Below are 123,083 nucleotides of genomic sequence, written 5' to 3'. Positions count from 1 at the left end.
ATGTGACAAACTATCCAAATTGAATCTACCATCACCTTTCACGAGCTGCAAACATGACTCACGGATTCTTATTGTTCATGAAAATAGTTTTTGTTATTACGCTGTTCCATCAAATGAATCTCCAAACGAGCACCCAAATTTAATGTTTACATCTGTCTGCTGCATTTTTTTACAATTTTTTTTCTTTATAAACATGTTTGTGAAATTAGAAAGAGCCACTTCAAATTCCATTAATATATGGATCAATTGAAAACTATATATATTTTTTTATTCTACCCCTTACTCGAAATGCCGAATTCATTATAGAAGAAGATAACGGAGTTCTAAAACATTGTTTTTTTATAAGGCAAGCAATCCAATTTGAAACCGCCATCACCTCTCGCAAACTGCAAACACGACTCGGGGGTTTCCTCTTGTTCATGAATAATAGCGTTTGTTATTAGGCCTTCGCACTGAACAAAGTAATCTCAAAGTGAAAGTGAGAAGCCTGCTTTACAGGCTGCAAAAGAGGGGTGCAAAGAGGAGGGACCTTCGCGGAGGATGTTCAATCGTTATTCTAAGGTAATCGTATGCGTAATAGCTCAGAGAACATACAAAACTGGCTATGCCCAATCTCGTGCAACTGGGGATCAATTAAGTTAGGCTGTCAGCACTTTCATTAGGCACCAACATGCTAAATAGATGAAAATGACAGGTTTTGGGATTCGGGCCTTCGCTTATTTTTTTTTCAACCACCCCCAACCCTCCAACCCTCATGAGGTGTTCGTAATCTTACAGAAACACGCAAACATTTTCTCATTCTGTCCCTAATTTGGCACAGGCATAGATGTTTTTAGTTGATCCTTGCTTGACCGAATATTTTGATGAATAGAGAGAGAAAAAAAGAAAGGAGAAGGTGTGAAGGTACTACAAAAGAGAATAGAGAGAAAGATAGACATGCTAAGAATAAAAATGGTTAAGGATTATTTCCATAAATTAAAAAAGGTTTTTATAATTTTTATTAGGAACTAGTTATGAGGTTTTAACAAAATCGTGACATTTGCGTGAAAAAAAAAATAGTGCCGGTACTGTTGCAAAAACAAATTAGTTCTTAAACATAAGTTCAAACTTATTATATAAAATTCATAAATTTAAATATAAAGTCTTTAATAAGTAAAGATTGAGGATAGAGCGTTCGCCTTCCAATGAGGCGAACCGGGTTTGAATCCCAGTCAATACGGATTTCGCATCCGGCTTCCACCAACCACAGTGCTTACGTGAAATATCCTCAGTGGTAGATGGATCATGGGTTAGAGTCTCCTTGCCGTCAGACTAACCGTGGGAGATTCTCGTGGTGTTCCTCTCCATGTAACGCAAATGCAGGTTAGTTCCATCAAAAAGTCCTCCACGAAGGCAAATTTTTCCCAATACTTGATCCAGGAGTTTCCTTGTCTTCTGGATTAGGTTCAAAATTACACGGTTATGGAGTTGAGCATTAGTAGTCGTAAACCCAAAAGTTGGGTGTGCTGTCCAACGACGGATATAAAATAAGTAAAGATTTTGCTGGGATGGCCTAGTTGGTAGAGCACTGGGCCCAAGTCCAAGAGGTCGCGGGTTCGATCCCCGCCTGCCGAAGACTCCCCGTATAGTAAATGGTGACTGATGCACGCTAAATCTGTCGAGTCACAAAGTCCTCCATGCTCCCAAAACAAATCAAACTTCTGGGGGTACTGATCCAGGAGTTTCCTTAACTTTTGGATTGGTTCAAAATTACAAGGCTATGAAGGTGAGCATTAGTAGTCGTAAACCCAAAATTGGGTCGGCTGTTCAACGACGGTTATAAAATAACATAAAATAAGTAAAGTTCACCGTGGTCTCTCAAAGGACAAAGCGCTCTCCAGGTCGCTAATGTGATACAGGTGAGAATACCATTGATGGCTGGTCGATATGAATTCTGCATTGGCTCGAACAGACCACAGTGCTGACGTAAAATGTCTCTAGTGGTAGAAGGATCATTAATTAGAGTCCCCTTGTTGTCGAGGTAACCGTGGGAGGTTTTTGTGGTTTTCCTTTCTATGTAACACAAATGTGTGTTAGTTTCCTCAAAAACTTTTCCATAGTTTCTCCCAATCCAGGAGTTCCCTTGTCTTCAGGGCTGAGATCAAAATTACAAGGTTAGGGGGCTGAACATTAATAGACTCAGAATTGGGTCGGCTGCTCAAAGCCGGTTATAAAATAAAATGAACTACGTAAAGTGCATTACTTATTATGTAAAGATAAGTTCAAAAATTATTATAAACTTATTTTATGAATTTAATAATGTAAATACTTATACTACTTTAGATTATTCAGCTATAACAGATTAAATTTGAAATCTACTTTCACTCACGGCTTGAGAAAAAGAATGTAAATTTAAAAAAAAGGACGAATGAAAAAATAAAATTAAAAGAAAGGAATTAAAAAAAAAACATGTTAGAAATTCCATCTAAATTTTGTCATATTTCTCAGGATAATGTTCATTGAAAATTTAATATTTTGATACTCAAAATTGCTTTTCTCCTCATTTTTTTTATTTTTTTAACTTCAGTTTTAGATTATTTTTTTCATTCTTTAATTTTTTTTTCATTCTCTGCAATTTGCATTTGCGTTTCAGAGTCAAATTATTTTTCTCGCCATTTAAGCTAGTTTTGCCACTATCTCGCTTGACGACTTGAAAAAAAAGTATGTCAAAATAGTTTTGCTCTAGAAATGGTTGATATTTTTGTTATGAACTAGAGTTTAAGAAAAATGTGATACTTTGAATTCTATAAACTTGTTTTATTTCCACTCTACTGAAATATTTCGAAGAAATGAGTCTGATTTATTTTAACACGATATACTGGAATGCGTGAGAGTCAAAATGACATAAAGTTACTCAGATAAATTTGTATTATGTAATTCTTCCTATCTTACTCCGATTTACATTTAAAAAATTTAACCAAAAAAAGGTAACTAAGTTTCCCTCAAACGCAGAATCTACAGTGTCTATAATACTTTCTCTTACGCGGCAACAAAAAATGTCTTCATTTCTTTTTTTCACTTTCGACAAAGAATTAAAATATCAAGCGTGAGAGCTGTCATAAGCATGAATGCGTAAACATACATATTTAGAAATTTCTGAGTAAAATTTATTTCTTTGCTGTCTAAAATTTGAAATAAACTGAAATATAAGTTGGTAAGAAGTAAAAGATTTAAAGCAAATAGTTCTGATCAACAAGCAATGTATTTTACAATATACAATGCAGGTTCAATGATAATAGTTTTATTCATTGTTATTGTTATTTATTTTTAAAAAAATGAGCATGAGTCGCGTAATTACGATTTTTAAGCATAATAATAAAAAAGAAGTAATATTGAAAGAATGTATAAGAGACGTGTCATGCATGTTGTTTTTCAAGCATCAAAAGCATCAATATTGTTTTGTTTCTGCAAGTTTTTCTATTGCATCTCATTCACTTAAAGTTAAAATTTTTAATTTCAATCACTCTGACTGAAAATGTAAATTTTTTTAAAGAGAAATTAGTTTTAAAGACTTCAATGATTGGTTTAAACTCTTAAGATTTTACGCTGGAGCACATTTCAAATGGGATAACCTCATTAATAAGCGAAGCGAACGTGGTTCGCAAACCATATAAGATTGCATAGCAATCTTCGGGGGCTGGGAAGCGTCAGCGAGCAGGTGGTAGAGCCTACTACTTTTATTTGCTGCTCTTATTGCTTTTTATCAATTAAATGTAGATATTTAGGTCATATTTAATTAAATATGTCACTCTTCTGTGACTTAGCGAAAGAAAAAACACTCTTGTGTTATAAAAACCACACCAATAATTTGCAAGTCTCTTGTACCTACTTTTAAAATTGAAAGAATTATCAAGACCGCTGTCTCCAGATTTCTCCAAAGAAATGTCTTACAGTTAAGTCAAGTCTTTTAACACTAGAAAGACTGAAATACCTATATTGCCCAAAAGCAGTCAAAATGACTGCATTGTGAAAAAATAATGTATAAAGAAATTAGTTTAAAATAAATTTTTAATATTTTTGATATTATTTTCAGTTATATAACAAGTTATTAGAAAATATTAATAATAGGAAAATTATATGTTGTACAAAAAGTCACAAAATTCTAAGAAATTGTGTCATCATTGTTTTTTTCTAATTGAAATTAAAAAGCAGTCAAATTGACTTCCTTGGGCAATCTAATAAAAAAAAACTCAATCTTAAGTGATAATTTTGTTCTTTTAAGCGACATACAGCTTTTAGAAGGTTTTCTATTGAATCGTCAGTCCGTTCAAATTTATCCCTAATACAATGTAGTCAATAATAGCCAAGTTTAAGACGGCTTTTATTAGCACGATTGCATGGTACAAATAAACACGATTTATAGATTGAAGAAAATTTACACGATATTTTTACTTCGTGAAATCAGATCTCCATAGATTTCTCCAACTCCATTAAACTCTCCAGTGAGAAATATTTTTAAAAAAAACATTGAAATATGATGACACCTTTTGTGTAATTTTCGCTTCTAAGCATTTATTAACCCATTCAAGTTTCTCTGCCCTCAAACTTAAATTTAAAATTGTACATTGAGAAATGTTTCGAAAAAAAGTATTGAAATACAACGGTAGAGGCCTCATCTTTGCTCTAATAGAAACAAAAACCAATTATGAAGCGTGCGAAAAGGATGCGAAAACGTGAAAAAGCAGAGTTTAATGCGTAACAGTCTCTCCTTGTTTCAGAGATCTACTCAATATGAGGCAAATATTTACACTGTAAACGAAACAGTTAAGAGGCTCCGTCCCATCCTAGTTGTGTATAATTTCTTTTCAATTCCTAACCATGATTCAATTCAATGATTACCACCCGCAATGATTATACCAATAACTGCCAATGAAGCCGCGATGGCTCAGGAGATAGAGCGTTCGCCTTCCAATGCGGCGAACCGGGTTTGAATCCCTGTCGATATGAATTGCTCATCCGGCTTGCAACGACCACAGTGATGACGTGAAATATCCTCAGTGGTAGACGGATCATGGGTTAGAGCAACACCTCCTAGAATAATGAAGGCCTCAGCACGGATCAAATTAGTAGTCCGATGTGACGAAGTTAACTGCGCAGTTGATGAAAAATAAGAAAGATGTCATTACGTTCGGGGTACTAAGCTGCGCAGTGGTTGAAAATACGAAATATGTCATTACGTTTGGACTACTAAAGGATACTTATGGTAACCCGTGCAGAGGCCTACTCTTTTCTAGGAGGTGCTGGTTAGAGTCCCTTTGCCATCTGGCTAACCGTGGTCTTCCTCACCATGTAACGCAAATGCGAGTTAACTCCATCAAAAAGTCCCCTTCACGAAGGCAAATTTCTCTCAATACTCGATCCAAGAGTTCTCTCGTCTTCTGGATTGGGTTCAAAATTACAAGGCTGCGGAGTTGAACACGAGTAGTCGTAAACCCATAAAATTGGATCGGCTGTTCAACGACAGTTATAAAATAAAATATGATTATCAATGATTGATTTTTTTCAATCCCACATTGCGATTTGACAGATTTCAATAGAATTTTTCATTCCTCGTTCAAAAATTAATTTGCTATCCGTAAGGCATGGATTATTTTTTTACGTAAGGATTCTACGAAAAATATACATTAAAGGTAATCATTACGTAACACAGTGCATATCATGTTATCCTTTTAAGCGGATGCGTCAATGGGCTTTAGTGACTCTCACTTAATCGAACAATTTTCACCGGATAGTTGTAGTAAGGAGAAAGGGATGGTGTGAAAGGAAGGGGAAAGTTGAAATGATAGAAAGGTTAAAATAAAAAGGAGGAGAAATGGTCTCCCTCAACAAAAAATCTGAATGGTGAATTGGATAAACATGATAACTCATGCAGATGGAAAGAAGAAGAAGAAAAAAAACAGACTCCAACCCCTGTAATCGCGACAGTAATGCAAAAAATTCCAAGGATTATTGTACCAGGAAAATGTTTTGTTCCGCATATATTGATGCCTGGCTGAGTTTTAATATTACAGAGAAAGAAGGAATCGCTTTTGCATATGTGAGTCGATGCTGTTTTTCGTCATGTTTTTTTTTACCCTCTATGATGAGTGATTTGATGTTGTTTTTTCGGCTTTTGAACTAAAATAAATGCAGACTAGAAAACAAGCGATCATTATTTAAAAAAGCTTAAGAAGAATTTTTTTTTTTTTTTTTGGCATGCAATAATATAATTTTCTTAAAATCTAAAACATTATGAAATAGTTTTTAAAAAAAAAAAAAAAAAAAAAATATCGCTAAAATTACTGAATTTTAAAGTTGTTATAAAAGGGGTTCATGCTCTGAATTCAGGGATTTAATTAAAAAATAAGATTTTTTTTTACTTCATTGTGAATATTTCTACCTTTTATGTTTTAACATTTGAATTCAATGATGGCTTAAAAGCTAAATTATAATTAGATATTATTTGAATTATGTTTTGACGTAATTGGAATGTAAATAAATAGTATTGGAATATAATTATATATTAATGAGATTATCATCATCATTGGTGGCATGACAGCCCTGGGTGGACCTTGGCCTTTCTTAGAAGATTTTTCTGCTCCATTCTTTTCCCGGCAACTGTCCTTTACTTCTTTACTTTAAATACAGAAAAGTCTTGCTCTAAACGGTATGTATGTCCATTGTTTGTTTTTTTTTCTTTTTTTTGGGGGGGGGGGTTGCCTTGTGTCCTTTTATTAAAGGGAGTTGAACTATATTAATATAGGAAGTGGCATTGAAAGTTGCATTGGGTCCATCCTTAGCAAATGGTCGGTCCATTTAATTTTGCTCAGTTTGATTGATTTTAAGAAGTCGTAATTTTTTCCTAACTTGCATAATTCAAAGTTGTATCCTTTCCTCCATACAAATTTCACCCAAATGTAGTTCTGAGAACTTTTCTTTTAAATATCGAGAGAACATTTTCCTCTTTTATTATGCGGGTCCAAGTTTTCGAAGCATATTTTAAAACTGGATTTATAAGCGTTTTATAAAGTAATACTTTATTTTTCCTTTTGAATAAGTGGAACTTTAAGAGGCTTTCATAAAAGCATCGATTAGCTATATTAATGGGATATAATTAGTATTGGGATATCATTAGATATTATTGGGATGTAATTAGATATTTTTGAAATTGAATTAGATATTTTTGGAGTGTAATTATATATTATTGGGATGTAATTAGATAATATTGTATAAGATTAGATATTATAATAATAATAATTAAATATTGGGATGAAATTAGATATGGATATAATTCGATATTACTGGAGCATAGTTTATTATTGGGATTAATTAGTGGTTAATCAAATTGTTCTTAGACATAATGAGCATTATTTTTTAGATAATTTCGAGAAGATTAGATAGATAATTCGATTTTTAGTAATGGGAGATTAGATAATTTCGATTTTTAGTAATGGGATTGCTTTTAGATATTATTAAGACAATGCTCAGTGTTTATTATTATAAAATAATAATTGCTGCTTTCTATTATTTCATTCACTAATATAAAATCCCAACGTAATTCGATTCTCAGTATTTTGATTTTGTTTTGTGGTTAAATGTATTATTCTATATTATTGTGAAAGGCCTTTTTTTCCTCAAAATTTCCTTCAATGTTATTAAAGAAAAACACTAAAAAGATATATAAGAAGTATTAACTAGAAACAAACAGGTACAAGGATTGTATTTAAAGAAGTTTCAAACTGGCTATACCGAAACTGATTTAAAAAAAATAATGACAGACTTGTGTTATAAAAACTCACCTTACTTAACAACGTTATTCCAAAAATCACCTGACGTTATTAAAATATACTTACCTTACAAGAGTGGTCAAATCTAATAACTGTAATTCAAAATTTACCCATCTAGTAACTCAAGTTCAAAATTGGTCAAAACTAGTTACTTTAGTTCAAACTGGTAAAAATGTTTTGACTGTAGTTCAAAACTAATAAAAAATATTTACTTTAACACGTAATTCGTCAAATATTATAATTTTTGTACAAACTGGTAACTGGTAATAATTGGTAGTTTTTTCTCAATACTGGTCAAATCTAGGGAATTTAGCTCAAAATCGGACATATTTGGTGCATTTAGTTATTAAATTGCATAGTTACTTTCCAGGTTAGACTATTCTTTTCTTACACACAGTTTTAATTTTATTACAAATGCTATTTATTCTTATAACTACTATTATACAAACTTACATACATCTATCAATAATAAATAATCTATCAAACGAATAATATGTATTTGTTTGATTTAAAAACAAACGCATGCTATCTAAGTATATTAATAGTCAACCCCGCTTAAAGGAATACCATCGGTTCCAGTTAAAACTATGCAATTAAGCGGGTTATTCGTTAAAAAATGGAGTGCAATATTTAATCTAAAATTATAAATTTTTCCGAAATTTTACTTTTTTATGGTATTTAATGCATAGTATATTGTTTTGATAGAATAAACTCAGTTTTAGGATCAGTAAGCAATTATAATCAAAACTGTCTGTGTACATAAAAATAAATCAATGTTAGTGTGAAGTATAATATAGGTACTAAAATATTATTTGATCCCTTCCAAAATATCTACAACTGAACATTGTTTTAATACCCGTTTATTTTGTCATTTTATCATAATTAGATTTTTCCTTTCAAATTCTACATTCAGAATTTTTTTATTACTTTTACTTATTTACTTTTTTCTAATCCCCGAAACTTGAGAAATTTTAAATTAGTGTGCTATTTCAGTTTGGGATATTTTTTCAATTTTATTGTTTTCACCATTTATAGTTTTTTCTTCTGATTAATTCAAATCATTCTTTTTCGCTCACAACTTGCAACCAGCTCAGATTTGTTCACTGTATTAAGCAATGATTATTCCACTAAAGAGACACTGTACACTAGTGTGTTAGGTTGGGGAAACTTTTTTTCTTATCAAAGCTAATAGCGCACCAGGAGTGGACCACAATTCTTGACCACAAAACAAATCACTCTGTACCTTTTTTTACATTTTAAATTATGTGCGAGTGAAGTAAGTCAAATACCCCTTTTGTTTACGTCAATGTATAACTGGCTGCAGGAATTGATTATTTTTTCAACTTTCAACCTAACACCTGTTTAGACCAATTAATGAACAGGAAGTTCCTCTTGAAGTGACCACCTATTGTATCCTTATCTTAACTGAAAAACGGAAGTTTCATTTTAGCTGGTGAAACATTTCTCAAAATTAAAAAAAAAAAAAAAATATTCATTTCAGTAGGGGAGAGTGGGGTCAATTGTAACATTTTTTACTTAATTATTTTTAACTAACAAAAAATCAAATATATTATTAGTATTAATTGACAGACGAGTAAAGTAGACTATCCTCTACTAGAAAAAAAAAGTAAATACCTTATTTTAAGTGTTATTATATTAGTTATTAACAATTTTTGACAGTCGTGCACTTGTTACAATTGTCCCCACTTAAGGGGTCAATTGTAACAGTTCATAAATTCAACTAAAACATAGTTAATTATACATATTATCATAGTTGTGATATATTTTTTTATTGATCAAGATATTAGCGATATTTTAGGAGTAAAAATAATAATGAGCAGAGACCTAAAGGGTTAAACTTTTAACTTTAAGGGGTTAAAAATTTTAATTCATGCTGTGAAAGATGACAAATAAAATAATGCACATGCAACGTAATATAAATGATATAGGAAACTATTGGTGGTTCTTAAAGAGTTAAGTAATGGTTTGTAAACAAAAGATTATTTATTTTCAGCTGTTACAATTGTCCCTTTACTTATTGTTACAATCGTCCCCAAGACGCCATTTCAACTTCATTTGTTAAAAACAATGCTAGTTAATTAACAAAACTAATCTTTTTTTTTAAATGTTAATTAAGGTGTCCACTTACATATTTGGTTAATAATTTTTATTTGTCTAACCAAAATTACTTTGTTACAATATAATATTCTAATACCAAAAAAAGTACTTACGTAGCGTGAAAACATCTTTTGTGATGTAACTCTTTCAAAAATACATAAAAATGGTTGCCAGCAGGGGTGTACATGTAGATTTATTAAATACACCTTGTGTGCCACCTAGGAACCAAATCTAGAGCCCGACACTCGAAATTTTTGCTCTGTTACAATCGTACCCTGTTACAATTGACCCCACTCTCCCCTACCTCTTCTTTATACACTTAGGCGGGGATAAAAAACAACAAATATCCTTTAAACGGGGAAGTTTAACATTAGGTTAATAAAAAATTATTTGTTTTAATTAAATTTTTTTCGTATAAGCGGGTTATTCGATTATCCAATATACCATTAAGAAGGGATGACTGTAATAGTAGTAAAGTGACATCGGAGAATTTAGTTATTCAGATAAAATGGGCTATGTATTGCATTTTAGATTTTGTATTATTGTGTATTCAAATAATTGCACTTGCGTGTGGTATAAATAAAGAAACAATTTTAAGTCGGAGATCTTTTGGAGTATTTGCATCATTTTTAAAATTATGTTTCTGTATTCAAGTCCCGGATATAACTCGATTTACGATTCATGACATTTCCAATTTCGAACATTTTTTTTCTTTTTTTTTACAGTAGGAGGAAGGAAAAAAAAAACGAAACAAACGCCCGTGAAAAGGGCCACAACTCCATACTTCATTTCGATCACATCAATTGAAATAAATTCCTTTTACTTTTATTTGGCCACCCTTTGCCGTTTACGACTCCAGGAAGAGGACACAGAAGCGGGGTGAAAAGCGTGTCGTGGAAGAGAATGTTTTTAATGCGTCTAAAAACGTTCGACTCTAGTTCGGCAAAATGTGGTCGAGCGACGAAGAAAAATGGCCGGAAAAGTGTTTGTGCTATTTTATTGAACATTCTCGGAATACCGGTTTTTCCTCCGATGGCCCCACGAAGGGCGATTCGATTACAATTTTTTATCCTCTTCTCTTTTTGGTGAAGAGAATTCGAACTGATTTCTTTTTCACACCTACAAAAGCAATGAGTGCTTCATCTCTTAAGAAAAGAAATGAATGAGGAGTTAATTTGTTGTTGCAAATAGACTGTTAAAAATTTCTTTGCAAGAAGTGTTATAATTAAAACTAAATTCTTAAAGAATCGATAGCGAAAAGAAAGCTCTCCTCGATAAAACTGCTTTATCCTCGGCAGATTTTATACAAATTTAAAAAAAAAAAATTATTCAGTTCATCTTAATTATCAATCGATTTATTTTGGGAAATTAAGTCATTAATTTCTATATAGGCGAAAGTATAGGTAAAAATTATCAGAATTATAAAGGAAACTAATTTCTCGAAGAATCAATAGCGAAAAGAATGTTTAGTTAAATAAAATTATTTTAACCTTAAGAGATTTTATACAAATATAAGAATAAATTCGTCCTGTTCATCTTAATCAGTCGTATTTGAGTCGCGATGGTTCTGGGTATAGAGCGTTCGCCTTCCAATGAGGTGAACCGAGATCTGCGATGACTGGTCGCATACGGCTTGCACTGACCACAATACTGATTTAAAATGTCTTCAGTGGTTGATGGATCGTGAGTTAGAGTCCTTTCGCAGACAGGCTAACTGAGAGAGGTTCTCGTGGTCTTCCTCTCCATGTAACGTAAATGCGGGTTAGTTCCATCAAAAAATACCTCTACGAAGGCAAAATTTCTCCCAATTCTTGATCCATGAGTTCTCTTGTCTTCTGAATTGGGCTCAAAATTACAAGGCTGTGGAGTTTAACATTAGTAGTCGTACCCAAAAATTGGGTAGGCTGTTTAACGACGGTTATAAAATTAAAAAAATCAGTCGTATTTATCTTAGTAAATTCAAATATTAGTTTGTATGTAAGTGAAAATTATCAGAATTATAAAGGAAACTAATTTCTTAAAGAATCGATAGGCAAGAGAATGCTCTTCTAGATGAAACTACTTTAACCTCAGCAGATTTTATACAAATATATGGATAAGTTCGTCCTGTTCATCTTAATCTGTCAATTAAAGTAGTAATTTAGATAGAGGGGAAGGTAAAGGTAAAAAAATTATTAGAATCATACCGGGAACTAATTTCTAAAAGAATGATAGCGAAATGAATGTTCTAGTAAAAAAAACTACTTTATCCTCAGCAGATTTTATACAACATTTAAGGAACACTTCGTCCTGGTCATCTTAATTATCAGTCGTATTTATCTTAGTATTAATTTATATATAGGTATTGGTAAAAATTATCAGAATTATAAACTCTTATAGAATCAATAATAATTAAAAAAAAATGTTTTTTTTTTTAAATTATTCTTTTAACAATTTTTTTTTTATTTTGAGCAGATTTTATTACATCAGATTTATTTGATTCATTTTTATATTTTATTACCAGGGACATTTTTAAGGCACAGTACGTTCTGTTCATTGCAATTATAAGTAGTTTTTACCTCATGAAACTAAAGCATAAATTCTTTCACTGTGCAAATCAACCGTTACATTTCTGGGAGTGTATTTAATTTTCCACTGTGGATAATATCTTGAAAGTTTTCTTGGAGCAAACCAAAATATTTGTATGGAAATAGGTCCCTAATACAAATATTAATTCAAGTCATTATCTTATACAATTACACTACTATTTTAGGTGAATTTCTCAGCAGTGTAGACCCTTGGTTCTCAACCCTCGGGCAGTGGACCGGTACCGATCTATGGATCAAATGGTACCAGACAGCCTTAGGAATATTAAATTATTTCCGTTTCATTTACTGTAGTGTATCTCGTTCGGGTTTGTACTCATTTCAATGGACGAGAGATTATACGTTAATTCTGCCCCAACACCACGCATGCAATTCTATTTCATTTTGAAGGCATGCTTAAATATAAGATTATTAAATCTAAATAATCTAAAATCTAAACAATCGACGTACTTCCCCTTTCAGTGGATGGAGGTAAAATGATCAAACGTTGACCGGTACGTGGCGATAAAATAATTGAGAATCAATGGTGTAGTGTAGACTATTCGTATCACGATTTATTAAGTATGTTGCAACATGTAATGCAATAATATAACCCATAGATACGCAAAATACATGCAATATAATTATATCCGTCATGAGTGTATCCAAGAATCTTTAAATTTATTTTAAAATAAACGCAAAAATATTTTAAACAATTTAAATACTGAATAAAATTAATAGTCAAAGAAACCTTATATTTTCTTTTTCTTTTTCCTTAATATATTTTACATTAAAACAAAAGGAGTTTTTGTCTATTCAGCGTAACTATCAATCAAATTAATTTTTTAGTTTATTCTTCACATAAATACATAGTTAAAAATATTTAAAAAAACAAACGAACAAATATATTTAATAAAAAAATAAGAACCATAAAACTGCAACAATTTTAATTTATAATCTGGAACATTTTCTAAAATATTTTATATCCTCTTAAAGGTTATTTAAGTGATAAAAACCAACGTAAAATATGCGAAAATCCAACTTTATGAGAGGAAAAACCAAATCCTGAGCGAAACATTTTTTAAATATATGCCTTACACAATGTATTATAATTGTATAAATAATAGTGTGTCATAATCAATGTAAAGGATGCAGGTACATAATCTCATATTTATTATTTTTTTTAATAAGAAAAGCATACATAAAACTAAAACCAAATCTAATCTATTATCGAAAATAAATTTTTAAAAAAATTTATCCTCTTTGCTATATAAGCTATGAAATTCAAGTAAAAGATGAGAAGATTCAACTTTACCATTAATGAGAGACATAATTTCGTAGAATAGAAAATTAAAAAACATGACTCTCAAAAAAATTTATCATAAATGAGTTACTCATAATTTATCATAATTAAATCAATCCGTGTGCATTATTATAGAATTAATGTCTATCATTTAAATATAGAGACCACTTATTGATTCAATACCTTATGTATAAGAAAAGGATATTTAAAACATATGTCTCTTAAAAATGTATCATACAGAATTAATCAAAATGTATCATAATTAATTCAAGTTAATTATTTCAATTTAGAGACATTTATTTATTTATTTCCTTACCCTGTAATTCCAAAAAAATTATAATTAAAAAATATGCCACCTAAAAAAATTAATACTCATAATGTAATACTAACAGTGCTACCTCACTATTATTCATAATGTATCATAATTAAATTAGCCAAAATGTATCATAATTGCATTTATCGAAGTATATCATAGTTGAATCATAGTTTATTATTTCGATTTAGAGATATTTTTATTAAATATGAAGGATATTGATAAACAAAAACAACCATAAAACTGAAAACAAATCTAACCCATCATCAAAACACATTTTAAAATAAGTGTATTTTTTTCATGTAAAGTCAAAGTAAAAAGATAAGATTCAACTTTATGATAAAAGAAATTGACCTAATATCGAAGCAACGAATATTAAAAAATTACCTTTTTAAAAATGCATCATAATTAAATCAATTATCACGCGCCATAATTAAATATAAAGATATGCCACATAAAAACGTATCATAATTGAACTATGGAGATAACATTTACTAAAAGATATAACTCATAAAAATGTATCATAATTAGATCAATTATCATGCGCCATAATTAAATATAAAGATATGCCACATAAAAATGTATCATAATTGAACTATCGAGAAAACATTTACTAGAAGAAATAACTCATAAAAATGTATCATAATTGAGTTATTGTCCAATGTTTTCATTTATAAACAATTTATATTCAATGCAAAGGATACCGATACACAATGACGCATTTATCAAAGATTTTTAATGAAAAAAAGTTTCCATAAAACTGAAAGCTAATCTATCATGTAAAACACATTTTAAAATATTTTATAACCTCTTTAATGATAAGTGATAAAATATGAGTAAAAGATGAGAAGATTCAACTTTATGATAAGAGAAAGACATAATCTCGCGGAAGCGATCATTAAAAAATAAGCATTATAAAAAACATATCATATTTAAATAAATCATCATGTATCATAATTGAATATAAAGATATGTCTCATAAAAATGAATGATAATTGAATTATTTTCATTTAGAAACAGTTTTGATTAGGATATCGATACACAATAACATATTCATCAAAGATTTCTAATAAAATAAAATAAAGCATCCATAAAACTGAAAGCAAATCTAATCTATTATCTAAAACACATTTTAAAATATTTTTATAACATTTTTAAGTGATAAAAATCAAAGTAAAAGATGATAAGATTCAACTTTATGATAAGACCTAATCTGGAGGAAACGATCATTAAAAGATATGCCTCATAAAAAAAGAATCCGTTTGAATAACTTCTCCCCGCTTACCTATTCTTGTTCAAAGAGTAATTTAATTTCGAACGTTGCCACAAGCATTACCCTCTTGATACAACCACTTTTCGAACGGGAGAAATCCCCTCACCCCTCATCTGACTCAGCCGTTATCAAAACATTCTTGAAGGGGGGATTTATCCCGATTGACCCCTCCATTTGTTCCCAGCACCCCTAAAAGCTCTCCTTCTTTTGTCAATTAGTTTGATTCTGCGAACGTCAGGAATTTCATTTTCTGCGGAGCTTTCCGAGGAGGGCTTTGTTTTTTGACATCGATATTGTCGGAGCCCTCTTGGGTATCAATCAAATTTAGATTCTTTCTGATTGAGAGAATATGTCCCTTTTTTCTTCTTACATTGGCGCCTTTTAGAAGTTAATAGAAAATCATTGGCGACTTTGTTTTTATGGTTTAACTAAGGTTCCCAAATGGTGTTCCACGGAATCTTAGTGTTCCCTGGAAGTGTTAAAGGGGTTCCACGAGTTAATGTTTTTATAACGAGTAATGAGTTTTGAAATTCCGATTATATTTAGATTCAAAGCCTCGGTGGTTCAGGAGATAGAGCCTCCCACTGAGGTAACCAAGGTTCGAACCCAAGCATTGACTGGTAGGTCAGAATTCTGCTCCTGGCTAGCAAAGACCATGAATTAGAATTTCGTTCTAAACGGCGAGAAGTTTTCGAGGTTTTCCACTCCATGTAACGCAAATACGGGCTAGTTCTAACTAGGCATAGTTAAGTCCTGCTCGAAGACTAGTTTGTCCCAATACTTAATCCAGGAGTACCCTTGTCTTCTAGATTTTGTTCAAAACTACATGGCTTCGACGTTAAACATTGATGGTCATAAACTCAGAATTGGGTCGGACACTCAACGCTGGTTATAATATATATATTTAGATTAAACCTATAATTCATAATTTATTTAATCTTTCTGTTGCCTTTATGTATACTAGCCCGTATTTACTAGCAAATACGGGCTAGTTCTATCAAAAAGTCCTGCACGAAGAGTAGTTTGTCCCAATACTTAATCCAGGAGTACCTTTGTCTTCTAGATTTGGTTCAAAACTACATGGCTTCGACGTTAAACATTGATGGTCATAAACTCAGAATTGGGTCGGACACTCAACGCTGGTTATAATATATATATTTAGATTAAACCTATAATTCATAATTTATTTAATCTTTCTGTTGCCTTTTTTAAATAAAATGCCAATGAAATAGAAGCGACATTTTTGAAAAGAAAATATAATATTTTTAATAATAATATATTAAACAAATTATGAAAGAAAAATATATAGATAATATTCCATTGGTATTTCCAAGCGTGCCTTTCAAGTCAAGATAAAGTAACTTAACCTTTTAATAAAGAAATACGTTTCCCTGATAACCATTTTCAACAGCAGTTCTTTTAAGTTTTCATTTCAAAACGAATCACAATTCGGCTTATTGTTCATTTTCAGCTTATGGATATAAACCGGAAGCAAATTCATAACTAGACTAGATAAAGCGCAAGGACCGCAAATTTAATTGCTTAATAATTCAAGATTATTAATGAGAAAATGATGAAAAATCTTCTTTACTCTAATTAAACATTTTAAAAATAGTCTTCTATAGGATGTAGCACATAGGAGCAATTGAGGTAATTGTGCACGCTTACAGTGAGCGCATTTACTTCAATTAACTTCAGTAGGTCTATTATATAGGATTCCTTAGCCGCAAAAGAAATGGGGAACCATTGGTTTAATGTGTTTCTTTATCATGAAGGCATTAAGTTTAATGATGGTTAGAAAATGTTTATTTTTCACAAAATTAAGCAAATACAGAAGTTGAGAGATTAAAATATCGCAGAAAAGTTATATACAGTCTACGCTCTTCAGTAAGAGACCCTATCCCAGCAATCATTCGATTATTAAGAGCATTGATTCTATTTCATAGACACAATTTTATTTTAATACCCATTAGAACGTCTACTCTGAACCATTCTTTCCAATATACGACCGCAATGGAAGAAATTTCGAAGAAATTATTCAAACCACTTTTTCCTTTGATATTACCCAGAATAAATAAAAGCATCTTGAATCCTTTTTGTTGAAGTTAAAAAACGTAGTCTCTGCTGTTTATCAAAAAATAGGCAATCCGAAACCAGCATATTACTTTCAATGCATTTTTCACATGTGAGGTATTTTTGTAAAGTGCGCCGTTAAGTAGATATTAATGTCTCAAAAAGTTGCGTCTTTTACCAATTTTTCTGTTTGTTACAAAACTTTTATTGGTGCCAAGCATAAATCTTATTAAGCACAGCTTTTTTAAAATTAGTCGAGTATTTTCTCTCCGTGTAATGAGTTAAAAGGACGCCATACCACGGGAGAAACTTTCCGTCGCAAATTCTCTTTCACCTCTATTACTATTTTAAAATTTGGAAAAAAAATTGGAAACATCATAATGCAAACAAATTATTGAGTGAGAACTTTCCCATTCTGTAATCCTAAGTTAACTTCTCGTAATTTATTTTCAGTTCGATATTTTAAAATTTTCTTTTCAGTATTTGAACTTCCAAAACTTACTCTAGGTTTGCGTAAATTCACTTTTTCTATACTTTTTCCTTAGTGGTAGACAGATCATGGGTCAGAGTCCCCCTACCGTGAGACTAACAGTGCAGTTTTTCGTGGTTTCCCTCTCCATGTAAAGCAAGTGCGGATTAGTTCCATCGAAAAAAGTCTTGCACGAAGGAAAATCTCTCCCAATTCTTGACAAAGGCGTTCCCTAGTCTTCTGGATTGGGGTCAAAATTAGAAGGCTACGGAGTTGAACATTGGTAGCCTTAAACTGAAAACTCTGTCGGGTGTTCAAATACGGTTAAAAAATAAAATAAAAACAATAATTATAATAATAATAATAATTTAATAATAATAATTTAATAAAAATAATTGTTTGAAGAGGGAATTACGCACTAAGCTTGGGCGGCGATTTTAGGGTTCATCCGAAATGTTCTATCTAGAAATAGTTATCAATGTATTAATGTAAAAGTTTATTAAAAGTATTAAATACCATAAAAGTATTAATTTTCGTAAAAGTATATTAAAAGTATCAATTCTTATGAAAATTTGTTAAAAGTGTAATTTGTATAAATTTTTAATTTAAGAATTCCCTTTTTCACTTCATATTTATTTTTGTTTGATTAATTTCATTCTAAATTGCTAGTGCTCGCATTTCAACAAAGAACTCCCATGTTGCTGTCTGTATCAAACAAGCAGATTTTGTCTCCAATGGACAGTATTTCTATTTATAATTTCTAAAATCATTTAATTTTCATTGACTTATTTTTAAACAAGAAAAGGATTAATACATTTAGTATGTTTAACTATATAAAATGTATTAATTATGTGCACGGTGTTGAATTTTAACATAATTTTTTAGAATACTGAATATTCATTATATTTTAAATAATAGCTTTCTTTCTTATAGAAGAAAAACTTTCCTTCATGTTTAAAATTTACATTATAGGTATTAAATAAAATAAACCATGAAAAATGCATGAAATAAACTATAAAAATAATATTTTCCTGAAATTGATAAGTATACAATTAAAATAATTGTTTTAAAATACGTAATCCGTAAAAAATAATTTTAATTGACAAATTAATTATTTTATCTCTTAAAATACACTTTTAAAATTAAATTAGCTCGTTTTAAATTTTTTTTCAATAAAGCAGTACTTTTTTCATTTTTTCGTTGAATAAGAAAACATATTATGTGTAGCAGCTCTTTCGGTTATTATTATTTTTTATTTTTTTTAAACTTCGTTCTTTTCCTGTAAAATATGAATAAAAAGTTTTCCCGAATTTCTATGCTTTTGTAGCAAAATAATGAAAGTTGTAAAAGAATGTTACAAATTTTGCTTTTTTTATTTTCAGAAAGAAATTACTTTATAATACCCAATTTTTGTTAATAATTAATGAAATTAAGTTTTTCAAATCTCTAGTAATATAATAGCTCGAGAAAATTTCACCAAAATTTCACCTTCATACATCATTAAAATTTTAATTTTCTGTTAATCGCTCTTTTAGCAAAAAAATAATAATAAATAAATAAAAAAATTTAAAAATGCTTAAACAACTCTGATTGCTAAGTTCAGCTTAGAAAAACAAAAATTATCTTAAAAGTTATTAGATTCAGATGAAGAAATTAAAGAATTAAGAATAAATATATTTTATAGAGAATATTTTTACAACTCATTTAGATTTATTTATTGAATTTTGAATAAAAGAAATACGTCTAAAAAGAAAAAATTATGCATTTTTTCTAAAATAATTGTAGAATACGAAAGGTAACAAAAAAAAAGGTAATTTGAAAGGAAAAATTTATGAATGAATTTAATTAGAGATTAAATGATAATAATGCAATAAAAATATTATTTGTCATTAAAGAAAACTTTATACAAAATGAGGGAATATATAATTTAAATAAAAAGGTCTGTTTACTTTTTGTTCCACTTAAAAAAAAAATTACAATAATGAATTCAAACAAACAAAATTATACTTTTGTTTTCAAAAACAATTTAAAATGTTTTTTTTTTTTTTTGGAACTCAATTTCCTAAAATGAAATAAAGGAAATAAAAAATAAAATATAAAGTAAAAAATAAACATGAATTCATAAGGGGGAACGATAAAAGATAGCGTTTATCAATTTTTACATGATCATCGAGTAAAAAATTCATACATTTTCGTTTTATAATTATTTCTTTTCTGAAAAAAAAAGCAATTTAAAGATATATTTGAAAAATAAAACCAAACTTCCGAACATGCTTTTCAATAATAATATTTCATGATAAAAATATAATCATCAATTTTTTTCATGGAGAGAAACGAAAGAAATAACAACTGTAATATTTCAAAAATGATGTAAAACCTAAAATTATCTTCATTAATAAAACGTAGTAACAAAAAATAGTATTCCTCGATAAAATCAATTCTCGACAAGTAGACACCTTCACAAAAAGGGGAAAAAAACTAAATTTGTCTTTTGTTTTCTATAATTCATGTATTCTAATATTAAAAAAAAAGAATTTAAAAAATTGTTTTTTCTAAAATTAACAGATTTAATATATGCTTGAAAAAAGCACTTGAACAATATCGAAAGAAATAATATATAATAATAAAAAAAAGAAAAAGGATTTTTAGATAAATTCAATTTTTTACAAGGTACCACAATCTTCAAAGGGGATAAAAAAAATTCTAAATTTGCTCATTTTATTGATAGTTTTTTTTCTTCATAAAAATAAAAAGGAAAAGAGAAAAAAAAGAAATAAGAATTTAAATACTTTGAAAACAAAAACAAATTACTAATAAATAATAGTATTTTCAATTACATCAAATTTTGTTCGTTCTAGCAGCAAATTAAGAAAAAAATCTACACACGTTCCTTTATTGTTTTTTTTTTATAATTAGTTTCGTTTTTGTGCAATAAAATTTAGCTAAGTTTTCGTTAAAAAATGATCCTAACACAAGGCTCCTAAAAAAAAGTATTTATCGATAAAGTCAATTTTTGACAAGATGACACGATCACCAAGAACAGAATAAAAATAAAAAAAATCAAAATGTGTTCTTTGTCGAAATTATCTCATCAGCGAGCAAGCGATTGAAATATCCCCGGACGTAAAATCGCCGCAGCTCTTTTTCAATCTCCACCCACCGGCGCACGCTGACATTTTAATAAAAGCTACGAAAACTCCGCCTCCTAACTCTCATTTCATTGGTCAATCTCCACGTGGGGAGAGTAAGAGAGGCGGACCAAAGTGACGCCGGCAGGAAGACCCCATAACTGTAGAGGGCCGCTAAGAAACGTCCAAAAGACTACAAAACTTGAGTTCTTGCTTCCAGCATCGAGAAGTTGTTTTGAAGTGTGTTGAGAGGGTGTGTTTTGATACACAAACATTTAACCTTGGAGTATGGAGTGCGGAATGTGCTAGTGTTTTTAGAATAGTGTGTTTGTTCTATTTGGTGTGTGTTCTGCTGGACATTGCCTGAAATGGCGTTAGAACTTGAAACAGAAAGTTCCGCACCGTCACCGGCCCACACCGGACAAAGGGTTCAGCCGGCCACACAAACTCTGGCGTTTTCTATAGAAAAAATACTCTCTCCAGATTTTGGCAAGAGGGAGAGGACACTAAATTATCCAAAAGGACATGATACCAATGAGAACTCGAGAGATATAACACCTATGAGTCCCTCAGACGATTTAAAAAAGAATTCACTACCTGTTTGGGTTAGTGCGATTTTTTTTGAATTCATTGTTTATGTATTTTATTTTAAAAAATAATTCCTGATTATTTGGATTATAAGTCTCCTCGATTAAGTATGCTTAATTACTCTTACATAAACCTCCCCATAAGACTAGAAATAATCCAAGTTCAAATGCAACATATTATTTATTTTAGATAGCAATTTTTTTTTATTTATTTATTTTTCTGTTTATTTATTTTATGCACTGGTGGACGGTGTCATACCTTCATGGAAATTTGTCAAAATTTTAATATGGTGATAATTTGAGTTACATTATTATACTCCTTAAACTTGCTTATACGAATCTATAGCGCAACTTGAGCAACTGACATATGGTTTAATTTTAGACCTAATTTAGATTACAGTTAATTTGCACCATGCTCACAGTAGGCAATAGTTCAGCGCCGAGTTATATGTTTGTACTGAATACTATGTTAGCGCGTGTATTCTTAGTTAAAATTAGGATACAACTATTCTTGCCTTTTAATATATTATATTATGATTTCTTAGTTAAAATCATGATACATTAATTAAACTAAATCATTTATATCATTAACTAATTTTAATGTTGTTATTATTATTATTACGCCATTTAAGATCCTTAACCAGTGCCTGTGTTTGCTCAAAAATTGGCTTTGAATTGTTGTGAGTACACTTCTTCAAAATTGAACTTCGAAATTTCAAAATTGAACCACAAAATCGCTGCTTTGCACCATATTATGGTGCAAGCTTAATGCAACTTAAATTTGTTGTTAAATTAAATCATTCTTCAATTCAAGCTAAACCATGCTATTATGTAAGCAAGTTAAGAAGAGTGAGGATGCAATTCAGCTTATAAACATATTAAGGCTGAGTTAATTTGACCGATATTGCGGTTCAATACGATCTAAAAGTTTCTAACGATGTATGTTTTTGTAAGTTTATTAATCAACTTAGAAAATTCAAATGTTGGTTCCTAACTCAAAGCTATCTCATGATTAATAGTTGAGTAAAACCGTTCAGGAAGCTGCTTTATATTTTTAATTAACTAAATTAGTTTGTGTTAGGTCAAATAGATAGTTCAAGGCTATAATTAAAAATTTATAATTAACAAACCAAGTTTTAGTACTTGGTACATGTTTCATGTTGATTTAGTACATGTTTCATTTACCGTTTCTATGTGAAACATTCATGTTTTATAATAAGCATATTTAGCTAGAATTATTTGTTATTCTACTTTTACAAGACAATACGAAAGCATTAAAAAAAATATTCATTGAATTGTTTCATTTTAAAATTTATGTAAAAGCAATATTGATAATATTAAACCTAGATTTTTTTTTTCAAATATTTTTTTTAAAAACTATTGAAACATATATCCTGTAATTTCAATTAAGTTTATGATAATTAAGGTTAATTTGCTTTATAATTTTCATTTAATAACAGTTTTCAAAACCATACAATTTTCTTAACTGTGTTTTTTTTTTCTTCTTAAAATTAACTACACATAAATTATTTTAAATTCTAAACTTTTTAGACAAAGAAAAAATAAATAAGATTTTCTTATTTAAGTAAAGTTCGTTCATATTTAAATACACTCAGCATGATATGTCCGCATGCTTCTCTATGGAATACTTCTTATCTATATCATTGCTACTTAATAGTTTTCTTGATGAAATCGTAATAAAACATGGTAATTGAATTTTCGTTTTTCAACTTTTTAATTAAGTTTATTTTACGGAAGAGTAATCTAATTTGCCTTAAAATTACATATTTGTTTCATGAACTTTAGCATAAAATACGAAAAAAAATTGTATTTGAAATATTTCTTTGATTCAATATGATAAATCAAACAGGCAAAAAAAGCACTTTTTTTAATAATTAGTGTAGAAGAGGTGTTTATTGATAGCAAATTTATTTATCATTAATGTATTGCACTTAAATTATTATATTTAGTTCAATCAAGTTAATCGCCCAAAATATGAAAAAGATTCAAAAACACAATAGACACACCGGGATATTTTTAAATTAGTCTTATTTCAATAACTTAAGTTATTTCAAATTTTAATTCATACAATGCTTTGTAATTCTTCAAATGTTTTTTTATATTGTTCTCTTCGTTATTTTGAAGTTTGTAACATATTTCGTTAAGCGTATTTCGAAACATTTAATGACATTTGGAAAAACGTTACGAAATAAAATAAATTTCCATTCAGTTCTTCTAAATTATACTTATTTTTCGGAAAGATTAATAATAATAATTTGAACTTTAAAAAATTTAAATTTTGAGATTTCAATTCAGATACTATCGTTCTTTTTACATAAACAATTGACTCTTAGTTTAATTAACGCTGTAGTCATATTACCTACTACATTAAAGTATCTAAAAACTAATTGTTATAAATAGAAATAATTACATTACATGACAAAATTTATTATAATAGTACAATGTAGCATGAAAAAATATTTCTTGGTGTTTAGAATTTCCTCGGGTTTTATTAATAGCTTATTCATTATCAAGTAAATTATATTTCTTAGTTTAAGTATATTTATATTAAAATGAACAAAGGCTTTATTTCATTTCATAAGAAATCACTCTCTTAGGGTAAGATATTATTAGACATTAGATTTTTTAAAAAATTTAGATAATGAGGTTTATACCCTGTTTAACATAAACATAAGCTATTAAATAAAGATTCTGTTTAAATGAGATATCTAATCGACATACCTTTCCTTTTTTTAATTGAGATGAGTTATTTGATAAATATTCCTTAATTTCATATTGTTCAACAACGATTCCGTTTATTTGAGATATCTAATAGATATCATTTTACCCTTTATTTTTCAATAACAATTCAGTTTAAATGATATGTCTAATAGATATCCCTTTCTTCTCAGGTGTTTTGCACGAGGTACAGCGCACGTGCAAGCTCAGGTAATTATGTTTTAATTGCTTTATTTAAATTTCTATTATCATTTACAAATTTACTTTTGGGTAACATAAAATAGGCCTTATTCCTTTATTGATATTTGATATTGTTTAATTTATGTTTGTTAGAACGCACAGGCAAAAGTTTTTTTTTTTTCTGAGTTCTTATAATTTGAATTTTAAGTTCAATCAGAATTAAAATTATCGATAAGGATTTCATTTTGCACAACAAATCAAAACAATCTTCTTACAAAGGGGAAAATAAGCAATAAAATCCCTAATTTAATTTAAATCGAAAAATTTAAATTCATTGATAAACTGATAAGATCCAATTTTACTTTGTTTACCATTGCAAAAACAACAAATCCATTATTAAAGTTGATCACTTTTAAAAAGTGACCAATTAAAGCTTTTCTTTGTTTTGTTTTTTTGCTAAGTTTTGTTACGGACACAATAATATACAACTTAAATAAATGTTCATTAGCAAAATATCATGTTATTTATTTTTAATACTCTTATTAAAGCAAAAGCTTTATAATTCAAGGTTTTTTTTTTCCTTGCAATGTAATTATTAAGAGCCCACAACTTACTTTTTTTATGTACTTTTTCAAAATAATTTAAATGCATAATTCGACTCTGCATTCTCAAAGAAATTTATATGAAAAGGGGCAAAAGTGGGTTCAATTTTTTCCTAAAAATAAAATCTTAAATAATTATTTTTAAGAAATTTCAAAATTTTACCAAAACATAACTTTTTTAATCGTTTAATTTTCTTAGATAAAAAAAGTAAATGTAATATTATTTTCAATTGTATTTGCATATTTCTGTGCTCAATATATTACAATCAATATTTTATTGGTTACTGATTACACAAACTGAAGTGGTATGAGGTAATTACATTGTTAAGCATTTTACAAACAATTAGTTTCGCTGTTCTATGCAATAAATTACTGTAGTTCTTCAATTAGTAAATCCATTTTACTTATATATTCGTTTACGTTTATCCTTAATATTAGAGTAATTAAAACATTAATAAATACATTAAACATAATGAAAATACAAGCTACGATCTCTTTTGAAATATAGCACTTGGTTGATATTCATCGAGCTTCATTATCTTCGTTCATTCTTTCTGTAAGAAAAGTCTACTTCATATTTAAAATTAAAAAAATGTATTTAGAATTAATATCAGTCTTAGACGCTGACGAAAAATACATAATATAACATGAATACGGAAACTTCGAAAGTTAAAATATTCGAGGTAAAACTAATAGAGGAGTAAATATTATCATTAATTTAAAAAAGCTGATTTTTAATATAAAATATTTAAAAATAAGAGGTGGACATATAGTTATGAAAGAGGAGTGTTATACTTCATATGAATTAATTGATAAAAAACAGCTTGAAGCATTAGAAGAAAACCAAAAAGTTTGAAATATATAATTTTTTATGCAGGTTGTTAAAATTTATTGTTGAATGAGGTAGAGAATCATTATAGACAAACATTTACATGTTCCTCACAGATTCACGGTGCTTTTGTTTTTTCTATTTTACCCTCATTAACTTCTGAAAATTTCATACCTTTCCTACACGCTTTTCCCCCCATTATTTTAAACAACATTTTTTTCTATTAGTATTTTATTTTAATACTTCGCAATGCACAAAAACGAACAATTTTCCACCATAGTCGAGTTCAGTTTTACAACAGCAACATTCATTCAACATAAATGACGATAATTTTTCTGTATTTTCAATTTTTTCTACGCATGTGAGTACATATATATATTTATTTTTACCAGAATTGTCCAATAGCATGACAGATTTTAACAAAAAAAATTTTTTTTTTCTCAATTGTCGAAGTAAGGAAAAGTAGTTTCCTCAAAATTAAGTTTTAAAGTATTAAATTATTGTTGCAAGGTTTGTAACCATAATTTTAAAAAAATCTTTTCTAAATTCCGTACATTTTAGGAGTAAGTAAATAACTAACTCCAATCAGTATTTCGAATTAAAACCTCAATAGATAAAAAGAAACAATGATTATAAATCCAAACTGAAAAAACATAATTACCCTGTTTTGTATCATCCGATTCTTTAATGAACAATATGTTTGATTATTTTTTTTAAACGTTATTAAACGAACGGAACTTATATTAATTAAATCCCCTAAGTAATCCAAATTTTGTGTTTATTTCTCATCCCATGTAATTTTATGCTGTTTCTAAATAAGTATTTATTTCGATAAGTTTTCTTAAACTTTGAAGCTGTAACGTAACTTAAACTTTATCATTAAGACGCCTAAACTTAAAAAGTTCGGTATCTTTCATAAATAACGTTAATTTGAATATCGATTATCCTTTTCCGTAATTAGAATGAGGACATTCCTTCGACATCAGATATCTTATCATACGTCCTTGAAAGATGTAAACATATTTGTGATGATTGAACTCGATCAAATTTGTCAAGATTAATTAATTTATGATTGGCTGATATTTACTTTAAAAAGATCTCTTCAATTAGAGCATGATTGCTGCTGATAACGGAATCATAATTAACAAATGAAACACACACTTAAATATACAGAGGTAAGTGTTGAAAGCAAAATTGATTGGCACACATATAAATCTTGATTCTAATAAGAAATAGTCTCTTTATCTTTAAAAATAAGCAATAAATTATGCGTTAATAAGGACACTTCTGAATGAAATTTATAATTTAACTTAGAGGACATTTATATCAATTATGTGATTAGTTTAATTGTCTTTATGTGAGGGGCCGTAAATTTCAATTTAAGAAAGATATACACAAACACAATACGCATTAACTATAAAATTAATAAATATATTAAGTAATAAATTTCATAAATAGTATTTCTTTAATTTATTTCGCTAAATATATTAATGCAACTTATAGCTCTTGAATTTTACTGTACCATTTTCAAAACATTTGAACGACTTTGATTTGAAAGACACATGTATTAAGCTTCGATTACTTTAATTGGAATTATTTGTAGGGGCCGTAAATTTCAATTGAAGAAAGAGGAAGAAGAAATTCTCCCCATTTTCAGTAGTTTAACATAAAAGATACATATATATATATATCGAACTCAGATTACCTTAATTGGAATTATTTGTAGTTGCCGTAGTTTTAAATTTAATAAATGAATGCATTAGCCCAATTTGTAATAATTATAAAATCAATAAATACATTAAATAATATAAATAGTAAATGATATTTCTTTAATTCATTTTATTAAATAAATGATTACTATTTCTAGCTCTTGAACTTTAATGCACTACTTTGTGCTTGTATCACAAGTATGCTACAAAACTGATAAATTTCAAAGACATTTTTCTTTAAGTTATTAGTTTTGAAAAATATTGAGAAAACTAACTAAAATAATTTTCTTGAAGTTCTGCAAAAATATTAACTTCACAAAAATAGAGTTTAAAATTTTAATTTTTTAAAAAAAAAATATTTAAAAAAATATGCTATATCTGTAAAAATAATATTTGTTTTGACTTAAATATATCATCAACAAAACATCATAATAATATAATTACATCATCATAATTACAAAAGCAATTCTAACTAACGCTGCTATATGATGTTTGAAACGAAAAGAAAGAATAAACGTCTCAAAAATAAATATTCAAAATTTAAATTTAAAAATAGGAATTAATAAAAAATAGTAACATTATATCTTTTTTAAAAAAAATACTTATTTTGAGACCTTTATGATAACACAATATCTTTTATAAATAACGTAGCATTCTTCAAAGCAATTCTTACTAACATAACTCTATGATGTTTGAAACAAAAAGGAAGAATAAACTTTTCAAAGATAAATATTTAAAATTTTATTTTATTTTTAAAAATAATAACAGAAATGTAACATTATATCTTTAAAAAAATATTTATTTTTGCCTAAATATCCTTCATTAGCCACTTCAAAACAATTCTTACTCACATAACAATGATAACTGAAGAAAAAGAGAGAATGAAACTAACCAAAATAAAACAGCATTCTAGAAATACTTTAAAGACATTTTATCCGCTTTTTTTTTATTACTTCGTCACGAAATATTAAACAACTTTCCAAAAAACCTCGTGTAGAGGATTATTTACAACACGAAAAGGGATATTCTTTTAAAAATGCAATTTATGCTCTTTACGAAAATGAAAGAAAGAAGAGAGAAAAAGAAAGAAGAAAAAAAAGAAGAGCTAAACGATATTAAAGAGCGGCGATCATGCAGGGTAAAGTGTAAAAGATCGCATCGGACTCCCGCTAGCAATTTGCCGGCATCTTTTTCAATCTCCCCGCTGATATCATTGAAAGTTTGGTGGTAATGTTCCGAGAGGGGTGGAGATGTGTTTAATGTGACATATTTGGGGACAGAATCTGCGCAGAGAAGAATTTTTACGACATGATAAAGCTCGTCAGTTAGATGGACTTCTTAAACGATTTTGAAGTGGGAGAAGCTTGATTTCGGGTTGCTTAAAAGCTTTGTTTGAAATGCGATTTTTTTTTCCTCTCATTAATTTTTTCGTGTTATTTGCTTCTGAAACTAGTTACTAATTATACAATAAGTAGAATTGCAAAATTTGCAGGTTAAAAATGAATTAGAATATTATTTTCTTAGAAACAAAGAAGAAAATTCCAAAGTGAGGGGTATTATTTACTAAAGTATGTTCCGCATTTGATTTTGTAATTAATCTGAAAGAAATCTTCCTCGTTCGGAAATGGCAATGAAATATAGGTTCTTTAGAGACAAAAGTTAAAATTAAAACAGAAATCATAACTAGTAGCTGTGTCTTACTAAAACATGTTTAGCAATTGATTTCGTAATCGATAGAATTGTTTTGTACCGAAAATAATACGGAGAGGTCAAGGTATAGCCCTTTATTAAGATAGAAGTAGGAATTCCCCGGAAAAAAAAAAGAAATTCATAATTTAATAATAATTTTAGTTCCAATTATTTCTTGGATGTGCAATGGTTTAAATTGGAATGAAGTTGAAGTAATTGAATTTAAAATTGAAAAGAGCAAATTGAATCAAGTTGTCATAATTAGTGTGTTTTATTAATACGAATTAGGAAGTGGTGCAGGGAGAAAAAGAATTCTAGTAAAATTACTGTACAAAATGGTAATGACATTTCTGATATAAGGAAGAAACATAAGTCTGGTTAATGAAACCAAAATAATCGGTATTTAAATCATTCGTTTGGTAATTTTCCTATTCATATGGAAACGGTTTACAGGAAATTCTGTTTTCCCAAATTATAGGAATTTGAATAATATATATTAATTAATTATATTATGTATCACACATTTATCAAAAAAAAAGTACAAAAAAGAAAAGTAAATTTAATCGAATAATTGGTTTTTAAGATCTAAGGTATCATGACAAAATTACTACATTTTATCTCATATTATAAAAATCATACTTTATTGTTAATTTTTCCAAAATCATTACCAAAGCTCTTCGGTAAAAATTACAGAGCATTTAGGTTTTCCCATAAAGGCAAAAAAAAAAAAAAAAAAAACGGTACATTTTACTATATTCAAGTAGTTTTAAACATATTTTTCTTTCTCAGTGTTAGGTGCCTAAAATACGTTTAGAGGCATTATCGATAATAAAATTATGTTTTATCTCTAACCAACAACCTTGTAAATTTTATATATTAGCACTAGTAGTATATTTAATAAAATTCTAATTCAACCATTCGAAAAGCAATGATCGATATAACAACACAAAATATATAAATACTTAATATAATAGACCAACTTACTTAGATTTGACTAAGAAAAATGTTTTTCGAACTCAAATAAAAGATTTTAAATCTCACGTTTTTATTATTTTTCTTATCTTTGCTTGCTTACTAATTAATGATAACTTTTACCTAAAAGTTTTAAACATATAATAGATTTTCGTCGAAGTTGATTTTAATCAAAACTTGCGTGTGTACTAAAATATTTAAATTTGAAATGAGTATTTAAAATTTGAAATGATTATAAATGTCATTTGCCAATATTTTGTTTTTCCTTTTTGCAGAAGAAAGTAGTATAATAAGTAGTATTCATAAAGTTTTATGATTTTAAATATCTGTATTTATTCTTTGATTCTATATTCTGCTTGATAAAGTTTTATAAAACCTTTAATTTTGTAATGTTAAGTCGCATGAAACCTAAGTAACTGTTTTATTTCAACTTGGTATAACCACAGCTATTTCCATCAAGCAGAATTTATTTACCATTATTTGTCAGCTCCAATTTTTTCAACTAATTCAAGTCAAATACGTTAATTGTTAATTTTCTGTATGTTCTTTGAATACGTTTATTTCTTTTCTTTACGAATTAATTTCTGACTTTTTGTTAAGCAAAATAACTTGATACGTTTGTTAATTACGAAACAAGTGACTCAATTTATACTTAATTCCTTTGTTTTATAAGTTATTTCTTTAAAAATTTAAAAAAGTTAATCAGAACTAATTGCACTTGCCTTCAAGAAAACACAGAATAATAATAACAAACAAGAAATGATTTCTTAAGCATGAACTTAAAAAATGATAACCCGACGTACGATACCTAACATTTAATAACTTAACATATAACAAAATAATATATCTCTGAAAAAAGCTAGTTGCTTCAGGTTTAAAATTAACCCAATAATTATCTTTACTGCAGGTTTTCTAAAAAAATTTCTGCCAGATTTAATATTATTTACTTTTAACAAAATACTTTTCTAGATTACTTATGCTGAAAAGTATCATAATAAGAATATGATTCATAAAAAAATATATAAAAGAAAAATTTAAAAAAAAAAAAAATGAAAATTTAAAATACTAATTCAATGACTCATTTCCTTTTTAAAAAGAAATATAGTCGAAGTTAAAGTTTTATGATCTCATTTATGATATTTTTTTACGGTTTACATGAAAAATGAAGAATACAAAATTAGCACTAAAAATCTGTGAATTGTAATTTTTGAAAATACTCGAAATTTTCTTTAAATATTTATTTCCCAGTACAGTAATTTGAACTAAGTGTAACTTTAAATTTAAAAATATTGCATTATTTGAAACTCTAAATTATTACAATCATTTCGCAATAATAATGGCAACTACTATATCTAACATACAACAATTATAAAGCCTTAAAGTTTTTTGAAGAAATTTCTAGCTGTTATTTATTGAAAAAACTGCAAAATTTTCTTTAGAAACATATTGATGCATGCTTTGTTTTTGAATAAGTTTTACATTGAGAAAAAAACATGATCAAAACTAGTAGAATGTTGTAAAATTTACCGTGTTTCTGGCTCTATAGGAAAACCAAAAAACTCGGTAATTTTTACCGAAGCGCTTTAATAATAATTTTATTTAAAACAATAAAATATGGTTTAATAATATGTGATAAAATTACTGGAAATTCTAGTTTTCAAAATTATAGTTCTCACAACCATATGTTTAGTACAAATACAAAGTAGAAAAGTTCTATACTACGCTCTAAGGTATGTTAAAATTACCAAATTCCAGACACATTATGAAATATTTTTGCTATATTTTACCAAAATCCTTATCAAAGCTCTTCGGTAAAAAATTACAGTGCATTTGGTGTTCCCACAGAGCCAGAAACTCTGTAATTTTTCCCATATTCTGGCAGTTTTGACCATACTTTTTTCCCAATGTAATAATTCTTTTTTCTTTCTGACACAATTCTAAGCAGATAAATAATCTAACTGTTAATTTTTTTATTCCTGTGTACTGCTGTTATTTCCTATTTTTGAAAAGAAAATTATTTTTCGTATTTTTTACAATTTATATAAACTATTACTTAAAACGATGTGAGACTCAAAAATTATCTTGATTGTTTTATCTTATTGAAAATAAATAAAATATAGGGAATGATTACACCCTTCTTTATTTCATTTTTTGTCAAAACACTTCTGGTGAATGAACGGCGCATTGTTATAATCCATTAATTTTTCATCTTAAACTTTTATTATTCCACTTAATACAGTATTTGAGGCATTTTTTTGTTTATATTTTTTCAGTAACATAAGAATTTGTGAGATAACTTTGCCATTTTTGCTATAAAATGTGTGAAAATAGAGTCTTAAGACAAAGTAAAAATACTAAGACAAAAGATTAATAAAAACATTAAGACAAAATAAATAATAAAATATAAAATAAGAGTGCTAAAAATACTAATAAAAAAAAACGATGACACCTATATTTTAGTTAAAATTATTTGGAATTATTAAATATTTTATAACTATTTTTAATGTTAATGAAATTATCGATTTGAAGAAAGTTTTAAATAATATCACTTTTCAGAAAGTAATGACTTTAAAAACAGTCCTAAACTTAGAATTATTGAAAAAAAATTATTAATGATGATTAAAATTAAACTAGTTTTAATACTGAATTGCTTAGTACTTTTCTTTCTTGCTTTCCATTTTTATAAAAATTAAAAAATAGAAAAGAATATCATATCAAATACGTCAAAAATTATCGTTAGAAAGAGGAGGAAATAAAGAAGATAATTATAAATAAAATGAGTGCGTGCCTTAAACATTCATTTTAATTATAATTTTTAAAGAAATGCTTGCTCTTTTAGTTACTCACTATTTATTAGGAAATGCTTATTTTTCGAACAATTCCAAAATTTAAATTGTTGAATTATAATCATAAAGTAAAAACGTGGTAGTAGTTTCAATATTAAATTGTTTAATATTTTTGATTTCCATACATATTTAAATTAAAATAATTACATAAAAATTAAAATAATTGCAGTTAAATTAAAATTTATATTTCAATTCAAAGCAAAAATTTATTATTAACAGTTTCTTTACCCTTAAACGCTTTCAATTTTTAATTAATTAGTATTTCGTTATAATTTAGTTTTAATTTGCTAATTTTTTCGTTCTGTTTATAAACACATCTTTAAAGGTAGTCAGCTTTAAAATTTAACCATTAACAATCATTTTCTTAAAATTTATAATTATAATGTATAATTTTTTTCTTTTTCAGTTTATAAACACATCCTTAAAAGTACTCATCTTTAAAGTTCAATTATTTACAACCGTTCCTTTATATATTTTAGACAGGATGAATAATTTTTTCGCTCAGTTTACAAACACATCTTTAAACGTACTAAGTTTAAAAACTTAATTATTAGCTATCATCCCTTTATAATTTAGATATAATTTATAATTTTTTCGTTCAGTTTATAAACAAATCTTTAAACGTGCTCAGCTTAAAAACTTAATTATTAACTATCATCCCTTTATAATTTAGATATAATTTATAATTTTTTCGCTCAGTTTATAAACAAATCTTTAAACGTACTCAGTTTAAAAACTTAATTATTAGCTATCATCCCTTTATAATTTAGATATAATTTATAATTTTTTCGTTCAGTTTATAAACAAATCTTTAAACGTACTCAGTTTAAAAACTTAATTATTAGCTATCATCCCTTTATAATTTAGATATAAGGTATCATTTTTTTTTTTCGTTTTGCATAAAAACACACCCTAAAACGTACTCAGTTTAAAAACTAAAATATTAACAATCGTTTCTTCATAAATCAGATACAATGTATCATTTTCTCGTTCAGTTTATAAACACATCATTAAACGAACTCAATTTCTATTGTTTCATCGCGTAATCCAAAACTTCTATTAAAACAAAATGCAAACAACAACCAGCAATGAATCTAGAATCATTCTCCGCCGCATATATCCACTTCCCAGCAATACAGTCCCAGTAATTTCGCCCCCCAAATGGTTCCAGGTTCAAATCTAATACACTCAATTGCATTCACTGGTGGATTACCCCCCTCCTATGGTGAAGGGGAAATCATCCAACCCCGAAGCGGGTACAAACTACGTGAGAATAGCAGCGATTTTAGTGGAAAGCACACCGCCAAATATCTTTCCCTTCTTTTGATGAGAGGGAGAAGGGAGGGAGGAGTGAAAAAAAACACACCCCTCTAGGGTGGAAAGCCCTGATTGGGCGCGTGCTCCCAACACCTGGAGATGATTATTGCCCCTCACGTTCAATGGATGTTCTTCGAATCCCAATGAATTTGTTCCGAACCGTCTTGAAAACGAACAAGTTGCTGATACGGGGTAGAAGGGTCTCACATAAAATAATCGATTTCAGTACCCGGGTTCTTGTCGATACGTAATGTACAGATTTTTTTTTCTTTCTTTTTTGGTGTGTTCCCCGGGAATACAATCCCCCCATCTGCGTATTCACATTGATGATTAAGCTAAGAGGTAGATTTTTTGATTAAAAGCAGAAGAACACGCCAACTTTGCCTTTAATTACCTCGCCAACGGGGCTTTTTGTAGACGCGATTCGGATTTCTGAGCGCTTTTTCAGTTCCCCTCGTGAAAATTGCTAAAAACGTTGTAATGGCTGTTTTCGCGTAGAAGCGAACAATTACCCGTATAAATCAGCCCCTGCTCTCTTCTATTTCATCGATATTGTGAAAGAATTAAAAACAGTTTTTCTAGTGCAGTTGTTATATTCCATAGTGGTATTTAGTTTTATATTAAAGATAAAAACTTTTAAAAAAAAAAAAAAGGATTTATGTCCCTATTTTAGAAAATGTAAGAATAATTTTAAAATATTTATGTCTGATGATGATAAAAACTTTAAAAGGAAAAAAAAGGGATTTATGTTTCTGTTTTAGAAAATTTAAGAATAGTTTTAAAATATTTATGTCTGATGATGATAAAAACTTTAAAAGGAAAGAAAAGGGATTTATGTTTCTGTTTTAGAAAATGTAAGAATAGTTTTAAAATATTTATGTCTGATGATGATAAAAACTTTAAAAGGAAGAAAAAGGGATGTATGTCTCTGTTTTAGAAAATGTAAGAATAATTTTAAAATATTTATGTCTGATGATGATAAAAACTGTAAAAGAAAAAAAAAGGGATTTATGTTTCTGTTTTAGAAAATGTAAGAATAATTTTTAAATATTTATATCTGATGATGATAAAAACTTTAAAAGAAAAAAAAAGGGATTTATGCTGTTTTAGAAAATATAAGAATAATTTTAAAATATTTATGTCTGATGATGATAAAAACTTTAAAAGAAAAAAAAAGGATTTATGTTCCTATTTTAGAAAATGTAAGAATAATTTTAAAACATTTATGTCTGATGATGATAAAAACTTTAAAGGGAAAGAAAAGGGATTTATGTCCCTGTTTTAGAAAATGTAAGAGTAATTTTAAAATATTTATGTCTGATGACTGATTCATTTTTTTTCTATTTAATGCAAAGTAATTTACTTGATAAGTTTCTACGGGACAAAGGAACACCATGACTCAGCTCTGAACAGCAATCTATAATCAATGTCTATAGTAGTTTGCATACTCTAAAAATACTTTGAATAATAAAGCATTAATGATAATGGTGGTTTATTAAAAAAAATTATTGAAAATTAATCCCTTTATCAGAAAGGTGAAATTTTTCAAGTAAATGAAACTTCATTACGGTGTTATGTTTTAATGATAAGTATTAGGAAACCTATAAACTCAAAGAATAATGGCGCGATTCTATTAAATAAAAATGAGGAAAAGAAAAAATCCACTAAAAAATAAAGTAAGAAAATGAACACAAAAATAATGTAGAAAAATAAAAATATCATTCCGTTATTGAGAGAAATCGTCAAGGAAAAAAAATATATGCAAGACAATATGATCCATTGATTATAAAAAAAGCTATTAGCTTTTACCAAAATCACTTTTTAAAACATCAGCAAATTATCATAGAAATACACTTAAATTTCAACAGTAACAAAAGTAAATATTTTCAGTAGCTGTAAAGTCAGTATATATGTTCAATAACACGCCTTTATTTCAACCACTTTAATTCTTAGCAGATAAACAAAAATATTTTTATTTTCTTTATTTTTAGGATAAATGTAACGATTTGCATACATATTTTTTAAATACATCGATACTTTTATAAAAACAATTTTTTCTTACATGAGAAATTGATTTTTGCTTCATGAAATTTTTAATTAGGAAACTCATTTAAAAATATCTATTTTTAGTTTAATTTGCCACAAAAAAATAATACTTCATCTTTGTTTAAGCTATATTTTTTAATAGGAATATAATGCATATACTAGTTAGTTATTTAAAGTTTTAAATTTATTAGTAGAAATGTCTTTATTAAGTTGAAAATAATGATAATATTACAAACCGAAAGTAATACTAGACTTAATGAGTTGAAAATGTTTTTAGTAAGTTGAAAATAATAATAATATAAGTCAAAAGTAATACTATTTTATAATAAAAAGTGATCCTTCATTTTATTATAAATTATTTTATATGACTCTAGTTCATAACATAATTAAAAACTTAAACAAATTTCCAAAAACGATAGTGAAATTTTACTATACTTTACAATAGCTACGTGCTTTAACATTATTGTATTTTAACATCTTGTAAACTTAAATAATAAAGATAATATTTTCAAAAATTCCTCAGAACAAATGCAGATTTTAACTATGTTTCGCTTAAACTACATGCTTGAACATTAAATATATTATACTTTTACATATGTTAGTAAAATAATATATTGATATAACATAAAATATTAATATAACGTACAATTTTGACAAGCAAAGAAAATGTAAATGCATTTTTTTCAATTTTCTAAAGAAAAAAAAAGAAAAAACCTTACAAAGTCATGAAATAACTAAAGTACACTGAAAAAATAATACGAAAGAGCAAATGTAATTTATGCATTGTACAGCCAAAAAGAAATCATAATTGATGTAGTCAAAATGCAAAATAAATTAAGTAAACACCTTTCAACATAAAAAAGAAACAAGAGTTTTTTCAAGACTTAGTGTCAAAGTTCATATAACTTAAAATTGTGACAAGCAGCGAAAATTTAAATACTTTTTCCAATTTCCTAAAGGAAAAAAAACAAAAACTTACGAAGTCCGCCAATTTGATTTTGGTATAACTTACACCGAAAAAGATTCGAAAATTTCAGAATCCTCCTTGTCACGCAAGAGTTCTTTAATTAGAATTTTTTTTCTCTCCCTTCATTAAGGTGAATCAATAATGAATACCCGTTTAAAAATCTTTCTTTGGATCTTTATTAGCTTCATTGACTTGTTGATATCAAACAAATATTTCCCGCTTTAGGTTAATCAATAGATTTAAAGAATTTAATTAAGTTCCAGTAATAGGCGCCAAAACGATACTTTTTAACTCAGTTGGCAAACAAAGGCAGGGATTTTGTTTAGACTGAAGTCTGTATTCGTGTAATATTGATTGAAGTTGTTGGTGTGGGTAGGTTTTTCCCTAAAACCCTGAATCTTTTCCGCATTCTCAAATAGTATTTATTAAGAGGGATTTGAAATTATTTGTGCGTGCTATTTATAAATCGTAGATTTATTCAAATGAAGGAATCGTAAAAGTACTTAATTGCGTAACCATTTATTGAATCTCTTGAAAATAGATAAAACAGTTCTCGAAAATAAATTAGCGCGGAAATAAATAAAATAAATTAACAAAACATAAACTAGGAAAGCTTTTTGAAGCTCTTTTGCGAACGAAAAACTCGAAAGACTTAAATTTGAAATAAAGATGCGATTTTAATCTGCGCGCATCATCTTAACGTAAAGAATAACACTGGGAAACAATTTTTTCTAATTTATTATTCTTATTTTTAATCTTTTTATTTATTTATATTTTTGCATGTGAATGTTTAACAAATCTTAGCAACGGATTTATTTTCCACCAAAATTTACAAGATTAAAAACGTTATATATAACAGAGGGTCGCATAAATGTTGCACAAACTTCTAGAGGAGTTCAAGCACATAAACAGGATTAAAACTTTGTAGGAATCTATGTTCTGAAATATACTCATACGCCACTAGAGGCACTTTCCTATTATAAACTGTTTCTTTGCGTGTTTCTGAACATGTCAAAATCGGGAAGCGCCCTTAGACGCGTACGACTACATTTCTGTGTATGGGTTCCTATGCAATTTTAATCCTGATGACGTGCCTTGATTTACACCGAAGTTTATTGCAACATTTACGTGATTCCTTATTATATAAAACGTTATTAAACTTGTACGTTTCGACAAAAAACGTCCTTTAAAAATAAAAATCTATAGCTTTATTATGATTTCCCAGTATTATCAGAACTTACGACCGGACAAACAGCTTAAATTTCCAAGAAATTTTTTTTCCCTCTTTTATAAAATCATCAATGTGGTGAAATTGATCCACCCAGAAAATTATTAAAATTAATGAATACTATATAAATTAATGAATACTATATAATAATGAATACTATATAATAATGAATACTATATAATAATGAATACTATATATAAAATTAATGAGCCCAGACATTGCAACCTTAGATTAACCATTCTAAAATATTAAATATCTAACGTTTTTCATTTAAAATGTGGTTTTTCATTCAAATTGTAATTTCGCTTGCTAAACTGAACTTAACAGTCATAATCAATTGCTACAAACCAACAACAATTACAAAAATATGTAGCATGTTTTTCATTATAAAGCGTTACTTCATGCAACTAAAAAGCTTTAAAAATTCATGAAAGTATTTTTTACTGAAAATAACAAATATTATAAATAACTTTTCTTGAAAATAATTAAAACGAAGAGTTTAAATAACTTCTCTCGAAAATAGATTAAACAAACTTTTAGGTAACTTACTCTTGAAAATAAATAAAAGAAATTTTAAATAATTCCACTCAAAGGTAAATGAAACAAAATCTAGGAAATAAATTCTCTCATAAATAAAAACCATCATTTCATCTGGAATTCAATAAACAAAATAAGATATTAATTAAATGAAATACCACTGAATCGACCCTCTAGAAACAGGAAATGTTAAGTACCAGAAGAGCCTCACCCCTTACACAAAATCAAAATATGGATTTAATTGGGGGGGGGGAATCCCTACCCCATCAAACCTTTTGATGGAAAACGCAGAAAGCCGCCAGTTCTCTTAACCGGCAATTCTTTAAATTCATAATTTGGAATTTCATCCTACTTTAAAATTTTCTTTAATGTTTGACTTTTTTAGACTTAGATTTAATTTTTTTGTTGATGTTTTATTTGGTATTTTTATTGAATTTATTGATCGTTATGTAATTGGTAAGGTCTACTACATATACAGATCAGTATGGAGTTCAATTAACTTATTCCACACTGAAAAAAAATTCTGGTTTAAATTACGGTATGAAATACCGGCTCTTTGGGTGCATTATTTCTGAAATCTATTTTACCGTAAAACCCATCTTTACTGTAAAATATTATACAGTGATGTTTATTCAATTAGAGTAATTCGATGATTTTACCGTAATTATTACTGCATATCAGATTTTTAATTACGTGACATGCTCCGGTAAAAATGGATTTTACAGTAAAAAGCACTGGCAACCTGAGTACGGGTATTTTTTTCTGTTCCTGGATTCAGAATTGTTTACTGTGCATGAGTGATAATGTCTCCTTCTGTCCCATTAATAAATTTTTGTTTTTAGGACTATTTCACTGAATTATTCCTTTCACCATGTTTCATTTTTTGTATTTTCTGCATGGATAATATATATGTCTTTCAGTCCTTACATATGTAATTGAAAAAGAATTATTCATTATTATTATTTTGAAAATTGTAACTTTTTGGTCAAAAACCCTCAACTATTTTTTTAAAATAGAAAAATAAATTTTTTTAAGTATTTATAATTTTTTTTTTCAAATTTGAACTTTAAGCGTTGCTACGATAAATAGTTTCGAATGTAATCCCTTGAACTTCTCATTATTATTATTATTATTATTTTCAGTGAACAGTATTAAGCAAAAATGTATTTCAGCTTTAATAGTTGTTTACAGAAGAGGAGTTAAAAAAAGCTTTCATTTCTTATAACAATGACAATAAGCGAAGAAAATGAAGGTCCTAAGATAACCCTAAATGCTTTCTTCTTTTCACATAAAATCGCTTTAGCTAGAACAGGTTATGAGCATAAAGCAAATTGAATGAAAAATCGAGTGTTCATTTTTAACTGACTCATTTATTTGAACGATAACTAATGTTCACTCTAAAAAAAAGAGACAGCGTTTGACTCCTGAATCTTAGACCATTTCAAGTGTTTTTAATGGCACTATCCTACAAATGACAGTTGGAGATTTTTAATTCTACTTCTTTCTTTGTTTGGGCTTATATTGATGACAATAGCTATTAAAGCATTTTTTTTCATGTATGCAACAAAAGAAAATCGATCTATAAGTTTCGGAAAGGTAACGTCTCTAAAAATACAAAAATAAATTTGTGATTACTTAATACTAAATAAAATAATAAATTTACTGACTTGGTTTTTCGTGATTGTGTTTTATTTTAAATTAAGTAGTATTTTCTTCAGCTGTGCATATCTCTTTTTATGAATTGACTCTTTAAACAAATATATTTCTTTTTATCAATTTTTTAGTTTTTATTATCAACTTCCTTCTTTTATTTATTAATAATCTCTAAGAAAGTGTCTATTCGAATACGAAGAAAAGTATTAAATATAATTTAGAAATCTGGAATATTTTAATGGATTTTGATATATTTCTTATACATATGAGGTTAACACACTCAATTGGTGTAGAAATTTTCCTTGTTGATCTTTTATATTAGCAAATTCTCTTGTTTAAATAAAAAAGAAAATAATTTTTAATGCATTTTATCTCTTTTTAATTTATTGATTAAAATAACACTCTATACTGAATTACAACACTCTTTTTACTGATTTACAAAATTTTATACCTCCAATTAAATTAAGAAACCAATGTGTAAAAAGTTCAATGCACCATGAAAAAATATATTAATTTAAATACAATGCTAAATAGTTTATGTTGTTAAAATTATGAAGAATATAAAAATTTATGTAATATTAAAAAGAAGAAATAACGTTAAGAATAAAATAATAAATTAAAAAAATATAAGGCTGTTTTTCTATTTTTACTTACACGGAGAAAAAAAATTCTGGTAAAATTACCGTACTGTATGGTAATAAAATAATTACACTTTCAATAAAAATAATAATTCCTGCTATTAAGACTAAAATAAACTGTGTTTTAGCCATTCATTTGGTAATTTTTCCATTCACATGGTAGCGGTTTACCGGAAATTCTACCATGTGAAGCATTACATGGTAGCGGTTTACCGGGTTTTCAAAATCATAGTTCTTATTACCCCACATAAAAAGTAAGTTTAACCCAATAAATGGTTTTTATGCCATCATCATAAGGTATCAGAATAAAATTATCAAATTATACCACATTTACCAAATTGTATCACATTTTATAGAACTATATTTTATTGTAAATTTTACCAGAATCATTTCCAAAGCGCTTCGGTAATAATTGCAGAGCTTTTTAGTGTTGTGGTTGAGCCAGAAACATGACGAAATGTTTCCATATTCTGGTAATTTTGACCATTAATCACTTTAAGATTTTTTTGGTTTTATGCTGATGACAATTAAACATAAAATGGAAATTAATGCGGGAGATTTGAATTCTAGTATGTGATTTTTCGGTCAATAAAAATGCACTAATAACAAGGCAACATTATCATTAGATTTTTTTTATATATAATTAGACAATTAACATTTTAATAATTGCTCGAAAAATGAATCGTTCTTCTTAGTTTAAATAAAAAATATTTAAGTATTAAGTTTTATTTATCACAGATACTGAGTAAAGAAAAAAGAAGTTCTTTAAAATTAAAATTTTTCTTGTGAAGAATATTTTCGATTACAAAAATAATTGCAGTTAAAAACAGCGTTTGCGACAGAAAAGATCGAATAATGCAGATAAAAAACACAGCAGCAAAGTTGGAAACAGTGTTTGCGACACAAAATATGGAATAATGCAGATAAAAAACATAGTAGCAAAGTTAGAAACAGTGTTTGCGACACAAAAGATTGAATAATGCAGATTAAAAACATAGTAGCAAAGTTAGAAACAGTGTTTGCGACACAAAAGATTGAATAATGCAGATTAAAAACATAGTAGCAAAGTTAGAAACAGTATTCGCTTCAATAGAAAAAAAAAGGAATAATGCAAATTAAACACATAATTCCTGATTTAAAAACATTTTTTGCTTCAATAAAAAGAGGATATTGAAGACATTTAAAAACCCAATTTCAAAATAGAAAGATTGCTTGCGTCATTAAAACCGAATGAAATAAAACTATTTCACAAACAAACAGATAAATATCACAAAATCTTTTCTTTATCCTGTGATAAAAAAGAGTGTATTTTAAATTCATAACTTTTTTTTCTTTTCTCTCTCCAGTCTTTGCAAAGATCAAAAGTACTAAAAACAGCACGCCGTGGAAATTAGTTCCTTAAACGCAACTAGCATCTTCATTGTGATTGGCATATTTATTGCATTTGATTCACTCTCTTGAGTTGAGAACAATCACTAAAAAACAAGCCTCCTCTCACAAGTCGGTCTTTAGCATAATGAAAATTCGGGGAAGAAGCTGCTGACAATTCGCCAAAAGTATACGATTTATGTAGCCATAAGTAGTCATTGTTTCATTATTCCAAGCGTATATAATCGGCAGAGACTAGATTATTACCAACAGCTGTTATTTTTATGGTCGGTATGATGACTCTTAAAAAAAACCGGTTGTTGATTGGGCTCAATTTTTTTTTCTTAAACAATGTTACTCCTTGGTCAGCTTTGTATGCGATATACATAAATATACACCTCTGTTTAAGTAATTTATTAGCACTAATAGAGTAACTTGGATTATTCCTGTCTTTCTTTCTAAGTTTGTTTCGTGTTTCAGAGTTGTTTAATAAATTTAATGCTTTAAAATATTTTTTTTATTATGCATTTTGCTAAACACTTGTCTGTCTTAAATATAATAGCATGTAACAATGCAACTATTAACTATATTAAAGTCTTAACTGAAGTTATATTAAAAGTTCTTTGGAGAGAAAAAGAAAATTAACGTTTTTCTAAACCACATTTTGAAAAATATTACAGAATTAAGTTTAATAAAAGTAAAATGCATAATTTCTCGTTAATAAATGTTAATAAAATAGCTGATAAGATATTAATCAGATTTTTAAAAAAAAGAGTTAAGCCCGTAAAGTAGGTAAAAAATCACGTCGACTTTAATTGTTTTTAAAATTATCGTAAAATAGGAGAAAGTTAATTTACATATCGATAATTTAAAATATCGATACTTAACTTTTTTAATCTAATTAATAAGTATTTTTACTAAGGATTTTTAAAAAATTTCCTAAATATAGTTTATAAGTAAATTTCGAAAATCAAATTTTAAAATATATGCATTTTCTCGTTGTCTTTTTAAAGCTTAATATAATATATTTCAATTAATTTTGTGTTATGCAATTTTTGATGATTCTATTACTTCATTTTGACAGAAGAGTTTGGCAGAAAAACAACACATTTTCCTATATTAGGAATACTTCATAGTGACTGTAACGGTGTAACATTAACGTAAATAAATCTTAATATGCTCTAAACAAAACGGTTTTCAATTAAAAAAGCTGTTTTGACATCTTCCTGATATTTTATACATTTTGAAATTTATTTTCTGAAACGTTTTAACGTGCATGTTTTACTAAAACCTTCAATTTTCAATAAGATGCTAAAATTCTTACAGGCTTCAAATTAAATGTAAAAATTATATACTCGTATAATAAACGAAACACAAAAAGATACATATAAGTAAAATATACAAAATAATTGTAGATTTTGATGTTTTTGCACATTCTAGCAATCCTTTTCTCAAATTCAGAAAAATATCTCTAACCCTTAAGATCTTCAATTTTACATAAAATATTATATTCTAAAAAGCTTTAGAATATAAATCGCAACATGTAAATAAAATCGACAAAATAATTTACCTTATTGGTGTTTTTATGCGTTCTAAAACTACATTTTTATAACTCAATTAACTGTCACTTAACACGTTATATAGAATTTTGGAATTCTGAAAAGCTGTAGAATATAAATAGAAATATATAAATAGAATATTCAAGCTAATTTATCTTTTTGTTGCTTCTATGCATACCTACCAAAACATAATTTCTCAATAAACTGGCACTTAACATGTCACATAAAATTTCGAATTCTATGAAACTATGGAAAATAAAAAGGTGCATAAAAGTAAAATATATAAAATAATATACCTTACTGGTGCTTTCTTACAATCTGAAGTTTAATTTTTCAAATTCAATAATGTGTCACTTAACATGTCCTTCCAATATTTCCAATAGAATGTAAAGTTTTAATTGGTTTTAATATGTAATAAGAAAAATATACAAAAATATTTGACTGAAATGTAAATAAAAAAAAATATTCAAATCTAAAATAGCTTCGATATTTCATGCATTAAATGTCTCCTTATGTTACATCCATCTTAAATTATGAATACTTAAAGACAGAAAAAGATACATTTTCCACTCTAATAACTAAGTTAAAATATACGGTCTGTCACCTCTTGAATAAAAACAACTCCGTTCGCAAAAAGAACTTTTTCTCTCTCCGAATATATTGCATGTGTATTCGGATAAATGAATATGTATAGAGTATTGATTTTAACCATTAATCAGTCATTCTGTCATTCAAACTTGTCCAACTTGAAGTTCGATTTTTCAATCATATTTTCGGGATTGTATATTTAAGAAAGAAAGAAAAAAAAAAGGCAGAAATACGAAGTAGAGGGTGTATACTTCTTGTCTGGGCTCATCAATAAATAAGACACCCTGGCAGAAAAATATCTAAAACGGAAACAAGAAATATGGAGGATATATATTTGCTTCATTTTTTACTATTCAACAAATATCGTTTAAAATGAGACAGTTGTAAAATTGAATTTAAAGGGATTTCCTTTTTACAATATGTGTAAATAGTTCTCGAATATAAATGTGTAAATAACGCCGAACTATAAATGTATAAATCAGTCCCGAATAAAAAAGTTTTACTTTAGGGAGAAAAAAAGACCTTTTGGAATTTTTAAATGTGAACAAATTTTTTTTTTATTGAAATGGAGATGTTTTCGGATTTGGGCATGTTTTTCCTTTTTAGTTTTTAAATTAAGAAAAAGTTTAGTGAACTTTCAGAAACAAAGCAAACTCTAAGAAACATAAACTTTTTCTAACGAAAAATTGTTTAATAATTTTTGCAATGGTTGAAACAGAAAAAAAACATAAAATTAACAAAACTTGCTCAATTTTGTGATAAAAATAAAATAGATTGGTCTTAACGTAATTCAACAGCTACAAACTAACTCTCCAGTATAATTGTTTTTTTTTCCCTCTAATTTTTCGCATTATTTAATCCCATTGGGCAAAACATGTACAGATACATAATAAGATTTTATTTCTAAAAGACAGAAAGTTATCTTCATACAATACAATATACCCTTTCCTTTCATTCATCATGATAATGTGTATTATTTTACAAATCGCTTTACAAATATACTGTAAAAAGTTTCGTGTATAGGTGCCACCATTTTTCAGGTAAACTATATATATTAAGTACAGAACTATTGTTATCGGAAAAAAATTGCGAAAAAGCTATACAAAATAACAATTCTTTCATGGAATTGTTCGAATGTATTACTGAAAATGCTCCTTTTAAAAACGAAACATTTTCGCTATGAAGACATGAAGTGATTCTAATGAGCATGAAAATATGTGTTGTCAGTATATAAGCAAACAAAAAATGAATAAATAAATGAATTAAACAGTAACAGTGAAAAATTGAATTTAAAAAAAAATGCGACTATTAGTACTGAAAATTTTTTTCAGTTTATTTCAACGCCAAAAATGGTTGAGCAACTATACACCAAAGTTTTATTCACAGTATGAAACCCCTCAATTTAATAAGCTTTTTATCTCAGAAAAGTAAAACGAATCCCTCCACCTAAACAATTTCAAAAAATTAAAATAGTTCATTATTCTTCTTTTTATTCAAAGGACCTTGCACCACTTATCATCGAGATTTCTTAACCCATCCGACAAAACACAAACTAAGCATTAGAGCTTCCCTCGAAAAAGAAAAGTAATAAATATTATTGATTAAATGCAATGAAATGAGCATTTTACTTGGAATCACAGTGTCAATATGTATTATTTTAACAACTTTTTATACAGTATCTTATAAAGTGAAACTACTCAAATGAAATATCAAAGCATTCGTACTTTGCTCAGAAAGAGTATTTCGTAACTGTTCAGAATGACTTAAAACTGTCTTCTTTTTTTAAAAAAATGTCTCCTTCACTTATTACGACAATTAATAGCTCCATCCAACAAAACACAAACAGATTAGCATTGAGAGCTCCTCAAAAGAAAAGAAAAAAAGGATAAAGAAAAAGTCCTATTTCGCACAATGTGGTGTTTTGAAGTTTTAATCTGCAGAAAATTCTCCTTTCAAGGATAACTCTGCTGTTGAAAGGTCTGATTTAGTGAGCAGTCAATAGTTACCAGATGGCATGCGATAAACTTTTTTTTCAAGGGGGGTGTACAAACCTCAACTCACGTGCTGCTTCTCTATAACTATCTGTAAAGAATCTCACGGTATTTCAATTGTTCCCGAAGGAATCCGTTTACCATAATTGCTCAGTTTGTAGAAGGGGGGTCCACACAAGAATAGAATAGTGACAAATCTGACTTTATACCGTAAAATAGGGACTGAATGCATGAGCACACTTCGACTGCCCAGTGGGAGTTTTGTTTGTCCAAACAGGTAAAGAAACCTGAAAGTGAAACTCACTTTGTTTGAGAAAGCTCCCTCTCTTCAGCTCGTGTGAGGTCCTCAAATGGTTCTATTCCAGTTTAAGAAAGGAGAGGGTAGTTTTGTGGATATCATTGCCTAATTTTGATTGATTGCTCAGACCTACCGGGTTGAGAAGGAAGATGTATGGATGTTTTCTTTACCCTAAATGTCGCAAAGTTTTCATAAGCTCATGGATGAATAGATATGTACATTTAGCCACCATTGAGTGGGCATTCTTATAGTAAAATACAGGTTAAATTCACTGGAAGAAGGTTAAATGTGTAAGAATACCAGAAAATTTCCCTCAGTGAATTAAAAGGTGTCGGGGTACAAAATTGGGGTTTTATTTTCTGAAAATTGCTTTTAAAAAATTTATTTTCATTGTTTTCAAACAAACTTATAACAATCCAAGTCTGTAATCAACAGGTTGTTAAAAAGTAAACAGTTGCCTATTTTTAGATTTTTGATAAATATCTTTGTTTTTACGCAATCAAAGTTAAAAGAATTTCGTGGCGTCATCCAAATCGGTTTTCATCAATTTAAACTGCAAGCAAATTAGATTTTAAAATATCTAACAACTAAGGGAAACGTATAGCTTCAAATGACTTACTTAAAACCACAGATCGCATCATTTTATTACTTTAGAGTTTTAAAGAAAAATTATAGAAGTTCTAAAAATTATTAAGGGCTATTTCTCCTTATCTAATAAAGCGATCTCTTTACTCACTACCTTTTCGGAAAGTTATTGTGCTTTCGAATAATACAATATCATCAGAAGTTTGTTAAGTACAAAATATATCAAGAAAGCGCAAAATAAAAATTGACCCTAACATGCAAGATGGCTTCGAAATCATTAAATAAAGCTTTTTTTAAAATAAAATGTTTTGAAACCATATTTCAGATTAACTTAAGCATCTCAAGACATATTTTCACACTTTCCCAAAAATTAAGGTTATTGTTCTCCTCTACTATTGATTATTTACGAACAGAAAGAAAAAAAAAACTGGTACTACACTGTTAAAAATTCCTCGAAAAAAAATGGTTAAATAACAATTTATTTAATTGTTATTTTACCATATTTAAACAAAACAGTCAAATAAACATAAATCCAATGGTAATTAGCTGTGAGAAAAACCTTTATTAACTGCTTTCACCTAGTAGGGTTAAACAACCAGAATTTTATGACATCAACTAAGCCCACCTAATAAAGCCACTTAGTTTCTTGCAACAGCGTACGTATTATAACCGAGCGGGATAATCTGATAGTCTCATGATCGACAGATCTGGAGTTTGAGTCCCAGCGTTGACACCACAATATTCCCTTCAACACACGAAGAGTTTCTAGGGTCCTGCACTCCCCAATGCCTATTACCTAACAAAAAGTCTAGCCCCTATGTCCAATTAAATTTCTTTTTCACGGTTTTCAAGCCATGCTAGTTGTAAAAGGTTAAAAAAGCGTATAGTTTTGTACTCATGGTTTTATAGCCATACTAGTTGTAAACGGTTTCAAAACCATAAAGGTAAAAAAAGTTTCTTTACCGTAAACTTAAAGGTTAATCGGATTTATAGTCTGCTGCCGTTCATTTAACCATAATTTAAGAATGAAAATTCCAACAGTGTACATTCGAGAAATCCACTAAAAGAAGCATCGAAAAATCTCTTTTTCCAGCACATAATCTACCTGCAATCACTTTCGAATCATTTGTTATAGGCGAGGCGTGTATGAAGCTCAGAAAGACATTTCATAGCTTAACAATCGATTCTTGAGTTCCAATGACTAAAGCGTGCTCAAATTTCCCCCAAATATAGAAGATAGTGGGGGATAATAAGGGAAATATTTAAACTTATTGATCCATTAAAACCTTGACAGATTGGGCTGTCTTCCCTCTCTTCTATGCATGGTTGGTTCTCATCTGCAGCTTGACCTATCCCCCCTCTTTTCCAGTATTTTGAGGGTGGATCCTGGAGTAAACTATGCGTAGCTACGCTATGGATGCATGAATGCAGTTAGTTATGAACTTCAATTACTCCGTCCGTCCTACCGAAAATTGGTTTGTTTTATTCCAGACACCGATCCGTTCTTTTGTTGAGTCGTGAATTGATTAATCGTGTTGAAGTTTCAGAAAATCGTTTATCATTTCATTAAATTATTGTTTAATTTATGGTTTTATCTTTGATATTTTATAAAATTATAGTTTTATTATGTGCTGTTTGGTGCTTGAGATGCTTAGTTTAAAATCAGTTTCATACAAGAAAAAGAACTTTTACTTCCAAGCATTTAAACTTGGGTCAAACATTTTTGATAAAAAGTTTCGCATTTTTGATAATAACCATCCATCTAAGCCATGTAAAATTTCTTGAACTTTCGTGAAAATTTCTTTAGGAGTAGAAAGAGAATGTTATTTTTTCTGTAGTTTTGAAGTTCGACAAATGATAAGAAAAAAATGACACAATTATTTAAAGTTATTTCCCCGACATCAAAAATTGATGAAATCGACTTTTAAAAAAGGGGAATCTTTTAAACTTTAAAGTGATACTATAATTTATCGTACCTTTCCTTATATTTAAGGCCTTCTATCTCTCACCAGCTAAATTTAATTTGTGGCGAGAATATATCTTCAAAGCACTTTAAACTTTAATTTAGGTCTTACTTTTTTTGTTGGAAAGAACTATCTGGAATTGTTGCTACGTATTTTAGTTTTAACGTTAAGTATTGATAATATTCCCAATATTTTTTTTATATATTTTCATTTGCATTTTCTTCAACATATTAAATCGAAAAAAAGAATCATTTTGAAAATACTACATGATTTTTTTAACGGAATTATAATTAAAACACATGTTTACAAACTGTCTAAAATCAGAGTTGTTGGAATTCTGCAACAAATCATAGTTTGTTTGCTTTTTTCTGAAATAATTTCAAATAGCCTAGAACTTTCTATCAAGAAAAGTAGCAAATGTAGACTTTGACACGAATTACATCTGACAAGCTCCATTTTGCTTCAACTCACAAACAAAAGAATTTTTACACACAAACCAACAAAAGCATCTGATTTCGAGAGTAAATTGGAAATGAGGACGAGATGAGAAGACAAGAAGGGAAGTTACAATTAAAACCCTGATATTCTTTCTGTCAACGAATGTGAACCGGGCACCCCCCTTTCTTTTTTTTTTTTTAATTCTCTCTCTTTCCTCCTCTCTCTCTTCAAACTTTTCCCTTCTATCAAAATCTTCATTCCATTCGAGAACGACGCGATGGAATTCTTTTCCTCTAAGGAAAGGAAAACTCGCAAGAAAAAGAGACTTAATTACAACTCGAAGAAGAGTCTCTAAAGAGAAACGGAACATTTTTATCGTTCGTGGATTTTCTTGACGTGATCACAGTTTTGGAATTTTTGGGAAAATAATTCGCGCCCCACTTTTTCTACTCTCTGATCAACAGTGGAAAAGTTTTCCGGATAACTTTGTTTCTAGTTGGAATGTCTCGTGAACTGTCAGCTTGGAATCTTTGCCCTGCCCAGGTGAAATTTCTTGAAGTGCCGCACTTCAAGATCGACTTCACTTAAAAGTGTACCAACTTCAGGATCTAATTAAAGTTTCCATTACTGCTGCCGTAAAAAGGCCGTTTCCAATGCCTCTACTCCTTCACAGAATCCAATTTTCATTTTGAATTGCATCTTTTGGAGTTGTTTTCATAGTGTGTGTGTGTGTCAGTGTGGGGCACGGAACTCAAAAATAGTTTTGAGCATTTTTAAGTGAAACTATTTCATACATTCAATCTGCTTTAAATTGGAAATTGTTCTGAATCTTTCCCTCTAAAATCATAACTGAGTTTTATTAAAAATAATATTTTTTGTTTTTGTTTTAACAATGATATGTCCATTCGTGCAGTTAGATCACGGAAGCCTCAGTTTTAATTGTTTAGACTGACAAGCAAATTGGAGAATTAATTAACTTAAAGTAAATAAAAGAAAATCTGCAACAAACAAGGTTTCTGGTATGGGCAATCTTCGAGCAGAAAAGCGATTTTACTTTCTCCCTGTTAACCTATGAAGAACGCTGTTTTCTTATTTATTAAGTAACTATTTAATATTTTGAAATATTTTTTAATTATTTTTACATAGTGAAATGTATTTTTTTGAACCTAGTTAACACATTTAAAATTTTGAGGTGTTTTAAAAATGTTCATTTAATTTTACTAAAAAAAATTTTTTTTAACAGTGATATGTCTATTCTTGCAGCTACATCACGTAAGCCTCAGTTTTAATTGTTTAAACTGACATGCAAACTATGGAATTAATTAACTTAAGGAAACTAAAATAAAAACTACAACTCTCAAGGTTTCTCATATGGGTTATTTTCAAGCAAAAATGGACTTTTAGTTTTCCATGTTAACCTATGGAGAACGCTATTTTCGTAGTTATTAATCAACTATTTAATATTCTGAAAAATATTTTTTTTAATTTTATACAGTGAAGTGTATTTTCTTGAAGCTAGTTGCCCCAATTTTCAAAAAAGTTTTAAAAGTTGCGTCTATGTCTAAAATTTTAAGAGAAAGTAATTTTAAAACAGGAACTTTAAAAAACTTTGACGTTTGATGAAATCTTCAGTAATCGTGATTTTATTGTCATAGATTTTATTAAGGATTTTGTACATGTTTGTTTCATGTATTTAATATCGAGTTCTTTTCAAATTTCGGTATCCTTAAAAAATTTATAAATAAAAATTGGAGCTTATTTTACTATATTTTCTTTTGAAAATTTAATACGATATTGTTTTTATTTATGCAAATAGAATTGCTACTACATATTAACGTTATGATTAGATTAGCAAGTTTTGCTATAATTTAATTCCTTCTGTAAAGTATAGCCAAAACAAATTTTTTTTAACATTCTAACAAGTTTTTTTTTTTTTTTTTTTTTTTTTTTTTTGTAACATTTATAACATTGCTTGTCAATGGAATTGTACCGAATATACTTTCTTTCAACAAAATACTTTATCTTCAGCAATTTAAAAAAAAATTAATAATCTTACAGAAACCTAAAAATATGTTATATTGATAAGTCGATAGCGTTCATGAAAAGACATGAAAATAAAAATAAAAAATATATATTTTGATTCAATACGATCTTTGATTTAAGTTGATTACGTCGTTACCGTCTCTATCTCGAAACAAAAATTCTCATTCTTATCAAAATTCCGAAACCTTGTTTCTAAACCCGATTAATGGAACCCTATCTGCAAAGCGCATCGGAGAAACGCGGGGCAAAAACACGATAAATCTATTTCCTTAATGTATTCCAGTTGCAAATACAGTTAAGAAATAATAAAATAAAAAAAGGGGTTGCGTATTGCAAATCAATACGCTATGATAGCTCAATCCGGTATACTAGAGTCTCAAATATTGTTCTTCCTTAACATGTCAATAACATGGCAGCTACGTATCAATCGGGCAACCTGCACATGTGCCGCGAACGATAAGACACTGAAGTAAACAAAGCCTCTTTACCCTTATCACACCTCCAACACTCCCTGATGAAGAAGAGGGTATTTTTCAGCCTTCTTATCCTTTTCTTCTTATCCCCATCTTCTTTTTAAGACAATTGCATTTCTTCTGTTTTTGTATTCATTATGGAGCATTCAATTAAGCGATTTTTTTCTTCTTCTTCTTCTTTTTAAAGAAAAGAAGACAGCCAAGAGAAAAATCCTTGGAAAAGTTCGCCAACGGTTTTGTAGGTGGAAGAGCTGATAACAGGTTAGACTTAGGGGTGATAAATTACGCTCCTCAGTTTTGCTGACAAAGTCCTCACACGTTTGGGATGTGAAAAAAGCGTATAATACGCTGAAGGAAGTTAAATGAATAGCCGCATCACGGTTGAAGTTAGTACTCATTTGCAGCTGGGGTTTTTGTTTCGGACCATAATTAACCCTCAGTTCGTAAGATTCGTGACCAATCGAGACTCTTAGCGTCCTTACCACATCGGGTAATTTTTCTTCGAGTCGTAAGATTTTAGTTTATGATGTGCTTGAGCATTGAAGATTCACCTGAATATATTGCTCGTAAACTTGATAGAAATTACTTGGGGCGAGAATTTAAGTTTTATGACACACATATAAGCTTATTGTAAATGAGAAAGCATTATGTTCGTGGGGTCTATTAGCTTTTGAAAAGCGGTACTACTGTTAAACGTGTTCCGTGGCATCGTTGCTATATGCTTAACTTTAAGCTCTTCCATCAGATCAAATGGTATTCCGTTTTTAATAAGTGTTGCGAGTTTGCAAAAGTTATTCATAACCTTTAGATGCAGGTTTGTTGATCTCTAACTATCAATCTCATTGTACATTTTGAAACTGACTTAAAATTTCATCGTTATAAAAATTCACACTTTATATTTATTTACCTTTTTTTTATTTCTTTTCTTTCTTCTTGCTTTTCAGAAACTATAGACTTTTTTAATTGTTCAAATTTTACTTCATCAGTGTATCAGCTCATAAAAATTTGCGGAAATTGAATTTGATAAATTTTACCGCGGTTAAAAAACTTCTCCAAATTAAAGAATTTTTTATTTAGATGTTTCATAATTTTCAAAATCTTTATCCAATATATATTAATTTATAGCATAAAATTAAAGATAGTAAATCGAATTTAAAATTACAATTTTACTTCAGTTTAAAACTCTTACATTTTGGGCTCCATTTATTTGTAATGTGGAAAGAGTTATGATAAACAGTCTTACACATTCTCCATTAAGTAAACGTTTCCTTAAATCCACAAAACACACCCACATACAATTTATTTTGAGAATACGTGTTTAAAATAAATACATGGAGCAAAAGTCATGATAGTTTTGATAGTGTCAGTTTTCGTATTTAATGAATACCATTAAAACTTTTCAATCAATTTAGATATTAAATTTTAAGATCACAAAATATAATCACTACAATGCTTTTTCCATTTTTAAACAATTTAAGACTTCTTTAATTCATTCAGGACAGGTTCTGCCTTTTGTACTTCCGAAGTATTTAACAGGCTGTATTTATTTTAAGAAAAGGGAGATTTATGATTATGACTAGCTCCGTTAAAATTCCCAATTTCAAAATGTTAAAATTTTGAACGCCTTATTTGAGCATTTTAATTAACCGAAAAATTCCTTCAGTAAGTTAAGAATAACCGCCACTAATTTGAAGAATATCTATTCATCAAAGCATTTTTAAAATAAACGTTTTCGAAAGTCTGAGTTCATTTATGTAAAATTCCTTGAAATATGAATATTGTAATATTAATTCAAGTACAGCCAAAAACAATAAAACAGGTAAAATAACAATTTATTTAATTGTTGAAATATTCGTTGAATAAAATTTAATTTATTAAAAAAAAAAAATTCTACAAATTTAACGTTTCTCTTATTTCACATAGGCATATTAAGAAAAATGTCTTTTAAGTCAGGCTTTAAAAAATACTAATATTTTTTTTTTGATAAAAGCTTGATTCATTAAAAAACTGTATTCAGAGGTGAAATACCTGTATATCGAAAAATTATGTTTGAAATATGTAAGATCTAAAAAATTTTACAATTTTTATTACAGTTCAAAAAAACTGGTCCCTAATTCTTAATATATATTTTTCTCATTTTTTAAAGTGTTTCTTTATATATACACAGATACATTTATAATTTCTTTATAGAAATTTGCAAGAGTAAAATTATACACAAATTCGAACTTTTGATTATGAGTTCATGAATATCTTGAGGGTATGTTAGATTTCTTAGAAACGTTCAAAACAAAAAGTTCACTTAACAAACCCCTTTAAGTTCATGAGCCATGAAAAATCACTTTAATCTGTATCGTATTGAAGTATTGATCATTAATACACTGCTGGACAATTGATAAGGACGGATAACACTATCATCCATAGCAACCACAAAATGAAAGGAAGCAAAATGTGGAAAATTAGAATAAGTGCGGGATATAGTAAGAAGAGGTATGCGTATGCAAATTTTTTTTCCACGTCTGCTCATCACGTGATAGCGCTGATAAGAGCTTTAAAGGTTTTGACGCGTGTGGAGAGTTGTAGTTTTAAGTCAAAGTTTTACAGAAAAGATTTAGTTGACGAACTTGAAATTTTCGGCATGTCCTCCCGATATCACTCAGATGATTTTAAGCGCGGCCGAATTATTGGAAAGATCGAAGAAGGGCGAAAAATAACAGATGTTGCCAGGGAGTTCGACATTGCTCACAGCGTTGTTTCACACCTGTGGAAATCATTTAAAACTACTGGAATATGTAGTAGGCGGCACGGGGGAGGTCGTGTTAGAAGTACGACGCCTGCAGAAGACAGATACATCGTCCTATCAGCAAAAAGGAACAGGCGCACCACAGCTCAGCAGGTGGCAAATCAGTTTCTTGCTGCCACAGGAAAGCAGATCTCCCGAAAAACTGTTGTCAGACGTTTGAGGGGAGGAGGACTATATGCCCGCAGACCTGTTGTGTGTGTCCCATTGACCAGACAGCACCGTACTGCCCGTTTGCAATGGTGTCGTGAGCATCACAATTGAACTGAAAAGGACTGGACATGCGTACTATTCTCAGATGAGAGTAGGTTCAGTCTGTCATCGGATTGTAGACGCCAACTGATCTGGCGAAAGAGTGGTACTGGTTATCGTCCAGAAAATATCCAGGAAAGGGACTGATATCCGACATGCAGTGTCATGGTGTGGGCCGGCATCGTGATCAATGGCCACACTCGCCTGCATGTGGTTGCGAATGGGACTATGATGGGCCAACGATACATTGATGAAGTTCTACTTCCTCATGCTCGTCTTTTCCGCGGTGCTGTCGGTGATACATTTGTTTTTATGGACGACAACGCAACATGTCATCGAACACTCGCTGTTCAGGAATGTCTAGACAGAGAGGGTATTCAACGCCTCGTATGGCTATCACGTTCTCCAGATCTAAACCCCATTGAAAATGTTTGGGATGCTTTGGGGAGGCAACTTGCCGGTCGAAACTATCCTCCGACAAACAAGAACACCCTCATCTGTGCACTGACAGAGGAATGGGATAAATTGCCTCAACAGCTGCTGGATAATGTCGTGCAAAGTATGATACGACGTGTAGAATGTTGCATCACACTCCACGGTGGACATATCCCGTACTGACACTTTTCTTTAAGTTGCCTGCTGACATTTAGATGCATTGTTCCATCTTTCTGTACGCAGTATCCAATGAAAAATTTTTTTCCTTCAGATGTTTCATAGCTTTTGTACTTTCCAGAACAATAAATATTCTTTATTCTAATGTCAGAACAGTGTGGCAACTATATTTTATCCTACTGGGTCTCATGTCTCGCTTAATGTTATGCTACATTGCAATTTGTGATCCGTCCTTAGCAATTGTCCAGCAGTGTATATGGTGTTGAAAGGGCTGTTTTTAAATCTAACACTTTGTACCATGTAAATTGCAACATTATGAGATGAAATAAAGAATTATGATCCTTTTATTCAAATGAGCCAAGTAAGAAACCTCTTCAAAGATTATTCGAATTCCTTGTTTTAAACCAAACTCGTGACGATGTGCCACACTGGAACTAGAATCGGAAATAATAATCGAACGGTAACGGATAAAATTTTAGAGTTATATCACGTTCAAGGTGATATTTGAAGGTAGATGCGCAAAAATAACTGTAATTTAAAGTACCCATTTTTGACAACTTTGATATAAACGATGGAATTTTCAGACCTGGAGAGATTGATAGTGTAAAGTAACCATTATGTAATACATTTTGCCCTTTCTCCAATGCCGGCTTTACGCTCTCATGATACATGGTAGTGCGCTTTTCAAAAAATGATTTGCAGAAGCATGAAACAAATAACTTTCAATTACTTTATACACTTCAACGTTGTTTTACAGTCCTTAAGTTCATTGCAACATCGCATTGCAGAGTTTAGTAGCGTTTTAGTGATTTTTTTCTTCTTTCAAATTAACGATTATAAGATCTTTATCCAAACTTCCTTTTTCCTTTTGCAGAATGCAAAAGATTAGACCTGTATTTATTCAGATGACCATGACACGTCTTAACCAGGAAATTTGAATTCTTTTTTAGAAGTCACTTAACATATTCTTACACCAGGGAATTTCAGTTCTTTTCTTTTTCTTTAGGTTACATAACATGCTCTGAAATATTGAAATTTGAGTTCTTTTTAAAGTTTTAATATATTCATAAGCTTGGAAGATTGTGATTTTTAATACCCTTGAAAATTGTCACTAAATATGTTCTTCCTAGAGACTTGAGTGTTTTTAAAATGTCACTTAGAATTTCTTAAATCTAGAAATTGAATGCTTTAGAAATATCATTTAACATCATCTTTCAACTCAGCTTTTTCCCTTTTTTTCTTAATGATCATATGAATCGTAATAGTTTATTTTAGAAATAATTGATCATGCATACCAAAACTAAACGCTTTTGTATAAATAAGAGTAACTGGCATATATTTTCTTCCCTTTAAATTGTCAGCTCATATTTAAGGCAACAAACTTCGAAATAATACATGCAAAAGATAATTATAGTAATTTAAGCATTTATAATTTAAAATAATAATGTCTTTCAGTTATTAGAAATTTATCAACCTTAATGTCCAAAACGAAGTTTTTTTACGTTAATTAAATATATTGTTTAATGGTACAAGAATCAAAAGTGGTTATATTGAAACAAAAAATAAAATACTACAGTGCAATAAATGTATTTAAATCAAACGGTGATATAAACTAATCCTAACACGAAAATGAAATGAATAAAACAAAAGCAAGAAAATTCTCTAGGATTATTATTAATACGTCTGCATAAATTATATGTATTCCCATACCCCCAATACAAATTGTTCCGAAATGCTTCCGTTTTTGTTTGATGTTTCGATAATCTATAAATCAAACTAAAACTATTTCCAATTGTTCAAATAACTTACATAAACATATTGCAAAACTACTAGTATTTTAAACAAATTCTCAAATAAAGCCAATACATTGGAAAAAGTAAATGGTTTGAAATCAGAAGACAATTTCAAATAAACAAGAATAGGTAATTAATGTCTTATTACACACAGGAGAATTTTAAAATGATTGTAGAACAATTAAAAGTACACATTTTTTAAAGAAAAATTAAAATACAATAATTTAATTTTCAGTTCTTCAAATTATTTCAAGCGGCCATGATTTAAAATAGCTTTTAAATTTACTCTAAATTGAGTATTTAACTCTTAATAAGGATTGATATTATCGTTCCTAAACATGCCGTGTAATCTCCGTTTATTGAAATATCCCTCCTCCAATAATGGGCAATTACAGGATGCGTGGACATAGTTGATATAGGGAGAAGTAGTTCGAAAATACCATTAACGCTTCATTTGCTAGCTTTACTTTGATCTCCCAGGAAAAGATATTTCGTTCGGGATAAAGTCCGGGAGAAGACAAACGATCTGGTTCCAGTTTATTTGCTCCGGCACAAATCTTCTCCAATGAATCCAGAGGACAATCCAGATGGATCCTGCCCTGTCCTTGCTTTGACACTACTATTTGCTCTCGCTTTCCTATCCAAGGAAGAAACACGTAGCAAATAAAGAAAGAAGTTCCTTTTTTCGGGCAGGCCCATATTTCAGCTTACTCAACTTTAACAACTGATACGGGGCTTATTTTTCTGTTATTCTTTTTTATTTCCTTTTTCCATTCTTTCTTGGATTGCATGTAATCTCTTTTCCTTCCTTGCAGGAGTCTGGCGAGAGAATTTATTTAAAAACTAACGATGGGTCTTCTTTTTTTTTATCCAGAGTTTTCGACCTTTCGTAAAAAAAAAAGGGGGGGGGATCCCTAGAGGATGGATCGAAGATGAGAATTCTCGAGGGAATGGAATCGACATCAAAAAATCATCAGTCAGACTCTTTAAACAAGCTTCAATGACCCAAAAAAGGAACTTTCAGCGAAAATGACACCTTGTCAGAGTGTGTATCTATTAGGGAAGAAGGGATTATCTCGTAAGCAGTGGCCAGATGATCCTTTTACATAGTTAGCCTACGCTTTCTACAGCTGCGACCATCGATTTGCGACTAATGCTTCTTTCTTATGATAAGAATTCGCTTTGTTTTCTTTATCCAATGAGAGAGTGCCACATAAATTACTGCAGCGGTTAATGGTTAGAGGATTGCTCTGGCCATCCTCTGTAAAGTGTCCGATCCGGAGTTTTCTTTTTATTATTGCCTCAGACGACACACGAGCACACAAAGAAAAGGAAAAGATGCGGAAAAGTGCCGGGGCTGCGAGGGAGAGAATTAATGGGCCGTGGTCGGCAAAGAGCGTCAGGAGTCTTCCCGCCAGTATCGCGCCAGGCCAGCTGTTCGCCCCATGTCAGATTACTATGATGAATGCTCCCTGGACTCGCATATCTCAATTTTTGGCTCGAATTCTGCGCGTTGAACGACCCTAATCACGACAACGCAGTTCATAGAGTGCGGCGGAGAGCGAAACGCTGGTGTTCGCCTCGTTTATAGAGACCTCTTTGGTGCTTCTAAGCGGGGATGGCTCAAAAACTAGTGCTGCAATCGATTCGTGTTTGAGTTCACTCCCCCGCAGAAAGAGATAAGGGGGGCTATTACTCCGTGCCCGAGGATTAGGGAGGGCAAAGCAGCTGCGGAACAGATAAGCCCCGAAACAACCCCGCACGCTCGCCATTACGCCACCACTAATTGAAAGACTCGTTTCTGGGGGGCCAGCCGCCTTAGCACTTCATCCTGATGTCACTCGGTTCTTGGGGTTGTGCTATAATCACTCCTAAGTTTGAGTCCTCTTTAATTACGAGCTAATTAAGGACCTTTGCAAGCGTTCTGTGAGAGCAGACGAAAAAAAATGCTTCTTCCTGAGAACTTTATTTCCCAGGGAACATTAACAGGTGTGCTGGTTCCTTTGGTCCATTTCTCACAGATACATCCTCTAGTAATTAGAGTTGTTGAGAATCCTATTTGCATAATTAGCTGCAACAACCGACGAGACAATTAATTCGTTTTTACTCGCTCGCTAGCAAACCCATATATTAATTGCCACGTTCCTCTTCAAAAATCATCCCCCGTGGTACGGATCGTTTCCCATGCACTTCTCAAAAAGATCCTTGAATAGAATCGATTGGAGGAAAGCACAAACAAGGATTGTATTCAACCCCCTTTTTCGTGTTTTAAATTACTTCTCTTTCGAACAAATGCTTGTCGGATTTTGTTCAGAATAAAGAGTGCATATTCCGTGAGACAAAGAGAGATACGTTTCGGAGAGGTAAAAAAAAATAAAAAACGTCGCTTAATGCATAAATCCGTGGAGGAAATCATCAAATCTCGGTGTTCGCAGAGTGGGCGGAAAAATTGTTGTTTTGGTCGTTTTGGATTCAGTTTTCGCGAAATCATTCTGGAAAAGGCTTCGAATTTATTTTTAAGACAATAGATCATTCGATAGTCTATTTTGAATCCTTCAGTGATGAATGATGTTTTGGAACAATAATAATACGAGAACTACAACACTTTTCTCTTCCTTTTATGGTGAAGATAAATACGTTTCCACATTTGAATTAAAACTGAATGTTGTGGAACTAAATGTCGCTGAGGAAAGGAATTTTTATTTTTAAAATATGATTGTGAAATGTTTTGTATTTGTTTTCTAGAAACCGATGCGAATTTAAATAATCTGTTCATAATTGGGTGCAGAAGCGTTTGTTTGCTTTTGTGTTCTAATTAATGCAATTACTTATCAATAAGAAAGAAATTACAATTGAAATCGATCCAAAGTTATGAAGTGCGAATAATTAGAATGTAATTAGTTGTTTTGTTCTCATGAAAAAACAGAGTTTAATTAAAGTACTTTAAACAAATATTTTACGAGACTATTATAGCTTTATTTCGTAGAATGTTAAGCATCCTTATTTAGAAAAGAAAATTCTTCAAAAAATAAGATAACTATTGTTATAATCTATATTTTAAGCTGAATGTACTAGAACGACGCCAATTGTTTTTCATTTTGGCAGCAAGAAAAATTATTAAAGCAATGTTTTTAAAGTGAAAGTTAATTATTAATTTGTTACAAATCTTTATTTATAAGCTTTAAGTTTTAACAATTATTTAGAGCTATTGACTACATTTAAAATCAATGAAAAGGAAAGGAAACTTACTTAAAATATGTCTATCAAATCTGAAAAAAAAATTATGCAGGAAGAAAATGAGAATCAGTAAATTATTACAGAAATAATTGAAACTCATACGAAAATGTATCATGTATTTTAAAATTTCAATTATTGCCACAAATTATATGTTTATTTATTTGGTAGTGTGATTGATTCGGTAGCAATATTCATGCATTTTTCGATATTATTTCAAGTATGATATCGGCTGTAAATATATAATAGGAAAAATGATACAGATAATCTGTTGCTATTTTAATTACATTGTAAAAAGTAATCAGAATAAATATGTATAAGACAAAAAAAGTATTTTTAATGAAACAAACGTGATTTTATGTTATTTTGCTTACCATTAAGTAATGTTTGAAAAATGAAAATTACTTAGATAAAATTCTCTGTTCAGAAAACTGTATCACTTTTTTATGAAAATTTCCGATTGTTCTTATCGAAATAAAAATCTACTCTTTCTTTTTAAACATGTTTTAATTGCATATGTTTATTTAAAAGCTTAATTGCCGATTTTTTATTCAATCATAAAATCAAATTTTATCAGGTTATGTAGTTAATGCATGGTAAAATAAATTTTATTATTAACCAATGAACAAAAAGAAATTGAGTTAAAAATCAATTCAAATATGAATAGCAAACAAATGAAAGTAGAAAAATTACGTTTAAATGAAATTCGACTAAATTCTACCTTCAAAGTATACCTGTTCAGTTAGAATTTTTTATTTTATCAAAGAATTGCAAGTGATCAGGTACATAATTTTAGAACAGAATAGATTCTCTTCGGTTTTATTGAAATGAAAATAATTCTCGAAAACGAGTGAAAATAAACAAAAAAATTGTTAAACAAATTTCTAAACATTAATTCTGTTCAGCAAAATTTTTCTGTTTTTCTTTTTCTTTCTTTTTTTTTTCATTTCTTTTTTTTTTTTTTTTTTTTAATCAATTTTAATTTTGCAATCAAAAATAGACATCGCTGATAGGATACAAAGCTCGAATTCTAGAAACCCCAACCTTCTTACGGTTTTTATAGAATTAAGAGAAAGTTTTCAAAAACAAATGCAAATGGAAAGTTCTGTTTATCTTTTTTTTTAAATTAAACATTCATGTTACCGTTCAGATACAGAATTCCAGAGTACAGATTTTTCTTCGCTGCTGTTTTATTGAGTCAAGAAAAGTTCGAGAAAGCAAATGAAAGTATGAAATGTTAAAAATTCTTGCGAAGATTAATGGATAAGAGTAACTTTTTTTTTATAAGTATTGCAGAACATCCTAGTAAAGTATAAAACATTTCTCATTCGAAAAGAAATATACAGAGACGCACAGTCTTAAGTTAAATATTATATAATATCAGATTTAGTAATGACTCATACTTGGGGCATCTATTAACGATTCAACTGTCGACACTATTTTTTTTTTCATAGCAATCGCAAGCGTTTGAATATGGTTGATACATAGTTACAATCAATACATAGTTATATTATTGTTTAATACATTTTTTACAAGCAAATGAAAACTGAAGATTGCTGTTAAAACGAAGTTCAGCCCAATTTCTGCTCCAAGAAGTCTATCCATTTCTTCGTCATTTTGATTTTTTTAGCAAAAGTTCTTTTAGGACCCATCCCAGGTGCAAAATCTACTAGCAAAAATTCTAAAAAACTAATGAAAATAAAAAAATTTACAAAAATAAGAAAAATTATAAAAAAATACGTAAATAAAAAAAAAATTAAAATAAAAAAGTTATCGAAAGTTTATGAGAATACACTAAAAAAGGGTTTTTTTCACAAACTTTTTTCGTATATTAAGTTTAAAATTGTTTTTCATAAAACAGTTATTCTCTGTATTCCACCTTAATCATAAACGGATTAAAACAGTCAGTTAAAATTCTAATGCTTGCCATAATTTTTCGTATATTTTATTTCATTTTATTTTATTTTATTTTTTTGTATAATTTTTCGGCAAATAAAAGGCTAGACATTTTTATAAGGGGTAGCCATTAATGTTTTAAAACTTTTCATACTTTAATATGATTTCAATAAGTAAGACTTTTAAGATAAAGACAGTTTAAAAATTTTTCTTCGTAACCAAACATCAGAGCTGCCGTGGCTCAGTTGAAAGAACGCTCGCCTCCCAGTGAGGCAACCCTAGTTCGAAACCTGGCATTGACTGTTCATACAAATTCTGCTCTCGGTTTGCCACAATGCTGACCACAATGACCACAATTTGACCACAATGCTGACTTTGTTCTAATAAAGTTTTTTTTTTTTTTGATAAAATAACAGTACTTATCTGCTTAAAAAGCATTTATTCAATTTAAGTCTTGATTTAACATCTTAATAAAATAAAATAAAATAAAATAAAATAAAATAAAATAAAATAAAATAAAATAAAATAAAATAAAATAAAATAAAATGAAATAAAATAAAATAAAAACATTTGCGTTGTGTGAACCGAAATTAATCTTTTCGTGACAAGCCAGTCTTAACTGAATTTCCAATTCAATGTTGACTCACACTGGAGGCATCTATTAACGATTTACCGCCGTCGATTGTTTTTCCTCTAAACCAATCGCAATCGTCCTAGTGTGGTCGACGGTAATTAAGACGTAGTTCCACTGTAGTTTCCGAGAAAGATTTAATCTCTCGTCACTAGTGATGCGATCACGGTTGATCGCATACATGATGGAACAATCGTCTGCGAAATTATAATTGACAAAAGGTATATACCATTAAGAGTCATTTACTTTCGGTGCAAGAACTAAAAGTCACTTTGTGATGAGCAAACCAATCTGTATGCGATCAGGCGACAGTCCATTTCCCCAATTTCACTTTTTGCTCCAGTATTAAATCTTACACACCCCCCCCCCCTCCAACATCATAAGCAATTGTGCATAGCCTCCCAAAACTTTGAAGGAATCTTCTTCTTTTTTTTTTTTTTACTCACAGTGATTACTGGTCGGAGATTCGAATGTATGTTTTAAGCCTCGACATACATTATTTTGCTCCATATTTACGAATGGGTGGTTATGATTCTGTTGATGCTATCATTCTGCGAGGATTTTGCAGATGATATATATTTCATGCCGAATTCGCTATTGTTTGATCTTTCTTAAAACAATCATTTGATTATATCGTGGGTAAATTAAATACGCATGTAATGTATCTTTGGAAACGTGTTTAAGGAACTGTTGTTTTTCTCGGTTGGTTACAGAATTAAAAAGTCAGGCATTGATATTTTTTAAAATAAGAATTAATTTTATAAGATAAAATTTAAATTCGTCATAGAAGTCCTTACATGTGCATCAGTATGTCTTAAAAATGTTTTTAAGTATATACTGCAGTCTTTCTTATGAGTAAATGTTAATTTTTTAACTGTCAAATTATTTTCTCAATTTCAACTACAATTAAGTAGTTAATATAATATTAGTATAGTTTTGTATTATTGTACTTGGTATAATGATGAGGAAGTATGTTTAAGTGTTTTTTTTAATTGCGATGTTCATATGTTGTTGCGATGTTCATATATATATATATATATATATATATATATATATATATATATATATATATATATATATATATATATATATATATATATATATAGCTTATGTTTTTGTACAAATATTCAATGGAAATAAGTAACCCCATTTCCAAAAACTCTTTAGAAATATCTTTTCAGCTTCACTTAAAAAAAAAAATAGTATTTCAGATTTTTTAATGTGGAAACTGTGAGATAAAATTTGCACGTTTGTGTTCACTTTAAAAAAGTATGACACAGAACTTTATGTACCTCAAACTTAAATCTTTGTTTAAGAATAATGGCAAAGCCTAAATAGATTAAATAAGTTTAAAACCAATTTATATACCTTTACAAAACTTCAGAAAAACAATAATAATAATAAGTTGTTGTAATATAATACCAAAATTTAATAAAAAAAATTTCATGAGTAAATTTTTTAATTCATTTCTTAAAAAATAAACAATTTATTTTTTTTTTATAAAAAATAATTAAATTTAGTTTTATAATTATAACTGTAATTATTAAATAATTTTAAGATACTTCATCTATCACTGCTGCTTAAAAAATAGGATAAAATTCTTGAAAAAAGAGGCTAATTTCCTTTTAAAAGAAATTGTCATCTAATACTGTTTCGTGCGCGTTGACGTTTAATCCATTTAGAATTTATTCCTCAGATTAAGTAACTGCCTTTTCCTTCAGATTAAATATATTAATCAAAAGATTGCGTGTAAAATATGATACGTGTACAAAGTTTAAACCTAAATCGAGAAGAATTGTAACTCTGCCAAACAATAAATTGAAGAAATTTTAATGTTCAGTTCATGTAAAATCAAAAAAATATATTACTGTATTATTCAAGCAATACATAACTTTATGCTGATTTTCTTGTTTGATGACAGCCAAAATATAAAAAAGATTATAAATTCTTACTGCACAGTTAATTCAGTGCATCAAAAGGAACCGTCCTGATAAAAAGATTTTAATCAGAATTGAATAAGCGAAAATAAATGCGAGGAAAATTCCGTTGTACAATGAAAAAAGAAAAGGGATTTACAATATCCTTTATGAATTTTTTAAGATAACTTTGAGTCAATTTTAGCCGCTGCAGTAGTTATTCAACTTAGAGGTCATAAATGGCATGAATGTTGATACGTCTTTAATGTAAATAACGGATAAATTGAATAAGTTAGTAAATGCAATAAGGAATTAGAATTTTATATTTGGTTTTTACAAAGTTTCTATATTTTTTTGAATGATAATGTATATTAGGATTTGAACAATGTTATTGCTGAGACGTTTCCTTGATTAAATGTTTTCTCATTGTAATTCTTTTCAGTACAGTACGGAGGAAAAACGAACCACCCTGAAAAACTTTTGATCCTATTATCTTTTTAATTACTAATTTTTTTTTATTATTTCCGAAAGAGTTTTGAATTATAAGGTAAAATTTTTTTTTACATAATTTTAGACAAAATAATTTCATGCGATAAAATACAAAATTTGAGTGAAATTGGTCCATTAGTTCCTGAGAATTCAAATTTTAAAGAAGTTGTAAATTTAAAATTCGATCCTTAGGAACTATTGGATTGATTTCACTCAAATTTTGTAATCGTTAAAATGACGTAAAAAATTTACACCTTATAGTTTTAAAAAAATTTTTGACTCTTATTAAATGACGCAATTAAGAATAATAAATAATTTACAAGGATTATTTTTTGCAAGGAATTTTCTTTGAATTATCGAATTTTATAAATGTGAGAGAAAAAAATTCCAATTCACTTAAAAAGTTTTGAATAATGAAATACGCAAAAAGTAAAATAAGCATTATGTTGTCCAACCTGTTGACCGCTTTCTTGGTAATAATAATCATCTGTGTGAAGTTAAAACGTAAAAGACTGTAACCTTATAAAAAATTTAATGCAGATCATTTTGCACTTAAAATCTATAAATTAAACATTTCTTAGCTAAAACGGTATCAGCCGGGTAAATGGAGTAGTTAAATTTTTTTTCTTTCTTTTGTTCTTATAAAGCGCATTTAAAATTGATTTGATGCAATACAACCCCCTGACGATAAATAGTTCGCCCACATGCAAAAATCGCTTTATTTTGCAACACGCGATGCAGAGCATTTTTATAACTAATTGCTTTTCAATAAAAGGCTCTTTAAAATCCATAGTATCGGTAATAGCTTGTTTAAATCCATGTTTACCATAGTTAATCCCTTTCGTCTTATAGTGAATGTATTTGCCAGACTTAATGTAAAATTCATATAAATCCTCTTCTGCTAGTTAATACAACACCTAAAAATATACTCAGGTATAATTATATCAATCAAATAAATGGAATTATTTATTAATTCTTTTTCTTTTATGTTTATATTGAATTGATATATCATAATACTCCCCCAAACCTAAAAGTAAAAGATTTCTTTGGTCTGTGATACGCGATGCAGACCATTTTATATCTTAGTATTTTTCAGTAAAATAGCTCATTAAAATCCAGATTATCCATGCTAACTAATTAAAATTACATACTATCGGTAATAGCTTGTTGAAATATATTTGCCATGCTCAATGAAAAATTCATATAAATCCTCTTCTGCAAGAACTAAAAATATATTCAGGGTATGTCAATCGAATGAATGGAATAATTTATCTTTTTCTTTCTTGTTTTTTACTCAATTGATATAGTACTCCCCCGGACCAAAGAGAGATTGTTCGATTTGTGGTATGCGATGCAGAGCATTTTATAGCTAATTGCTTTTCAGCGGAATAGCTTATTAAAATCGATAAAGAGGTCTAGAAACAACTCACTTAAAAGCCGAAAAGCGAAATCACCTCTGAGCTTATCTCTGAGCTAGCCTCAAAAGATGGAGTGATAGCTGTGGGAGGTCTGATGCCACTAAATACACGGAGACAAGATGCAGGTAGTTTCGGTGCAAGGTGGTACCGACGAGACGGGTCATGCATACCAATCAGACCACCCAAGTTGAATTTTCTCTTCTCGAAGAGTAGCGCTACAGCAAATCCGAGCGCATTTTAACCAACGCATTTTTGTAGCACAGTATATGTCGCCCAATGTAAAAGGTGTTGCGCAAAAAAAAACTTGACTGCGTCAAGTTTTTAAAGAGTTACTTCGCCGCGCCGTGTGTGGTCTTTGTTCCCCTCTTCGCGATAATTGAAACCTTGCAGAATTTCGCCTTCCCACCTATTCCCATTAATGGGATTGGATAAGGGGATGTTCTTGTTTTTTAACCCACTCTGGCGAACGACAAAGCTCATTGTGGACGGAAATGAAAACTCTTCTCCCACTTTTTTCTCATTTTCTGAAAGACGTAACAACGAAGACACACTTTTAATTATTTGTCGGTGGGGTCGTAACAGAAAAGACATTTTCTACAGCAGGTTCATTACACACACAGGCCCCGCAATCATGGGAGATGCACCCCCCCCCCATCCTTTGCTTATTCCACCCCCATTTTTCATTGGTATACAATAGGGCGGGGTCTTGATGCACCCTGGGTGTACGCAATCTGGTACTTTTGTTATCTCTGAACAGCTGTTTAACGAGAATAGTCCAATAAAAGGCTGTTGGCGAGAATTTTCTTTATTTTCTTATTTGCGGCTGTTGTTTTTTTTAACTTTTCGTGTACGTAATTTTAGAGGGAAAAAAATGCATTTTCGACAACATTTCCTGGTATTGAAGTCCGTTTTTCTAGAATAGTTGAAAATCATATGCTTTAACAATTAAATTTTAGAATCAGATGGACAGATAAAATATGCATATAAGTAATTCGTAAAAATAAAATTTAAAAAAAGCAAATGAAAAATAAATAAGATATTCGTTAATGACGTTTAGCCGTGGTTAAAGCACTGAACATTTATTGCGAAGAATTGGGATTCGATCCCCAGTGGTGGTTTGAAACCAACCTAGCTGCAGATCGTTGGGTACCAATTTGTCTGGAAAGTAAAGGTGGCCTGTGCGCTGTGCTGACTATTATTTCCACAATCATACCGTTGTTAACGAAATTGTGCCCTGGCCCACAACGAGTTGTAGCGGTATTGCAGTGCCGTTAATTTTGTGGCAAAGTTTTTGATAATTTTAATTCCAAGCAATTTAAAAAATTATGATAGAATTGTTGAATAATTTAATACATAACATAGGTAAAAATTAAATAAACACAAAGTGAATTAGTACTTAAGGCAAAATTTGCATTAAAATGAAAAACATCTTTCATGCTTCAAAAATGCATTCTTATCAAAGAATAACCAGTTCAAAAATTTTATTAATATCTTAGAAGAGTTGATTTAAAAATATATTTATTAATTTTAAAGGATTTACTATGAGGTATTCAATACTTGTAGTTCTCGGGTAACCGGAGAATAATGATTCCGATTTTATTTTTCTGTAGGTCAAATTGTTGTTTTTTTCCATGTTCTTTGGGAATCTAGTTATTTATATGATGAAAATGGTCTTATTAATGTATAAAACCAATTCGCAAACACTTATAAATTTATATTTTCAAAATAGAATACTTTCATTTGTAACATAATATAATATAATATAATATAATATAATATAATATAATATAATATAATATAATATAATATAATATAATATAATATAATATAATATAATGTAATGTAATGTAATGTAATGTAATGTAATGTAATGTAATGTAATGTAATGTAATATAATATAATATAATATAATATAATATAACATAACATAACATAATATAATATAACATAACATAACATAACATAACATAACATAACATAACATAACATAACATAACATAACATAACATAATATAATATAATATAATATAATATAATATAATATAATATAACGATAAAGGCAAGCTTTTGTACGCATAACACTAGACTATGTCAAACGTACTTTAGTAGTAAATGATTTTCATTCAAAAAATGTATTGAAAAAAATCTTTAAAACTTCAATTGAGAAGAAACCGAAAAATACATATAAAAAGTGTTTTGAAAACTGCATCCAAAAAGTGATTTCAAAAATTGCATCTAAAAATAATCTAAAAAACTTCATTCATGGGAAAAAACGGCTTGAAGAAATTTTTCCAAAATCGATCGTAAAAATTACCCTAAAAAAATATTTTAACAGTGAAAATGAATCGTTGAAACTGCTTCTAAATATAATCATATAAAATTACTTCTAAAAAATTATTTAGAAATGAAATCGAAAAAATCTTAAAATCTGCACTCGTAAACTATTTTAAAAACATATGGAAGAACGTTTTAATTTTAAAAATTGTAAGAACTGAATCTAAAATGAATCTTAAAACAGCATCCAAAAAATCTTAATATTTTATAAAATAAATATTTCCCTACTTTGAGAAAACTAAAAATCTATTTCCGGATAAAAAATCTAAATTAATAATTTTACCTGCCCATATAAGCTATTTTTTTTTCTTTAAGTTTAAATCTATTAAATTATGTTCTTGATCTTAAATCGGATAAAAATTCGAGGCAGACTATCCGGATGTATTTTGAAAATTGCGAAATATTATGCAAATAATTTCTCGGAATGATAAATGTAATTTAGACAAAACTAGGATAATGTTCGCTTAACTAGACCAATTAACTGAAACAAAATATGGATGAGTTAGAGGAAGTAAGAAAATTCCTGATTTCTTTTTTAAATAAAGCTTACATTTATTTTCTTGCTTTCAACAGTTTACATCAATTATTTCGATTACGGTAGTAGTAAATAACTTGATCGATTTGGAGAAAAGCATTTACATAACGCAACGAAAAAAGAAAGAAACAATTATGTCATTCATTTTCTTTTCAATAATTACAGTCTTGAATAATATTTCTACAAATCGCGATTTGGCTTCAGTATTATATTGACATTCATTTATGCTACACTTTTTAAAATTTGGCACTCTATGAAGTTCTGTTTGTGGCATTTTAATGCCAAAATATTTCGTTTCAATGTTGCTCAGTTTTGAATTATATTTTGTAAGGACTGATTTTTAATATGAATTTGTTTTAAAATAATGTAGTTACAGTATTAATTTATTTTAAGAGTATAATGCTATCCAGATGTGTATTTTTTTATTTTTTATTTATTTATTTAGATTTATCTCTTTTGAGTCATTTCATCTTATTCCTTAACTATGACATAATAGGGTTGCTTAAAAATACGAGTTAAAACTTGTAAAACATTAAAAAAAGCTTTGGTTTTACTGCTTTAAAGCTTCATTGCCTTAGGTTAAAAACAGTTTTAAAACTTAGTTAGCAAAGTTTAATATTTTAATTTTAATTGTAAAGTAGAGTATGCAATCGAAATTTCAGTAGTATAACCTCTGTAACGTTCTTTTTTAGTAACGCAGCGTAGTGCAATTCACTTTTTGTATTTTTTTAAAAATTATATTTGTTGTATTTTTTTTATCATTTCGATAACTTTTTCATATAGCACCAAAAAGTGCTTTTGGTTCTTAAAGAGACTTAATTAAATAGATGAGATATTACACTTCAGAGCATGATTATTGATCATGCTTTGATAAAAAATGAGCAAATTATTCGTAAAAGATGAGTAAATTATTCGAAAATTAAGAAAAAAAGCTCAATTACTAAATTTAATTATTGAAAACAAAAAACTTCTTATTTTTTTATTGAAAGCTTTCAATGTTGTCATAGAGGAAATGTGTTCTGCTGTGAAACTAAAATTAATGTTCAAAGATAAGTCAAGAATTTCCCATTCAAAATATTATAAAAATTTATATAAAATGTAATAAAATCAATTAATAATAACGAGCTATGTGATTTCTGATATCACAAGAATATTACTTTAATTCATAGTTTCTAATGTTGCTGCAATGCTGAGTTTCTTAAAAAAATGTTTCCTTCAGCGAAAAAAAAAAGATAAATATGTTATGAACTTATGCTGAAAAATATTGTAATAAATCAAACATTATTAAATATATTAAAAGGAATTCATCACAACAAGGAGCTATACAATTTCTGTTATAATTAAAATATCATTTTAATCGATAGCTTTCCGTGTTATTGCGTTGAAATTGATCCTGTCGTCAAAAGAAACTAAATGCGCAAATATGATTGAAAAAAGTCTTGAATTTATGTTAAAAACATTGTGAAATTGTAATAGAACAAAGCACTGTAAATTTATTAAAATAATTTAATAATAGCAAGGAGCTGCCTGATTTCTGCTGACATTTGAAAATCGTTTTAGTAAACAGCTACCAATGTCAGTGCAATGATATGTTACTTTAAAAAAATGTATCCTGCTGCGGAAAAAAAAGCAAAAACCTGCAAAGACAAACAAGTCATGAATTTATATGCTCACAATGTTGCGATAAAACAAACGCAGTATAAGTCACATGACTATTCAACGGAGTGGGTGGTCAGCTGATATGCACGAAATCGTGATTATCAAATAATCTCAATCCCTAACTCATAAAAGTAACCATAATCTTATCTGTGTTATTTATTTAGCTGCTAAAACTAACTAAGTTATCTAAGTTGGTGAAGTAATTAAAATATTAAATCAGATAAGAATGATTGAATCTTTCGCTAAGAGTTTTTGTTTCAACTCAATTCCCGCCATTCAATTGCATTAATTATTCAAATGATATGCTAAACATATGCACGCGCAGAGAATTATTGCAGCTTTATCGTTTATCACGTGACGATGGGAACTTGGGATTCACCCTTCATAAGATGGAAAAAAAAAAAGAATTTTTTTTTCCTTTGTCGAAATCGTGATTGCACGCCTGATGTGTTCATCTTTTAAAGGAATAGCTCATCTCACGAACTTGTTTTTCGCTAATTCTCACCTAATTCAAATAAAAATGGTAATAAAGAACGGAATTTTATAGACGATCCATTAAGACCTTCGAATTCTATTCTTCCTCTTCTTCGCTTTTTAGGTTTTGTTCGAATGAACGGTAAATCTTACAATGCACAATGACGCATATGTGTCACAGTTCTTATTTCATTATTTAAATGTGAATGCATTTTTATTTTTCCCATTTTATTTCTACTATAATATTTATAATAAAGTAACACTAAAAGAAAACAAATAATTATAAATGTATAATGAAATAACATGTATCATAATTTGTTTAACGAAAACTGTCAAGACATATTTTATGCAAAATAATATCAAGCAAATGCTTGATATTAAATAATATCAATAATCATTTTGTATAAAATGCTCAAATAATCACTTTTAGTCAAGTATGATTCTGATTTTCAAGTAGAATTTCGGATTTTATTTATGTATTTTGGGGGGAGGGAGATTCTAATCAACAAATTTTCAATCTTTTTAATCTGTAAAAGAAACAAATGCACAATATGCAATAAAAACCAGTGATATTCAAAAATCTAATAGTTATAAACAAATAATTACAAGCATATATGTGAAATAATATCACTAATCATTTTGAACAAAATAGTCTTTCACTTTTACTCAAGTATGATTTTCAAGTAGAATTTCGGATTTTATTTATTTATTTATTTATTTTTTTGGAGGGGGGGGGGAGATACTGATCAACAAATTTTCAATCCTTTTAATCCGTAAAAGAAATAAATGCACAATAAGCAATAAAAACCAATGATATTCAGAAATCTAATAGTTATAAGCAAATAATTATAAGCATATATGTGAAGTAAAAATATATTTGAATTATGTGTAAAGCATTTTACTAATAGTTCTTAAAAAAATTTACTTTTGCAACAAGAAAAAATGGTAAAATTATAATTATAAAATAAATAAAAGTTTGTTTGTAGATATTGTTTATTCATGAATTTCGTGATAAATTCGAAAACCATTATAAAATTATATTTGATATTTAATGTTATCAAAAAAAATTTCCTTTAAATTTTTCATATTTTCACTAAAGTAATTAAAAGAACAAATACTTCCCTCACAAGTTATTTAGGTACATAAAACTGCATAAATTATTGATAATTTCTTTTTCTGAATAATATTTACAGTATAAAATTATATAATTATCAATAAATACTGCTTCAGACATTTTCTTTAATTTCAGAACAACAAATATAATGTAATTTTAATATAATATGATGTAATTAATATAATATAATGTTATGCAAAATAAAATTTTATATTATTACAGGATCAAAATTATAAACTAAGTACAATAATACACTGAGCATAATCTGTCTTTAAAAATCATAGATTAAAAAACATTCCCTTTTTTGTGAAAGCAACAGACATTGACGCTGTTTTCGAAGCTCTGTCACTAAAGAAAATAAAAAGAAAAAAGCCATAGTTTAAGTGCCTTGCACTTAAAGCAATGCGATGATTTTAAACCATATATATTGTCGTGAAAATTTATCTAGGCTTTAGAACAGACAAATAACTTAAATATTTTAAAAGTTATTGAACTTTTTTTTTAAAAAAAATGCCAATTTCGCGACATTTTTCCAACTTGATGAAAATTATCAAAATCCCGTCCATATTCACAGTTTTTTAAATTTTTTATGAGTGCAGGCAAAGCAGCATTGGAATAAGCTTTCAAGCATTAAAAAATTAGACCACAAACACTTTTCATTTTCACAAAACTGTAGCTTTTTTCCATATTGACGCTTTGCGCCATTTTCAAAATAAGTAGAGACAACGCTGACTTTAGGTAGGCTAAACTTGAGTCATAATTTGCAGACTCACAGCAGTTATAAAAATAGTATATTATTCGCAAAAAAAAGCATCATTTCATCCATCGAAAAACAGCTTTAAGTAATTTTAAATTATCAGGAACTTTACATTATCAGTTTTGTTCTTTTTTTTCCCCCTTTCTAAATTTTAAAGTGAAACAGTAACTGAATTGAATTCTTGACTGTAACTGTATAAACGTATATTAAGGAAAAAACTATTTTTCTGTGTTTCATATTCTACCAGTATAATTTGTGTAGTCGATTGAACTACGTTTAATAGGTTCCGTCCTATATTATCTTATTCAGGTCCACGCAGAGCCAGGTCCAAAAAGCCCAAGAACAGCAGCGAACAAGACCTTACAGATGATGATGAAAGTGAGAAATCTTAAAAATTATCAAAACCAAAATGTTGGAGCTGGTTCAAAAAATGTTCCAAAAAAGCATCAGCGATGAATGTATTTTGAACCATTTTCAATTCATAAATCAGGCTGGCAATAAAAGATTACGAACGCGATTTAATTCGATGTTCTCAAATCAGTTTTATTAACCATAGAACAAGGCTACATAAATTAGTTATAGATAGTCACAATTTATAAATAAATTAGAACTTTTTTGTTAGATTTTTGGCAGAAGTATTTTTATTGTTGCAGCTTGATTTTGTTTCTGTTCCTTATTTTTTTTAATAATAAAAAAATTATTTTATTTTTGCATTGTATTATAATGTTTATTTAAAATAAATAAATTCATAACAGAACGGTTGTTTTAGGAATGCAATTAAATTTATTTTTAAAGAAATGATTAGTATTTAAATCGTTTACGAAAAGTGTGAAATAATTCTAATTTTTATGTATTTTGAATATAAATGTACGATAATATTATTTATGTTAAGAAATTAAAAATAATTTGACATTTATTTTAAAAGTTTTATTGCTTCCATTTGAGTTTAGATAGGTTTAATCTCTGACTAAGTTTACATAGTCATATATGCATTTAATTTGAAACTTGACTTTAATACCTCGAAAAGAACTACATATTTTAAACTACATACACCCTAAAAAATAAAACTCTCACTTTTAACGATTAAGCAATATTTGAGCTATATTTCGTTAATTTTGAGAATCATTTTGTCCCGAAATCGCGTTATTTGTGACGAAATGTGAACTCTCAAATATATGACGAAAATGTTTCCTCAACTTGGAACCTCCTCGCAGTGTATTTTGGGAGTTTGTTAACTGAAATGACGAAACTAGGATGAAAACAAGACGATCGGAAATAAAAGGACGAAATATTTCTTTACTTTTGACGAAATTCGTTTCTCCGAAAAAGTGAGGATAATTATTTCGTCACTTGGACGGAATTTTCGCTCAGACCATATACCAGGAAACGGTTTCGTCAAAAAAGAAGAGAGTTTCCTGAAATTTGAGTATCCACTGACTGAGTATCCAAGAACTGTTTACTGTTTAAAACTCTTTCAAAAATAGTTGATTGCATAATTGTATTGGTTTAATTTTGAGTGAAAAAGTTACTAGAAAATATAAATACTACTCGTTTTATATCTCAAATTTTGAGTGACAACCATATATTTTAAGTGTAATGAAATCTAGTACCGAGTAGAGTAAATATCCATCATTAGTTTATTTGTGAAAATTAATTGAAAAGGATTATAAGCAAAATTAGAATTTTTCTTCCCCGCCGTCTACAATTGAGTTCGGTTGAGAAAGGAAGGACCTCTTAAAAATAAAACTTACTTATTAAAAACAATATATCTTAAAAAATAAACTTACATCCTGACCTATTTTCAAATCTATATATTTTTTGTTCTATTTTGCATAAATCAGTTGAAGTTAATCGTATAAAACCGTTATAATTTCTTCAAAAATAGTTAATAAAACTTATATTGATTTTCAACATTTTAAACTTAGTGATGATTTCATCATATAACTAAGATTTAGTTTTATATTTTTACTTTGTCAAAATTAGCCACATACTTAAAAATATACTTTTTTATTTAATTCTTATTTTTTTTAAAGTGTAAAAATTAGACTTGTACAATCACTAATAATAAAATCCCAATTTTATTTACGCATTTTTCTTTTTATAGCAATTAACAGCAACTTTATCTTAATTACGACGTAGATGTTATAATAATATTACTATATTCAGGCGGTTTAGAAAACAACATTTCGTTTTTCTAGATCTGATTCCTTTACAATAAAATTTATACAGAACCAGATTATTATTTTTTTTTTGCTAGCATTTATTAACAAGAATTAGAATAGCAAGCTAATTACTTTTTTACTATCAAAAAATAATAATTGAGAAAATCACAATAATGAGCATATTTTTCATTACTTTAGTTTAAATTGATTATTTCATCATTTGAAAAACATATTCAGTAATTTTTCATTATATATTTAAAACAATTTCATCCCTATGAGAAAGTTCTTGAGATCCCATACACTGAGAAAGAAAGCATGGTCATAGCTACCAGATTATGGTAAAATGTACCATGTTTCTAACTTTATGGCAACACCAAAAAGCCCAACAATTTTCCCCGAAGCAATTGGGTAATAATTTTGGTAAAATTAACAATAAAATATTTTTTTATGATAATGTTAGAATTTTATAAAAGTGGTAAAAATTTGGTAGTTTTATCATGATACCTTAGACCATGGCATAAAAACCATTTACTCAGTTAAGCTTACTTTTCTGTCTTGTATTTTTACTAAATTCGGGATCATGAGAACCATAATTTTTAAAATCAGAATTTTCATGAACTATTACCACATGAAGGGTTTAAATGCATTGATTTATATGTTGGCTTTATTACCAAATTTGCGTTTTTTTTTTAATTAGAAATGTTTAACCTTACAATATAGTAATTTTAACTGAATTTTTTTCTCCACGTACTAAACTAGAAGAACTCCCATTATGTTATCAAAAAGTTAGGTTAATTTTTACAATGAAAATAGCCTTGAAATCATCTACAAATATGTTTTCGGCATAATTTTCGTACAATAATTATATGTTACATATATTTCTTTAAATTGACGAATTCTATCAGGTGCACTGACTTTGACATTAGCTTTCGAATCTTCAGTGTTAGGAGGGAAGATTGAAATTCCATTGGGAAGCACAAGAGCGGAGAGATTAGAAATGTGTTGTGTTTGAATTACCTCTCACCACCCTTGGCTAGGTATTGAATGCGTAGCAGGTGGTGCATTGGCAGAAGATTTTTAGATTGAATTTGAATTGAATGCAAATTGTTGTAGAGAGAAAAAAATTGAGTAATGAAATTTTTTTATTTTAGTAAGTTTTCAAGGATATGAACACATATTAGCGAGCTGTTGAAAGATTGTTCGGAATGCGAACATTAAAAGTTTGAAGTAGATTGAGTACTATTCAGGTTGAAAATTATAATTTCCATACTTTTATTAAAGTTGTATAAGTTACATGAAAGTTTTGTAAGGCGTAAGGTTGCTTGTACTTCTAATAATAGAAATGTATCATATTTGAAAATTAGTTTGAGATCCTTAATATTCATTAAGCACATATTATTAAATACTGTATTCGAAAATGTATTAATAGTAATTAGCTTCGATTTATTATTATTAACAATTCATTATAAAATATTTATTGATTTTTTCAAAATTATCATTAAAAAGCATGTAAGATATGTAAGATATTTAAATTAAACCCTTAAAAAAGTGTAAATTTACGAGATTTCAAACTACTAGGAAACAAAAATTACAAACGAGATTCCCCGATAACATTCGTTTTTTTTTTTTTTTTTTTTTTTTTTTTTTTTTTTCTTAAATGACGAATTTTATTGGATAACTTAAAACCTGTACTTAGATTTACTAAAATTAATTACAATTAGCGTTAATTTTAGACATTTACGACCATAGAAGAAAAATAAATACAGCATTTCACCAGACAATTTACATAACATTGAAAAAATAATTATTGGTTGAAAATAACGAATTTTTTGCTTTATTTAGTTGATTCTTTTTCGTTCTTTTTTCTTCTTCTCTTCTTTTATTTATTTATTTATTTTCTTACCATAAATCAAATAATAATAATTTATATTTATTACTTTGCATGCATAAAATCAGTAATTTTATAAAAAGTTAAGTTAAGCCTAATAATAAAAACGAATATTTCCCAATTCCAAGAATAGAACTTTTTTCATGATTTTCGACTTAATGAAAGCACATTTTAGAAATATAGGTAAAATAACAAATATGTGATAAAAAGTATAAAATGCCATTTTTGATCCACTCCATTTTCTTTTTTATTTAATTAATATATCGTTCAAGCTCCTGAAATGCTCGTCATTGCTTCTTAATATCACAAGCCATAAACACACAGTGAAGAAACATCTTTAAATCTATATCTGTGTATTTCATAATTTACTCATTCCCGTGATTCTTTAACTGCAGCCCACTTCAAACACGATATCGAATATCGAACGTTTCATTCGAAAATTTTTCCACCGATAAAATAGGTACAAATAAAAAAGCAAAAATCCCAGCCCCCATCGGTTTATTTGGGGATGGTTCGAAACGATTTTAATAAAGGAAAGAAAAGGGACATGTAGTGGAAAGAAAAAAAAAAGAAAAAAAATTGAAGCGAAAAAGGTGAGTGGTTGTGCTCCAAATCATTAATCTCGGAAAGTAATAGCATCAACTTTTCATTCCCTATCCCGAGGGACGAGAAGGCTTATAGAGCAAGCCATTCATTTGCCATCTTCCCAAGGGTTCAATATAAGAAAAGAGCTTCTTGACACCTTTTGCCGATGATTGGTGTTTTCTACCTTGTGCAATAAACACCTTCTCAATCTTTTTCGATCGAGGTACCAATTTTCTTAAAAGTATTCGAACGTCTGAATCCGTGCTCATCATCTGCTTTTGAAATAGCTCATTTTCTAACTTCTGCCGCCTTCAATGGAACTTCTTCCCATTGTTGTTGTAATCCCATTTATACAGTTCATGATAACTCTAATAAGGGATTTTATTGATGAGGCGAGCTCTGTGGCAAAATAATGCAATCAAGATGTATCCGTTCCTGCTTTTCTGTATCGTGTGTACCATAAATCTCGTTAATTAGCTGGTGGCACTTTAACTATAAGATAATAGTAGAATGTCTAAGGTATGCAGACTAATGACGAAATAAAACTTTATTGGATTTACCGTTTTAGTATATTATCAGTAAATTCATAACTTCTCTTGAAAAGTCGAGTTAGGATGGATCTAATTCATAACTTCTCTTGAAAAGTCGAGTTAAGATGGATCTTAAACAATTTATTTTTACCTGTTTAAGCTAATAAGGTTTTAATTATATCTGTAAAGAACTCTCTGTACCAAAAAAAGCAACAGAGAATAACTATAACATAACAGTAGAATGCTTATATAAGATGTTGGGAAATAAGCAAGTGGTATGTATCAGCATTATTTTACATTGTGAAGCGTATCCATCAAAGAAAGACACTTGATGTGACGCATCAAACAATGAAGGGAACAAATTGTGACATAGACATATTCAACAGAGAAAAAAAAACTTGGTGCCACACATCCAACAAAAAAAGCAAATTTGACAGACATATCTAACAAAGAAAGAATCTTGATACGACGCATCAAACAAAGAAAGAAATTGTGATACATCCACTAAACTTGGTGTGACAGATCAAAGGACGAATGAAATAAATGCGACATAAGCAAAGAAAGAAAACTGATGCGACGCATTAAACAAAAAATAAACTTTATACGGTACATTCAACAGAGAAATAAATAAATGTGGCATAGACATATCCAACAAAGAAAGAAACAAATGTGACATAGACATATGCAACAAAGAAAGAAACATGTTTTAAAAAAATTGCATCATATTGAGAATAAGCTTTTCAATGTAAACCTTTTGTTTACACATTTAACAAACACGTTCATCATTATTAGCATTCAATAATCAATACTTCAGCAATCGATTTCTCATTACTGATTTCAGCATCTTATAGCATTTTTGATTACTACTTAATTGCTACTTATTACTTTTAACAAACTATATTTGCACTTCTATCAAGTCATAAATTTTTTGTAAGCTGATAAAAGTGCTAAAATGCGCTTGATAAAGTGCTAAAATAGTAATTAAATTGCAATAGATTAATTATTCTAGATAAAATTTTTTTAACCATGTTTGGACTTACGTGTATGCATGTACTTTTTTGAATTAAATGACGTAATAAAGGGATGCCCTTAATTAAACATTTTAATGAATACTTCTTCTCTCTTCGTTGATTGAACAGGATAATCGTTATAATTAGAAATTATTTGACCGTATTCTTTTTACGCCCGTGCTTTGAAAAATTTCTAAAGAAGATAATTAAAAAAATTAAAAGAAAAACAATTATTTTTTTTACTTTAGCAAAAAATTCATAAAGACAAGAATTTACTTTTTAAGTCTGTCTTCTAAGCTGAAAAAAAAAATTAGAAAGACAGGAAAAAATTCCGGAGTTGTTTAATAAATTCCTTTTAAGGGAGTAGATTTTAAAAAATACTTTAAGTGGATTAAAAAATGTCAGAAAAGGGGAGGGGAGGAGAGACAAAAGAATGTGACTGTGGAATATTTTGCGTACTCAACTTATGAAACTCTGTTTAAACATTTTGTATGACCTTAACTCTGCAGAGCACATTCACTAAAGAATGTCAGCAAGGGAAAAAATTAAAATAGTAAAAAAAAAAGTACAGCTATTAAAAAGCTCTTTAGAGGAGAAAGAAGTTAATTGTTTTCTAAGCGGGTACCTACGGACTCGGGTAAAAACAATCATGGCGTAAAAATGAATTAGCCCGGGACAAAATTTTAAAATATTGTCTTTGTACTGCATTTCTTTACAACAAATGATAAAAAATATTTTTTCGAAACTTTTTTTTTTCCTTTTTTAGAATTTTGCAACCGCAGTTTTCGTTGAGCAACAATTATTATAAATACCACAGAAAGCGTTTGGAATTTACTTAATTTTTTTTTAATTCTTTTTTCGTTCGCTTTAAATACAATTTTAAAAGAAAGAATGCAAGAAAAAAAAGAGAGGGAAAAAATAACAAAATGACAAGAATTGTATTTTTCGTTAGTGGGTGAATCAATTGAAATGATGAAGAATTATGTAAAAATGCAGATAAAGTAAACATTGTTTGAAAAAAAATGGAAAATGGCTTCTTCAATCCATTTTTTATTACCATTTCTCTCTCTCTCTCTCTTTTTTCCTTTAATGAAATTTAACTTTAATCGAGTTCTGCACTGAACATACCGTCAAAATTGCCTTTTGTGGTGAATTAAGCCGCTTGAGATCTCCAACATTATTTTTGATAAAAACATTATGTTAAGAGAGAGAGAGAAAGTGAAAAAACACGTCGGCATTCCGCAGAAATAATTTTATATTGATTAATTTTATTTATCAAACATCACCATCCATTGACAGAAAATATCTATTTTTCACAATAGACCACAATATTTCCCTAACTCGGCCAATTTACAGTATTAATTAACATCCTCATAACTCAAATTTAAACTATCTCTACTCTTCTCATATGAAATTTAATTTTACTCTAATCTCTGTTCTACTATATTAAGTTAAATATTTCATGAAATTTAACTTTAATCTAGTTTTGCACTGAGCATTATGTCAAAATTTCCTTTTTAGCTGAATTAAGTCGTAATGGTTCTTTAATATTATTATTTTTTGATAAAAGACATTATAGAAAAGAACAAAAAAAGGTGGAAAAAAACACGTCGGAATTCAGAAGAAATAGTTTTATATCAATTTTACGGGTGTCAATTTTATTTATCATGAATAACCCCATATTGACAGAAAATATCGATATTTTACAATATGCCACGATATTTCCCCAATTCGGCTAAATTACCAACTTCTTCATAACACAAAAAAATACTATCCCTACTCTTGATAATATCGTATTCCATAGCGACAATACTTGGCATATTATCATATTCAATATTTATCATTGCAGATAGTGTTGGAGATATTATGTTCCATAATTATCCTTACTGTAACATTATCATTGCTGATAATTATCGCGATATTATAGATAACTCATTCCCGATACATCGTGAGACCAATTTAGAAAAATATTGTTATCGCCATATTTATCTAATATTTATAGTTAATGATATAAAATAATCTTGTTACTACTCAGAATACAAATATAAGAAGAGAAATCAAGTCGTTATTATTGCAAAACTAGACTTATAAATATTTCTACTTTTCTTTTTTTTTTTCAATTCAAGAATTTCTTTAATAATTTGCTGCTAATTAATGAAAAGCAGAAAATAAAAAAGCAGAAATGGCTAATGAAAAGCTTTATTTTTAGACTAGTACATATATGTATCAATACGCAATGCATAAATTTTGAAAGCACAATTTGAGTACCTGGGCAAAATTATAATTTTAAATAACCTGTTTAACATAAAAAGTAACTAAACTTTCAAAAATTCGGAGAAAGAATATTTAAAATGGCAAACGATATCTTTAACAGAAAAAAGTTATCCTTATATTTGGACTGAAATATTTATGCAATATGCCATGCATCAATTCTGAGTGCACAATTTGAGTACCTCAGCAAAATTATAATTATAAATAACCAGTTTACTAAAAAAAGTAATTGAACACTCAGAAATTTGGAGTATGAATATTTGAAATTGCAAAAGATATCGCTTACAGAATGTTTGCTGAATTTGTTTCGCTTTTGATAGAAAAATGTTAATAAAAAAAATTTAAAGTAGGAAATATTAATTATGCTTGAAATGAGAAGGTTTTTTTTTTCTCAACATGTCACAAATTTTCACCACACAATTTTACTATACATTTTATTGCAGCAATAATTCATTTAGATTCCTATTTAATAACAACTTTCTATATGCAATTCAATTTTATAACCTTTAAATTACATTTAGGATCAAACACATGAAACTTCATTAAAAATAATTCAATCAAAAAATATACGGAAGTTAATGATGAGTCATACAATCATCTCAGGTTGATCTATAACTCCAAGGATTCATTCTTCCAAGAGTTTTCAATAAATAATAATTAAAGATGAGATCAGCTTGACTGATAAAATAGCTGGTTGAAAACTGTTTCTGCATTTTTTGTTCATGTTTAAACTTTGAACAATGAGTGCTTGTTTTTTTTTTTTTTTTTTTTTTTTTTTTTTTTTTTTTTTTTTTTTTTTCTATAGACTTAGATTAAATTCAGACTTGGATTAAATTCTCAGATTAAATTCTAGAATGGCCGAAATCAAGCAAATAGTATTTTGGTTTTCATTATAAGGACAAAAATATGCGATCGCTGAAATAGTTTTCCAATATCCAATTTTTTTTTTCCAATGCCTACCCAGATGCTGATTTTCGTCATTCGGTCATCAGAAAAGTAGGTTTGATGGTCACTCTCTCAGGGGCACCGTATTAAAAAAAAGGGAAACTCATCCTATCCAGAATCAGTACGAAGGACATATAATGCATTGAAGAGAAGGAAAGAACATCTATGCTTTATTCGGGATTCGAACCCGGGATCTTTCTGACTTAAAGTCAGCTCCCTGACTACCATACAGGCCAGTCGGAACCAGCACCCAATTTGAATTGAACTTCTTGGGCAGCACAGGCCTGAATTTAAATCCTGCTAGCTCAAAAGACGTTTTAATTACATAAAAAATTAAAATAAGAAAGTCATTTAATTCATTCGTCTAATTTTTGCATTTATTTATTTAAATTCATTTATGCAATATTTGTCTGTTTATTTATGTGTTATTCGTTTACTTATTATTTATTCGTTATAAGTTTATTTATTCAATATTTATTTCTAAATTTATTTAAATTTCAAATCTGAAAACTTATTTGTTTTGAGTCAAAAGATGCATTATTAAATTATAATTTTACTTAAAAAAATTTATTTTTGGGAAATATAGCTAGACAAACTTCATTTAGATTATTTTATTCATTCACTTATTTTTTTTTTTTTTACTTGGTGCTTCCACAAAACTACAAAACTAAACTATCGTAAAAACGCGTGAATATTATTGTTGTAGTGTTTTACCTGATGAAATTTTCATTTAACGATTTAAATAAAATATTTCCTTCATTCATTTATTTATTTTATTTGTTTAGATTTCATTCAATTATTTATTAATTTATTTTTACATTTTTTTATATTTTTATTCATTTATTTAAATTTAACTATCACAAAAACACGTGAACATTATTGTTGTAGATGAAATTTTCATTTGACAATTCAAATCAAATATTTTATTCAATTATTTATATCTTGTTTATTTTATTTATTCTGTTCATTTATTTATTCTTATTCATTTATATTTCATTTATTCATTTATTTTTATTTATTTATTTTTTTTATTTATGTTTTTTATTCATATATTTAAAATAAACTGAAACGCGTGAACATAATTGTTGAAGTGCTTCACGCCTAATGAAATATTCGTTTAAAGATTTAAATCCTGATTTAAACCCTGATCTTATTTATTTATTTTTATTCATGTTAACTTGCTTATATTTTGATTTATTCGCTTCTGTTTCCTTGCCTTTTTCTAGAATAAGGTAACTTTCACTCATTTTAATACGAAATTAGCTTTATAATTCAACGCAATAAGTGCAAATCTTCAATCAGGAAAACACTTTTTTTAGCAGCCTAATTATAGTAAAGATTTAGGCATTCATTTACATTTTTGCATTTTATTCAATTTGCAGCTTAAGTTCATAATATATATATGTATATATTTTGTTCTTTTTTAGGCCCACGAAGCAGGAGAATGAAAAAGACTTCTGACGGTAAAGCTGACAAAAGGCCTCGCACCGCATTCAGCAGTGAACAACTAAACAGACTACGGCAAGAATTTTCAGAAAATCGTTATCTAACCGAACGAAGGCGACAAGATATGGCGAGAGATCTGAAATTAAATGAATCTCAGATTAAAATATGGTGAGTACTATTCGAATACTCTTATACTAAGACGACGCTCTTAATATATGAGACTCTGTCTTCATATTTTATAGATAATGGGAATAAAATGCGTTACACATTGAGAAAAAAGTATGATCAAAATTGCCTGAATAAGGTTAAATTTACAGTGTTTCTAGCTGTATGGAAATAAAAAAAGCTCGATAATTTTGACCGAAGCCCTTTGGTAATGATTTTGGTATTTCGGTTGAATTTACTTTTCAGTTTCGTATTTTTTACTGAATGTGTGATAATAAGAACTACAATTTTGTAAACCAGAATTTCCCGTAAATCGTTACCATATGAATGGGGAAGTTTTCAAATGCTTGGTTCAAATACCGCATATTTTGGTTTTATTAACAGAATAATGTTTTTTTTTTCTTTTTTACAAGACATGTCATTACTATACTATTCTGCAATTTAACAGAATATTTTTTTTCTTCGTGCAGATGTATTTTAAGTTTTTAAAAACTTACAAACTATTAGAGTATGCAACTATTTGATGATTTATGCAAGCATCTTTGGTTTAGTAGCTAACTTTATCTCGAGTAAATACAGCTGAGGAGCCATCCCCTCTCTAGAGGATCAAAATCGTGACGGCATATCTTCGGATAATCCTCAGGGATGCCTCCCAGATCGTCACCAGTAGCCCATTATGCAGCTCTAGTCTGGTATAAATAAAATGCTACTACACCTCATTGTATTATGGCATACTTTTATCAAATATGCATAAGTAATAAAAATATTTTGATGAAAGTTCACATGATAGTGAAGATAATAAATCTTTAGATTTAGTGAAGCATCTTTATTTATTCCCAGAATCATTGCATTTTATCCTTTTTTACTTTTCAAAACTTTCATTGTGTGGTTGCTAACATAAAGATTTTTTTTTTATTTTTTTTTTACAGAAATATTTACAACTATTATGTATCTGTAACTATAAAACTCTTGATTCAAGTTATAAAAAATTTGATAACAGATCTAATTTAACCAGATCTAATATTTGACACATCATCTAATCTAAATTTTTTGTAGTAATCATTTGCAAATTTTACAAAATGAGCGAATTGCAATTGTTTAAGTCTACTAATTTTAATAAAATACCTTAACATTTCTAGTGCTAGAATTAAAACGTTCATTCAGATAACCGTTTTTGAAAGTGTAACAATTTTATTTTACTGATTAATATGTTTTTCAGAATCAGAAATGAATTAAAAGTTATAAAAAGTTATCAATAAAATAAGAAATTATTTGCCACTTTTCATAACTTCGAAATTTAAGCTCATAATGACAGCATAATAAAAATTATTTTTTTGTAGTTTCGATTAAAATAATATTTTCTTTTTACTATTTTAACATTAAAATGTTATTTATAGTGTTAAAAAATGTAAAAACAACATTTTCATGTTAATTGTAATTTCTAGGCTGTTTATAACTTTTTAACAATGAAAAAGATATTTTTCATTATTGCAAACACTTCAATTTATCTCAGTTAACACTGTTGCTACATTTCAGCTAAAAAAATCTAACTTAACGATTAAAATGTTATCTTTGTAACTGCTAATAATAAAATATGATATCTGTGAAACATATCGCAACAATGTTATTTTTACAGCTTTTCATAAGAAAAATTTCACATTTATAACTCTTAACAATGGAAATGTTATTTTAAAAATATTATTTTTCATAACTACTAACAATACAAATGTTATTTTTATAGGTTCCAAAATAGACGAGCAAAGTTGAAAAAAATAAATCCCAGAAGGTCTCCACTGGCATTGCAATTAATGGCAGAAGGTTGGTTTCAATTGCATAAAATTTCCTAAACTTTCCTAACTATGCTTATTTGAGTATATATTTAAGTTTGTTATTTTTAATTCAAGCTATATGAATAATAAGATGAATAATTGATTCAAGCTATATTATCAAGCAATATGAACTATATGTTCGTGTAATACTGGATTGAAAATTTAATTGACTTAAAAAATACATAAAAAGGAAGTAACAGTCGACATGCTTCAAGCTCTTCAAAAATAGGCTCCCATTTTCAAAACTAGGCGGAGGTGAATGAGAAGAAACAATTTGTTCAAATCTCTTTTGCTTCTTCACATTAACGTCTGGCAAGTCTTGAAAATGGGTGCCTATTTTTGAAGCGCTTGAAACATATCGACTGTTATACACTTTTTGTGTATTTAAGCAAATGGCGTCTTTAATCAGATAATATCTTACCGCATTCGTTTCTTTCGGATTATTTATTTAATATCGTTCATATAGTTTGGACAAATAGTATAAATACATCGATGCAATATATAAATATTGTTCAGATTGTATGAACAATCTGAATCAAAATTCAAATATCATAAAATAGTACTTTAAACATGCTTACTCTATTACTATACTTCAGTTTGAAGACATTCCCCTGACAGTTCTATAAATACTGCCTTTACAGTTCTAAAAATAAATAATTAAAATCAGACACATATTTGTAAAGTAATAATTATTTCTGAAGCCCATTTGCAAGAAAATAACAATAATGAATTTAATTTCATCTTCAGTTGAAAGTAATTTATAAAATTTTAATAACGATATATTTAAGTAATCATTTACAGCAAGTACTACTTCACTTTTAAAAGGATAAGCATTTTCGGTTAAGGTTATTTTGAAAAACTATCACCAAAATGATGTAGTTTTTAAAGTAATTTCATTTTCAAAATAAACTATTTTTTCAGGAAACACCGTATTTATCATTTGATAGGTACGGGAACAGTTTAAAAAATTGCACTTTAGTAATAGTAGTTTAATTTTATTGAGAAATTTTTTTTTTGATCTTAATGATAAATAATTGACTCTTTACAAGAACGGTGAATCAAATTAAATTTTTTATTATATTTTGGAAGCCAAATTGAATTATAGTACATTTTTGTAAATATTATATTTATCAAGCATTTACTTTCAATTAAATTTTTTACTTATTTCTGTCATAGAGAGATAAATGGTAATTTCAAAAGATGAGAATACTTTTCATGTAAAATGTAATTACAAATACCCGTGGAAAATTTTATTAAAATGGAATTATTTCTTTGGTTAAATTAGCTTTTGTGGTTTGAATTAAAAATCATAAATTTCAACTTTAACTATAAGTTTCTTAGGGTAGTTCAAATTGATTAGAAATCACAGCTAATCAAAGACTAAAATAAGTAATTAAAGCTTGTTTAAAGTTTGAAAATAAAAATGATATTTAAAATATAAGTGTTTTTTCTTTCATAATTGAAAAATATAAATTTGTCTTTTCTTTATTTTGATAAGATTACAATCATTGTAAAGTGTATTACTTTCATATTTTTTGTAAGTTCTTATTACATACAATTGTTGTAAAGCTTATCAATTTGATAGTTTCTGTAAATTTTTATCAGCTGGCAGTCATTGTTAAGCTTTTTATTTTCATAATTTGCTTATTTTTGAAAGATGGCATTCATCATCATAAAGCCCATTACTTTGACAGTTTTTGTTATTTTTTTTAAAGATTATAATCATTGTCAAGCTTATTGTTTTCATGGCTTTTTGAAATTATATACGATGATAATCATTGTAAAGCTGATTACATTGATAGATTTTCAAATTTTCATAGGAAGTCAATTATTATAAATGTTATTATCTTAATATTTTTTATATTTTTTTCAACGAAAATAACTCAAAATACCCTTTTTTACCCTCTCATAACAGGTTTATACGACCACCGCACGCTACCTGTGAAAGATGACGATGATGACGAGAGACCGAAATCATCTTCTTCGTCATAAAACAAAATGACACAAAACAAAGAAATGAACTCTTCTGTGATTACCCACCGTGTCACTTTGCACCTTCAAGTAGGAAACCGCTGCACAGCCAGGTGCTGTTCATGGCCTTCTCAACAGGACATTTTACTCAACTGACAAAATGGAATGCCAGCAGATTCCCTTGAAAATACCTTACGTGCAACTTTACGAACCCTGTGGTTACTTTAGGGAACTCGGATGACCAGTAGCTATTACCAAAAAAACATAACAAAAAAATCCTTCCCTGTAAAACAAAGACTTTGCCAGTTTAGAACTTTTCATTCTTAGGCCTAATGGGAAATGTGATAAATCCTACTAGGTCTGCATTTTCCTTGGCTTCTTAAACTTCGATTTCTTGACGTAATCGACTTAATTTATTCTTCATCATGTTAAAACTCACATGGCATGGTGTAATTACATCACTGTACTTAGCCGTAGAGGGGAAAATTATTTATTGAATTCCATTGGGGAGGAAAAGTTTTATACGTCACATCCGTTCCAAACTTTTATGTTCGAAAGTTCCTTTGTATTATACTTTTTAGTGACAGTAAATATTTTAGAGCTGTATATATTATAAAAAGGATTTTTCCCATGTTTTGTTTCATACGTATTCGATTGCTTTTTGAAAAAGCTCCAATTGCATTCTTCTAAATAATGATAAAATACCAGTGAATAATGCATTAAAAGGTGAAGAACGCTAAATATTGTTTAAAATAATTTCTGAGTATGTAGTTCAGTGATTTTTCCTTCAAAATGCTATCACATCGTTATATCTATCCACGGAATATCCAGAAATTAATAGATTTGTCATTCTTAACATAGATAGTGTCTTTAAATACTGGTCGTGTTGTTACACTTATTATTTGAATCACATTATATGAATTTTTATTTATGATAGAGTTAATGTTTCTTAAGTTTTAAAATTAACTAATTCTCTTACTAGGCGATAAGTTTCAACGTCACATATGCAGAAGAAAAGTTTGACTTCTGACATGCAATGTAGAAGTGAACTTAAGCATCAATCATGTAATATAGATGAAAAATTTGACGTCAAACAGCAAAATGCTTTCTGCAGATCCAAAGTGTGAAGTTTGGACACACTTTGCAGTTCATGACTTATAGTATGACGCGATAATTGTTTTCTTAAAGTAACGAACATTTTCGATAAAATTTATAACTTTGCTAAAATTATCGTGAAATTGTTAAATCTAGATTATTTGTTGTTTTTTTTTATAAAAACTGCCGAAAACTGAAACACGTAACACAAGCAAATAAATTGTTATTATTGCAAATTAAATCATATACTTAAGATACAACATTCTTATTATAGCCACAAAAGTTAAAAGTTAATTAATAAATTTGACCAGTATGTTACAGACACTTTAATACGTTAGTTCGTTGAAATAAAATACACTAAATCTCTTTTAGGAAATCATTACCATAGAAAAATACATTAATTGTAATGAAATAATAAAAAATTGTAATGAAATAATAAAAAAGTGCAATAAACTCAAAATATTAATATTATTTCATATTTTATTCAGACGGAAAAGGTTAGTGTAAAAAATGTAAAATAAACACACAGGATCTGTTATGCTTCTACTATTTGCATTTAATTGTATATTTTACTTGTGATATAAAGTTTATATAGAGAGAGAATTCTTAAACATTAATAGGCAAGAGGAAAAATCACTGAGCAAAAATTATTGCATTGTTTTATATATATTGAAAACATATCAAACCTATTAACGACTGGTGTAAAAAAGAAATATTGTTCAAATATAACTCAAAAAATAATCGATCTCTATTTTCCTTTCCTTGTTTTTCATTTTTTTTTCTTTTATTTAATTTTTACCTTTCTTTTTTTCTATTGAATCAGAATAATTTGCTATGCAGAAGGAATGTAAATTTAAAGCTTTTTGTTGAAAAAGTTTTTTAGAGCCATTTTAATAAATTTATAATAACAATATTGGTTTTATAAAAATATAAAGCACAACAGTAGGATTGTGCTTTACAAGCATCATTCAATGAGAAAATATGCTTTACAAAGCATCCAATGGAGAAAGATGCTTTTTGAAACGTTTTTCCTCATTGAAAATTGTCCTTATTCAAAATTTTGCATAAAAATTCGTACTGACAACTGAAGATCTTCGTTTAAATCTTCCTTTTCTTTTTTTTTTTTTAAGATATTACTTATTACTTTTTTCTACTAAATTTCTACCATGACAACTATGACATGAAATAACACCCAATATAAGTAGGATTAGCTAAGTTTTGTTGCTTGTGCAGCACTATTTAAAACGTTTTATCTCAATTTATTATTATTACACAACTTTGTGTGTCTACTATTCCTTGCAGTCCCATTAAGTTAATGCATAATTTTCCCACTGATTCAAACTAATTTTTGTTGGATGCACTTTATACTAGGTTATGATGGGGGAAAAATCTATTTTTAAGAAGGAAAAACATGCAATTTGTAAAACATGATTCTGAATTTTATGTATCTCAAAAGCTGTCGACTTAAAAAGGATGCTATAAAGCGGAAGAAACCTTTCATGGTCAATTATCCTTCACCTGCATAAGTAATTAGCAATTTAAATTAAAGAATAAGTCTGCTCTGGTAAACCTGGAGTAAGCCACACGGTAAGAATTTTCATTCTAAAATTATCGTAAAATAACTAGATTCATGATTTCAAAACATGATTTCAAAAGGCGAAAAACGGTCTCCCAATTATCCAAAAGGACAAACGAATGTATAATTATACTGTGTGGAAGTAATCGGGATTGCATTTTGATATTTTGAAAACATTTTTTCACGATTTGAAACTTTACGGTTTAATCTAAGCTTAGCTGAATAATTTTCTTTTCTCTTAACTTTAAATTTTAAAATAAATGGAGGTGAAATAGACTTCGAAATGATAATTCCTTGTTGTACCATCCTTTTAAGCTCAAACATACTACAGGGGGGGGGGAGGAATGCTGAGGTGGCGCGTGGCGGAGAGCAGATATACGACAGCAAAGAGTTATGCGATTGCGTGCTGTTAGCTTGTAAGCGCGTTATAGTTCAGAATATGAACCTCTGACCTTGTCTCAATAAAAAGACAAAAATGACAGTTCAAATTGCAAACATTCTATGTATACAAGTAGGAGCTGATTTTGGTCAAAATAAACATTCGCTTTGATTTTTTGTAAGTTAAATGTTTTTACGTGGTGCACGGGTTGAATACTTTTGACTATGTAATATTATATAACTTAAACGTAAGCTTTGATTCCATTCTAGGAAATGTTATCTCTATTGAACTATGACTTCAATTTGCTCAATTTTTAAGTTATCATTAAAGGGTTACATCCAAATAAAATATTCGCAGAAAAAATGCGTTAAAAAAATTATTTGTTGCTACTTACGCAAGCGAAAGAGCTTAGCAATTTTATTTACGTGTTATTACATGTCAAAGTTTAAAAGATGATTTTTTTCCCTTGTACTATAAAAAAATAAACAAATAATTAAACATATTGATTTTTAAGAAATTGTTCAGAATATCACGTATAAAATCATCTTCAATATTTAGAAGAAAATGAAGAAATTCAGCGAAGGTCGTTAATAGGTAAAAATCTAATTAATATTTAATTAGAAATCTTTTCCGGTTTTTAATGTTTTTAAATCTACAAAAAAATAACAATGTTTAATTGTTATTTTTTGTCTCAAATGTATTTCTCAATGTTAACCAATCAACCAAAAAATAACAATGTTACCGCTTCATTTTGCGAAGTTTACTTTAATATTTTAAATTCTCATTCAATTGTTTTGTAAAATAGTAATTTAAAATTTTTGAAGCAGAAATGTTCAGCTAATATACATATAATTATTTTTAAGTTGGTTTGTTTTGCTTACTCTTCATGTTTTAATAGCTACGCGCTATTAAGCTCGACATTGTTTTATTAGGGAGATTTCGCAAATTTATGCAAGAATACGTAAGATTTCGAGTAATTGAGCATGCGCACTTCTAGTGCGCATGCTTCAGTTCTGGTGAAAAGCGCATGCGCCCATGAAAAAATATCAAACTTGTTGAAGTGAAAATAAGAGATTTTGAAAAAATAAGTTGAAAACGCTAACGCAGGTCGAATATCATTTTAACTTTGACCACAAAATAAAAACAAACATTTACAATGGATGTAGACTATTTCTTAAAAGCTGTAGCATACGATTCAAGATACTTTGTTCTACGTAAAACTGCTGATCTGTGAGCAGAAAAATTTTGTTGATTATAGATTTTGAATTCAGCAATAATGATTGCAGCTTTTTATCATTATTAATATTTAAAAAAATATTATTGAACTTCTATTGATTATTTAACTTCTTTTAACTAAATTGTATTGTTGAAATAAATATAATTTATAATTTTAAAATAACGAAAATATATCTAGTTTCTTATGAAACTAGTGTGATTAAACAACCATAATGTTAAACAAAAAAAAAATTGCCTTTTTTTTTTTTTTTACTGAATCAACCAATTTTTGTAATATCATACAATTTATTTCTAAATATCGTCAATACATTTCTTCAAATTCATCTTCTATGTCTATGTTTTTATTTTGAACGTAGACTTAAACAGAAAATAACATTTAATGGCTATAAACAGCTTACTTGTGGCTATGTCTTTACAGCGTAAATCACGCCAACACAACGTAAGCATCTAAAATAAACGCTAGTATGCGCAATTGCTTCAAATCTTACGTATACGTAAGCTACCGTAAAAGTGCGAAATCTCCCTATTGAATTAAGGAGTTTATTTATTGTACAGATATTGATTTTGAGCAAAAATTTCCTATATTTTGACTGATTTTTTATTTTCGTCTTTGAGAGAATCCTTTTTATTATTTTTGTTTCTAGTGTACAGAAAAAATTTCTATGTGATCTGAAATAAACTTCTCACAAACTTACTGTTATGTTTGATTTATTTATTTATAAATGCACATTTCTATTATTTTCAAACTATTGTTTAAATGCTGTCAAAAAAGCCGGCTTAAATTTGAACCATAATATCGATACTTGAACCATAATAGAGAGTAATTTTCAGCTGCCTTAATTAAGTCGCTAAATTAAACCACATTTACGTTCAAGTTGAACCATAATATTGTGTAATCTAGTTTAAGTATGATAATATGGTTCATCTTAGCAACCTATTAAGATCTCAGCATGTTTATAGGATATTATTTTTAAACACGCTCCTAAAATTCTTGCAGTGTTTAAGAGCTTAATTTGAGAAGAGATAATTAAGATTTTAGCTCTCAGTATTTTGTTACTATGACTACCGTTTGTCATAATAAAGCGAGTAGCAAAATATTAGTAGTAACTCTATAATTTTTATTTAACAATACTGTCAGGTAAGATAATTTTAAGATAATTTATGATAAGATAATTTTAAAATAAGAAAAACTATACTGTGAGACATCCATTTAAAATAACATGAAACTGAAAGTAGAATAAACATAAAACGAAACGATGTATAAAAGTGAATAAATAAATGAAAGTATATACAGGGGTTAGACAAAATAAGGGAAGCGCTTCTATACTAACAAATTTTTTTATCCTTCTCAAAAAATGCTTAGAAAATCACTTTATAAATTTAGAAGTGTTTAGGTTATGCCATTTCTCATACTTATCAATAAAGTTTAAAGTTTTTTTAGAGGTTTGAGGGACAGACAATAAATTGCAAACCGAAAATAGTGCTTTTAAACACCCTATGCTAAACACTGTTGCAATAAATTTGTAACTTGTAAAAATTATTTTGATCATTGTATGTCATAATTGCTCAAAATTTCGTAAACCTAACTTAAACATTTATGGAGATGTAGACATTTTTAGAAAAATATTTAAAAAAATTTTGAAATATTAAAAATTATAAAAAAAATAATTAAAATAAAACTAAATTTTTTTTGTCTTACATTTTTTAATATAAATTTAAAAATATTCAATAAAATTAAACAAAATTTTTGAAGCAATTTAAAACTAATTACAAAATTAATGCTTCAAAGTTTGAAAAAAATTGTTTAAAACTGCGCAAGATATGAGTAGTTAAAGAAAATATTTTATACTGCACATGCACGGGAAAAATTTCAATTTGTTTTTTGCTTTATTTTGTAGTGAATCGTATTTGGCAACAAATAAAAAAAGGTCCGATTTGAATATGTCAAAACTTTAAAAAGTTTCAAGCCATTTTCTAAGTAATTTTTGCATTTATCAAAAGAAAGCTCAAAATGATAAGGGATTTTCCACGAATTTTATTTTGCACAATTAAACAGGATTTATCGAAAATGACATCGGTATTATTGGGGATCAGCCCCATAAAAATATCTTTTCGTATGCATGTTTTCTTTTTTCATACAATATTATTTCGGTGTGTGAACGTTTTATTGTAAGGAATTATCATTTGTTATTTAATTTTGTCTTAGGATACAAAAAAATATTTGTAGAAAACGCCTCGTCTTTTTAAGTTTCTTTGAAAAAGTACGAAACTGCTTTGAAAATTGCTTGAAACTTTTTAAATCTTTAAGATATTCAAATCGAACTTTTTTTCATTAGTTGCTGAATACGATTCACTATAATATAATGAAGAGAAAAATGTTTAATTTTTTTTGCGCATGTGCACAATTAAAGAACGAATGTTTTTCAAATTTTAAGGCAGAAGTTTTTAATTAATTTTGAACTGTTCTAAAAATTTTGCTTAATTTTATTGAAAATTTTAAAATTCATAGCGCAAAAAATAGCTTTTCATAAAAATGTCCAGATCTCCATAAATATTTAAGATAGGCCTACGAAATTTTTGCATGTAAGTAACTGTTACAAGTTACAAATTTATTAATATTTTGTTGGCATAGGCTGTTGAAAAACAGTGTTTTCCGTTTATAATTTATTGTCGGTCCCCCAAACCCCTAAAAAGTTTTAAACTTCATTCATAAGTATGAGAAATCGCATGATCTAAACACTTCTGAAGTTATAAAATGATTCCTTAAGTATTTCTTGAGAAATATGAAAAAAATGCTTAGATATACACACGCGAATATATATACACTTACATGGAAGTAATATACTGTATTTAAATACATGATCAACACAGTATTTTATTTACCCATTTTCCAACGCACAAATCAATCTTATATTAGACTAAGTAATATAAGTAATTTTTTCATATTTATTGTAATAATTTTATTATAATGTAAATAATTTTAATGTAATAACAATGTAAATAATTTTTTTCATTTTTTCATATTTCATTTGTAATATACTGTATTTAAGTATATGATCAACACAATATTTTTTTTACCCAATTTTCCAACGCACATGTCAATCTTATATTAGACTAAGTAATGTAAATAATTTTTTCATATTTGCAAGGTACCTGAAAAACAAAATCGGCCTACAGCTAAAAACGGCGTTAGTCTAAAAGCATAATAATAAGTGTAACAGCGAGTCAATATACGAAAGAGTGAAGGAATGCATCTTTGGAATTAGATATAGATAATCAACAACATTTTATTTCCCCTACTTTATAACAAACAAGCCATCCATTTATTAAATAAAATAATGTAAATAATATTTTCATTTTTAAGAACAATGAAAAAACGATATCAGTGGGTTTAAAACGGCGTTAGCCCAAAAAGCATAATATTACGTGTAAGAGCAGCACCTCCTGAAAGAAAGAAGGCCTCAACACAAATCAATTTAGTAGTTACCAAACATAAGCTGCGCAGTGGATGAAAAATAAGAAAGATGTCATTACGCTTGGACTACTAAAGGATTAAATTTCTTGCTTATGGTAACCCGTGCCGAGGCATTCTCTTTTAGGAGGTATATTGGTAAGATCGAGTCAATTAATGAATGAATGCTACTATGGAATTAAATATACATGATCAACACAATATTTTATTTCACTTTTAGAATTAACTAGAATATACATTTGTCAAAATTAGTGAACGTTTTCCTACGAGACGTCAGTAACGATGTTCAAACCCTAACAAAGAAATTTTACTTACAGCATCTCTGCTTAAAAAATGGGAAGTAAAAGAAAAAATATGGTAGAAAAGTAAGAATCATTGCAAATCAGGGGCGTTTGCGTGTTGTCCACTTCCTCTGGGACAGTCAATTGGTTTGTCAGTATTGAATAAGTAACGGCACTTCCACTTATGTGAAGCAGTGAGGTGTGAAGCTGATATGAAAGGTACTGTAGATAGGTGTTCAGCAACAAAATTATCTTTGTTTCTTGATAAAGTGATGATCTTTAGGAGCTCCCCGTGTTACAAAAACTGAATTATCTGTTACCTGCAATGTCTGGTGCCGAGACAGGAGAGACACTTATTTTTTTTATAATTATAACATTTTCTATTAGTTTTTCCAAAAACAGACTATTACAAAAAGAAGTTTTGATTTCTAATCAGCAAATGTTTGCATAAACAGATAAATAAAAATTTATTTTAAGGTAGAAAAACAATTGTTTACTGAAACAGAAAGGTACTCTGATATGAAATGAAATGGCAAAAGTTTGCATGTTCAGCAAGATGCAAATTTAACTCGAAATGAGAATCAACGGGTTTTTGAAAAAGCGGAGCGAAACTCGGAAAAATGAAATAGAAGGTATTGCATAAACGTAAATACAAATTTAATTTTCCGGTGAGGAAATAGTTGTTGTTTGCAGAAGCAGGGAGCCATACCCTGAAACGATTTAACAAGAAAATAAAGGGGTAATTAACTTAAACATAGTAAAGGTTATTAAATTGTTTTAAAAATTGTCAGTTCGATCCTGCTGAAAATTATTTAAATCAATGGATAATTCTCGATTTTTTTTCTTCTAATTTTTATGTTCCAAAACAATTTAACGTAGGTGCGAATTTTAAAAAAAAAAATGGATTACAAACGTTTTTTACTTTCACCAAACAGTAGTTTTTCTTCTTAATTAAATTTCACACCTTTCCTAATGATAGAGGATAACTGCTAAAGACAGGCAACGTTTAATCTAACAGTCATAAATAATTGTTACAAATTCATAATAATTTAGAAAAATAGTAATTAGCAAAGAATTGCGACGGAAGAGACTTCGAAAAACAGCCTTTTATATAAAAACATATACCCTGAGTAGAGAAAAACATTTCGAGGATTTTAAAATTGAAGCACAAATTCATTTGAAAGAATGAAAAGTTACTACAGTCTGCTAAAACAATAAAACAGTTAAAATGTCTTCAAAATAAATAAATATGCATGTTGAACTACATTAGTTTTTTTTTCCTCACACAGTTTTGATCGTCTGATTGATTTTGTTTGTTTAAGGGCATGGCTCGATTTCGTCGACTAACAAGTAGCAAATTGCTAGTTTGAAGAAAAAAAACCGTACGCTCATTACTGAAACTTTGACACTTTGGCTGCATCGTCCTTAAAATCCAGTTTACCATAAAATCCATTTTTACCGTAATTTTTACTATAACATTTATTTAATTAGTGTCATAAAGTGATTTTACGGTAATTATTAGTGTAAAAATTACGGTTTATCAATTTTTTTGTTTATAGAATGTTCCGGTAAAAATGAATTTTACAGTAAAAAGTACCGGCATCCTGAGGGCTGGTACTTTTTACGGCTTTGATCCAGATTTTTTTTAATGTTTAAGTGTAATTCTTCCTTATCGCCAATTTGGAGTATTTTGGATTGTACAGCATAATAAGATCTTACACTGCATAATAAGATCGCAGCAAGAAAAAAAAAGAAAAAAGTTCAGAATGAAACCAAAATGTATGTACCTTAACTATACAATTAGTGGTGGCCCCAAAACTTTTTGATTTGAAAAATTTCAAAATATTTTAGCTTAGAAATTTTTGAAATGAACAGGATCGTCAACCCTTTTTTAGCTTTAGTTTTTTCCTCTTTCCTATCGCCAATTTAAAGAATTTTCTAGTGAAATATCTTGATGCGGAAAGTTCAGCGGCTAAAATATCGTTACCTTAGTTATACAATCAGTGGTTCGGAAATTTTTTTTTCCAAGGTAAATGTTACGCCTCCACTAAATAACTTTAAGGCTGTTTTGCAAAGGTTTTGTTGTCGGTAATTGCAACAGTTTCTCGTGACAGTTAGGTCAACTCATAAAAATGTTCAAAAAATTATAATAAGGCATAGATTTTGATAATTTATATCTAGGTGGAAAAATGTCGCCAACTTGGCGATTTTTAAAAAAGTTTAATAACTTTTAAAATATTTCAGTTATTTTTCAGTTCTAAAGATCAGATAATTCTTTACAGCAAAATTTCTTATAGAGTTCCAAATTCTAGATTTGCTTTCAAATGTCAGACACTTAAACTGTGGCTATTTTATTTTCCTTTGGCGAAAGTTAGGCGTAAATTACGGGCAAATTGCAAATTTGAAAATTGGCCCCTTGTTAAACGTAAATTACAGGCAAAAGGAAACACTTTTTTCAATAAAGTGTTTTCATTCTGAAATAAATTCACTACTCTTTTCGCTCAAATCTTTAAAATAGAAACATTACGATTGATTTTCAAATACACTGTCGTCATATTGAAAGAGAGCCTTTGAGTTATTAATATGTTATTTTAATAAAAGCTGTGAATTCTTAACAGTTATTCATAACTATTGGGTTAAGTTACATCGAATAGCCAGAGCCCTGTATGAAACTAAGCTTCAGAAATGGCGTAAGATGTCAATATGAAGAAATACCACAGCTATTTGAAAAGAAAAAACATTGTCCGTTGAAATCTCATACTATTCATCAATTTTCTATATGACGTTATGAAATCGAACGTTCTATAGATAAAGTAATGTAGTTCTACAGTACAGTATAAGAAAGCTATATTAGATTAAGAAAAAATTCCCTTCAACATTTTAGTTCATTTCGAACATTTGGGAGAGTTACGGCAACCAATATAGTTTCGCGTGATCAAACTTAACCATGTTTTTCCAGAAACCAGATTTTTAAATATTCCTTCCATTTCCGTTTTATTTTATGAAATTATTGAGAGACATAGATAATATTACGAAGTTTAAAATTTTTGATGTTATTTATTTGAATTATCGATCTGAAAATGCATAAATTAATTATGTTAAGATTTTGAGAAAAAAACCAAAGATTGAAGAAAATTTATCAAAAGCTATTTCCACACGCAATAAGCGAAGCTTTTATTTTCCATTTTTTACCACATAATAAGTCCTAACAGTTATTAATGATTGTTAAGATTTGTCCATCATTTTTCATAGCATTTTATGCTGATTATGAAAATTACGCAAAATGTTATTATGAAAAAAAAAAGCCACAATATTTTTGAAAGTGAAAAGAGCTCGTTATCTAATTTTGAAGTATTTGAATAGATAGTTACACAGTTAGAAATTCCTCGGTAAATATGGTTAAATGACAATTCATTTAATTGTTATTTTACCATATTCAAACAAAGTACAAATAACCGTAAATAAGATTGCAATCAAACCGTAAACTGTGAGAAAAACCGTTTATTAGCAGCTTTCAATTAATACGGTGAAACAACCAGAATTTTATCGTACTGGCTAAGCCCACCCCATGAAGCCACTTAGTTCCTGGCAACTGCGTACATCAATCAGTATTGTCAACAAATCTGTCAGTCTCGTGGCAGAGAGAACGGGGATTCGAGTACCAGCGTTGACATCACAATAATTTCTCCGTTCCCTTCAACACATAAAGAGTTTCCAGTATCCTGTACTCTCCTTTCTATGGTTTTGAAACCATGTTAGTTGTAAATGGCTAAAAGGCCGTATAGTTTTGCATTCAGGGTTTTATAACCATACTGGTTGTAAATGGTTTCAAAGCCGTAACAGTAAAAAAAATGCTCTTTACCATAAGCTTTATGGTTAATTGGATTATTTTACCATAATTTTAAAATGAAAATTTTAGCAGTGTATTTGGAATCATAAAAACATGCAAAAATTAAGAATTATTCCTAGCTTTCAATTAAAAAGTTTTCGCCATTATAACATAACTGAAAGCTTTTAATTCATTAAAATCTTCCTTGTAGGTTTAGTCAATTTAAGATCAAATTCAGCAACAATTTTTTTTTTTTTTTTTTTGTTATTTTGATTATGTGTTCTTGATCTCTAAGCTTACAGCATTTTAGTATGATTTTAAATTTTTATTTTTATTCGAATAATGCATTGCGCTGACGAAGACTAGACCTTACAGACTGATAAGTAGCAAACCAATTTTTTAAAATAACTGTAATTAATATGCTATGAAATGTTTCAGATATTTTTGACCTCTAAGTGCTCAGCAGCATTGCTATAAAGTTATATCTTTTGTTGAATTTTATAGTCAAAGAAGTAGAAAATCACCTTTTTAAACAGTGCAGCTTGCGTAAAATAATTTTAAAATTTTTGAGTTTTAACGCACTATTCACTGCGATTGCACAGACTGAATAACGGCAATGTCTTGCTTTAGCCCACATTTATGCGATACAATATATACTGAAAAGAAAGTATGGTCAAAGAATAAGGTGTACCTGAATATGATAAAATTTAATTTAATCTGGCTATATGGGAACACTAAAAAGCTCAATAATTTTTATTAAAGCATTTTGGTAATGATTCTGGTAAAATTAGCAATAAAATATGGTTTTATAATATGTGGTAAAACTTGGTAATTGTAAAATTTGGCTATATTTCTTTGGTAATATTCTTTTTTTCCTTTCTTTTAATTGTATTTTTAATAATTTATTTTTCATTTTTTTATTTTGATACTTTACTTTTAATTTGGTTATTTTTTTAAAAATTGAAAGGATAGCATAAAAACCATTTATAAAGGAAAATTTACTTTTCAGTTCAGTATTTTTTTTTCTCTAAATGTGTGGTAATAAGAACTATAACTATAACCAGAACTTCCGGTACACTGTTACCATATGAGCGGAAATATTACCAAATGAATAATTTAAATACCATATATTTTGGTTACATTAACCAGAATTAAGAGGTTTTTACCGGAAATGTCATTACCATGTAGTTCGATAATTTCATCAGAAATTTTTTCTTCGCGAATGAATTGGTATGTATTTGATTTGATGGCATGTATTTGAGTGACATTATTTTATCTAGGAAGCGAAATTAAATGGCTGTATCACTATATCTGAAGTATTATTTAGAAATTGAGAATCGGGGTCCTGAAAGCAAATTATCTGAGGGGGCAAGCAAAATATTTAAAAAAAAAATTTAATAACAGATGATGATATTTTGTGAGACTTAAGTGCTACAAACTTCAAGAATGAATTAGAAGAAAAACAATTGTTTCGAAAAAGTTAAACTGTTCCCAATCATAACAATAACGAGCTCATTTTAATGATTTTCATCTAGTTCAATAATTATTAAGAGAACTATCATGCTAGTAATTGTGCAAATCCAATATCTACAGCAGAGGTATCAATTAATTTTAATTGAAATTTGAGAATGAAAGAGTCAGTTTCATTAATCATTTTTAGCCTACCCAATTCATTATGTATTCGAGGTCGATGGATTTTAACCTTTTTGAATGTTTGCTTATTATATAATAGTTATGTGTCGTGAATAATGAACTATCTTTTTTTATGATCCGTCACTAATACTCAATATCATAAGATTTTGAAGAATTAATCTGCAATTGAGGGTTATTCTTTTTAGTGAAAAACTTTTGAAACTTAAGAAAAAATAGCGATAAAAACTTATTCACCTTAAGTTTTTAAAATAGAATAAGCATACTATAATATACGTGTTTTTTTCCTTAGAGTTAAATTTTATGTGGATTATTTTGAGATTCATCTCCGATTTAGTATTTTCCGTTATTTTTCCTGTTTTCCGTACACTGTTAAAATTTTCATTCTAAAATTAAGGTAAAATAACTGGCAGCTGTCTGCCCATCCGATTAATCGTAAAGTTTACAGTAAAGAATATTTTTTTCCTTTATGGTTTTGAAACCATTTACAAAAAGTATGGTTATAAAACCATGAATACAAAACTATACGGTTTTTTAACCATTTACAACTAGCATTTTTCAAAAACGTAAAAAAAGAAAAGAAAAAAAGCAATTATTATTTAGACATAGGAGCTCGGCATTCCGTGAGGTAATGGGCATTGGAGAGTGCCGGACACTGAAAATTCTTCATGTGTTGAACGGAATGGTGGAAATAGTGTGGTGTCAACTCTAGGACTCGAACTCCAGTTCTGCCGGTCATGAGATTGACAGATAAGCCCCCTATGATATGTACATTTTATTTATGGTTATTTGACTGTTTTGATTAAATATGGTAAAATAACCATTCAATAAATTGCTATTTAATCATTTTTTCCGAGAATTTCTAACAGTGTATGAGTTAAAATTGCGCAGGAACAGGTCGTAATGGACAGGGTGCTAATATGGGCATCTGTAATGCTGCTGGAATTTATTACTCAAAATTTCTCTATAGATTTTGGAAAATTGGTAAAGCTGTATTACACTTTCATATTCAGTTACATGACGAAGCATTTGATTGTTAAATAGTAAATATGGAAACAAGGTTTTTACGGTGGAATGACGGTGTTTATTGCAAATTTTAATATTCAAATTTTCATTATAATATTCACTCTAATTTTTTTCTAATTTTGATTTTGTAGTAAAACCGAAAATGAGCTTGAGCGAATAAATCACACGGCGGGACTAATGTGAACACATGACTGCGGGGTTACAGTAAACACGACAATATTAGATTTCCGGTGATCATAATGCAAGTTAACTGCTAACATATCATTATAAAAGTATTTATTTGCAAAACTAGATTTAATTTGTAAAAAGTATAATTTATTTGCAAATTTTCAACCCATTTAACCTTTTTTTATATTAAATTCGATTAACGTTTGCACATAGAAAAATTTAAGAAAAACTATTGATTTAAAACTTATTTCTTTAAAAATATTGATTATCAATGGAATTTTATTATTTTTTTAATGACAGTTGTAAAATGTATACTTCCTAAGTTCCGTTGCCTCTGCCTATCAGCTGACATTTAATTTTGATAAATCAAATTACTTTATATCATAAAATCAAATTACTTTATATCATAAAATCAAATTCGCATTCTTAATTGCATTCATAATTTTTTTTCTTCCGTTTTTTGTGAGAGGTGAAATCAATAAGCATCAATTAATCAGTACTAAACAATACTACAAAATGATTCACTAAAATTTACGACAAATACCGGGACAAATAATAAAGCTAAAATGATTTCAACGTTTTTTATTCATTTATTATTATTTATTATTATTTATTGCCTCTCTCGGTGGTTTTACGTTATTAGATTAAGCAAAACACGTATTTAGTAGTTCATCGCATCAAAATAAAGATTAACTGTATTCAGTATCATCTATCATGATGGTGTTGATCGAGGCAACTCATGCTTTTTAAAATTTAAAACAATGAACCTATTTTTTCCTGTACTAATATCTTCTAGGGACTGTAAAAAAATCGTTCAAAAAAAATTACAGTATTTGGTGCAGTTATAATCGGCATCAAATTCACCCATAAAATACTTTGTGTAAGGGGTATATTTGATACCTATTAAAATTTACCATGATGTCAGTATTAGCAAAATTATGCATGAATAACAGTAAGGCGACTTTTTGAGCTTTTTAAAACGAATTAGAACCATTTCTCCATTAATTTTGCTTTATAGCACATAGTTTATTTTTTACTTCATTTTGTAACTAGTACCAAAATTAATTATGCTGACTCTATTGAGCGTGGTGGCTCAGGGGATAAAACATTCGCCTTCCAATGACGTTAACCGGGTTCGAATCCCAGCGATCACTGGTCGATTCGAATTCCGACTGACCACAGTACTGACGTGAAATATCCTCAGTGGTAGATGGATAATGAGTTAGATTCCCCTTGTCGTCAGGCTAGCCGTGGGAGGTTTTCGTGGCTTTCCTCGTCCTGTAACGCAAATGTGGGTCAGTTTCATCGAAAAGTCCTCCACGAAGGCAAATTTCTCCCAATACTTGATGATCTAAGAGTTCTTTTGTATTCTGGATAGGGTTCAATATTACAAGGCTACGGAGTTGAACATTAGTAGTCGTAAAACCAAAATTGGGTCGGCTGTTCAACGACGGTTATAAAATAAAATATATTGACGTTATTAATAATATTGACCATTTATTTCCTTTCTCCACAACGAATTAGTACCATTTCTCCCCTAATTTTGCTTTTCAGTTCAAAGATTTTTTTTTAAACTTCTATTACCGTTGATTTCAACTTATTTAGTTTTACAGTAATACCTTTTAAGAGCATAACTATAAACATAATAAGCCCACGATTTCAGGTTATCTTAAAGATATTAATTTGGGGACCTAGTCCTCTTTGCTATCACGATTACGTTGATTCGGATAACCTGGCATAACGAATAAAAAATAATTAAGCAATACGGAATGCAAGATACTAATTATTTTTATTAGAACTATTAGAGTACTCATTCAGCTTCATGTTGAATTTCGTATACTTCTGGTCTACCGTTGTCCCGTAATCCGGTATACACACACAAATTCTTTATTTTATTATATATATCGATATAAAAATAGACTTCAGGTGTAGTAACTTGTCTTTATATACCTCATAGTTGGAATAAAAGTAACTTCTTAATTATATATTTATATGTATTAAACGTAAACAATAATAAAATGTATGGAATGATCTCTTGGAATTGAGCCAATAATTTAGTTTTATTATTATTATTATTATAATTATTTAATTTTTCGCCCCAACTAAAATTTGGCTAAAGTAATTTCAAATTTCGTTATGTATGTATTAGAAATTATAGACTGAATTGTAAGTTTCGTATAAAAAAAATATATTTTCTGTTAGTTTTTTCTATGAAATTTTATGAAAATTAATTTTTCCACCTATTTGTTCATATATTTTTCATGGCATTTTAAGAAATATTTTTTTATAAACTATAAACCATATTTGCGAAAGGCAAATCGAAATTATTTTTAAGAAATTATAGCTGGGAGACATTTTTTATTATCTGTGGTTAAAAAAGTGTTTTAATCAATATCTCATTATATATTCAGCATTTTTTAATGAAGCATAGCTGGTATTAAAATGGCAGTAGGTTTCTGAGGTCTAAAAGAAAGAAATTAAGTTCATTCTTAAATTTCATTGTCACCAACAAACAAGGGCGGACTGGGAACTCTTAATGTATATTCTGATTGATGGAGCCCAGGGGGGCAATCTAATTTGGGGCCCATTAAAAAATGAAATATCTTTGATTTTTCAGAAATGTTAATCAAGTGTTATTGATTTCGCTTAATAACTTAATTTACATAATTTGTGAGAAATTTCAAACATTATTTAATAAAATAAGAATTTTATAATTAATTTTAAACTCCTACTTTTTAATTGACGTTATTCGTTTAAAAAATACTTGAGACTCAGAATTTATTGTAAGAAATCATAAAATTAAGTGTAATCCTAAATATAATTATTATCTAAAAAATATATAACAGAAAACTAGTTTGTTCTGTTTATAAAAAACATTTTTATTTTTTCTTAATAATAGATTGTCAGAATAGTTTTATTCGCCGCTTAAGCATTAGTAACCCCAAAAATTAGGAAGTTAAAAACCTTTCACTTTTTCTTTTTCTTTTTTCTCACTTATTATCTAAATCCTTTAAAATAAAAATGGTTTTCAAGATAAAAAAGGAAACACATAAATTTTTGACCGGTGGTCATTCTGTAACCTTTGAGGGGCATTTCAACCATTAAAAGCAGATATGTGAAACAAATTTTTAAAAAAAGTATAGCACAATGAAACCATTTTAATTTCGAATCTGTAGAAATTATTGAAAAACATGTACGTATTATTATGAAATATTAGCATTTATGTTACTATTTTTCACTATATGACCATGATTTATTTTACTATTTTTCAGAATATAATATGATTATGTTACGATTTGTCACTATACGATATGATTATGTTACTATATTATTCAATCTAATACCAGCATAACTCAATTGATTTAGTTTAACTGTTTTCATTATTTAGAGATGTCGCAGCAATTTAAGAAACAGACTTCTCAAGTTTTAAACTTTAAAAAAAAATCAAAATAGTTTTCTACTCAAATACAATTATTAATTGCGCGCAAAAGTCATAATCCCTCAAATAATCCAGAAAAAAGAAAAGAAATCTGTTAAACCAAAGAATGTCAAGAAAAAATTCATTGAATTCATCAATCTTTATTATCATAATTCATTCAATAAAGTACCATAATTTTTGAAATTTAAGTTTACATAATTGGGTATACTATAGCCTACGTCACAGGTTGTGTTATTCCTACTAAATTTAACCCGTGAACGGCATTTTCTGCGAGCCTAACTTCAAGCCACAAATAAACAAACGAAGTGTTTGATCGTTTAAATAGCTGCTCGCCAGATTTTATTGCATTATAAAGAAAAGTAATTGATATTCGATTTTTGAATAATTGATTTATGTGGATAGTGGCATTTATGTGGATAGTGGCATAGAATTTAGCATTGCGTCATGGTAAATGCTATTCCTACTAAGTGGAAGTAGTTGTGTTTTTTTTTATATTATACCCAATTACGAAAGTTACTAATGCAGAAATAAATTTAAAGGGATGACTTTAATTTCCACGTTCATTTCACATTTTTTTTTTCTTTTTTTGAATTGTGAGTAGGAAAAAAAATAGTGCGTGGAGTCCCTCCACACGGAAGAAGTTAAACTTCGCAACCTGCGACGTTAACTGTAGAAGAATCAGCAGTCGTAGAAGGATCACTAGTTCTATTCAACCACTCTTTTTCCTGCTCCGCTCGCTTCCGTGCTCTGTAATCACGGTAATACTGTGCATTTTTCCTTCGTGGACCTCTTGAACCAGTGGAAGTGCTTGTGGTTGCCTCATCGTCTCGCCCTGGAAAATGTATTTGTATTACTAATGTATGTGAATGCGTCATAGTGTAATTTCAGAAGAGAAAACCTAACAATCAATTGATATTCACAAGAGACGTACCTTGACATAACCTTAAATCCGTCGCATTGTCCGTGGGATTGTTTTCACTCATTTTTTACAATTGTTATCGACTAAATTTGAAAATAAAAAATACTACCCTATTAAATTATATGTGTATCAAAGCAAACAAAAAAAATATTTATAGAAAAACAATACTTTTATTATTTTTATGCTAGTGAGAACCAAAACAATATGGAAATGAATGAGGGAAAACTGGATCCTACCACGTGATTTCCCGGCCAATAAAAATGTTGCGTTAATCGTTTAACGCAACCTTGTTGGAAGTCGCATAAGAAGTATAACTTCAAAAACGCAATACAGTTTAGAAAAGGAAACAAATAATTTTTCATAATAGATTGAGGGAAAAAAAATATTGTTTGCATTATATTGTTTGAAAACATCGAATAGCTAAATAATTCACCATTATGAAACATACTTATCATAAATATTGATCTGTAATTTTGATATCAAAAAATCAATACGACATATAAAAAATAAAAAAAGAAGTTGCAAATTTGATTCTTATCTATAAAATTTATACACATTTAATTTAAATGGAATTTTCAATTTAAACTTAGTTTCTTCTCTAGACACATGTTTATTGTGTACATTTATATTCTCATTTTACGTTAAACTAAAATAAACACTTTTTTTTAAATAAGAATTAAAGATTATGTAAAGATAAAATAAAAATGCAAGATAATTTTATAATGAAAACCCAAACATATAAAGTCATCTTTATTTTAGATACATGAAAATAAATAGAATTAAAGTCTTTTTACTCACATAAAGTTTGACAAAAATATAAAGAAGCTCTAGGAAACAGTTAACTAACATTTACACAATTTAAGTAAACACTAAAGAAAAAAATAAAAACCTATGTCGTATTTTAAAATCATCACAGACCAATTCCATGCAATATTGTCTCCAAAATTATTGCCTTTCGTTTCCCCCCGCATGCTACAAGAAAATTCAACGATAGCTGTAAAACATAGAGTCGTTTCCATTGAAGTTCGTAAACACTTCAGAAATTTGATCAGATATGTTTAGCAGTTTCCCGGAGATCATGAATTCGGAAAAGCACAGTGGACTAGAACTGTGCTGTTCTCAATGTCTCCCTTAATTCCAATCTTTCTCTTGAAAATTATTTAAATATTCATTGCCCAAAAGTTCTTTAAGCCGAAGTGAGAAAAGATTTGAATTGGAAAAAAAGAAAGAAGAACAAAAAAATTATTTTTTATTTTTTCTCTCATTGGCAATTTTATTTTATTTTGTTTATTTATTTATTTATTTATTTATTTATTTATTTATTTATTTATTTACTTATTCTTGTATTTATTTATTTTTTTATTTATTATTTATTTTTTTTTTAAATATATTAGTGAGGGAGGGAGATCCATCCAACCTGTACTGTGCCCCAGCCAATGAAGTAAGCAAAATTAGCTGAGAATGAAGCAAAAACTTTTTAAAAGAGTTTAAGCTTATCACTTTTTTTAAGAAGTGTTGATAAAGTGGTGCAAGTTTTTTAATCTGTTCAGTCTTATTTTTGTTTTACATTAAAATATAAAACAGAGAATAACAATCGCTGTTAAATAATTAAACAGAAATAAATTTTATATAGCTGCAACAAGAAGTTTATTCTTGTTCGACAATTCATCAATGCGAAGTTGAAGTATAATTTTACATAGAAGTATTATTCTTTCCTTTTCTTCGTTCATTTTTAGGGAAGAGAATTTTAAGAGGCCCCTTTGTTTCCAAAATTTATATTCCAACGATATTTTTCGAAAAGTGCATTTGGAATTTTGAAAATATGCTTTCTAAGATCAAAAATAAAAAAGTCATTCTTAAAGACTACTGTTATCTTCAGGAACTCAAGAATTTAGACACGCAGCTAAATTTATATTCGACTGATATTGTCCAAAACCTATATTCTTAATTTTGAATATAATATGCTTTCGTTTTATAATATTGGAAAATTAATAACGTTTATAAAATTGGAAAAATTCAAATACTGTTATCAAAAATTTGTTTATCAAGATTAATAAATCCATCTTTCTCATCTTCATATTATCATTTATTTCCCCGGCATGTCTAACACGTAAAATCGGCCTTTTTTTTTTTTTTTTTTTTTTTTTTTTTTTTTTTTTTTTTTTTTTTTTAAAGAAGAAGAAGAAGAAAAGAAAAGACAAGCTTATTTTTTTTCCTTCCAGAAAACCAGACTGGCAGATTCTGGGCGAATCTGTGTCAAACTAATCCAAGTCAGTCTCTACTGCGATTGAAAGAGGGGGCTCAACCTTTCACTAAGTTATTAATGGGCCATATTTTTTTTTTTTAATAATCACCTTATTCTAACGATGTTGTTCTACACCTATTTTCGAAAATATACTTTCTAAAATCAAAAATGAAAATAAATAAAAGATCACTCTTAAATTCCACTGTCAACTTCAAGAATTCAAGCACGCTGCTAAATTGATATTGAAACAATATTGTTCTAAACTTAGATCAGGAATTTTGAAAATATGCTTTCGTACTGAAAAATAAAAAATTATTAGTTCATTCTTAAATTCCACTCTCACTTTCAAGTACACGAAAAATTAGTCATGCAGTTAAATTTATATTCTAACGATATCATCCTAAAACCTACAGTTGGAATTTTCAAAATAATATGCTTTAGTTTCATAACTTAGATCGTAAAAATTCAAAAACTTTTATCAAAGATCTGTTTATCAAGATTAATAAATCCATCTTTCTCATTAGAATTTCCATATCATCATTTATATCCCGGCATGCCTATCACGTAATGTCGGATTTAAAAAATAAAGAAAAAGACAAGCTTGTCTCTTTCAGAAAAACCAGTCTGGCAGAATCTCGGGGAATCTGTGTCAAACTAATCCAATCAGTCTCTTCTGCGACTGAAAGAGAGAGCTCAGCCTTTCACTAAGTTATTAATGAGCCTTTTTTTTTTAATAACCATCTTATTCCATGTACTCCAGGGTCTCGTTACTTTACAATTTGCAATGAGACTTTTTAAACGACATCTTTATCCGGCTTGCACGAATCATTACAATTCATATCCTCACAATTCCACCATCTGTTTCCATTGACTCTTATAATAGCATGGTAAATATTTTATTCAGCGACTAAAAGACCACACCTTGTGTTGACATGCTGAAAGGGTGGGTATCAGGAATAATAGAAATCAGAAATTCAGTTCTCATATGCATTTCGTCACCACTAGGTGGCTTCAGAACTGCCCATCATATATTAGTCAAAAATGCTAAATAATTAGCCATTTAATGCTATGCGCAATTGAAGAGCTCAGAGGCTAATATGTTAGCGAAGTTAAAAAAATCAACTAAATGGGTAGTATTATAGAAAAAAAAATTTAATTAAAAATTGTCTTATTTAAATACTATCTATACAGCTCAATTTTATGTTTCCTTCCAACAGCCAAACATCTCATGTTCCTTATTCAAAAATTCTGTTATCAAAATACCACATTACCTATTATTCCAGTACGTTAGTTTTATTTGAATAGCCTAATTCACTAAGTTTTATTTTTTACACTAAAATAGTTTTACAAGCAGAGTAGACTCTGCTGCACAAATTAATATTGGATACTTACAACAGACTATGACGCGTTCCTAATCTGGAAATATGTGTTTTCTAAATGTCACTTAACATGTTCTTCTGATATTTCTTCCTGCTAAAATTGATTATTTTTGGATATTTGAATAGTGTATATTTGCATATGATATATTTATGTATTGCATATTGTATATTTATATATTGTATATTTATATATTGTATAATTATATATTGTATATTTATATATTGTATAATTATATATTGTATATTTATATATTGTATAATTATATATTGTATAGTTTATTGTTTTTGTTGTATGTTTACATATTGTATATTTGAATATTGTATGTTTGTATATTTTTATTTTGTATTCTGAACTGAAATTGTTTCCAAGTTTCATTGACTAAGTTTCACATACTAATTGAATATTTATATACAAAGAGTAATAAAAATTATGACCTTGGAATCTCAATAACACTTAAATAAATAAGTTATATTGCTTCTGCATATGGCAATAGCAAAGAAGTGTTAATTGTGCAATGGATAAACCAATAAAAATATTTTAAAATACACGAACCAAAAAAAGTAATAACGCAACACATGAAGAAAAAAATTGTGTAGAACTGAAATTTTGGTTGTTGCTGTCGCATGCATAAGTTGTTGTTGCCGTTGTCTTATGACACTTGTCAATACTGGCAAGCCTATTTTAAGGAAGAGGGGCACATTTCTTATTGTTTTCCAGTGGTGCCATCTATGGCCAAGAATTTGACTTCTGCCACACACATAAATCACAACCTGTTTTTCAGAAAGGACACATTCACACACCATCCATCCATCCATCCATCCATAGAATGAAATTTTGACCTGAACCAGAGCAAGATCAATCTCCGATCCAATACCTCCAGAAGTATCGATTTGTTATAGAATCTTGGAGGACTTTGCGACCCCGACAGATTTAGCATGCACCAGTCACCATTTTGTACATGGACAGTCTTCGGGGATCAAATTCACGACCTCTTGGAAATGGGCCCACGCCCTACCAACCAGGTAAACCTGGCCCACATGCATAAGTAACAATATGTAATTGTCTATCTCATTTATGTTTGTTTTTATTTCACAACGTCAAAGTCAATACAATAATTCTCATTCATTTTCATAATACATTCATATAGTATATGAACGCTTCTTTTTTATTTTATGAAATGTTTTATGAAACTGTTTATTATTTTATGAAATGTTTTATGAAACTGTTTATTATTTTATGAAATTTTTATGAATTTCTTCTTTCATGAAATTTTAAAATTGCTTACTCAGAATTGTCCCTTTTCCAATTTCATTCTTACTGAACTGATTGGTAGAAAGAATTTTATATTATTACTCTTGAAAAGGCTTTCAATTATCCTTTCCCTTCAAAAACTGATAATCAAATTGTGACATTGATGTACGCCTATCTAATAAAAATAATTAAATAATTTTTAAGGAACATCTGGTTGCAAAAACTTTCCAAGTCTTATTTTCAAATTAATTCGTATCTTAAGAGTAAGCATTTCTTTCAACTTTAAAGTTGTTATTAGTTTTTTAAAAGCATTTAAAAATACGTTTGAAGATAAAATGTTCTTTTGATAATTATGACAAACGTATTTTCTAATATTTGTTTTCATCAGAAACCTGTTCATCCATTATTTCAAGATTTTTCATTCATGCGGTATGTTAAATTTATAGCAAATAATACGAATAAAACCGTAAATATTGAAATTTTTTTTTTTTTAGGTCTAAAAACTAGTAATAATCTTATTTTTGTCACTACTAAAACGAAAAACGTAGGGCACATCACTTTCAAAAGACAAAGGGGGATTTTCGGGGGTGATAGAAGTTTATTTTGTGAGTGATGCGCCTAAATGTTTCGCTTTAAGTGTGAATAAAACTAAATCATTTCCTTGTTTTTAGTTCATTTGAAGTAATTTTTAAAATTTTAATTTATTTCATTTATAATATTGTGTCTCTTAGTTTGTTTTAGTCGGTAAGGGTTGAAATTTCGACTACATCACCGCGAACATGAAAATAAGTTAATAAAAGCGTTATAATTAGGAACACAATTTTTGTCTTCAAAATTATAGTAATATGAAATGAGAGAGACAAAAGATGAATTTATATTTTATTTTATAACAGCCGACCCAATTCTGAGTTCACGACTACCATTATTACAGGCTGTACACAAATTTATTAATATTATTTATTACTAGGGGGCTCCGCCCCCTGCTCGCTGCCGCTCGCCAATCCCCGAGAATTGCTACGCAATTCTTTTTAGTTTGCTTCGCAAACAAATTTTAATACATTTATATAAGGATATAAATGCGCGGTACAATGCAACGCGGTAAATGTACGATTCTCCCGAATACTGATTTTCATATATTTCTCGAAGACGATTAGCTGCCCTACTTCGATTTTCTCTTTGGCGGGCATTAGTAAGCTTTCGATTATTTTGTCGATTTATTCTTCGACGCTCTTGTTCATTTTGACGAAACGTGGGATCCAATCTCCGCTGTCTGCGATATTCTCGATCGCGATCTGTCCTGTCAGACATTATACTGAAATTCCAAATGATTGAAATGAGTTGAATAAATAAATGTGATTTAAAATTTAACCATTTTAAGGTAAGCAAGCCTCAGTAAGCTTTATAATAGCAAACAACAAAAATGTAAACATTAAAATATATCAATCACTGGATAGGCATAAGAATGATAAGATAAGATGAGATGTAATCAGCAAAAACCCACTCAAAGTATTTCAACAAAAAGCTTTGACGCGAATGCGTTCTCTTTTCTGATTGGCTTAAAACTGCATCCTCGCTTGGATTGGCTACTTCTTTCATACTGTCACGTGATACCTTAGATTTCATTGGCTGGTGCGACACCATCATTGGATTTTTATATATAGTTAGATTATTGACTGTACACAAAATTATACACATATATAATTAAGCACATATATAATTATACACTCTGTAGCCTTGTAATTTTGAACCCAATCTAGAATGACAAATAAATTCCTGGATCAAATATTGGGACAAACTAGCCTTCGTGGAACTAACCTGCATTTGCGTTACATGGAGGGGAAAACCTCGCTAACCACCCACTGTTAGCCTGATGGCAAGGGGGCTTTAACCGGTTATCCGTCTATCACTGAAAATATTTTACGTCAGCTCGGTGGTTGGTACGAGCCGTTTGTGAAACGTTGAACGTTCTGGCAGTATCGTTCAGCCATCTCTGGATTTCGAACCCGGGTCAATTCATTGGGAGTCAAACGCTCTATCCTCTGAGTCATCACGGGGAAAAACGTTGAATTTGAAAAATCCTTTACTTGCACACCATAAAAAAAAACTTTGAAAAGTTTATTTTAATATAAATCTTTTTTATTTATACGTCTTTCTCGCACTGATTTCTTGAACTTGGCATAAATAGTGTCTTATGCCAAGGTGTATGTGCTATTGTAGTAAATAATTATTACACTGAAAAAAAATATTACTGAGTGGGTTACAGTAATAAATATTAACAACTTAATACATAGATAAGAATTCACACCCTATTTCGTGTGCAAAAACAGATAAAAATGCATCAAAAATTTAAATTTAAAGCAATATAGAAATGTAAAGGGATTTTTGGGGAAAATTTTCCCTCTTCACAACTGTCATAGACAGAGGCATTTGCATAGTGCCTGGAGGGGACATGAAGATGTTAATGACAGACGATAATCAGTTGCGCCTCCTCTTCAGTGTTTCAAAGGATTCGAAAATTTTCGCCTCATGAATAGAATGACTTCCGTTGAAGTCAGCCACTTTTATTTCTCGAATCTTTTCAGGGCGTTGCTGTCGGAAACTTCTAAATATTCGACTTGTCAGAGAGTGGGTTTATAATAAGACAATTTACTGGCATTCGATTTGGCGGAATTATAATTTCATTGGGAGCGAGTTTGCTGTTGAAATAGCGAATTTCCGTTGCGTTTTGGATTTGGCCTCCTCGTGAAGTCATCAGATGTTGTGTTAATGTTTCATTTGCTTTTACCATTCGAAACCTACTCCCTGTTAAAGTCGTACTTTTTATGCAGCGGGTAAAATTAGGTTTTAGGATAATTTTTGCACCTCACGAAACTGGAAAGAATTTACTGCCCTTTATTTTATTTTAAATGAGATGGCAAGTCGTAAAGAGTCCTGGCGCGTCGGAAGTGTGGCTGAAATTGTTGTGTAAATGAACTAATCATCTGATTTATAGAAACCATTTTTCTTCTTTCTTTAAAAAAAATAAAGGAGAAGAAAAAGAAAAGGGGGAAAAGGAAATACACGCCCCTATCCATACTTTTTTATTATTATTGTTATTTCTTATGGCAGATTCGAAGACAACTATAGACAGAAAGACAAACGATAAAATTAGAACAAGAAACAGAGATAACAGTAAACTGAAACTACAGTAAGTACATAAATCGTTCATCTTGTGCCGAACTCTTCAGTATTTCTTCCACAAGTGTCCTTAGTCCTTGGCTCAAATGGTTCGCGTCTATTTCTTCACAAATGATGCACAATTGGCAGAGAGGACTTGAAAAGATTTTTATACGATACAAAAGTTTGGAGAAGCAATCGTGGCCAGTAGCTAGGCGAAAAGTTACAGACTATACACTAATAAACTTGTGAATAAAGCTTGTTTTTTGTTTATTTATTTATTGCTCTTTTCCCTGCTTATTTGAACTTTAGAAATTGTTATGAAAAATTATTGTTCCAACGAACTAGCGTAAGAAAATAAAGTCTGCTTCGCTTGATACTTGTGATTCGATATTTAAGATTTAAATGATTGAGATACATAACAATCTCATATGACTAAGTCACTAGTACCGTCAGATTTTAAAAAAATGTATAATAAAATAAAATACTTTTGGATGACTACTCGTTCATAATACAGGGTAAAAAAAAAAAAATGAAAAGGGAAATAATCAATACACTGAAATTGCATAAAACTACGCAATCATGCACTAGGCTGAAAAACATAACACAATTTTTTTTTTAAATTATAATATTTTATAATTTACTGCTTCTTTTGGTGACTTTACGTTATTGAATTAAGCAAAATATGTTTCTAGGAGTTCAAATGATTAAATAAAGACCAATTATGTAAATTATTAATAGGCACCAAAAGTGATGTTATTGATCATTCACGACCTACTCTTGATAGTCAAAATTTACGCAATCAGCAATTTCTCTCATTAATACTACATTTTAGAACAACTTAATTTTTTTTTAAATTTCAATTTCCCTTATTTTAACATTATTTAAACAAGTTTCCAAAGTTTGACTATAAATAAGATAAATTGCCGGTTTCAGATATCTTGCAAAATTCAAATACATGGTCTCAACTCATTTAACTTCCCAGTTGACTTTTTTCCAATTCGAATTAATCCATTTTCCTTATATTTAGTAATTAATAATTTTATTTTTTTTATAAATAAAAGTGTAAAGGGATTTTTTACACAACCGTTATCATATTGCATATTAATTTAACAATTATTTACTTAATTCTGTAATCAATCTAATTTCAGTTGTGTTGCATCGACATGGTCTTATAGCCCTATACTATATCCTGAAGGGAAGAAAAGGAATTTTAAAGATGAAACATTTTGATAATTTTAAAAAATAATAATTTTTTTTTTCAAAAAGTAAAAATTTTCACAATGTCTTTCAAAAAAAAAAGGGTAAAAATAAAGGGGTCACTTTAATAGATGATGAGAAAAATCACTCATCGTTTGGTAATTTTTAGAACTTCCACGGAATTTTTCCTAAACTTTAACGCAATAAAAATTTGCGATTGTGCGATGCGATTTGTGGTCTTGAGACATGCAATTGTCAGACATAGATTTTTTTTTAAATTTAATTTTATTGCAGTTTAAACTAATAAAAACAAATTGGGAGGATGCCAAAAATGTCTTTTAACGTTGCTCACACAAAACCGAGGATACTTATCAAAAATCTTAAAAGCAAATAAACTGCATAGTGTTTAACTGCCTTTTGGAAACTGCAGAATTTGTCAGAGAAAAATTATTAGAGAATCTTGTCATTGGGTAAAAGCGTTGCATTTTACATATTTTGAATTATACTGCAAAATAGAATAAATATCTTCCATCCGTTTATTGATGAAAATTAAATAAAGAGAATAAAAAGCATGCTTAGAATTTTCTTACTGCGACAAAAATATACTACTAACAGTTCGGACAAGCATTTTTTATGGTATCGCAATACATTGCAGAAAATTCAACATAATCATTGCTGTATGATTTATTGCAATAAACGATCACAATAAAGAGTGAATATTAAATATTTATATTTGTAAGAAAGTTTAAATACTCAAATGCGCCATTCTGAATACTCCGAGAGTAATAATACATTTAAAATATTGTGTTTAAAATGAAGAGATTCTAAAATCGATTTGGAAATAGCTAGACCTGAAGTAAGTTCAAACGTCGTATCATATTAAAATGTCGTTGTTTGAAAAACCACGTGAGAAAAACCATAAAAACGAAAAATATCTGCCGAGAAAATGATAGGAAAATTATGTGGATTGACGATGCAAATGTCGCGAATAAAGCACATCATATAGTGATTACTCAAATTCGAGTATTGAAATAAGATTGTATTAAAAATATCGAAATTTGAATGACCATATAACAATGCCATAAAAAGCGAAAAATAGCTGAAATAATTGCAGAGAAAACAAACCGAAAACTACGTGGATACCCGTGAATCATGAGTATCATAAAGTGATTGCTCAAATTCGAACTTCGGGTGTCGCAATATCATTGCATAAAAAAACCAGGGGAAAAAACGATCACCGAAAAAAAAAAAAACGAATAAATAAAGATCGAAAAACAATGAGCATTTACGATGGAATAGTTGTTAATCAAGAGTGTCAAGTAGTGATAACTCTGATTCGAAATTAGAGTGTCGCAATAACATCCAATTAAAAATATCGGAATGTGAAAAATCTCTTGAAAAAAGACGGATAAACGATCAGAAAATGAAAGCAACTTTTACCTTTGCGTTTTCCTGTAATTGATATTTTTAAGTAACATTTCGCTGCTTACTAGTAGGCGAAATCGCACCATGGTAACTTCCATAACCGACTCTTTATACATAAGAATTTTCAAATCTGAGAAGAAGAAAAAAGCAATCCTACTCCTAATTAGTAGCTAATATACGTGCAGATGCCTCATCATAAGATATTCTATAAGATCTTCAAAAGACGAACGAATTTTTTAAATGTTTATAGTCCACTACGGAAAATTACGATTTGATTCGTAACGACAATAAGTGTTAACGCGTAAACTTCGCCAGCTTGTTTATACTGCTCTCTTAAAACCCGCCTCCTATTCCAAATCATTAAATAAGGAAAGACAAAAAAAAAAGAACGTTAGCAAAACATTAGTTTAGCTACAAAGCCCGATTTCTCAGGAAGAGACGCCAAAACCACGAGGGGCCGTCTAACAATTACCGCCAATCTTGGACAATCGCTTTTTCGTAGCACATAAAGATGATGGGAGAAGGAAGAAGAAAAAAAACACCCTTCCAAAATGATCATCTAAAAAGGAATGGAAAAACAATAGTCTGGAGAGGAGCTATCAAGACATAACATTAACTATTCGCTAAGAGAGGAAGGGAGGGGGGAAGAAAAAGGGCCGACGCTCCCGTTAAAAAGAGTGCGCCCCATACACACACCGTGACATGATTGATTTCGCACTTTCTGGGTGGTCCGAATATCAGTCAGCTTTCTCTGCTAACAGCTTGCAAGGGTTGCCGTTCACGCCAATTTGGCGATCTTTTCGCCGCTTTGTTTTCTTATGGGAATAGTCACGAATTAATTGATCTCTTTTGTTTTTCCTTCACGCATTTCAAGCAAACGTTAATAAAGTTTTTTTTTTTACTTTTCACGTTGCGTTCGACTTTAAATTATTCGTTTACAATTTATTCCATTAATTAAAGAACTTAAAATAAAATCCCAAAACCAGAGATTTCCAATAGTGGAGATTATTAGAATGATTTCGCGCTCTCACGTAGCATACCGCAGCGATCTCGTACGTAGATTCTGCATAAACTCTGCAGAGAGCCGATGTTTTATGATAACTGCGCTACGCAGATTTTACGTACCTGAGCTTACGGACTGTTCCGAGAGATGTATAGAATTTTTTAATAAATAGAATTTTCACTTTCACGTAGCATCTTTCATGCTCACATGCGTATGTTCTGGGCAAACTCTATAGAGAACCGAGATTGTATTATAACTGTTCCTCCGAAGCAGAATTTTGCATGCGTTGTTCTGTTGTAACATATTCTTGTAGCATCCCATACTCTCACGGGTAGACGGAAAAAAAAGGTCCCGGTAAAAAAGGTCCCTGGAAAAAAAGGTACAGAAAAAAGGGTCCCTGGAAAAAAAGGTCCCGGAAGAAAAGGTACCTCTATAGGGAAAATCTGTAGGGATATTTCCCCTCTCGCTTTCTGGTTGTCGCTGTTTCAATGAATATTCTTTTTATCTGTAATAATTCAGATTAGATCATTGAGGTAAGGAGAAGGGTAAGGGGTGGGGGAGACTTATGGGCTGGTTGTATTACGCTTTTTTTTTTTTTTTTTTAATTTTATTTCATTTATTTATTCTTCTTTGATTATTTTTCAAAGCGGGAAGATACTATTTAAATTTTTCAATAATGTTTTACTTTTTTTTTGTAATTTTTTAAGTGAAAAATGTGTTATTTATTGAAAAATGTGTATTAAATGTGTTAGAAGTTGCTAATGTGAGGCTTAAAGTAGCCAATCGGAAGTTGGGAGGATTTATGTGTTGGATGTTTATTCGTGATTGGAGGTGAAAGTATTGGTCCTTTTTAATTAGTTGAAAACGCGCGACACGAAAAAAAAAAAAAAAAAAACATGCACGGAACAGCAAAAAGCGCTTCAATCTAATCTTCTCATTTCAAATATTTTCCCCTATAGAATTTTCCCTGCACAGGTATCTTTTTTACCGGGACCTTTTTTTCCGTACCTTTTTTTCCGGGACCTTTTTTTTTTCAGGTACCTTTTTTCCGGGACCTTTTATTCCTAGAACCACTCTCACGTTCTCTCCAAGTTCTGAGGAGGATTTGGATCATTTTGTCGTAACTGCGCCACGCAAAACCTCCGAACGTGATCGTGCGGGATGCTACGTGCAAGTGCAAAATTTTGCACAACAGAGATTTTGCGCTTCCACTTCGAAATGTTCTATTTTGGTAATATCCTTACGAAAATAAGGTTTTGCAGGAGGAGAATCGGGATCATCATTTGTACATTAAATAGAAGCGACCAATTTTATCTTTATATTTTTCAAAATTTATAGTGGTTGATTCAAAACCACATAATTTAAAGGAGTATGAACAATTACAGTTTGAATGGCTTATACATTATTAATAATAATTAGTAAGGCAGTTTTTGCTTCCCTGTCCTTGAAATTCTTACTTAATACCAATTGAGAAAACTTAACGTCGGGGCAAAAAATTAAACTCTTTTTTTAATGCAAAAAAATTAATTAAAAAAATATTTGCTTGCATAATATTATTTAAATTACTTCACTTTTAATCAAATACATTTCCTAATTTTAATATAAAGCCGAATGTTTTCAACTGATAAAAAAAAATTAGAAAAAGATTCGATAATACGACAAACAAATGCAAAATTTTTAGAACACTACGTTTAACTAAATGTAACGTTAAAAACTCTTAGAATTTAATAAACTTATTTAAATAGCATAAAATAAATTCCCCATATTAATTCAGTTTTACTTCAAATAATTGAACAAGTGTATTCAATTCTACGTCAATAGCTTTAACTTATGAAACTGAATGCATCATATCAAATACAGTAAGGTATAGTTTATACATTTTTCATTGATGCATTTTATTCATTTATATATCGCTACATTGCAGTCCCAGCTTATTCGCAATCGTTTCTATACTAAAATAGTTCGTTTTGCATCGATTCTTTTTGTTTCTTTTCTTTTTTTAAAAGAAGAAAAATACATAAATATTTAACTTGTATCAAGGAATCTCTAAGTAAGGTTACGAAAAAAATTATGTATGATTTTTAGACATAAATATATAATTTTCTTCTTTTTTGTAACAGATGTTACTAGTTTCTAAATTTAATTAAAAACAACCTCTATTATTTTATATATCAATAAAATTAATCGCCAAGTTGGCAATGCTATTACGTTATCAAAATTATTATTTCCACGATTAATTTCATTAATTTGTTTAATTTTCAGTTATACATCTTTTCATTTATACGTCGATTTACGTCAGTCCCCTGAATGACACATAAAAGGTGCTTTACTGTTCTACCACTCATAATAAATAAAAGAAAACGGAAACTCCATACGATTTCTTTAAATTTATCATAATTCATTTATTTATTATTATTTATTTATTCATTATTATTTTATTTATTTACTATTATTATTTATTTATTCATTATTATTTTATTTATTTACTATTATTATTTATTTATTCATTATTATTTTATTTATTTACTATTATATTATTTATTTATTATTATTTTATTATTTCATTCACTTATTTTTTATGTGCACGATGAATTTCTATTAATTTGTTTCAATTTCTTATACGTCTTTTATTTATAGATCGATTTTCATCCGTTCAACCATTCCTAATAAATAAAAACAAACGAAAACTCCAAACGATTTTTTTACTATACCGTAAACCGGGGCGAGTCTACCCTTCCAGGGGCGAGT

General features: G+C 28.7%; 1 protein-coding gene across 2 annotated transcripts; it reads left to right on the top strand.

Annotated features, from left to right (window-relative positions):
- The first annotated feature begins 21,203 nt into the window (after positions 1-21,203).
- Positions 21,204-90,687, top strand: LOC107443622 (homeobox protein E30-like). 2 transcript variants are annotated; one of them, XM_043046680.3, is made up of 6 exons: positions 21,204-21,651; positions 24,546-24,582; positions 75,113-75,181; positions 85,622-85,808; positions 87,547-87,623; positions 89,550-90,687. In XM_043046680.3, the coding sequence occupies exons 1-6, from the start codon at positions 21,415-21,417 to the stop codon at positions 89,624-89,626; spliced, it is 684 nt and encodes a 227-aa protein (XP_042902614.1). In that variant the 5' UTR covers positions 21,204-21,414; the 3' UTR covers positions 89,627-90,687.
- Positions 90,688-123,083: the final 32,396 nt, after the last annotated feature.

Source organism: Parasteatoda tepidariorum, chromosome 10 (assembly GCF_982258835.1).
Source record: "Parasteatoda tepidariorum strain Cologne lab strain chromosome 10, Ptep-v5.0, whole genome shotgun sequence".
In the NCBI taxonomy this organism is placed as follows: domain Eukaryota; kingdom Metazoa; phylum Arthropoda; class Arachnida; order Araneae; family Theridiidae; genus Parasteatoda; species Parasteatoda tepidariorum.
Note: the sequence above shows the minus strand (reverse complement) of the source record. Positions and strands in the feature narration are given on the sequence as shown.

Bases quoted from the DNA above. Each gene is read 5' to 3' on its own strand.
- LOC107443622 (XM_043046680.3), top strand. From the start codon at position 21,415: ATGGCGTTAGAACTTGAAACAGAAAGTTCCGCACCGTCACCGGCCCAC. The intron at 21,652-24,545 runs GTTAGTGCGATT...CTTTCTTCTCAG, and splicing joins AGAATTCACTACCTGTTTGG to GTGTTTTGCACGAGGTACAG. The intron at 24,583-75,112 runs GTAATTATGTTT...TATCTTATTCAG, and splicing joins CAGCGCACGTGCAAGCTCAG to GTCCACGCAGAGCCAGGTCC.